General features: G+C 43.6%; 1 protein-coding gene across 5 annotated transcripts; it reads left to right on the top strand.

Annotated features, from left to right (window-relative positions):
- Positions 1-65,133: 65,133 nt before the first annotated feature.
- On the top strand, positions 65,134-125,827 carry SLC14A1 (solute carrier family 14 member 1 (Kidd blood group)). Of its 5 annotated transcripts, none has more exons than XM_029580912.1 (10): positions 65,153-65,262; positions 97,687-97,872; positions 101,263-101,434; positions 104,773-104,962; positions 110,002-110,130; positions 110,764-110,956; positions 112,258-112,405; positions 112,501-112,635; positions 119,676-119,725; positions 124,661-125,827. In XM_029580912.1, exons 2-10 carry the CDS (start codon positions 97,699-97,701, stop codon positions 124,844-124,846), a joined length of 1,377 nt encoding a protein of 458 aa, XP_029436772.1. In that variant the 5' UTR covers positions 65,153-65,262; positions 97,687-97,698; the 3' UTR covers positions 124,847-125,827. The 5 variants fall into 5 exon arrangements, with proteins under 5 accessions (XP_029436802.1, XP_029436789.1, XP_029436772.1 ...); XM_029580934.1 differs by having other exon boundaries at positions 65,154-65,262; positions 101,260-101,434; XM_029580920.1 differs by having other exon boundaries at positions 65,180-65,262; positions 97,695-97,872.
- The last annotated feature ends 18,352 nt before the right edge of the window (positions 125,828-144,179 follow it).

Genomic DNA, 144,179 nt, shown 5'->3' with positions numbered 1-144,179 from the left:
ACCCCCCCCCCCCCCCAAGACTTACCAAAACTCCCTGGTGGTCCAGTGGGGGATCTGGGAGCCATCCCCCGCACTCACACCCTCGGCTGCCGGTTTCAAAATGGCACCGATAGTCTTTGACCTACTATGTCACAGGGGCTATCGGTGCCATTGGTCATCCCCTGTCACATGGCCATTGGTGCCATCTTGTGCTCCTACCATGTGACAGGGGCTGACCAATAGCACCGGTAGCCCCTATGACATAGTAAGGGCAAAAGCTATTGGCGCCATTTTGATTACTGGCAGCCGACGGCCCGAGTGCAGGAGAACGCTCCCGGACCCCTGCTGGATCACCAAGGAGGGTCCCCCAAGACTTGCCAAAAGTCCTTGGTGGTCCAGCGAGGATCCGGGAGCAATCTCCTGCACTCACACCCTCGGCTGCCAGTTTCAAAATGGTGCCGATAGTCGATACATGGCCTTAGGGTATAATCTTTTTTCCCAACAAAGAAAAACCCTGCACCGGCGGGTGATCTGGATGGCCGGATGAATCCTCTGGCAATGTTCTCAGAAATGTACTTGGACATAGCTTGTGTTTCTGGAAGAGATAGCTGGTATACCCGTCCTCGGGGAGGCGTGGTTCCGGGCAGTAATTCAATTACACAATCGAAGGTACGGTGCTGTGGCAGGATCTCCACTTTCTCTTTGGAAAACACTTCCATATATTCTGCGTATGGTGCCGGTGGTGCTATAGAAGTGTTTAATATGGCTACACTGCAACGAGACGGAGAAGATAGGCAGTTAGAGAAACAGGAGGAACTCCATCTTGCCACTTGTAAAGTGTCCCAATGGATAACTGGTGAGTGTAGTTGCAGCCACGGTAACCCTAGTACAATAGGGTGTACCGCTTTTTCCAAAACCAAAAAAGATATTTTTTCAGAATGGAGCACTCCCGTCTGGAGTGTGATGGGAGCAGTGGAGACAGAGATACTCCCTGGCAGTAACGTACCCCAAATAGAGGTGATCCGCAGTGGAGGATCACGGGGAAGAACTGGTAACTGAAGCTGTTGCACCAAATCAGACAGGATAAAGTTCCCTCCTGACTCTTGAGTACCTCCAGGGTACTCAAGGGTCACTGGGACCATACATTGAGGAGTGGAATTAACACAGCCTAGGAGCAGCTCCCCGATGGTGCCTAGGCTTTGGCATTTTCCGAATGTTCCTTACATTGGACCAGGAAGTGGCCTTTGCTGCCACAGTACAGACAAAAACCCAATGCTTGACGACGTCGCCTCTCCTCTGCAGTCAAAGGGGTCCGCCCTAGCTGCATGGGCTCCTCTGCAGATAGCTCCGAGTGAGAAGCAGAATGGGGAGGAGGAGATGTCAGCAGTTTAGAAAAGGCTGGAGCCAACACTATTTGCCTGCGTGGTGGACTCCCCTCCTTAGCCCTTTGCTGAAGATGGTGGTCAATTCGTCCAGCTAGATCAATTAAATTATTAAGATCGTCTGGGAGGTCTCTGGCTGCCAGCTCATCCTTGATGCGTGCAGACAGTCCCTCCAGAAAAACTCCACGCAAGCTGTCCTCGCACCATCCTACCTCAGTGGCCAGCGTGCGGAACTCTATCGCATAATCAGCCAAGGTCCGAGGCCCTTGTTGTAGCTGCAGAAGTTCCAAAGTAGCAGTTGAAAGCCGTGCAGGCTCGTCAAACACTTGCTTGAAATTTAGTATGAATTGCTGCAGATTATTCAACATAGTATCATTGCGCTCCCACATGGGTGAGGTCCAACTTACCGCTTTACCATCCAGTAAGTACAGGATGTACACCATCTTCACCGAATCAGAAGGGAACTGGCTTGGCAGGAGTGAAAATCTTATATAACATTGGTTCAAGAACCCTCGGCAGCTTTTGGCCTCGCCCGAGTAGCGAGAGGGAGCCGGTAGCTGAGTGGGTGCGGTAGATCCCAGAACAGGTACCGGAAGGTGCACGGGTGGCATCTCCGGAGGTGTGGCATCCAAGCGGTTGGCCAACCGTTTGACAGTAACTGCCAGGACATCCAGACAATGCTGCTGCTGCTGCTGCAGAAGTTGTGCCATTCCAGGAATTGCCTGGAGTCCCAAAATGTCCGTCGGGTCCATGGCCTTTCAAACTGTTATCAATGGGGTTAATGGACCCTTGGGCCGGCCGAGCAGATGAAGAAAGGAAGAAGAGAGAGTTCCGCAGTGATGAGATGGCTGGGAGGCGGCACGGAGCCAGGAGACCAGACAGGAGCTTCACCACCGGAAGCCCGCGGTCCCCCTGGGAGGAGCCCGTGAGGACCTGGGTCGCTGGGACTTAGGAGCGGTCTCCCGGAGCAGACTCTAGCAGATGAGAATAGTCCGAGGTCAGGGCTGGCAGCAGACAAGGGAGAGCGGCGGGCGTACTGGAATCAGAAACCAGAAAGGCAGTCCAAAGGTCAGGAAGGCTGGAGCAGGAGTAGAGGTTGGAACAGGAGTGGAGGCTGGATCAGGAGCGGAGGCTGGAACAGGAACTCAGAAGCTGGATCAGGAACTCGGAAGCTGGATCAGGAATCTTAAGAACAAGGAACTTCGAGGCAACTAGTAACTCCATGGAGTGAACCCTGTTGCAAGGCAAAGTCTTCAGTTAGACGCCAGGTTTAAATATCCTGCCGGCATCTGCTGACGTCATTTTGGGGGCCGGCCACAGTTTCATGCCACTGCGCCTTTAAGAGGTTCCCCCTGGAGCTTGAGATCGGAGCTCGGAGCTCAGAGATCGGAGCTCGGAGCTCGGCGGCATCTCCCTCATGGAGATGCTGCCGCGAAGAGGCCTGACAAGGCCCAGAAAATGCCAGAATTCATCGCGGGGCTCAGGGTGAAAGAAAGGTAAGGACCCGGTCGTGAGTCCAGCGACTGGGACCACAACAATTTCTATTTCGTAGTGGAAAATACTTGGAGGCAAACTGTTAGTGACTGGCCAAGCCCTGTCACAATAGGATTTCCTGGCTGAGATTGTGTCAGGAGACTCTGGTGAGTGGATGGGAGTAGGAAAGAAATGTTCTCTCCAAGGTGGAATCATGATCCATGATCTTCCACAATCTTCATTCTACTATTCCAATTTACCATTACTCCTTCAAGATTCATGCAAAGAGCGAGATATGCCTTATCCTAACTTACCATTCATCAGCTACTGGCTTCTGCCAGGGCTGACTTTTAAGTTCTTCTGCTTACAAATTCAGTGGCCAATTTATTTTGTTGCTTCTTTTTTCAGCTGCTGGGCTGTAGGTTGTGGGATGATCCCTAACTTGTTTGGTTACTGGCTCATGAATATTTGTCCTGCTATGAATTTATCCACATCTTGCATGGGTAGAAACTCCTGGATAACAGGAAAGGTCCAAATAACCCTGATGCTAAATCCTCCCTCTAACTCTGGTCTTTGTTCATCAGTCGCGATTATTGGATTGTGATTGCTGATACAAACAAGAGGTCAGGGGAAAATTATTACAGAGCAGCCTGTCATTACAGAATTTTGTTGTTTTTGCACTAGTTGACTAGGTTCATACTACTGCAATCAGAAATCTAATAAGCTCCTCCCACAGGCAAATACTTAAAGTGGTATTTAGAAGAGCAGCGGATAGCAACTATTTGGTCAGTCTCTACTATATTAAGATAAAATATTCTATCCCCATTTTAAGAGTTTTGATTTCTATTCTTTATTCATGAATTTCTCAAAGGGAAAATGTGTGGACTGATTTGAAAATAAATTTAGTATTGGGCCCTATTGTTTGGCAGCTAAGCACACACATCCATGGTTTCATTTGTGCAAAATGATTTTCTTACCAGTAGATGATTTGGAAAAGTGAAAAGAAAACTCCATTTATTATGCATTAGGTAGCTCTTTGCATGTTCTCACCATAAGCAATAGCACCATCTATAGATAAATAAAAAATTAATACCTTTCTATAATTGTTTTAAACTAAGTAATTCACGAGGGCATTTATCTACACATTTGGGAGCACCCAGAATAACATAAATCATAACTGCATCATATTGATACCAATGTGTTTCATTCAAGAGCCTTCTTACTAAATGGTTTTAACATATGTTAAATGTCTGGGTTAGCACTGAATTGCATTAAGATGATATTAATGTATGTTAACATGATTTAATGTATTTGCATTAATGGCAACATACATTTTTTGGGTAATGGATTTTTTATTTTAAAATTTAAATGAGTTAATATGCAAAGTTAGGATAACCAGCTCATTTAAATGTCATGTAGTTTGTTTTAATGTGTTTGCTCCTGTAAACTGCCCTTTGATGCAAATATTTAACTATACCTCTAGTTTATGGTTCAGGTTTGACAAACCTGCTCGGAAGTAAGATACGGTAGCTAGGTACATTTTCCCAGTTCATTCTCTCTGGATTTTCAGCCACATCTAACCAGCTAGATTTGCAGCCAAAGATTCACCTAAATCTATACAAACAAAATGTATCCAGCAATATTTAGGGCAGTCATTCGTGTGACTGCGGTTGTGCAGTCAAACTTGGATGGTTAGGAATCAATTTCCAAAGGGATCCAGACGGCTAAGTAAAGACTTAGCTGGTTATATCAAAGCCTTTGGGAACTGATTGGACTGAGCAGCTAAAATGAGCTTGCTAAATTTCACTTGGTGCTGCTATAGTAAGGCTAATCTGGTCAGCCAGAGTTTTCCTTTCACCCACCAAAGGAAAAAAACATTGGGTGGGAGGAGGCACCAACTATTTGAATATAAAATTTTTGGCCCATATCTCCCCCTTCCACCGTGGACTTCCCTCCCTCTTATCCGAAGGTAAAAGTGAGTGGGGGGGGGGGGGGGGCGCTGATTTGCCTTCAATGATATCCTCCTTCCTGATCCTTCCCTCCAACCTCTCAGAAACCTCACCGCCCAACCCTCCCCAGTCTGAGCCAGGAGGAGGAGGATATAGCCTTAATCTTCTCCCAGCTTGGAGTCTAGTTAGAGTTATTCTGACAAAGGTGCTAGGAGCCTGGCTAACAAGAACGGGTACCTTAGGCGTCCTAGTTGGTAGGAGGTAACCCCGGAGGATAAGGAGGAGCGAGGCAAGGCCCCCGTGGAGCGGGTACCTAAGTCGTCCTGGAGCGAGAGTACACAGAGCGGGATCATCTGGTAACGTGGAGAGATCAGCATGGAGGATTCCTTGCTAACTCGTAGAAGGAATCGTGAGCGGAGATTAAATACCAGAGCTAGTGGCGTCATGCGGTGGGGACGCCCCCGAGGTTCCCGCCATGATGCACGTAAAGGATGGGGCTGCATGCGCGCGCATGCCCTAGGTGACTCCTGGAGAAAGATGGCGAACGCAATCGCCCATGCTGGACTGGGGACGCCGGAGGGTATGGTGAGGAGAAGTGGAGGCAGCCATCTTCCCAAAATGAACTGAGTCAGGTAGAAAAAAGATGAGCAAGAGAGGGCGCAGCCATCTGCGGCCAACAGGCGCAACAGCTTTGCTGTGCTGACAGATTACCTTTACCTCTAGAAGTGAAGTTAAACTTTTGCAGTTAGAAAAAAGGAGCAAAATAGTGCTTGTTTTGATGCACTTTAGTCCATGGAAAGTTATATGTGTATTGGCACATTAAACCATTGGAATATTATTAGTATATGGTGCTCAGGGATGGTGCAAGAATATTTGGCAACCTAGGCGAACCTTCAGTCATGCACCCCCGTTCCCCCCACTTATCTATTGGCAGCAGTGGCTCCAGACAGCACTCCTATCTATGGCACAGCTCCCTTCTGGACCTTGCGCTGGTGGGATGTTGCTATTCCCAGACTTTTGGTACTCAGTCTACCTAAGGAAAGCCCCAGCCCTGATGGAGCCGCATGAAGTCTACATGCCTCAGAAGTGTGGCACATAGAGCCCCTTTCTTTAATGCGCTTACCTGAATGAAATCCACCCTTCAAAGTGGATTACATTCAGGTAATGTAGTAAGTAGTGCATGCTTAGTGCATGTACTGAAGTTGCACTAAGGCATTAAGGCCTAGATTCATCATTTTGCTATAAATGTTACAAGAATAACTCCTGTGATAAAAAAGGGGGCATTGTTAGGGTAATTTTCCTGATACTGCATAGCTATTTTACTGTAATGTATGTTATTAAATTTATCACATCTGTGATATTTTCACTTTGCATGCTGAGAAGTGCCCAGGCAGGTCTTTATTGCATTTTGGGCTGTTGGGAGAGGGAGAGATTCTTTATAAGGCCCTCATATAAGTAAACTATTTATACCACTGTAAGAGGGGCCACTAGCAACTCAGGGTGAGGTTTTGGTGGTGGGCTAGGTTTTGGGGGCAGTTTTACATGCAGTCAGAGGTACGAACAGTGCAGTAGACATCAGTGAAGATTGTATGTGATTTGGAGTGAGGAAAGGTACACAAAGACGAGATTTGGATAATGTGTACTCTCAACCTAGCTTGATAGCAGCTAGATAGAGCGTGCATCAAGCTAGGTTGAGAGTACATTGTGTAATTCTCATCTTTGTGTACCTTTCATCACTCTAAATCACATAAAAATCTTCAATGATGTCTGTCTACTGCACCGTTCGTACCTCTGACTGTTCATGTAAAACTACCCCACAAAATCTAGTCCACCACCAAAACTTCACCCCACATTCAGAATGGCCCCTCTTACAGTGGTATAAAAAGTTGACTAATATGTGTGCTCTCTCTCTCTCTCTCTCTCTGTCTCCCTCTCTGCCCAAAATAGGATTTGCGATATGCAAATCCCGTCTCAGCCATAATACACAGCAGAATACAGAGAAAAAAGGTGTAGTTGTTTCTGGCATTAAATCATGCAATAGCATGATTTGTGCTATCACACGCAGCATTATGTACCCCTCATTTTCATTTACTCCACCCAAACTCCTCCCAGTTGATTACATTTTTTAAATTTGCTTACGCATCCCACAATGTATTTATCACATACGTTATAGTGCTACTGCAGACGTTAGGGCCCTAAAGTCTGTGATAAGGTCCTAACACAATTTGAGGAATGACCCCCCTAAGTTTCGTAACTCGGTCCCTAAGTGAGGGAATTTGTGAAACTGCTTTCAACCTATCTAATAGCAGAAAATAGAGGAATTGCTTGAAGTATATCTTTCCAAATTGTGTTGCAAATAAATGGATACAAATAGTGATCATACACAGAGAAAAAAATGAGCAAACCTCATATAATTAAAACATAACTCTTGAGGATCACCCAGGTGCTCCCACTCACAGTCCGAAGGGGAGAAGACAGGAAAAATGTTCTACGCCAAAGAACATAATATTTATATTACTGTAGAGCACATCATAAATAATTTAAAAAATATCACATCTTGCAAAAGCATGAAACATCATTTAATTAAACCTGTAAATCAAAATGCAGTGCTTATTTGAACAGGGAAAAGAGCTTAGCAAGGAAACTAATACGGGAAGAGGAGCAATTTTCAAAGGGACAGCCCCCAGGCAAATGGGTGTTTATCTTCAGAGAAAGCCCCTCAGAAAATTCTTCTCTCTCCCCGCCCCCTGCAGTGCAGGGAAAAGTCCACCTGTCATCCACAGCAGGTGTACAGTTTCCCCCACACAGAAAAGGGATGACGCCAGGACCGTCCCAGCAAAGTGCTCGTAGAAAGTTTCATTATAACTCCCTATGCCTGTAAAATGCAAGTAATTTTGTACCCCACCGGACAGAAATTTTCAAAGGGAAACTCTACAGGGAATTTCCCCTTAGAAATCAGCTTTAGCAAACAAAAACAAAAAAACCACTTAGCTACATCTCCCTGAGGTATAATGAAGTTTTTCACATAATATGTGGCTTGACGCATTTTTTTTTTAACATGAAATTATTGAAAAAATTTGCAATTAGCAAGCATAGCTTCTGAGCTGCTTTACATAATTATGCTGCTCATTACCCATTTTCCGTAGGTTTGTGCTTCATAAAAATTACATCGCTCGCACAGAAAATCTGCAAATAGCACATGCAAACCAAATTTTGTGCATTTTGTGATTGATATACCAGGTAGGCATTAGTTCCATTGACTTCTCTGAGTAAGCACGCGGTTGGTAGCTCTCTTCTGTGTCCTCCCAAGTGTAGCCCCTGTGCCAACTTCTTCTGGGCTCTCATGGGAGGTAATGAGCATGCTTCTGGGTTCTTCCCACAGAGAGTGGGAGTCAGGAGCAGTCTTTCAAGGTCCTTCGGCATACCCGGGAACTTCCCAGATTTGACCTAGCGACTCAGGGTTTAGAGACCAGCCTCCAGGTCTCCGGAAGAGCGCTCAGGATCTCCAGGGTCCTAGAATTTGCTACCTCTGTTCAGCTGCAGCCTCTGTCCTCCATCTATGCTGGTGGGCACTGGAATGGACTTCATGGCAGGAGGAAGTTCTGCTGCCAGTTCCATTCCTCTGGCTGCTGATTGGTTCCAGCTATCACAATGAACCAATCAGCAGTAAGAAGCGGGGAAGCACCACTAGTCCTGCATGGATCAGGGTAAACAAATGGAGAGATGGCAAGGGAAACTGTACATGCGACATGAAAGAGTGAGAGATGCAAAAGAGGGTAAGAGGAGAAAAACTGTGAGTGTGTGTGTGTGGGAGGCCAGAGAGAGGAGAAAACTTGAGAACCTGTGTGTGAGTATGGTGAGGGTAGGGCAGAGGGTCAATGAGAGGCAAGAGCGAGAGCGAGAGAGAGAGAGAGAGATTGTGTGTGTGTGTGTTTAGAGATGTGGAATCAAGAATTTCTAGGGAGACAGAATGGATGGGACAAGAGAGGGGAAAACAAAAGGAAGGACCAAAACATAGGGAGAGTGATAAGAGACAGCCAGAGGAGAGATCAAGATTTGAGGGAGGAAGGAAAAAAGGAGAACAAATCTATGTGTGATGGGTGAGGGAGAAAGAGGGAAGAGCAAGTGTGTGGGTGGAAGAGAAAGGATTTGGGGTAGAGAGGGGAGAGAAATATAGGGGAGGGAGAAGGCAATAGATAGGAGGAAAGAGGGTTGAAGATGAGAGCATGGGGACATGGGAGAAAGGGGGGATGGGGAGGAGGATAAGAAAGAGGTATAAGAGCCAGGGATAGCTGGAAATGGAGAAAGAAGACCCTGGTTTGGGGAAAGGAATCCAGGGAGATAATACAGAAGGAAGGGGAGGAGGAATGGAGGAGGAAGTGCGGGAGAAACGGGAGAAAGGATGCTGAAAGCAGAGCAGATAGGATAAATAGGAAAAAAGCAGGAGAGGGGAAAAAGAAAGAAGAGAAATGATTAAAGTTTCTGCTGCTGAAAGAAAGAGATAAAGAAGGAAAGAAGACAGAGAACTGAAACAGAAAAGAGAAATGAAGAACATCATAAGAACATAAGAAATTGCCATGCTGGGTCAGACCAAGGGTCCATCAAGCCCAGCATCCTGTTTCCAACAGAGGCCAAAACCAGGCCACAAGAACCTGGCAAGTACCCAAACACTAAGAAGATCCCATGCTACTGATGCAATTAGAGAGAGAGAGACAAAAAACAAAGAAATAGAGATAAAGACAAAGAATGAGAAGAGAAAAGGCTGAGTCAGAAAATCAAGTCAGAGACACCAAAGGTTGGAAATTGTTTTCTTATCAGATAGAGAACAAAAATTAAGAAGAAAATATTTCAGAGGGGGGAAGAGGGGATGGAGGGGGGAAAAAGTCTGTCCGGCCTGCCTAACCCCTACCTTCCCCCCCCCCCACCCCAATCCCAGGGTGAGCACAACTCAGAAGTTCCCAGGTTGGCCCTTAGGGGGTTTTCCTGGAGCTCCTCTGCAAACAGTTCAGCAAAAGAACAGGCCCCACACAGTTCACAAATAAAATCTTTTACTGGAGAACACAGAAATCACAGTTTGTACACTATGGTTTAGTGCACTTTCCATAACCCAAAAAAAAAAAATCCAATCAACAATTTCAGTAAAACCACAGGCAGTAGATAATGTCAGACGAGGTAAGCCCTCTGAGCATTTCCCTGATACCTGCACCTCAACCTCTGGAAGCAGCGCTCCTGAATCCAAAAGACTTCATCTCGATGCACTTCTCACACACAGACAGCAACTCTTGGGAGCTTTCTCTGTTAGGCAGTCTTCCGTTTAAACTCCCAACAAGGACAATCCTCTTTCTCCAACCTCTGAAGAAATCCCTAAAGAATAAGGAATATTGGGGTCCATTTCAAAAGCCACTTTTGGGTTCTCCGTCTAAGTAGCAAATGCAGCACATTCAGCCACTTATCCAGCTAAATTATAGCTGGATGAATAGTTATCCGACTGTAGAGATCCCTTGGGGTCTCCACTAGATGTCCCTAGTCCCAGCCCTTGGGACAAACCATTCATGACAGCATCTCCCACAGAGTTTGTCTGGAATTGGACGTCCCTTAGGCACAAGAGGAGGGCAGATGTGGTTTTGCTTTTGAAAAAGAAGGTTGTGTTTCATGTGTGCTCTCTGAGTTGGGCCCCCAATCTGACAAAGGAGAAGAGAGGCACAGGCCTTGCCAGTTCCTATAATAGGGCTGGGAAGGAAGAAGGGCATTGAAAGAGTTTTTGCAGTGTTGCTGGTCTCCACCTTTTTGGCCTGTTCCATTCCTGGCAGGCAGTATCCCCCGCGCAGGGTGATCGGGAGGGACTATTCAACTTTTCGACCAGCTTAAGAGGGGATGTTGCAGAACCCAGTGTGTAAAGAGATCCTAGATTCGAGTTTGCAAATTGTACTTTTCCATTCTTGGAGAAAAGGAGATTTTTTTTCTGTCCCCTTCCTTTTCCCTCTGAGCTGGAAAACACAGTAACTGTGTTTTCCATTATAGGCCTTTCCTCCTGGGAGGCCAGTTTTTGTCCCTTGAAGAGGAATAAACATGAGAGAAACAACAGGAGACGCCCATCCAGAGCTTTCACCCCAGGAAACAGGACCCTGCCAGGTGAAGTTTAGGATTCAATGTAGAGTTTAGGTACTGTGGGAAGGGATAGGGTCACTGCTAGGATTCCCCAGTCACCTTGGGATAGCCATCTCTCCTTACCATGGAGGATACTCATGCTCCAAGCCCCTGCCTGGAAGGACATTTCCAAGGAATTAGAGAGCATTCAAATCCTGGCTCATGTAAATCTGGAAACACTGGAAGTATCTGGACACTTTTGGGCGACTTTTAAAAGGCACGGATGCGTACACTTTGGGGGTTACATGCGTGGCCGGGCCCTGCGGTGCATTTTTGAAAGGGCCCGGCCACACGCGTAACCCCCCATATGCGCAGAAGTGCCGGGCCAGCTAAAAGGGGTGGGGCCAAGGGCGGGGACTGGCCGGGACAGCAACCATTAGGCCCTGTTCTGGGGAAGCACGCGCCGGCAGCTGGCTGGCATGTGTAACTTACTTCTGCTCCAAAGGCGCAGGTAAGTTAAAAAAACAAAAAACAAAATGCTAGTTAGGGTTAGTTTAGGGGTTGGGGAGGAGAGGGGAAAAGGAAGGAGGGATAGATAGGGGTAAAGGAAAGTTCCCTCCCAGTCCACTCCTTAATTGTAAGCAGGCTGGGAGGGAACTAGGCAAAGGCCCGATCGCATCGCCGTGCGTGGATTACAAAATCCCCCCTTGCGTGTGCGAGTCCCAACCCGCCCGCACATGCGCGCAAGAGCCATATTTTATAACATGCGCGTGCCGACGCGAGCATCTTATAAAATCAGCACGTCCATGTGCGCACGCCGGGAACCGGGCGCCTTTTAAAATCGGCACTCTATGTTTTGAACCTATTGCTTCTTTTAAGAGCAATTACAGTAAACCTTGATGTGAACACCCATCCAGTGAGTCCTGCCTGGTTTGTAGGGGTGCCTGCCCTGAAGAGCTATGGTAACACACACACACATGTGAGAACACTACTGCCTGGGTCAAGAAGGTTAACCTTCACCCCCACAGAAAGGACCCACATCTTGGGGAATCCGGAGAGGAGATTGAGAAGTGTGAGGACAGCCCCATTTGCAAATACTTTTATGTCCCTTCAGGATATGCACCATCCACCATAATTTAGCTGGATAAAAAAGGGGGCATTCTGCTGGCATTCTGGGGAGAGGCTGAGATATCCGACTAACTTAACTGAATACTGGATATCTCCAGCTAGGTTAGCCAGATAGGTCTAAAGTTATCCAGCCTCTGTGAAAGGATAACCTGCTGCTTACCTGGATATCTTCAAAAGATATCCAGGTGAGTGGTGATCCTTTAAAGAAAAAATAAAAGAAACAGCACTGCGGGCCTCCGGACCCAATTCCCAACACATCATCACTGATAATAAACTCCTAGGCAGGCCAGAACCTCCTCAAATGTCACTGGAGGGAAAAAAAATGTAATTGACTGACTCCGGCCCTCCAACCCTTTCCACTTTCCTCTCCAGAAAATATTTTACAAACTAATGCCTCTTTGGTATCCTCCCCACCCCACGCTGGCATTCCCCGCACTCCAAGGTATCTCACCCAGCGGTTCGATGAATAGCAATGCCGAAACCTTGCACTTCCAGTGCAGCTGCTAAGAGCTGCTAAGAGCTATGCTGGAAGTGCCCGGGATTGCCATGGACTGTGATACTGGGCTGTAGAAGGGCCTATTTAAAAGCTACGGGGTGGGTGGGGACAGGAATGCCAGCACTGGGCAAGTGGAAGATGCCAAGGCAGTAATAATTTGTACAATATTTACTGGAGAGGGAGAGGGCTGGAGCAGGTCAAAGCCACACAAAGCCAGATAACTTAGACATCTAACCAGCTATATTCAAACATAGCTGGTTACGGGGTTTTTTGTTTTCTATCTGGCTATAAGTAGCCAGAAAACTTTAGGCTGGTATATCCAGCTACTAGACTCCCTCCCACAAGGACCAAGAATGCTGAGAGCATGAGTCTTTCATCCAGTTATTTGGCAATTCCAAAGAGAAAAAAAGACAAAAAGGAGAATTGACTCACCAACCCCTAGAAGATATTTGTGAATATCAAAAATCTAACACTAATGTAACCCCTTTTTCGGAAGGCTGCAACACCTTAGGGTCCATAACTAATTTACTTCTTCAGGAGGCTGATCCAGCTAACCATTCCATCCCATGATGACTCTTAATCCCTGGTGGGGGGAGGGGCTTTTTAAGGGTGAAGCTCTCACTTATGGCCCAGACAATGAGAAAAGGTCACCAGTATGTGTAGTACTGTAGGTGCTTCTCATGGGGTGAGAGAACGTAAGAACATAAGAAAATGCCATACTGGGTCAGACCAAGGGTCCATCAAGCCCAGCATCCTGTCTCCAACAGTGGCCAATCCAGGCCATGAGAACCTGGCAAGTACCCAACAATTAAGTCTATTCCATGTTACCGTTGCTAATAATAGCAGTGGCTATTTTCTAAGTCAACTTAATTAATAGCAGATAACGGACTTCTCCTCCAAGATCTTATCCAATCCTTTTTTAAACACAGCTACACTAACTGCACTAACCACATCCTCTGGCAACAAATTCCAGAGTTTAATTGTGCTTTGAGTGAAAAAGAACTTTCTCCGATTAGTTTTAAATGTGCCACATGCTAATTTCATGGAGTGCCCCCTAGTCCTTCTGTTATCCGAAAGAGCATTAACCTGTTCTAGACCTCTCATGATTTTAAACACCTCTATCATATCCCCCCTCAGCCGTCTCTTCTCCAAGCTGAAAAGTCCTAACCTCTTTAGTCTTTCTTCATAGGGGAGCTGTTCCATTCTCCTTATCATTTTGGTCGCCCTTTTCTGTACCTTCTCTATAGCAACTATATCTTTTTTGAGATGCGGCAACCAGAATTGTACACAGTATTCAAGGTGCGGTCTCATCATGGAGTGATACAGAGGCATTATGACATTTTCTGTTTTATTCATCATTCCCTTTCTAATAATTCCAAACATATTGTTTGCTTTTTTGACTGCCGCAGCACACTGAACTGACGATTTCAATGTGTTATCCACTATGACGCCTAGATCTCTTTCTTGGGTGGTAGCACCTAATATGGAACCTAACATTGTGTAACTATAGCATGGGTTATTTTTCCCTATATGCATCACCTTGCACTTATCCACATTAAATTTCATCTACCATTTGGATGCCCAATTTTCCAGTCTCACAAGGTCTTCCTGCAATTTATCACAATCTGCTTGTGATTTAACTACTCTGAATAATTTTGTATCATATGCAAATTTGATTACCTCGCTCATCGTGTTTTCCCGATCATTTATAAATATATTGAAAAGTATGGGTCCCAATACAGATCCCTGAGGCACTCCACTGCCCACTCCCTTCCTTCAATCAGGACCAGACCTAGGCATTAAAATAATAGTTTTCTGATTGATAATAATAAAGTCCATTATCCAGAAGGGTGAGTTTACATCTGATTGATGGTTCATTAATGATTTTCCTTGGTAGTAGGTGTCCTTTGACCAGATCTCTGGGTAGAGCCAATGATGATTTTAAGTGCACAAACTCTCACTTCAAAAATCCTTCCTTTGGTCATCTTCTTCCTCGACGCCCAGCCTGACCAGGTTCCTTAGTACTGGTAGAGATCTGTTTGGGGTCTCCTGCTCTTGATCTTCTTTCATAATTTAGTTGTCACTTCAGGAGATTTCTCTTGGGGAAAATTATTTGGGATCAGGCTGGTTCTCAACTCTGCCATCCCAGTGGGGAAGGGGGATCCAAAACCTCCCCACTCTCCTTAAGTCCAAATAATACTTTCAAAAGTTAAACTGGATATCTTCTCTGCCCTCTCTGTCTCTCACAGCAGGATCCATCACTAGTGCTTGCCTACCTAGGGGTGGATTTTCAGAGCCCTGCTCGCCGGTGCGCCTATGTTCAATAGGCCTACCGGCGCACGCAGACCCCGGGACTCATGTAAGTCCCGGGGTTTGGCGAGGGGGGCGTGTCGGGGGCGTGTCGGGGGTGGGCCCGGTCGGCGCGGCGTTTTGGGGGCATGTCAGCAGCGTTTTGGGGGCGGGCCCGGGGGCATGGCTGCGCCCTCCGTACCCGCCCCCAGGTCGCGTCCCGGCGCGCTAGCGGCCCGCTGGCGCGCGGGGATTTACGTCTCCCTCCGGGAGGCGTAAATCCCCCGACAAAGGTAAGGGGGGGTTTAGACAGGGCCGGGTGGGTGGGTTAGGTAGGGGAAGGGAGGGGAAGGTGAGGGGAGGGCAAAAGAAAGTTCCCTCCGAGGCCGCTCCGATTTTGGAGCGGCCTCCGAGGGAACGGGGGTAGGCTGCGCGGCTCGGCGCACACCGGCTATACAGAATCGATAGCCTTGCGCGCGCCGATCCAGGATTTTAGCGGCTACGCGCGTATCTACTAAAATCCTGCGTACTTTTGCTTGCGCCTGATGCGCCAGCAAAAGTACGCCAATTCGCGCGGTTTGAAAATCTACCCCCTAGGGTTTAGCGTAGGCTCACAGGTCGCCCCAAAGGGGTAGCAAGCTTTAAATCTATCTCACTGTAAAATAACAGAAGAACCCTCAGGCAGGGGGTGCACTGGGAGATGTCACTTCTAAAATTATAGGATTACTCTTCATAAATAGAGGTTTGCGATTAATAATAGTAGAAAGGAGTTTTATACAAAAAAAAAATCTATGCCACAGGGTTCAATAGTTGACTTTATTCTAATATAGTCTAAAAGCTTATTATAAACTCAAATTCAGATCCAGCCCAAAATAGTTCTCTTACATGTGAAATGTTTGCTAACTTGTTTAATGAAAAAATTGATAGGTTACTTAGCACGTTTCCAATTGCTGATTTGAAACTGGAGAAACCCTGTAATGTTTCAACCTCACAATGGGATGAGTTTCACTCAATTTCCATTTTGGAGGTTGAACAGACTATTGCTAAAATGAATCCTGCTCCCAATAAGTTAAACCCCATATCAGTTGGTTTGTTAAAAGCCATTGCTATCTATAATTAATCTGTCATTTTCAGAGGGTTACTTGCGCAGTGCAATTAAAAGAGCTACTGTTAGACCTTTACTGAAGTATGGTACCTTTGACCTTCCTATATTAAGTAGCTATCGGCCAATTTCTTCTCTTTCATTTGTGGCCAAGTTAATTGAAAATCTTTCTCAGCTATCTGATTTTTTAGAGGAGAATTTGTTGTTGTTTCCAAACCAATTTGGGTTTAAGAAGTATAGCAGTACTAAAACTTTATTATCCATTTGCAATACTGTTTTACAGTTTTTGATGGTGATCAGGACTATTTATTAGTCCTGTTGGATGAATTGGCTGCTTTCGATACAATCAATCATAATATTTTATTCCACCATCTTAAATGGTTTATTTCCACCTCTAAAATGGCTTATTTCATGTTTGAGTAATAGATCACAACAGAAACCTCTCTAGTTGGTCTAAAAACACTACTAGGATGCCACAGGGTAGTGCGCTATCTGCAGTCTTGTTTAACACCTATCTAATCACTTTGTGCAAATTGTTAGCTGGTTTGAGGCTATCTTTTCTTATTTATGCGGATGACATACAATTTTTGGTACTTGTTCAAGGTTCTCTTGCCTCAACAATTCAATATTTGAAAATCTACTTGGAGGCAAACCAAAACTGGATGTTTTATAATCGTCTGGTTCTGAATCTCTCTAAATGTGAAATTTTATTTATTTCCAAAACCAAGAATGCTCCCAAGAATGTAGAGGTTCATTTGAAGAGCCATACCTTAAAAGTATCTCTAACAGATCTGGGAGTTTTACTAGATTCTTGTCTATCCATGTCCACTCATTTGAAACATGTTGTTCATTCTGGTTTTTATAAAATCAGACTGTTGAAACAGCTTAAGCCTTTTTTGTAACATTTAGATTTCTGATTTGTAGGGCACGCTTTGCTTTTGCCAAATTTTGTTTATTGCAACTCTCTTCTTCTGGGTCTTTCTGACTCAGCTCTTCATTAATTGCAATTGCTTCAAAACTCAGCAGCCTGCTTGCTTTCAGATTGTAGGAGGTTCGATCACATCACCCCGATCCTGGCAAAGTTTCATTGGGTTCCCATTAATTCAAGGATTGAATACAAGGCACTCATGCTTATTCATAAACTGATGAATCGTGTTAATATCCCAGTGTTAAGAGTAAACATTCCATCACTTTCACTAAGGTCACAGAATAAAGGGCTGCTTGATATTCCATCTTATCAAGATGACCCATTTGGGTGAAATTAGAGATCGTACCCTTTCTGTGGGCAGCTTAATACTGAGGAATAGTATGCCAGAGAAGTTGAGAATGGAGGTAACCACCTCTACGTTTAAAAAAGTATTAAAAACTTTCAGCAGCACTTTGGGAGAATGATATAGAAGGTCCAGTGGGAAAGCAAGCATATCAATAGGCTACCCAGCGAATAATCTGCTGATTGGGGCTTCAGTATGGCAACTCACAATGTTATTTTTTAGTTTTGTTTTAAATTTTACTTATCTGTTTTTAAATTTTGTAAACTGCATTGACCTTTGTGATACTATGGTATAAAAGTGATTGTTAAATAAATAAATAGATAGATAGATAGATAGATAGATAGATAGATAGATAGACAGACAAGTAAAAGAAATTCCATTGAGAGACACTGAGAGGCCTCATATGTTTCTTCTATAGAAACATATAGAAATGACGGCAGAAGAAGACCAGACGGCCCATCCAGTCTGCCCAGCAAGCTTCACACTTCTTTTTTCTCACATACTCATCTGTTTCTCTTGGCTCTTAGCAACCTTTGGTTCTATTTCCCTTTCACCCCCACCATTAATGCAGAGAGCAGTGATGGAGCTGCATCCAAGTGAAATATCAAGCTTGATTAGTTAGGGGTAGAATCTCCTGAGTCCTAATGTCTTCTGAGATCTTTATTACTTAGAGATGGGATGAATATGGAATGCTTGGAGGAGAAATAAGATTATGAATGAGACTGAAAAGTTATGAAAGGGGATCAAATGTGAGTTCAAAGTTCAACTTTAAATCAACTACAGTAATTCTTTTCCCCCCAAAAGGAACTCCTCCAAGAACAACACGTGGAAGACAATGGCTAACTCATCATTCAAGTCATTTGGCAGTACTCCTCACCACCAGCAAAGAAACTTTCAGCATTGCTCCCAAAGAAGAAATACCTAAGTCTCCATCCCAAATATAGGACGCTCCACAAATAAGTTTTTGAATCTTAAAAACAAATACTTGGTTTTTTGTCAGTTAATTTCAATGCAGATCAAGTCACCACAGAAAGATATAATTGACGAGGGAAATAAAGAAAATGCCATTAAAGAAAGCTTATTAACTATTGAAATGTATGATAATTGCCAGGGCATGATGGATGCACATGGACCTAATTACCTTAATTACCTCTTAAAACTACAAACACATGCAAAATGTTTGCTCTCATGAAAGATGCAGGTGCTTTCAATAAATGCGTATGACAACGTAAGTTGTTGGAAAATGTTTACTTGTTACCCACATGATTCCATGCACCTGGTGCTTCATGCCTGCCGTATGGTCCCTAAGAAATTAAATTGACTGGATGGCTTGTGCCCCTCCCCCCCTCCCAACCCCCTATGGATGATGTATGTAGCACCAAAATGAGCCACGTAAAATGTAAGCAGGTATTAATGAAGGCAAAATCCAAATATACTCTCTGGCTACCTGGTTCTTGAAAGGATGGTCAAGCACTGGACCGTCTTCTCCTGGGTGATCTCGCTACTGGACAGAGAGCCTTTCCCCTCCTATGACTGGACATCAAACACTTGGCAACCTTCACCTCAAGCAAATTCAAATGCTAAACATGAGCTTAGTCCAACCTAGATTGGTGGTTCCAACTTGGCAAAATGTTTGGATTTGGATTTTTTTCCACATATAAATAGGGTTTCTTCCACAATAAAAAAAAACAAAAAAACCAAGCTTCCACAGTAACAGTTCAATAGTGCAGCTGCATTATTGAATATACCTGGTTAGCTTAAAGTTAGCTGGATAACTGTTAACCTGCTAACTTTAGGACAGCTCTTTGGTCCAACCAGGCTTAGCTGATTTTGTTAACCAGTTAACTCAACTCCTCCCTGGAACGCCCCTAACTTAACCAGCTAAACTCTAGCTGGCTATCCTACATGCCAGCTAGAATTTAGCCGGATAAGTGTCCAAATAGTCATCTAGCTGGCTAACTTCTGAGTATATTATACCAGACTCACTTGAGTCTGTAGCAGCCTCTCAACTTCAGAGGTTTTTGAATAAAAACTATTTGGATTCATTTCAGACTGGTTTTAGAACTGGTTTAGCACAGAAATAATCTCCTCTGTTGCTAAAAATGTTTTTTTTTTAAATTGTAAAAGCAATAAAAGTAGAATGAAAATAAACAATATTTGAAAACAAACAAAAAAATATTTTTACATTTTTTGAAAAGGCATCGAACATGGAGCTTCACCATAATGTTCTTAGGGAATAACTCCACCTCTTGTCATCATTTCAGAAGTCTTTTTCTTTTCAAAATGTGTCTGTGAGGTAGCGCTCCTGGTATCCCCTTGTGAGCATGTGCAGGGCCAGGCTAGGAGCCTGTTCCCCCTTTAAATCCTCTAGAGAGAGAGAGTGTCTATGGGCGGGACCCTGCTGGGCGGGAGGTGCTTGGAGAACGTGCCCAGTACTGGGGAGGATAGGTTATTGAGCCAGCGGGGAAAGGATGGGCACTCTGGATCGCTCCAGGTCCTGTCTGAGAATGGGAGATCCAGACCTCTCTCTGAGAGAAGGTAGGCAGACTTCTGGGAAGTGCCTAAGAGTTTATTGTGAACTTGGGCAGACTTCTGGGAAGTGCTAGTGTTAACTTACTGAAAGTGGAGAACAGGCAGAGTTCTAGGAAGTACCTGGTTAGCTGAGACTAGAGAGTAGTCTTTCAGGCTGATACAGTACGGTGCGTTCGGCCGAGTGCACCGTTTAGCACTCTTTTGGCCGCGCGTCATTGACACACGAAAACGTGCGGCCAACCCCATGAAAACTAATAGCGCTCATCACATGCAAATGCATGTTGATGAGCCTATTAGTTAGTCGCCTGGGATACTGAAAGTAAAATGTGCAGCCAAGCCGCACATTTTGCTCTCAGAAATTAACGCCTGCCCAACCGACACTGGTAAAATTAAGCGTTGGTTGTCAGACCTGCTGATAGCCACGGGTTAGGAATACGGATGCTGATAAAATCGAGCATCCGTTTTTCTAACCTGCTGACCAGCAGGTAGATATTTTTTAATTTAAATTTTTTTTTGGTACCTCTGATTTAATATCACTAGGATATTAAGTCAGAGGGTGTACAGAAAAGCAGTTTTTTCTGCTTTTCTGTACACTTTTCTGGGTTGCTTAGATTTTAACGCCTGCCCTTGGGCAGACATTAATTTCTGAGAGTAAAATGTGCAGCTTGGCTGATAGAATTGAGCATAGGTTGTCGGACCTGCTGACAGCCACCTCTACCGCTAACAAGGAAGCGCTAGGGATGCACTATGGTCCCTAGTGCCTCCTTATTAGCACGACACCTCATTTAAATAGAGAATCGTGTGCCCAGGAGAGGTACCTGGGTGTGCGTCGGGAGAGCGGGCGCTCAACACAGAGCACCGGCTCTTCCACACTTTTTACAGTATCAGCATGTTTGTGTTTGCCAGTCCTGACTGTGTTGAGTATGGTACTGTAAAAAAATGCACTGAAGTTACAGCAGACTCTGAATGTGATGCCTCTGGCTGTATCCAAGTCCTTGACTGCTCGAGTGCCACAGTGTCCAAACAATATCCAACTGTGAAATGTTTTTTTAATTTTAAAACAAGGAAACATGATGGCAAAATTGTCAGTTGCATGGGTACTTAACTTAAATTGTACAATAACTGACATTGCTACAATTCTGTGTACTTCTGTAAATCCTTTTGAAGCTGCAAGCCCCGATATCGATGTTTCGAAGAAATTCTTCCGCAGGAAACCTACGCCAAAGACGGATGAAATGTAAATGAATCAACTCACTTTTTAAACAAGAGCGTCAAAATGGTGGAGGCACACTTGTGACAAAAGCTGACCAATCAAATAGTATAACCACAAATGAATGCAAATGCAATCAAAAAGACTTTGGCAAATGATGACAAAGGGGAAAGGTTATACACAGGGACGATAACTTTCAAACCAGCACGCGGGCACATGTTTGCATGCGTGCGTCAGCCCACGCCCAGGGACACAGCCATTTTATAACATGAGCGTGCATATGCGTGTTTGTTATAAAATAGTCTGGCTGCAGGCACATGTGCACCAAAGTTTAAGTGGGTGTGCGCAAATCTCAGTTCCACCGCGTAAGTCAGGGGTTTCTAAACGGGGCACGTGCCAACGCCCATTTTATAACTTACACCTTCAGCATAGCAGAAGTAAACTTACATAGCAGGAGATCTGGGACACGTGCCCAGATATGTAAGTATTTACACACACATCTCTAGCTCATGCCCTGAAATGCCCATGCCCCACCCAAACCATGCCCACTACCCAGCCTTTTTTGAAAACTTTGGAGATGTGCGAGCTGCAGGAGATACATACTTACTTAAGTGGCTTTTAAAATCCACTTGGCGTGCATGAGCTCAACCTATTCACAAATCCCCTAATTAGTGCATGCACCGGGCTTTTAAAATTCACCTTTAAGAACATTATGTTTGATGCCTTCTCAAAAAAATGTAAAGATATTTTTGGATTGTTTCCTTGTTTATTGCTTACATTAGTATAGTAGCTATGTGGTGCAGTGAACACTGGCATTTTTTTTCTATTGCAACAGATTCATCCAGTCTCAGCAGTCTGTACTTTCCTACAGGCCGATACAGTAAAGTCCGCGGGAGAGCCGGCGAATGCTCGCTCTCCCGGCGCGCGCACCGGCCACTCGCCGGTGCGTGCGATTCAGTATTTAAATTAGGCCCGGCGGTAAAAACGGGCAAAAGGAGGCGCTAGGGACACTGGCGCGTCCCTAGCGCCTCCTTTTTGACAGGCGCGATGGCTGTCAGCGGGTTTGACAGCCGACGCTCAATTTTGCCGGCGTCGGTTCTCGAGCCCGCTGACAGCCACGGGCTCGGAAACCGGACGCCGGCAAAATTGAGCGTCCGGTTTTTGGCCCGACAGCCGCAGGCCGAATTCAAATTTTTATTTATTTTTTTAACTTTGTTTTACTCTTCGGGACCTCCGACTTAATATCGCCATGATATTAAGTCAGAGGATGCACAGAAAAGCTGTTTTTACTAATAGCGCCCTCAACATGCATTTGCATGTTGAGGGTGCTATTAGGTGTGGCAGGTTGGACGCGCGTTTTCCTCCCCTTACTGAATAAGGGGTAAGGGAAAACGCGCGTCCAAGATCAGGCTAACAATGCGCTCCAACCTGCTAGTTAATAGTAAAATCGCTGTGGAGATCCATGTGCTGATCTCATCTTGGTTAGACCACTGGAACTCTCCACATATTGGTTTATCACAAAAAAGCATCCAGAGACAGCAGCTCAAAACGTAGCTGCCAGACTGCTGGTGATCATCAGGTGTCATGAAAGAATTTCTCCAATTTTAAAAGAATTGCAATGGCTGCCAATTGCATTTTGGGCATTATTTAAAATCTTGCAATTATTTTTTGAGGTGTAAAAATAGGTTGTACCCTTACGGGCAAATTTTTAATCCATCGTGTGTAAAATCCGGAGGTTACATGCGTGGCAGAGCCTTGCGCCCCGCACGCATTTTAGAAGGGGCCCGGCCACGCGCATAACTCCCGTTATGCGTAGAAGGGCCGGGCCAAAGAAAAGGGGCAGGGAGGGGGCGGGGCCTGAGGCACTGGTACAGTGGCTATTTGCTGCTGTGCCAGGGAAGCACGCGCCGGCACTCTGACGGCGAATGCAATTTGCTACTGCTCCTGTTGAGGAGCAAAAGGTAAAACAACAAAAATGGGGTTAGCTAGGATAGGGATAGGGGAGGGGAGGAGAGAAGAGAGGAGGGGAAGCGGAAGGGAGGTTAGGGTAGGGGGTAGGGAAGTTCCCTCTCAGTCGGCTCCTTAATTGGAGCCGACTGGGAGGGAACTGGGGAAGGCCGCGATGCGTCGCCATGCGAATTTTGCATAATTGTACCTCCCCCCTTGCACGCGCTGCATATTATAAAATTGGCATGTCCATGTGTGCACGCCGGGAAGTGTGCACACTTGGATGCAAGAGCGCACCTATGAAAATCTACCCCTTACTATTTAAAGAATTGTTACATGATATACAATCCTTACAATTCCAAATATTAAATCTGCCCACCTATGAGAAGTTAGGGAACGAACCATATCAATTGCCGGTCCAAAACTCTGGAACAAATTACCATCGGATCTGAGAGTGCAACGTGATGAAAAAGAATTTCGGAAGAACTTTAAAACTTGGCTATTTCAGCAAGCGTATGCAGATGAAGAGAGAATATAATAGAATCCCTGGGCAAACAACAGATTCTGAGTCTTTGGATACTTTTCTCTTATTGCTTACTGTATTAATTTTTAAAGGTAGCATTTTATTTTAATGATGAGAGTTTTATACTTTTTAGTCATAGTTTTAGATTTTATAATATGTTAATATGTATTCTTTGTTTCATCTTTCCAACTGGTTTTTCTCGCTTTATATTATGTTTTATTCTTTGTGAACCGTTGAGATGGATCCTTCCATTCAACGGTATATAAAACGGTTTAAATAAATAAATAAAATAATAAATAAAATCTGATTTGCCCTTTTCATGATCCCTCCACTCTCTGTTGCTAAATTAACTTCCAGATGGTGAAGGGCGTTCACCTATATTTCCCATCCCCCACTCCCATCTTTGGAATTCCATGCCAAAGGAAACATACCTGTCATAAAAGTATTTAGTTTTCAGGAAATTGATTAAAACCCAATGATTTTTTAGGAATCTCCTGCTTTTTTTTTACCTTATGTTTTTAACTGCTATGCTGATAGCTTTTTTGTTTTTTTATTGTTAATGTTTTTAATGTTTTAACTTTGTGTCATCCTTTCCCACTTTCCATGGGTTGAGAGCAGGTTGTAATATTCCCCAACACAGCCAATGCTTCTTCTGTTTAGTGTGGCAATCTCAAAACACAGTCCGTGCTTGAGCAGACGCTTTAACCATGCAGTGAGCTTAAAGCCAAATACTTCCATTACCATAACATTCCAGTTCGAGGTAGGCCTTCTGAAAATAGGTCCGGCCTTTCTGCACAGGTCAAACCGCAGTTCATAGAAAGAACCACCTAATGATCAGTCTCTTGCTTTTGCCACCAGGTTTAACCTTGTCTCTTTTAAGCTCAGTCTCTGGCTTCTGCCACTGGGTTTAACCCTGCCTGTTTTAAGTACAGTTTCTGGCTAAGACAAAAAGAGGCTTTTCAGGTATCACTTCTAGTGCTTGTGGGCTTGATTTGAGGGAAACTAAGCCCTTCCTGCCTCCATCCACCGTAGCTTGTAGATGGAGATATACACTTTGCCTTATCCAACTACTGCTACTACCCCCCACGGCAGTTCCCTCTAGCGGACTCTAACCTATGTGGCATTAGCAATCCAGTTCTCCATGAGGGGGTTGCCACCATTCATCTCCCACCTCCATCGGCATTGGCTCCAGCCCTACCTCTGGCTCTGGCTTTAGATTCTCCAACACATCCACCTCCATGTCTCCCTCTGTCTCTAGTAGTCCTCCTTCCTGTTCCTGTCTGGCCCCCTCTGCAGGCCACCCCTCCCCCTTCTCCTCCAAGTCCACCTGGGTGTCCCCTCCCCCATCCTGAGGTAAAGGCTGTGAAGTCCCTCCCTCTTTGTTCTCCGACCCTTCCCCAGGTCTTCTCAGTGAAAGAGATTTTCTCCTAACCTGGGGTTTCTTTGCTTTTGGAGGTTCCACCCAAGTTTTCTTTCTTGCCCAGATTCCCCCACTGGTTTCCTCACCCAACCTCTGCTGGAGTATATAGTAACCATCACACTTGCTATTGTTTTGTTTTTACTGCTATTGTTCTATGATAATCTATTTCTTGGGGTTTTTTGTTGTTTTTTGTTTGTTTTTTTTTGCAATTGTTATTATATTGTTTTATTTATTTATTTACTTTTGTATTTTTTTTTTTGTTTTATGTATTATGACTCTAAAAATTGTTAACCGCACCAAACACGGTAATGGAAGATGTCGGTTATATGTGCTGCTAAATATCACATCCTGAGCATTTTAGAAAAGGTATTTAGTAAACAAAAATGTATTTTAAAAATAAAAAATAAACAATATTTACTTCAAAACACATAGAAAAATGAAATTGATAATTGTTGTGTCAAAGATAATAGGTATTGCTGCTACTGTTACTCTTTAGAGCTGCTTAGTCTCATGGTAAAAGTTTTAAACAGATGCATTGACATCAAAAAGCCGCAGCGTTCCATCCCCTCCCTTCCCCCCACCACCACTAAAAGAAAACAGTATCAGCACCCCCCAATTAAAAACTGAAACCTCCCCAGGCCATCACCAGTACCCCCTCTTCAGACCTACATTACCACACCCATGGAGTTCTTGAACCTAAATGGGGAAAGAACATTTTGATGCAAACATAAGAAGTTTCCACACTGGGTCAGACCAAGGGTCCATCAAGCACACTATCCTGTTTCCAGCAGTGGCCAATCTAGGCTACAAGTACCTGGCAAGTACCTAAAAACTAAGTATATCCCATGCTACTGATGCTAGTAATAGCAATAACTATTTTCTAAGTCAACTTTATTAATAGCAGGTAATGGACTTCTCCTCTAGGAACTTATCCAAATCTTTTTTAAACCCAGTTACTCTAGACGTGACCACAGCCTCTGGCAATGAATTCCAGAGCTTAACTAGGTGTTGAGTGAAAAAGAAATTTCTCCAGTTTCTTTTAAATGAGCTACTTGCTAAATTCATGGAGTGACTTCTAGTCCTATTTTCAATCATATCCCCCCTCAGCCATCTCTTTTCCAAGCTGAACAGCCCTAACTTCCTTAGCATACAGCAGCCATTCCATGCCCCTTATCAGTTTGATCGCTCTTCTCTGCATTTTCTCCAATGCAACTATATCATTTTTGAGATGTGTTCTCAAAAGTATTTCTCAAAAGTATTTCAAGGTATTCTCACCATGGAGCGATACAGAGGCAATATGACATTTTCCATTTATTCCCTTCCTAATAATTCCTAACATTCTGTTTGCTTTTTTGACTGCTGCAGCACACTGAGCCGACAATTTCAATGTCTTATCCACTATGACGTCTAGATCTCTTTCTTGGGTGGTAACTCCTAATATGGAACCTAACATCGTGTTACTATGCGTGTCCTTTCCCTTTATTTTCTGCTGTGCTTGTGAGGATGTTTCTGTACGTTGGTTTCATTTTGTCTCAAATTGTATCAGTCTGTATATTAGGGTTTGCAACAGGAGGAGGTGGTTCAATAGCAGAGGAATCAGCTCATAGAGGTAGAGGAAGGCAGAATCCAGTCTTAAGGACCACTAAGCGCGAGGAGGGGAGCAAGAGAGGACAGGAGGGTGAGGATGATGTGGGAGAAGAGCATAAGAGGAACCAGCAGAGAGACAAGGAATCCTCAAAGCACTGGAGAATTTCTTAGAGCAAAAATCCATAAACTGTTGTTAACCGGGTAGACTTGGGGAAAGACTTGGGGAAAGCCACTGCTTATGCCTGGGCTTAAGCAGCATGGAACCTATCTACTATTTGGTAGGGGTGTGCATTCGGATTGACCGCATTAGTAAAACGCAACTCATATTTTTTTTTTACTTAAAAAATTGATTCGACATAAACGATCGGATTTCCCACATATCGAACATAGATATGTTCGATATGTGGGAAATCGCGATTGTTGAGCCAAAATAAAAATATAAACCCCCTCACCCTCCTTAATCCCCCCCCCCGACTTACCACAACTCCCTGGTGATGGAGCGAGGAGTGAGGACGCCATTTCTGCAATCCTTGGCGAGAAGCATGTGACATCGGCGGCATGTCGAGTGACGCCGGCGTCACGTGATTCCCGGCTCGTTCGCGCCGGACGGCTCGTTCGGCCCAAAAAGAACTTTTGGCCAGCTTGGGGGGGCCTCCTGACCCCCTCAAGCTGGCCAAAAGTTCTTTTTGGGCCGAACGAGCCGTCCGGCGCGAACGAGCCGGGAATCACGTGGCGCCGTGTCACTCAGACGCGACGTCACGTGATTCCCGGCAAGTTCGCGCCGGACGGCTCGTTCGGCCCAAAAAGAACTTTTGGCCAGCTTGAGGGGGTCAGGAGGCCCCCCCAAGCTGGCCAAAAGTTCTTTTTGGGCCGAACGAGCCGTCCGGCGCGAACTTGCCGGGAATCACGTGACGTCGGCGTCACGTGATTCCCGGCTCGTTCGCGCCGGACGGCTCGTTCGGCCCAAAAAGAACTTTTGGCCAGCTTGAGGGGGTCAGGAGGCCCCCCCAAGCTGGCCAAAAGTTCTTTTTGGGCCGAACGAGCCGTCCGGCGCGAACGAGCCGGGAATCACGTGACGCCGCGTCACTCGACGTGCCACCGACGTCACATGCTTCTCGCCAAGGATTGCAGAAATGACGTCCTCACTCCTCGCTCGATCACCAGGGAGTTGTGGTAAGTCTGGGGGGGGGATTAAGGAGGGTGAGGGGGTTTAAATTTTTTTTTTGCACATATGTACATATACCCAACTCATTGGATTTTTTTTATGTCCATATTGGCCGCAAGTGGGACCCCCTTTCGGACATAAAAAATATGAACATAAAATTTTGCTCTGCACATCCCTACTATTTGGGATCCTGCCAGGTAGTTGTGATCATTATTGGCCACTGTTGGAAACAGTAAACTGGGCTTGATGGACCTTTGGTCTAATCCAGTAATATTTATTTATTTATTTAAAAATATTTGCCGACCACACCCACCAAGGTTCAGGGTGGTTTACAATAAAACAAACATAATAAAATATTATTTAAGGTACATAATCCACTTATAAAATAAATTCAAGCAAAAAAAAATAGATGACAATTCTTTTGTTCTTATGACCACAAACGTAAGAGGGCAGGAGTGAATAGCACTGGTACGGAGCCAAGGGCACACTTGAGATGTTCAATTACAATCATAATGGAACATAAGAACATAAGAAATTGCCATACCATGCTACGGATGCTAGTAATAGCAGTGGCTATTTTCTAAGTCAACTTGATTAAAAGCAGGTAATGGACTTCTCCTCCAAGAGCTTAAGCAAACCTTTTTTGAATCCAGCTACACTAACTGCACTAACCACATCCCCTGGCAACAAATTCCAGAGCTTTATTGGATGTTGAGTGAAAATGAAGATCCTGGAGTATGTGCTCAACAATTACAACACATGGAAGTCCAGGCACCCAATACAACACATGTGCATTTCTCTGAGAGAGAGAGAGAGAGAGAGAGAGATTATGAGGCTATCATATAAGTAAACTAGTTATTCCACTCTAAGAAGAGCAGCTAGTAACTCGGGGTGAGGCTGTGGTGTTGGCCTAGGTTTTGGGGGGCAGTTTTACATGCACAGTCAGAGATATGAACAGCACAGTACACATCAGTGAAGATTTGATGTGATTTGGAGTGAGGAAAGGTACACAAAGATGAGATTTGTGCATTGTACTCTTAACCCTAGTTAGTATGATTTTCTGTAAGCCATCACAGATCTCTGGAGTATGTGGTTGATAAATATTTTTAAATAAATACATACAATTTGGATATTTTTTTTTGTTTTTATTCTTTTGAACAGATTGTGAATACTATTTGCCAAAATGAATAAAAATGAAAATAGCCCCCTCCAATTTAACAAACTTTGTGTGAAACTTCCCCTCACCCAGATAAAATGTTCTGGCATGCAGCTCTGGCTACAAATGGCAACATCAGAGCAAGACAGGAGGCAGCAGTGCTTGTCCTTATTGGCTGAAGAGACTGGAGGCGTAATGGGTCTGGAAGCCATTTTTGGGTCTCTGAGTTGCTGCATTCTACTGCTCAAGTAATGTTACGAGACAGCAGGTAAGCAGATTACTCTCCCAAAATAAGGTACAAGGTCCTGGGAACTACCCCTCTCAAAATGAGGTCATTAGGCTTGGATGCTCAGTGTACTTGTTGAAATTTGGGGGTGCACCCGTAACCATGGAGGGGGCAGGTGGAAGTGGACCCAATATGCTGGGGGAGCACGACCTTGATAGGGGAGTGGTTTAGTGCCAGTAAATTAAATGAGATGCATGTGTCTTAATACAATAATAATGTTTAGCATTTCTAGAATGCCTTTCCAATTACTTAGCTCAAGGAAGTTTACAACATTCTCATCAGGTACATAATGTCCTTGTCCAAAAGAGCTTATAACCTAAAAGACAATCTGAGGTGATGGGCGATAAAAGCGACTTGCTCAAAGTCACAAGAGTTGTCAATGGGAGAAGAGGGATTTGAAGCCTGGCTTTCGTGGTTCTCAGCCGATTGCTGTAACCACAAGGCCATGCTTCCACTCTGTCCCCACCCGTGGATCAGGCTTCCTGGGGAAGAAATGGGTTGGGGGGAGGGCACCATTCACTCCCCCTGACGCCAGAAAAGGAGTACAAGGTTATAAGAACCATGATTTAGAGTCAAGGTTGGAGGCCCTCTGGATCAGACCTGACTCCCGTAAGAGAATTGAAGTCAGACACAATTGCTCTACGGTTTCTCAGTAGAAGTGTTTTGTTTTAGAAGCAAATCTTGTTTTGTGATGTCAGCCCAGTAGTTCTTCCTTTTTCTTCTAACTCAGTCGGAACCAATACTAGAATTCTGGTACCATGAGTCTTCATTCACGACCACCTGGGGATTTTCCCCATATTTTAAGAGCCCCTCCCACTGTTCCTAATCTGGTCATTGCAGCAACGGCCTTGAGACCAGGAGCCATGAACCAGAGTCTCTTCTGAATCCAGGTATCACGGGCTCTAAATCCAGCCACAAAGTGTTGCTCTTAGCAATGACCATGATTCCCTTCCCCCAGGGGCTATGACTGCTGCCTGTAAAGTATCCCCAGCACCAAATGACCCAATGTTAAAAATGGAGACCTTCCACATGGAATTATACAGCACTGCCACTGAGCTATCAGGCCAGCCCATTTGCTTTTATTGGGCAGGTCTAGGGGGTCAGGGGACAGAAAATGTCTTAAACATTGCCCGTTCCCTCAGAGGTGACTGAGAATGAATAAGAGAGGAGAAGGAGAGATACAGGGGACGAGATGTTGTCTCACCTCTTTTGCACTTTGCCATCTCTTCCTATGCACCTGAAATGTTTAGGTACCTGACACCTACAGTGCATGCTGGGCTGCTGTTCTCCAGGGCCTATGCCACCTACTGCTCACTCCCTCCTTCCTCCCAACCCAGTACTGGCCTCTTCTCCAGTTCTGATCCTTGACTCTTCCATCCCATGAAGGCCTAATGAGTTAGAAAAGCCCACCGCAATGTCTGCAGCAAGGGCTGCTACTCAAGAAGGAATCAGATGGCATTATTACCAGCAGTAGGTAGTCCTGAGCCTAAAAATCCAGGGATGCAGCCATCTGGCTGCTCTCCTCGCCCTTCCTCCGTTCCTACTTCTCTGTCTCTTCAGCTCTTCTCCTCTGGGTCCGTCTTTTCTACCTACCTGAGGCACAATTTGCTGCTGTCACAGTTTTCCCCAAGAAACTGCATCCTCTCTGCCGGTGGCTTTCATAGCACGTGCATTCAGCACCTAACATGTGGTCTGCAATGGATGATAAATTTTGGGTCCATAATGTGTGATCATGAATTAGCTCATGGTTTAGTGAATAGGGTAATAATTTGTGCAAGTACAAGTTTATTTGCATTTCATTATACTCATTAACATATGCCTAAACATTGCAGTTTATCATCCACTTGCCAAAGCGTTAGCAATTTCCTTTAATATACCATGTCAAGCCTCCAGTGAATACTAGGATGCTATTTATTGTACCTGTTAAACCAATTTAGGGCACTAAATAGTGATCAGGCCCACTGCATGCATCAGCCAGAAAGTTAAACAAACACTAAACTACAATTACAATTTCCGCTTTCAACAAAGTTGCTGAGAAGAAAGCCTCATTATGAGTAACATTTTCACCTCTAAAGTCATTTGGATACCTTATTCCCTAGTGCACATTTTAAGAACCAATGTGCACTTATACAGGTATAAAGTCATGTGCCACGTGCCCCATGTTAAAAAGTCATCCATAGTGGGTGCCTTTCGTGAAGAAGAATTTAAAATTAAAACGTGTTTTATGTTTTATAACGTTTACTGTTAGGAAACCCCCACAAAAAAAAACCAAAACATTTTGAGAAGATCTGAAATGAGATTTTCATTTGGACGATGACGTGATCCAAACATTGTCATGAGGCAGAGGTGGCGTCTTGTGCTGAGATGCTACGATGTATGGGGGTTCCTTAGGATGTGCATTTATCTCTCTTCTTTCTTACTGCATAAAATATTTCATGGCAAGACGGTGACAACTGAAAGTTTGAGGTTTTCAAAAAGACCAAGGCAGTTGCATAGTGCAGCATGGAGGTGCTAGTAACACACACCCTGTACCTTATAATATTGAATTTTCAAACAAAACCTAATTCAGGTAATGCCTTGTTGAAATGGAGCTACAAAGGACACATGATAAATGCATCCGTGTACTTTCTAGCTATGTGGATCATTTGAACTTCTCCCTTTCATGGGTTCTGAGCAACGAAGAAGATCTGAAGAGCTATATTTCCTGGAGCAGGCATTCCGCAAATCCTGTCACCTTCCCATCGAGATTTCTTCAGGCAGAACTACAGGCGTATTCCGCAGAAATAAAAAAAAACGTTTGTGCACATCAATACTGCATGATTTTAGACTCCAGTTTGCCATAAAGGGAAGGGACACAAAATGCTCTTTGATCTTCGTAAGCTCATCCTGTGGAAGCATCCTTCACTGATGTATTGCTGTTATCACCGTAGGTCACCAGCATGGGCTAGAATATCAGTATATAAAAAAGCACATTTTATACCTTGTCCAGGAGATCTTGTTCACTTTTTTTCCTCCTAAAGCTACAATAAGACTAGCAGTTTCAGCATTACAGAAAAGAGGCTGATTGTATGGGGGGAAAATAAGCTAGGTGGGTATTGCATACCCTTAACATGAAAGTGAAATACTTTTACAAGTGCAAAACGCCCCGATTGTAATCCAGCTGCAGGAAGACTGGCTGCCAACCAGTTGCAAAAAGTTCCTTCTTCTGTGTTTTACTCAAATTTTCAAAGACAAAATTACTCGCAATATTTGTCTTTCAAAGCCAGGAGCCACACGCTGCTTTCACTGCCCTCCCCCTCTTCTCTTTGCAGATGAGAGGATGCGCATTCTTGACCAGCACAAATACTTTTACCAGCGGACAGGTTGGGCAATCATGAAAGCCCGGATTTCCATGGGTAAAATGCTGTTTTGCCGGCGGAAAGGGCTTTCGTTTTGCCCTCCCCGTGACTGGCGTGCCGTGCTGTGGTATCTGATGTTTTGTTGCACCGCTGCATCAGCTTAAATCTGCCGACAGAGGCAACAGAGGATCAGCAGCAGCTGAGCGCCAACAGCCCAAAGAAGGATCAGTCGGTCCTTTCCTTTCAACTTACAAAACATTTGCCGCTGCCAATGGTTGGAAAAAAAAAAAGGCAGAGATTTTCAAGCTCCCCCTTTTACAGGCCCACCCCACCCTTCCATTTTATTCTGTTTCTTCCTGCTCTTTTGGGTTTCTAGCTCACTCGGAACTGGCCTTTTTTTTGGGGGGGGGGGGGGGGAATATGCTGCCATAAGCCTTCCTTCACAACAGCCTGGGACATTGTCCCCATTATTAAGCCCTTCCTCTCCTTTCTCTTTTTTGCCTAGTTCAGCAATGGCAGCAACTATCTTGTTCCAAGAGCCATAGACCCTCTTTGGCAACTGACCTTTGTGCACCCTGATCTGACCATTAACTATCACTGTTGTGCAATGGATGAGACTCTCCTCCCCCCCCCCCCCAGGACTGCCTCTACAGAATATCCAGCCTGGCCTAGTTCAAGCAGCCAAAACCAGACTCAGGCATCAACTTTAGGTCTCCCACATGGCACTGCACACCCAGTGCCACTGCTGAGCCATCAGGCCAGTCCAACGGTGTCTTGTTATTTTTGCTTAAAGCAGGGCCTAGAGAGCATTTAGCAGACTAATAATGATGGAAAGTGAAGGTTTCAGAAGACCAACGTTCTTCATATTTTGACTAGGAAGAATGCATTACATTATGGAAGAATATTTTAATGCCAGATTATACCACCTGAGGGAGCCAAAACATTAGGAAATGAATAACTTTACTTATACCTCTTCTACTATTTGAACACTGCTGCTTTTCAGGAGTCGCATTTATTTGAAAAAAGGAAACAGAAGTACAAGGGCCAAAATTTGAATGAAATCTTCAACATTCTTGGCTGTGTTCATCCGTGAAGTGTAAGATAGCAAGTTGCAACCGGCTGAAATTTAAGTAAACCCCCACTGTATCTTCAGCATAGCCACTCCATGACGGTACTGGCATGACGGTGCATTTTGCTTCATTTGTATTCACATGTCTTTCGATGCATGCAAGGGATCTGCTGAAAAATGGTCGAATTAAATCCAACCAATGCCTCACACAGTAATGCTTCAAGGTACTATTCAATGTTCCTCTTCCACTAACAGCTTCTGTTCTCAGACATGACAGCTTGATGATACTGCAAGGTGAGATTGCACAATCATACTTGCTGAGTATCTGGATGGTCTCTGCTCCATGTAAATTCAAGTGAAAAGCAGGTCTCCCCTTGATCTTGAGCCCCTGCTCTCCAGCTGAGGGATAAACTCCAGGCCTGCTCAGTGCTCAATAAATTGGAAAGGTAAAACTGAAATAAATGACCCACAAAGTTCTTTCACAAAGTAAAAGACTGACAAAATCATTTCAGCAGCCGGAAGCAGTGCTGCCCGTATGGCAGTTCTGTATTAACGGGGAAACAGAGACAGAGAATATGACAGCAGGTAGGGATCATAAGGCCCATCCAGTCTAGCTCCATTCCTGCTGCAGTGCATAGTCCCATGCTGATCTCTGATTTTTCTCTCATTTCTTTATGACTAGGAATCCTCTGTGCTTATCCCTTCTTTTCTTGAATTTTGTCACTGTTTCTGTCTCCTCTAGCTCCATTGGGTGGTCACTGCAGGCATTCTATTTCTCAATAAAACATAAGCAATATATTTAAAATATTAAAATAAACTATCTAACATCCGTGGAAATTCCCCGAAGGCTCCGATGAATTTCCCTCCCCGGCCCAGTATCAGTGCAAACATAAAATCTCTCACCTACTGATAGATAATCATGCATGTATGGCACGTAGTGCAAGAGACTGGATTATCCCCTACTTGCTGCTGGACCACTGAATGCATTTTAATTGTATTCAGTTGTTAGTGATTTAAAATTTCTAAGGGAGTAGGGATGTTCAAACTAATCTAAACTATTTTTAATATATTGGTTTATTTTATGTTTGTCTGCCAGTGATCTTCCAGAGATCTACTTATAACCATCTCATTACACACCTTATTGATTTTTTTTTAAACTAATTTCTTGCTATTGCATCAAATAAATCTCTTGTTCAAAATGTATAGGAAGTGGCTACTAAAATATCCCTTACTTACGCGCTCGAGTCACCATGCACGCGTCAATATAAAATCATGCGCACATGTAGGCGCATGTAGCTGATTTTTTAACATGCCCGTGTATGTCATAAAATCGCCAGCAAATGCACACATATGTGCGCGTCTTAAATTTTGCCTCATACTTTCTGTTAAGTCCTTACAATTCCATAACAAATTTACAAGGAAACGTTAATAAAAAGAAATTTGCTCCTAAAGCCTACCACTCTTCTTTTTCAAAAGAAACAATTCCCTTCTATTCTGCATTTCTTTAACATCATCTCTAAATACAGCAATCTTCTGACCTAAAAAAAAAAAAGGTGAATCTTTAAGATAAAAAAAGAATCTCATTATCCGCTATTTATCTGACTCCTGCACAAATGATATTAAAAGAGTAAATCTTTCTGTAATCTGTGAGTGAGACAGCTGTAAAAATCCAGTAAAGTCAAAAGTGTCAGAAGAAATTCATATTTAAACTAGATGAAACAGTATTCTTACCATCAGGGAAATAATATCATTTAGAAACTGAAGGAATAACTTCTTTAGATAATATCGAAATATCTAAATAAAACTTCCTCAGCATCTCCATGTGGGGAATTAGAGGACATTTGGGAAAATTAATAAATCTCAAATTCAACCTTCTAGAATGATTCCCCGTATTCTGTAATTTCTAACGAAGCAATTGATTATCCATAATCAACACCACATTACAGTCCTACAATTTAGAACATTTATCTCTAATTTCAATTATTTTCTTAGCCAGTTCTCCAGTAAATTGGAAATGCTCATCTACCCAAGTAGACAAGTCTCCAAAAACTCATATTGTTTCCCTTTGAAAATGAGCGAGCGCAAAGTCCATGCATTAAAAGTGTCTGCATGCTTTGCTCCTGCTATTCACGTGGCTAACTATGCGGGGGCAACATAGCATGTGTACTATGCATACGATTTTCCCTCTCTGACCTAAATGCAGCTACAGGAACAGTTCTTTTTCTTGTGGCTAAAACTCCACTTCCAGGAAGAGTTGGGTTGAGTGAGATGGATCCGGATTGAATGTTGAGCAATGAGGAAATATGGGAAGCCAGGAGAAATGCAAGTGGTATCCAGTCACCACAATCTTGAGAACCAAATGATGTCTGGTGATCTTGCACCACGCCTACAGATAGTGCTGGATTCTCCCCTCTACCAGTGAGGATGGGTGCTGGGTTTGACAGATGTTTTTATTTATTTATATTCTGCCTTCTAACCCCAAAGACTTCCAATCTAACAGGGTCATTCATAAAAATGCATTAGGGCGCTAATGCCCTTGATAACACCCTAGTGCATGCGTTACTTATCTCATAGCAAGATATGTATGCAAATTTTTTTATTTTAGTCAAAGGGGAGGAGTTTGGGTGGGGTTTTTGAAAATGAGGGATATTTAATGTTGTGTACAATAGCATAATGCATGTTATCATGCTGGAAGTAACTATACCTTTTTTCCTGAGAGAGAGAGAGAGCCTCTAAGATAGCATGCATATTAGTCAATTATTTATACCACTGCAGGAGGGTCAACTAGTAAATTGAGGAGATGTTTTGGTGGTGGTCTAGGGTTTTTGGGCCAGTTTTACATTCACAGTGAGATGTACGAACAGCACAGCACATATCAGTGAACATTTGATGTGATATGGCATGAGGAAAGTTACACAAAGATGAGATTTTGACAATGTACTCTCTAGGGATGTGCAGACCAAAAGTTTATGTTCATAAGTCCATAAGTCGAAAGGGGGGGTCAATTTCGGTCAATATGGACATATGGAGAATTCCATAAGTTGAGTCTATGTCCATACGTGCACCAATTCCCTAAATAAAAATTTAAACCCCTCACCCTCCTTAATCCCCCCCCAAGACTTACCAAAACTCCCTGGTGGTCGAGCGGGAAGTCAGGACGCCATTTCTGAACTCCTTTGCGAGGAGCACGTGACGTCAGCGTCACGTCGGAGTGACGCGGACGTCACGTGATTCCCCGCGGGTTCGCTCCGGGACCCTCGTTGGACCCAAAAGGAACTTTTGGCCAGCTTGGGGGGGTCAGGAGGCCCCCCCTGAAAGTCAGCAGAAAAGCTTGTGAGCTATTGCAAGCTCACAGGCCCTGCAGCAGTCCCAAGCTCTCCTTATAGAGGGCTTCTTGTTAAGATGCAAGGGCAGTGCCACTGCAAGGCCTGCTTGGGGGGGTCAGGAGGCCCCCCAAGTTGGCCAAAAGTTCCTTTTGGGTCCAACGAGGGTCCCGGAGCGAACCCGCGGGGAATCACGTGACGTCCGCGTCACTCCGACGTGACGCCGACGTCATGTGCTACTCGCAAAGGAGTTCAGAAATGGCGTCCTGACTCCCCGCTCGACCACCAGGGAGTTTTGGTAAGTCTTGGGGGGAGATTAAGGAGGGTGAGGGGTTTAAATTTTTATTTAGGATCAACAATCGCGATTTCCAACGTATTCAACATAGCTATGTTGAATAAGTTGGAAATCCGATCGTTTTCGCCTCATCACTTTTTTAAGTTAAAAACCAAAAATAAGTTGCGTTTTACCTATAAGTTCAAAACGAATGCACACCCCTAGTACTCTCATCCTAGCTTGATAGCACTAGGTAGAGTGATATAAATAGTTGACTTATATGACTGCCTTTAGACTGGTTATGTCCAGTAGAAAGGGACTGAACTGCCACATTCTGTGCCTTTATTTAAGCAAGTTTCTTTATATTTTTCTCCAAAAAAAGTGATCACTGAAGCATGAAATATCCACATCTTTTTTTTGATATCATCTCACAAACTATTGGCTCTTCAAACAAGCCATATGACATGCTCTGATGGATGCTGTTAACGTGCAAGCTGTGGTATCAAATGCTTCGTAGATGAATCAAAAAAGGTGGCATATATATTCTGCATCTAAGAGCGGCTGAGGGTATGCAACTCTACCTTCACCAGGTGGAAAAAAAGGATTCAGTTTTGTAATACTCAAGTAAGTACTGAACCATGTAGAAGGGGACAGTAACATTTAAACAGTCACGCAGGCAAGCATGTAAATGCGTATGCTGGCTCACACGAATGGATATGAGCATTTTATAACACCACAGAGATATACATACCCTATACTTGAGGTCTAGTTGCCTTGCCTTTGGGGCACAGGAACTGGATCTTATCACATTCTGGGCCATAATTCTTGCAGGATACAATGGATTGGGATTGCTGCTGGCTCTGGGCTCTGCCAGTGTTTCAGGAATCTGAAGGAGGTCTTTGTCTCTATGCATATTCACTCTGAGTGCTTTTCCCAGCTTGTCAAGAAATCTGGATTAAGAAAAGTCTTCCAGTGGAGATGTTCCAGAAGGTTCAAAAGGGAGTGAGAAAGGATCCCTGTTGACCCCTCTTCAGAGCCAAGAGGAGTGGGAAAACTGATCCAGGACCTCAATGATGAAGACGGTAACTGAGCAGGGGTCCTCAGTTAGCTCAAAGGGGAGGGCATCCTTGACTGGCTGGGCTCTGCTGCCAACGAATTTCTTTGACTAGAACTACAGCGTGGAGGTTCTGATGGAGTATCCACCCTTCTCATGAGAGTAAATCTGATATCCTGGAAAGCAAAGGTTGCAAGTTACCTTCCTTATCCTTAGCCACTAGCTCTGCTATCTGGTCAGGGGGCTGACATACCCTTTGAACTGGCATGGGCAATGAAACATTCTCTTCTGATATTAGAATGGGACCTTGCACATCCTCTGGACTCTGTAAGATTTGAATTGGAGGTCAATTGGATGTGAGTGGTACCAGAGAACAAAAGGGATCTGGAGTCCCCAGGCAAAGCCCTTGTTCCATTAGTTTTGTTGGAGTAAGATCTATGGTAATTGATGGGGGCAGGAATATTATATCCCCTTCTGCCCCTGTCAAATTCTATGTAGTCCTGTATGCAGCTGTGTAGGAAGTACTACAGCATGGTTCATTGACAATTAAGCCACCTGCCTTCATGGTAAAGATGTTGAGGACCAATGCATTTAACCTTCTGGGGCTTGCTGCGTCAAGTGCATTGAGGATATATGAGTCAATGGCACGGGTGTCTTGGTCTTCAATGATGCCATGGACTTTTGCTTCAATGTTACTAGGGCCTTGTGTGTCAACAGCATTGGAGCCTTATGAGAGGCTTCTAGGAAAAGTAAAAAGTCATGGAATAGGTGGTGATGTCCTTTCGTGGATTGCAAACCGGCTAAAAGACAGGAAACAGAGAGTAGGATTAAATGGACAATTTTCTCAGTGGAAGGGAGTGGACAGTGGAGTGCCTCAGGGATCTGTATTGGGACACTTACTTTTCAATATATTTATAAATGATCTGGAAAGAAATACGACGAGTGAGATAATCAAATTTGCAGATGACACAAAATTGTTCAGAGTAGTTAAATCACAAGCAGATTGTGATAAATTGCAGTAAGACCTTGTGAGACTGGAAAAATTGGGCATCCAAATGTCAGATGAAATTTAATGTGGATAAGTGCAAGGTGATGCATATAGGGAAAAATAACCCATGCTATAATTACACAATGTTGGGTTCCATATTAGGTGCTACAACCCAAGAAAGAGATCTAGGTGTCATAGTGGATAACACATTGAAATCGTCGGTTCAGTGTGCTAAGGCAGTCAAAAAAGCAAACAGAATGTTGGGAATTATTAGAAAGGGCATGGTGAATAAAACAGAAAATATCATAATGCCTCTGTATCACTCCATGGTGAGACCACACCTTGAATACTGTGTACAATTCTGGTCGCTGCATCTCAATTAGATATAATTGCAATGGAGAAGGTACAGAGAAGGGCTACCAAAATGATAAGGGGAATGGAACAGCTCCCCTATGAGGAAAGACTAAAGAGGTTAGGACTTTTCAGCTTGGAGAAGAGATGGCTGAGGGGGGATATGATAGAGATATTTAAATCATGAGAGGTCTAGAACGGGTAGATGTGAATCGGTTATTTACTCTTTCGGATAATAGAAAGACTAGGGGCACTCCATGAAGTTAGCATGTGGCACATTTAAAACTAATCGGAGAAAGTTCTTTTTTACTCAACGCACAATTAAACTCTGGAATTTGTTGCCAGAGGATGTGGTTAGTGCAGTTAGTATAGCTGTGTTTAAAAAAGGATTGGATAAGTTCTTGGAGGAGAAGTCCATTACCTGCTATTAAGTTCACTTAGAGAATAGCCACTGCCATTAGCAATGGTGACATAGAATAGATGTAGTTTTTGGGTACTTGCCAGGTTCTTATGGCCTGGATTGGCCACTGTTGGAAACAGGATGCTGGGCTTGATGGACCCTTGGTCTGACCCAGTATGGCATGTTCTTATGTGTGTCGATGGTTCCGATAGTTCCAATGAGTACTGTGTTGATGGTTCTAATGTGCATTGCATCAATGAAGCTGATGTACTATGTGTCAGTGGTGTCAATGCACTGTGTGCCGATGCACCTGAGATGGTGCTTTTAATGTGCCAGCTGCTCTGGTGGCTCCACAGAGTGGCACCTTTAACTTCTTTGACACATGTCACTTACTTGGCCCCAAGGATCAGGCCTGTTCCACCAATGGGGGAGATATTTTGGAGGAGCTCCTGCTCAACTTAATTCTTGATGAGGCAGACGAGACTGCACTTCTGGAGGAGAGCCGACTGTGGCTTCGCTGAGACTTGTGGAGTTCCTCAATCTCTGGATCTGCGGGGACATCCATCTACAGTCATAATAGTTGGTCTGCTCATTAGAGATGTGAATCGGAACCGGAATCGGTTCGGATTCCGGTTCCGATTCACATGTGGGGTTTTTTGCATCGGGCCCGATTGCGGTTTTGTTTATCGGCTGCGCCCGAGCCGATAAACCTAAAACCCACCCCAACCATTTAAAACTAACCCCTTAGCTTCCCCCACCCTCCCGACCCCACAAAAAAACATTTTACAGGTACCTTGTGGTCCAGTGAGGGTCCCGGGAGCAATCTCCCGCTCCGGGCCGTCCTCCCGCTCCCGGGCCGTCGGCTGCCACTAATCAAAATGGCGCCGATGGCCCTTTGCCCTTACCATGTGACAGGGTATCCGTGCCATTGGCCGGACCCTGTCACATGGTAGGAGCACTGGATGGCCAGCACCATCTTGTGCTCCTACCATGTGACAGGGGCTGACCAATGGCACCGAAGCCCAATTCACATCCCTACTGCTCATAGTCCATTCCCAAAAAAGGGTAGCAGAAGTCATGTCCATCAGTGATGTACATTTTCCTTCCACAAACACAGTCCTTGAACCCACTGACTGTGGCCTTCTTCTTTCCGGACATCCTGAAGAAAAACTTTCTTCATCTTTTTTTGTTTGTTTTTTGAAAAAGCAGCACTTAAAAGTGCTCTTTGGGGGCTCCTGAGGCAATGAGACACTTTAAAGACAAAAGTATGAAAATGTTAATAGATAAACAGAGAGACAGAGATACACATCAATGCTGGTGCTCAGATGAAAAAAGACTGACGAGGCTCAAGAGGCAATATCTGAGTGGGAATTCCTGCTGTTGCATGCCCCGGCCGCGGCAGGCCCGTGACCGGGCCTACTCACCTCTAGCGCCCGGCTCCCAGACCTGGCCCGTCCTCACTGGTGGCGGTGTGCAGCCGCCTGCACTTCTGCACCCCCACTGCCTCCTCAAGCACTCCCAGTTGCTCCGTGGACCCCTCCAGCTACCAGTGGGTCTCCCCATGTGTGCCACGGAGAGACGCCGCCATCCAGCATCCTGCCTCCTCCTAGGCACGCGCGCGTCCCATAGGCCTTTAAAGGGGCCGTGGCAATAAACTAACTTGCATCCCCCAATGATGACATCATCGGGCCCCGCTATTTATGGCAGGGCCCGCTACTCACTCCTTGCTTGGCAACATGTCTCCATGCTAGTCTTGTGCTTCGTTGCTCGTTCCTGACTTTGTTCCTGGTTCCTGTTCCTGTTCCTGGTTCCTACCTAGCCTCTGCCTTGGACTGATTACTAGCTTTGACCCTTGCTTCATTGAACCACACTCAGGACTGATTACTGGCTTTGACCCTTGCTTCATTGGACTACGCTCAGGACTGATTTCTGGCTTTGACCCTTGCTCTGCTGTACCTTGCCTAGCACTGCCACCTGCTCCGACTTCAGCCTGTCCCTGACCTTGCCTCTGCTTTCTCTTTGGACTTGGTCTTGTTAGGCTTCGACCTTCTACTGCCCGGGCGTCACCTATCCCTGCACTTTGGTCCATCTTTGCTGCCCGGTCCTCTGGACTCCTGCCTCATCCAGCCTTGTCTAGGTCCCTCCAATACCTCGCTGGTCCCTGGCTGCCTACTTTGAAAATCCACTGGGATTCATCTGACGGAGGCCCGCCTAAGACCAGCTGGGCTCAATCTGCGGGGAACGAGAGCTGGTAATGGCGAAGCTCCAGTCGGCCTCTGTCTCCCGGTCTACTCCATCTCCCGACGGTGGGGACCCATGGGGCTTGCCCTACGGGTAGCATCAACTCCACCTCAGGCCATCAGCACAACACCTGTACATGCTCAGTAGAGCAAAAGCTCTATGAGCTAAGAGAAGTCTGTTCGGTGCCACCGAATGATGTCACATACCTGAAATGGATAATTCAGCCTTGCTTATGGATGGAAATATAGGAGTAACTGTACCCATGCACCCTGTAAACGATTTTCAAAAGCAAACAATGCTATCCTAGTTTTTATTTATTTATTTAGAAAAATGTATTACCCACATATATTCAGTAATGTTCATGGCAGCGTACAAAGCAAACATGCATAATATAAAAAGCATGAACATAAAGCAAATTATCAATACTAACCCATACCTTTTATAAACGATTTGGTGGAAACCAAATCTGTATTTGTTCAGGCAATGTATTCCACAATGCTAAGCCATCATTATCATTATCATTTATTCATTCCATGCCTTTCTGGCCATGGCGTTCAAGGTGTTTTACATATAGAAGCATAGTTATAAATAGTAATTCTAGAGTGAACTACTCGTTACATAAACTAAGGTGTGTCACAAATAGCACAGTATGTATACTTCGTGGGATATAGTCTCCAACAGAGTTTATGACCTTTGTTGGGATACTGTATTTAGCTAGGGCAGTACAGAATGTCTGCACAGTAATATTCAGTCTATGGTAATGTTTGTGCCTTTAGTTGGGGTACATACAGAGTCCCTAGTGGGGTCTGTGTCCTCATTTGGGGCCAAAATCTGTTTGAAAGAACCATGTTTTCACCCATTTCTGGAAGGTTTTGAGATCTGGGGCAAATCTGGTAGTGAGTTCCATCGTGTTGGAAGTGAGCCTGCAAACTTTCTCTTCCTGATGCTGGCAAGGCCCATCATTTTGGGGGCCCTTGATTTAGAAGCATAAAGGTAGATTTTAAAAGCCTTACTTGTGCAAAAATGGCCACCTACACACGTAAGTGGACCACGCGGGAGTTACGTGAATTTTAAATAGCCAGGAAGGTCGTGCATACATTGAGGTATGTGCGCTCACAAAAAAGGGGGTTCCAGCACACACAACTCTGCAGGAGTGCACTGAACATGAGTGAGAGCTCAGTCTGATACTCTATATATGGACCATTGAAAGGGGGCACTTTGATTCAGGGTGAGTTTTCGGGAGATGAGTTGGGGTTAGGGGGCTGTTGTTACAAACCCATTCAGAGGCATTCCTTGTAAAACTGACATCACTAATGAATTTTAGTCCTTATAAGTGGTGAAAAGGAGTTGATTTGTACAATGCAGCTGGCAAAGACTGCAGTGTACATGAAATCAACTCCTCTTTTTAGAATTTTCATCACTTATAAGGTCAAAACTTTTTAATGATGTCAATTTTACAATGGATACCTCTGAATGTGTCTGTAACAACAGCCCCCTAACCCCAACGCACCTCCTGAAAACTCATCCCGAATCAAAGTGCCCCCTTACAATGGTCCATATACAGAGTATCACACTGAGCTCTCTCTCTCTCTCTCTCTCTCTCTCTCTCTCTCTCTCTCGCAACACCTGCACCTAACAGAGAGCTGTAGCAAGTACATGAAGAGTATTTTATAACCAAAAATAGTCCATATTTTTGTGTGCAGGAAGATACGTGTGTTTATGGGAGCATGTGCAGCCCTTTTAAAGTCTTCCCTATAGTGTGTAGACAGATATGCAAGGGGTGAGAAATTTCATGAGGTAGGCTGGTGCCAAGACTTTGAAAGTTTTATAAGCCAGGGCTAATAGTTTCATTTTAGTGCAGTATAGCGTTGGGAGCCAGCATAGGGTTTTTAGAATAGGGGGTTATATGGCTGGATTTCTTAGCCTTTGCTCTCATGCATGCCAGTGTGTTTTGAATGAGATACAGGCATTGGTTCAGTGTATTGGGGATACTGGACTAAAGAGAGTCCAAACAGGAGATTATCAAAGCTTGGATGGCAGATGAAAAAGAATTGTCATCCTGGAGCTGTTGGAGGTGGCAGCTCTGGCGGAGATGGTAATAAGCTGTTTTAGATTCTGCTTGGATCTGGATTTTGCTGATGAGTTATGAGTCCAGGATAAAGCTTAGACTCCATGCTTGAGAACTGAAGAATACTGGGCTTCCATCAATGACCCTTTTAGGAAGGTAGTGGATAGGCTCATTTTTTTTCCCCAGCCCAAAAACGTCTCTGTCTTTTTTGGGTTAAGGCATTGTTTTGGTGTAGCCAATTGGCTCTTTTGCTAAGCAATTGTTGAGGTTGTTAATGGTTGTAGCGTGATGAGTTTTGGGTGGGACCAGTACCTGTATGTCATCAAGGTAGGAGTGGTATGAAACTTCAGTCTCCAGTTTCCCTTTGAAACTTTTCTACCAGGTTTGCAGGTACAAAATTACTGGTGCTCTTTGCACCTTCTATTTCTGCAAGCAGCAAGACAGGACAAAATATTGCACGTGCATTTTTAAATCCAGTTTGTACACGTGGTTTACTCCCCTGACCTAAATATACCCCCCCAGGAATGGCTCTTTCTAACCCAGTTGGAATGACTTACATTGTGAAAGCCTGTACTTAGTTTTAGCTGCTTTGAGAGGGCCAGTTTTCAACCAGGCCAATGCAACCAGGTAACTACTTAGTTACCCTAGAGGGGAGGAGAGGAGAGATTGGAGGGGGGGGGGGGGGGTTGCACGATATGACAGACACACGGCATGCACATTTCAAACTCTGGAAATGGAGATTTGGAATCCAGGTTCTTGCACTCCTTCCTGATAAGAATTTGAGTGTCTTGCTCAGTAACAGTGACCTCAGCCCTGCCTCTGGTTTGGCTCTGCGGATGCTGCGACTGCAAGGCTGATTATATAACAGTGTATTGTGCTAATCAGAAGTGGGGCTAACCTAAAATGGCATGCAAGCAGTCTCCATGACTTTTCCAAGATATGCAGTGCCTTGACCAAAAATTGCATTCAGTCACTGATATCGGTGACTGTTTTCCTCTCCTTTCCTCCCACCTCACACTCCTCCTGCCTTAACTCTCTTCTTGCAAATACAATGGCTGCTGTCATCCCCTTTCCCTACAGCAGCCACAGACGCCTGCTCCACTCTACCCAAGAGGCAGAAAAAAAACCAAGAAGCAAAAGAAAGATGAACCGACAGAGACTTTCACACACCCAGGCTCTCCAGCAGACAAAGACAAGCCGAAAGGGAGGAGAGCAGTATAGAAATGGGCAAACAAGAAAAAGCACATGCAGAGCCTGACATTCCTCTCCCTTCTAACAAAGCCCTGTCCTCCACACCTCCTAGCTCTCCACACTCTTTGCAACACTGAGAGCAAGTGGATGTGAAGGCCTGGCTTTTTTATGTTTTGGAAGAGTGGGGTTTTATGCATTATTTGGGGTTTCGCAACATCAAATTACCACGCTGTGTTGAATTTTTCTGTTTGCATGCCTTTATTCAGTTTATTTTCGAAAAATTATGGCACAGATAGAATAAATCAGGATATATATTTTGTTCAACAGTTGGCAAATGCTTCTTTTAAAAAAAAAAGTGTTCTTTTTTTCTGTGCTCTGTGATTTATATTTTCTTGACTTTGCTGGAAATAGCCTAATGTAGTGTGAAGGGGGGGACTTCCCCCACTCTTTTTTTTTGTTTTTTTGTTTATTTGAAATGATTTTTACCATGCCGTGGAGTTTATGCAATAAAAATACCACCCAATATTTTTGCATTCTGTTCACTTAGTAGATTGCATTCTAGTGGAGGGGAAGAATAGCTTAATAGTTAGAGCAGTGGGCCATGAACCAGGGTCGCCATCTCTCTGCTGCTTCTTCTGACCTTGGTTAAGTCACTTTACCCTCTATTGGTTCAGGTACAAGCTTAGAATATGAGCCCTCTGGCACGTCCTCTCGGAAATGCTTGAAAAAGCAGAATATTAATAAAATAGCAACCTTTCTGAGTACAATAATTTAGGTAAATATCCTGCAAAAAATCCTACCAAAATGATTGCACTTTAATATGTTGCTTCCTTTGTATCTAAGGGAGAATTACAGCTATCCACCACAATTTGGACATACCATGCATCATTGCCCGCTTCTATGAGGTTAAATGTTGATCTCTCTGTAATTAAAGTTGACATTTTTTGGTGATCCACTTAGAACGAGTTGCCATGGCATAAGTGGGAAATGAAAGGTTTTGAGAATATTTGAAGGCAAACCCTCAAATACCAAAATTAAGCATGAAAGAACATTTTTGTTGGTTTACCTATAAAATGCAAGTTTATTCAGCAAATGTCTGTCATGTTTAGTAGACACTTTGTAGATTCAATCCTTTGCATAAAACTGGTGCTTGCAGGAAAGAACGTACAATACCTTTAGAGGGCAATTTTCAAAAGGATTTAACTAGGAAACATGACATCACAATGTAAGGTAGCTTAGGCCTTTCTAGAAGGCTGATGTGCTATGTTTACCAAGGAGAATTTTCCAGCTAGTGGAAGATTTTGGAAGGCGTCTGTAGGGTGATAAGTGAAAGGGAGTTCATTCCCCCAAAGGGAATGGGTTTGAAAGTAAGGTACTTACGGTGCCTCACGAGCACTGGGCCGAGGATTAGAAGCAGCTTGTGAGAAATGATGGCCTGAGACTCTCATGAACCAGAAGTCTTGCACGGTGGGGGGTTTGCATCCTTGTGCAGTGCCTAGAGTGGTTTCCTGGCTGGAGAAGATCTGAAATGTTGATCTTGTTGGAGAAGCTTAAGGAAGGTCGACAAGGAGCTGGAAGATCCCACAGTCCAACTGAAATATTTGCCCGTGCCTGGGGAAGTTCACAGCTTGGGGGACAGAACATTTTGCAGGAGGAGAAGTAGTTTCCAGTGCTCATGTGGAGTCCTACAGCAGTAAAGGGGCCTTGGATGGGGAGGGGCTGGGAAAGCCCCCTGAAAAGTGGTCAGCTTTCAAGTAAACACAGATGTGAGTAATCTGTGTCGTTTTGGTGATTGGAAGTTTTGGAAGCTGAATTCTGGAATTTGTTCAGTTATATGTAAACCGATGTGATATCTTGATCAAATGTTGGTATATAAAAGCAAATACATAAATACATAAAATAAATAAATGTATGCTGCTGAAGATTTTTGTCCAGCTTTATTCTGCTGTAACTGGACTTTGATTTTTGGACTGTTAAATAAATTCTGTCTTCTCTATAGAAGTTTGCTATGGACTTCTTTTTTCTCCTTTTCAGTACCCTTAGGCCTTACAGAACTGCTGTCCTCCACTGGACTTACTCCTGTTCCGGGGCTATAAAAAAGGCTTTTTCCCCCCTTGCAGCCACCGAGGATGACCCCTAAAGAAGGGAGGGGTGGTTACAATAACATACAGGCCGATACAGTACAGTGCGTTCTGAAGGAGCGCACTGTTAGCCTGCTATTGGAAGCGCGTTTTCCCTTACCCCTTATTCAATAAGGGGAGGAAAACGTGCGTCCATGTTGATGGCCCTATTAGGTATGCGCACGGGATACAGAAAGTAAAATGTGCAGCCAAGCCGCTGGGTTTTTTTTATTTTTAAGTAATTAATTACCAGTCGCCTGCTACAAGTATTCAAAAGGTTGAATGTTGCCATCTGCCTGTATAATGTCCTAAACATACTGAGAATGATTTTATTTTCTTTCACTGTATTCACAAATTAGTTCAAATTGTGATCACTGAATTCTTCCTAGCTTATATGACTGAAAATATTTTCCATTTTCCTCGCTTTCTTTCTCTGCCACCTATCTCCATGTGCCGCTTTTTCCCTCACCCTACTGCTCGCTCTCTCTCTCTCTTGCCATCAAAACCATTGCAATAACAGATTCTATCTTTATAAGAGCATTCCTTTTTGTTGCAAAACACAGCTTTGACCTAATGTTAATGGGTTTAGGGAGGTCTCTGACTTACACTGGAGCTAATAAAAATGATTAGTGGAGAAGGAGCTATATACAATTCATCTGTAAAGATTGAAATAACTCCCATGGCATGTTGCCTGAGCTACAGAAAATGTTTATGGCTGGGATGAGACAAAACAAAGTCTAGATAAACCCATACAATGTTGTAGAAAGCTCCAAACTCTGGTAAAGTCTAGATTTCTGTAAACATCATGTGGCTGACGCGTGGCAATATTTATCAAGCCCTGTTCCAGAGCTGCAGCAGGCCTATGGTCGATATGGCCATAGCAATAGGCATCACTGCTGAAGGATGCTGTGCCAGTAGCCTCACTGTATGCAATTGTTGTTCATGGCAGGGTCAGTGGTGCAAGATGAGTGCATGCTCATGGTCCTGCACTTCTCCCGATGCTCTCTCTCTCTCCTCCTACTCCTCATCCACCGACTTACAAGAGGGTGCAAATGACACCCTAGTCCAGCCCCCTTACCCCCGTAGATATGCCGCGACTGAGGGGTGGAGAAGAGGGGTGGGCAAACCATGCACTTCTGTAAAGGCTATGCTGTGGCCAGAGCGGGAGAGAAAGGAAATTAAATGTGGGAGCCTGTCTCTGAGCCAGTGCATGCTCAAGCCTTGCAGTGACGCCGACCCCCAAATGAGTATTCTAGATAACAGGAAACTCATATGGAAGGAGAGTGGGGCCACAGCAGGACCTGAGCATTGGCTGTCTGAGAGACAAACTATAATTTCACTTATTTTTCTCTTCTTTTTCTTTGGCCACAATGAGGCTTTTATGGAAATGCACCGCTACTACCCTCTCCCCCCAGTCCCAGGTTCTCTTGGATCAACCAAGTCAGATATGGAGAAGAAGCCAGAATAGAAGGCCATGGGGAGATGGTGGGCAGGGGAGCTGCTGGATAGGGGATTGAGGAGGGGAAGGGAAGGGAAGAGAGAGATGCTTGTCAGAAGGGGAGGGAGGAAGAGAATGATGATGAGATGCTTAACAGGGGGTGTTGGGCAGGAGGAGGATGGAGGAAGAGTCTTGTAAGATGAGGGGGGGGTGATGCTGGGAAAGGTAGAAGAGGGAGTGGGGTGCAAAGCCAGAGGGAGAGAGAAAGGGGTGATGCTGGGTAGGGATAGGGATGGGGATGGGGATGGGGCAGAGAGAAAATGAAGATGCTGGGTAAGGGGCGGGGTGAGAAAGGGCTGGAAGATAGACAAGAGGAAAGCATAGAACACGAGATTAGGACCAATAAACTAAAAAAATAAAATGTCCAGACAACAAAGAAAAAAAATATTTTATTTTCACTTTATTGAATGCACTGTGTCAGCTTTGGCAATGTGTAACTCTTATATCATTCTACTTTGCTTAGAAGAGGCGACTCCAACATTGCACTGCATTTACAGTTTGGCTTCTTGGCACAGTCCATTTCATTTTTGTCTATATCACTCCATGGTAAAACTGCACCTTGAGTACAGTGTACAATTCTGGTCACCATATCTAAAAAAAAAGATATAGTTGCAATGGAGAAGGTACAGAAAAGGGTGACCAAAATGATAAAGGGGATGGAACAGCTCCCCTGTGAGGAAAGACTGAAGAGGTTAGGACTGTTCAGCTTGGAGAAGAGTCGGCTGAGGGGGGATATGATAGAGGCCTATAAGATCATGAGAGGTCTTGAACGAGTAGATGTGAACCTGTTATTTACACTTTCAAATAATAGAAGGACCAGGGGGCATTCCATGAAATTAGCAATTAGCAGGTAGCGCATTTAAGACTAATCAGAGAAAGTTCTTTTTCACTCAACGTACAATTAAACTCTGGAATTTGTTGCCAGAAGATGTGGTTTGTGCAGGTAGAGTAGCTGGGTTTACAAAAGGATTGGATAAGTTCTTGGAGAAGTCAATTAAATGCTATTAATCAAGTTGTCTTAGAGAATAGCCACTGCTATCACTGGCATCAGTAACTTGGAATAGACTTAGTTTTTGGGTACTTGCCGGGTGCTTGCAGCCTGGATTGGCCACTGTTGGAAACAGGATGCTGGGCTTGATGGACCCTTGGTCTGACCCAGTATGGCAATTTCTTATGTTCTTAAATTTCTGGTCACTTATTCTGTATTTGGTGAGTATCTGCCTGTGTTCTGTGTGCATGACAGAGGTGAAGGACTTTGCTAGGGTTAGTTTCAGTGTGGGGATCTATACCAGCCCAGCTTGTTTTCCCAGTAGCAGATGAATTGGTAATCTAAGGCCTGTTACTATATTCACAGTGCTGCCTTTTCATAGGAAGGCTTGTCAATGTGTGAGTCCTGGATGTTAGTGTTATTATGGTTTTTCAGATTTTCTATAATGGTTCTGAGTGTGTTTTTGGCAGGATTTTGTGGTGCATCACAATCTGCTTGAGAATGGAGGAAGTTTGATTTGCTGCGAACAGAGCTGGGGAGCCACAGGATCATTGCCTTCAAGATATGGACAAATATGGGGCTTGAAAACTCTGAGATGAGCTGTTACTGGGAAGAAACACCTGTTCCATGGGAGTCCTGAAAGAGAGAGTCGGGGCTGCTTTTTTGCCATCGTTGCCCTGTCCAGCCTGTGCCTGGGCTGCAGGAGCCCACAAACTTTCAAGCCATACAAACCCCGCTCCCCCACATTGGATGCTGTCATCTGACCCTACCTATCTATGCATCATCTCTGGGGCTTGAAAATGCTGAGATGAGCTGCTCCTGTGGCTCGCTGAAGAGGCAAGCCCAAGAGTTGGGAACCTCTTTGGAAGATCAAGGGAATGGCTATTGTGGATAACTTATGGGAGATTCCTGTATTGATGGGTAGGGGCAATTATTCTACTGGTGTTAGGGAATTTGGGAGAGGAGGTATTAGAGCTGATCCTGGTTCATTGCCAAGGAGACTGGTTACACCTTATAGGGTACTATGTAGGGCTCTTAATGAAAAAATAGGATTTCTGAAATGTATTTTAATTAACGTTAGATCTTTGCCCAAAAAATTGGTTATATGATCATGATCTAATTACTGATAGAGATCTTGATTTGATTTGTGTTACTGATACTTAGCTGAAGGGTAAACAGTCTATAGCTATCTCTCAAGCTTGTCCAAAAGAGTTAGTAAAAAAGGAGCAGGGTAGCTATTATTTTTCGTGATTCTTTTCCTTTAAATAGAATCTTTCTAGATCAAGTTGTAGACTGTGAAAGTATATTACTAAAGCTGGATTTTCTTGAACCAATTTATATTTCATTGTGGTATTGTCTTCCAGGGTTGTCTCAACTGCAATTTGATTCTATTTTGGAGGCATTACTAGGTCATTCTTATTTATTGGTAATGGGAGATTTTAATTTCCATGCAGATTTATGATTCAACTACAGCTCAATGAGGTCAATATTCAGTTGTCCGTTTAGTGGATAAATTATCCAGCTAAAGTTAGCCAGATAACATGTCCAGTATATTCAGTGGGATAAAGATCCCGCTGAATATACTTGTTTAAAGTTATCTGGTTACACACAGGTAAGTAACACTGGAAGCATCCAGGTTTGCTGAGCACAGTGATCCCAGCGGGTTGATGGGGCCCTGTTTAAAGGTAGGTGGGAGGGTATCATCCCAGGGTGGGTGGCTTTAGGGGGAGAAAAAGTGTAAACATTTTTTGGAAGGTGTACTACTTATCCGGATATCTCTGAAGATATCCGAGTAAGTAGCAAGTTATCTGGCCTCACAAGGCCAGATAACTTGCCAGGTTTATCTGGCTAATCTAGCCAGATAAACCTGATGTTGGGCTAAATTAGCTGAATATATAAGTCCCTTCCCGGAACACCCTCAAAACGCCTCTTTCTCGGCTAGAATTTAGCCGGCTAAGGGTTGAATATAGCTGAGTATGCCATATAGACGGATAACTGTTAGATTATCCATCTAAATGGATTTTGAATATGAACCCCTTACATGTTTTGGCTAGTTTGTTTATTTATTTATTTAACAGCTTTTTTTTATACCGACATCCGTGGTTACATCACATCGGTTCACATCAAACTAAGAGAAAAATACAATAAACAGGGAAGTGGGAAACGGACAACAAATTAAGTGAAAAATACAATAAACTGGGAGGTGGAAGTGAGAAAGCAATAACCAACAGTGGCTTCTATCAGGTTGTTCAAGATGGAATCCATGAAAAAGAGTTCACTTTAGATCTGTTATTTGAATTGGAAAAGGCTAGACTGAAAGGTGGTTTGGTATTTGAAGGGATAGAAAAACTGACTTAGACTGACTTTTATTTGTTGGTGAGTAGTAGTTTTTAGGGATGTGAATCGTGCTTCTGACGATTGAAAATATCGTACGATATTTTCAAAATCGTTAGAAATCGGGGGCTCCCCGAAACCGATAGGAAAACCCCACTAAATTGCTCATGGGGGTTCTCTTATCATTTTGGGGGAGGGCACCCTGACCCTTTAAAACTAATCCCTTAGCTTCCCCCACCCTCCCGACCCCCCAAAAAACTTTTTACAGGTACCTGGTAGTCCAGTGGGGATCCCGGGAGCGATCTCCCGCTCCCGGGCCATCGGCTGCCACTAATCAAAATGGCGCCGATGGCCCTTAGCCCTTACCATGTGACAGGGTATCCATGCCATTGGCCGGCCCCTGTCACATGGAGGGAGCACTGGATGGCCGGCGCCAGTACTACCTTGCTGGGATATCCACACCAGAATCCTCCATTACCAATGGGGTGAGAAGGGTTCCCTCTGCCGAGGGTCCTGAGACAACTACATCCAGATTACCTCACTACTGCCACCTCTGGTGGTACACTACAAGCTGTTTAATAAAAGAACTAAACTCTGTGTTTGTGTGTCTGCGTTTAGCCCAGTACTCCGGCACCTCATGGGGTTCCTCCCCGTAGGTGTGGTCATCTGCCTCAGTACACAGGAATCCACCCAAACACTGCTTAACCATAACAAATGTGAAAAGTAATTTAAGATCTAAGAAAGATTTTGTCAAATTCATAGAGGAAATTTCCAGTTTGGTGGAAGGTAATTGAGATGACAAATCAGTTACTGGGTTTCAATTTGGAAGTTTTTATTAGAAAGAAGTATGGATTTGGCATAGTTTAGTGAACAGGGCTTGGTAAAAGAGTAGGATAAACACTGTGGATCCATAAAGTCTAGAGGATGTGAATGAAGAGAAGAGGCATGGAGGTGGCTTGTGGGAATGACAGCTACTACCTGGAGATTAATACCCTTATTCAATAAACATACACACGTTTAATGCAACTTCAACATTGCTCTATGCTTCAACGGCAAGAGGAAATGTGGAAAAAAGGATTTGCATTCACAAAAAAGCGGGGGAGTAACTTGCTTGTTGCGGTGGTTACTACCCCAAACCAAATAAGCCTGATACTTCACTTTCAATGCATATCCAGCATAGCTCTCTGCTTCAATGGTGGGGGGATGAATAAAAGAGGATTTATATTCAGACAACAACCAACAGGGACTGAATTACATAGTCTGGGTAAACAAATAAGCATGGGTGTAGCTTGCTTGTTACGGCGGTTACTACCCCAAATCAATTAAGCCTGATACTTCACTTGGAATACATATCCAGCACAGCTCACTGCTTCAATGGCAGGGGGAATGAAGAAAAGATGATTTATATTCAGACAACAACCAAAAAGGACTGAATTGCACAGGCTGGGTAAACAAATAAGCGTGGGAGTAGCTTGCTTATTGCGGCAGTTACTACCCCTAACCAATTAAGGGGGTCATTTTCTAAAGCTATCGCATGCGTGCATTAGCTAGCTAGGGCACATGTGCGATAGCTAGCTCAGGGCGGAGTCGGCCCGGGAAGAGGGGGCGGCACCGGGGTCGACTCCGCAAAGATTTCACGGACAGCAAAAAGCATGCATGTTTTTCGCTGTCATTTTCACGCCGAATAACTACACCTTTTCACCCCCCATTACTGCAGGATTCACTATGCCTTGTGGCATTAGTAAATCCAGCCCTAAGCTAGATACTTCACTTAGATGCAGCTCCAGCTCTGCTCTCTACATCATTGGCGGGGGTGGAAGGTAGATAGAACCAAAATGTTACTAATAAAGACCAAGAGTAACAGATAAGTATGAGAAAAAATAAGTGTGAAAGCTTGCTGGGCAGACTGGATGGGCCATTTGGTCTTCTTCTGCCGTCATTTCTATGCTTCTATGTTAAATTACAAGGATGTAAGAGAGGAAGTGTTCCCTGGTATACTGTGCAGTTACAAGAACTGAAAAGTATTCTACGTAGATTACAAAGATGATGTTAAAAGACAGGGACAGTCTCTGATTAAAAAAAATTTGGAGAAGAATAGCTACTGAATATTTTTAAAAAGTGGTTTCAGCTAAGAAAAAGTATTACTCAGAAATTATTGAGAAAGCTAATTTTTTATTTATTTTTAACTTTTCTATACCGACGTTCCTGTAAAAGATACAAATCACATCGGTTTACAATGCAACTGCAAAATTCGCTCAGGGGCGATACAAAGACTCTATAACAATTTTTAGAGTGGTGGGTACAATACTAGGGGAGAATAATATATGAAATATTGTTTATGAAGATGTGCCTGATTGTAATTCACTTTGTTACTATTTTTGAGGAAAAGATACAAAATCTGAGAAATTCCATACCACGAGATGTGGTAAGGGAAACAACAATCTTGGATTTGGTTGATTTTCAAACATCAGTTGTTGTAGAGAGTTTGGAGAGAATATCATGACAGGCAGAGTCTTTTGATGTTATTCCTGACCCTGAATTCGCTGAAGTGGATAATGTGGAAGATTTCAGGCAATCTGAAACAGTTTCCTTTGTGGAAATTACATTCGTGGCAAAACGGGTAAAGAAATCAAAATGTTGTTTGGACCCTTGTCCACCATATTTAATTGATTTCCTTCCTGAATCTATATTGAATGTTCTTGGGATGGTGATCAATTCCTCTTTAACTGAAGGGTTTAGTCCCTTATCAACTGAAAATGTTTGTGGTGACTCCTATTTAAAAGAAATGCAGAAATGGATCCTAGGATTTGTTCCAGTTCTAGACCAGTTGCTAATTTACCATTTGTAGCCAAAGTTTTGGAAAGGGTGGTGACTTCTCAGATTTCTGAATTTATGGAAAGAACTAACAGACTTGATTCAGCACAGGTGGATTTTTGGAAAGGCTGTAGTAAGGAAACCATTATGGTGGATCTAACAGATTCTGTTCTGCCACAATTAATATGGGTATTTCAGTTTTGATAGTATTTTTGGATTTATCAAGCGCTTTTGATTTGGTTGATCATGATATTCTTGTGTCTTGCTGTCAGCTATTGGGATTGGAAGGAACTGTGCTGAGCTGGGTTTCTAGTTTTTTACAGAATAGGAACCAAACAGTATTTTTTCAGGGGCAATATTCTCACCTGTGTCCTGTAAATTGGAGAGTTCCCCAGGGATCTTCGTTATCCCCATTGCTGTTTAATATATATTTAGCCCCACTGGGGACATATTATCCTTTCCTTTGGTTTCACTCCTTTCATATATGCAGATGACAACCAAATTTTAGTTCCCCTGAAGGTTAATCCGAGATGGGCCCTCTCTTATTTTAATAATTGTATGAAGGCAGATGGTAATTGGTTAAGGGATCATTTTTTAGTTTTGAATGCAAAAAAAATCTAAAATTTTACAAGTGGGTATTTACCTGGAAAAATATCAAGTTCAAACTGAAGGGCAATGTTAAATTCAAGCTGGTCAATGGAAAATCAAATTAATGCTGTGCTTCGCATTGCTTATAGTCGATTGAGACAAGTGTGGCAATTGAAACTTTCTTAAATTTACAGGCACTAAAATCTGTAGTCTATGATCTTATTATTGCGGTCATTGACTCCTGTAATATCATTTATTGAGGTCTCCTGGGTAATTTAATTCAGATGCTCCAAATGGTTCTGAGAGTAATTTTGGGATGTTCTAGACAGGATGTGAGAGCAGTTTTGGGATGTTCCAGACAGGAATCTGCTGCACCTCTTCTTGTGAAATTGCATTGGTTGCCACTGAGGCTATGATGCAAATTCAAAGTTTTGGTGCTTATTTTTGTGGGCTTTGGGTCCACCTGATATGATTGGTAAGAGTTCATGGAAATCTCCAACAAGAAGTATACATTCACAATATGGCTTTCTACTTCATCTTCCTTTGGTCAAATGTTTTCGACATGTTAAATTGCAAAATCAATCTTTTTCAATGATAGCACCTAAATTATAGAATGATCTCTCTCTGTTTTATCAGAGAGGAAACAGATTTCATGTGATTTCAGCATAAGGTAAAAACATGGCTCATGGTAAATGAGCTTACGAATTAAGGCCTGGATTCACTATTCTATAGCAGAATGGTGAATCCAGTGAAAACGAGGGCGGGGGCAAAGTGAGGGCAGGCGTTGCGTCTGTTGGTCTCAGACGGCTTCGACCTCTGTGCCTCACCTTTCTTCCTTCTCTCTCCTCAAGCCTTGGGAGGATGGCTGCTGCCGCGTCTTCATGCCACTCTCTCCGGCGTCCCCGGAACGGCAACGGCGATGGTGTTTGCCATGTTTCTCCTGAGGGCCTTCTAGGGTGCATGCGCGCACGCCACCCACGTCTTTATCAACGTCATGGTGGGAACCTCGGGGGCATCCCCCTCGAGTGACGTCACACCATCCGGGTATTTAGCCTGCCCTTCGTTTGCTAAAAAACTGAGTTAGCAAGGATTGGAATGCTTCCGGTCTAAGCTGCTCTGCTGCTTCCTTGCTGCCACTGGAAGCTCTCTCTGCCCTCCGGGGCCATTCATCTCTAACCTGGGTACCCGCTCCTCGGGGGACCTTATGCTTTCTTTCAGGTACCTATCTTGGATACCAGGTACTCGCTCCTCGAGGGCATGCTCTCCCTGCCTTGGTGCCTACAATTCAACTACTTCTGCCTGCCAGGATTTCCATCAATACAGCTATCTACTTCTGTGAGTAATCTAACCTTGTCAGTCTGTCTCACCTTCAGCTCAGCGCTGGGAGCCTGCATCCGGGACTTCCTCTACTACCCTGCGCTGCCTACTATATACTCAAGTGTGGGACTTGTCTCCTCTGCTGAGGACCCCTGGACTACTTCTACTGGGTTACCTCACTGCTGCCACTTCCTGGGCAGTATCACCAAGCTGTATAATAAATACCAGTTCTCTGTGTCTGCATGTATAGAGTCTAGCCTAATACTGCAGTTCCTCACAGGGGTCCTCCCCATGGGAGTGGCCATCACCGCAGTACCCAAGAATCTACTCCAATACCTCAAAACCACAACAGATTACTAACTCCATGGATTCGGCTCAGATCACCGCCTTGCAGGCCATTCCAGGCTTGGCCCAGCGAATGTACGAACAACAGAATTCATTGGATAACCTGACTGTTGCCTTTAACCAGTTACATGCACAGATGAATACACTGACTACCGCAGGTAAAGAAGTTACACCACCAGAAGTGATGGTCAAGACTACAATGCCTCTATCTGCTCCAACATGCTTCTCGGGGGAAGTTTGGAAATGTAGAGGATTTATCAATCAATGTTGCATGCACTTTTCTCTGCAACCTAACCATTTTCCTACAGCTTATGCCAAGACCACCTATATCCTGTTGTATCTGGACGGAAGAGCGTTGGCTTAGGCCTCATCGCTGTGGGAGTGAAATGACCCTATCCTGAATGATCTTGCCGGGTTTCTTGAACTGTTCAAATCAGTATTCGATGACCCTGCCCGGTACTCGACAGCAGGTTCAACTTTGGTTCATCTAAAACAAGGTAATAAAACTTTACCAGACTTCGCCATTGAATTCAAGATGCTGGCTTCTGAATTATATTGGGACCCTAGATGCCTGAAAACCCTCTTCTTTAAAGGCCTGAACTCCCGGTTGAAAGATGAGCTGTCGGCTCGAGAGATGCCTGAAACCTTAGTGGAACTGATGAAGTTGGCAACAAGGACTGATCGCCGACTTCACGACAAGGTTCAAGAGGTTAAGAGTCCCAGAAGACTATTTCAGGGAGAGACTCGAGTCAAGTCTGTACCCAGGCCTATACCCCCAGGTCCTGTTGCTGGCAAAGAGGAACGAATGCAATTGGGCCACAGTCATTTGACTTCAAAAGAGAGATGAACACGAAAGAGGTTGGGACTATGCATGTATTGTGGACAAGCTGGTCATGCTGTACAAACGTGCCCTATATGTCCGGGAAACTGGCAGACCTAAGTCCTGTGGGAGGACTCTTATTATGTCTAACTGCACCCTCTCCTCCACTCTCTCTTCCAGTATCTTTAATCTGCGGACCTCTAGAATACCAGACCCTTGCCTTAGTGGATTCTGGGGTAGGGGGAAATTTCATTTTGAAACGTCTAGTGGAACATTTGCAAATCCCCATCACTACCATGACATCTCTGCTACTTTTGTCCTCTATTCATGGAAAGCCCTTACCAGGTGAAGTAACCCTGCTTACAGAACCAGTAAGCTTACGTAATGGTGCTCTTCATACAGAGGCTATTTCCTTCTTTCTACTAGAGAAGGCCATGCACCCTTTGGTACTTGGGCTACCATGGCTGCAGAAACATATGCCACAATTCAACTGGACCACTTTGGAGCTTTCACGTTGGGATCCAGATTGCCATGGCAAATGCTTGATGGAAGTCTCTCCAATACCCTGCATGCCAACTATCCCATTGTTGCCTGGGTTGCCGCCTCAATATGCATCTTTCCAAGATGTATTCTCTAAAGAAGCCACTGATGTATTGCCTCCACACAGATCATACGACTGTGCCATCAATTTGAAGCCTAATACAGAACCACCCAAAGGAAGGGTTTACCCTCTCTCCATAGTAGAGAATAAATCGATGTCAGAGTACAGCCAGGAGAATCTCCAGAAAGGCTTCATAAGACCTTCCAAGTCTCCTGCTGGCGCAGGTTTCTTCTTCATGGGGAAGAAGGATGGAACATTATGCCCATGCATTGATTACAGAGGTCTGAATGAGATTACCGTAAAGGATCGTTACCCCTTACCATTCATCTCAGAGCTATTAGACAGGTTACAGGGAGCCAAGATATTCTCCAAGCTTGACCTCAAAGGAGCATATAATTTAGTCTGCATCTGCTCTGGCGATGAATGGAAGACGGCTTTTAATACCTGGGATGGGCACTTTGAATACCTGGTGATGCCCTTCGGCTTGTGCAATGCCCCGGCTGTCTTCCAAAACATGATGAACAATATTCTGCATGATCTACTCTACCAATGTGTCATTGTCTACTTAGACAACATCTTGATATTTTCCCATGACCTGCAGTCCCATCAGGAAGATGTCAAAAGAGTTCTGCAAAGACTTCACGATAACCGCTTGTATGCCAAGTTGACTAAATGTGAATTCCACAAGGAATATGTGCCCTTCTTAGGGTACATTGTTTCAAACAGAGGTTTCCAGATGGATTCTCAGAAGTTTGAGAGTATTAAAAAATGGACACAACCCACTGGCCTAAAAGCTCTAAGACAATTTTAGGGATTTACCAACTACTACAGGACCTTCATCAAAGATTACTCTTGATTGACTGTTCCATTAACAGCAATGACTAAAAAGGGAGCCAACATTGCCACTTGGTCTACGGAAGCTGTAACAGCATTTCAGAAGCTAAAAGATGCCTTCTCAAGCAAACCATGTCTCTGCCATCCGGACCCTACATGACCCTTCATTGTGGAAGTCGATGCCTTGGATGTAGGCATAGGGGCCGTGCTAAGCCAGACCAGTGATTCTAAGATCTTGCACCCCTGTTCTTTCTTTTCCCGATGCTTTTCACCAGCGGAGAAGAAATATGGCTTTGGGGATAAAGAACTACTGGCAATAAAGATGGCAATTGAAGAATGGCACCCCTGGCTTGAAGGTGCACATCAGATCACTGTTTACACTGATCACAAAAATCTGGAGTACCTACGTCATACTCAACTCCTTAACCATAGATAGGTGAGGTGGTCCCCGTTCTTCAACAGATTTGACTTTGTGCTGAAATTTCACCCTGGTGATAAGAATGACAGAGCAGGTGCATTATCTTGCTCTGAAGATGTACTGGTGAAACCCCAGCATATCATCGACCCAAAGAGAGTTCTTCTGACAGCTACACATCCGATACCCCCGGGCAAGACCATTGTACCCTGCAATCTATGAAAGAAACTGCTAGCATGGGCGCACGATTCGAAAGGACACTGGATAAGCTACAAAAGTACTATGGGTGGCCCACCATGAAGGAAGACACTCTTGTGTACCTAGCTTCCTGTTCCAATTGTGCCAGATAGAAACCTCTGCCCGGACATCCTTGGGGCCTGCTTCAACCCTTGCCAGTACCAGATGAGCCCTGGACTCACATTGCTACAGATTTTGTGGTGGACTTGTCACTTTCTGGAGGTAACAATACCATTTGGGATACAGTGGATCAATTTTCAAAGATGGCTCACTTCGTGGCTCTCCCTGGCTTGCCTTCAGCCATGGAACTTGCTAAGCTATTCATTAGTCACATCTTTCGCCTGCATGGCATGCCTAAACACATTGTTTCTGACAGAGGAGCTCAATTTACTGCCAAGTTCTGGAAAGCCTTGTGTAAGAAATTCAACATCACACTTGACTTCATCTCTGCATACCATCCTCAGTCAAATGGCCAAACTGAGAGAATGAATAGAACTCTCAAACAGTTCATTCGTGCCTATGTTGGTTCACAATAGAAAGACTGGGCTGAACTGTTGCCCTGAGCTGAATTTGCCATCAATTCACATCCAGCATCATCTACTGGATCTACACCTTTTGAACATAGGAACAAAAGAAAATGCCATACTGGGTCAGACCAAGGGTCCATCAAGCCCAGCATCCTGTTCCAACAGTGGCCAATCCAGGCCATAAGAACCTGGCAAGTACCCAAAAACTAAGTCTATTCCATGTTACCATTGCTAATGGCAGTGGCTATTCTCTAGTGAACTTAATAGCAGGTAATGGGCTTCTCCTCCAAGAACTTATCCAATCCTTTTTTAAACACAGCTATACTAACTGCACTAACCACATCCTCTGGCAACAAATTCCAGAGTTTAATTGTGCATTGAGTAATAAAGAACTTTCTCCGATTAGTTTTAAATGTACCCCATGCTAACTTCATGGAGTGCCCCCTAGTCTTTCTATTATCCGAAAGAGTAAATAACCGATTCACATCTACCCGTTCTAGACCTCTCATGATTTTAAACATCTCTATCATTTCCCCCCTTAGCTGTCTCTTCTCCAAGCTGAAAAGTCCTAACCTCTTTAGTCTTTCCTCATAGGGGAGCTGTTCCATTCCCCTGGTCTACGGATGACAACCCTTACTACCTTTACCACTTCTACTTTCTGGTCAATCTTCTGCCAAAGATATACAGCAGCTCTGGAGAAAGACTAAAGAGATGTTCCAAAAAGCAGGACAAAGAGCAAAGAAAGGCTATGACGCTCACCGAAGCAAGGCTCCTGAATTCCAGCCTGGTGATAAAGTCTGGCTGTCTACCAAGCATCTGAGACTTAAGCTTCCATCTGCTCGATTTGCTCCATGCTTTGTCGGACCCTTTCCTATTCTCCGACGACTGGGTTCACTCTCCTATACTCTGAAATTTCCTCCAGCTATGAAGATTCATAATGCATTCCATGTTTCGCTGCTGAAACCGCTTGTTCTTAGTGAGTTTTCCACCAAGACACCTGAACCTACTCCTTTTGATGGAGAAGAAGACATTGAGTACAAGGTTGATGCCATCCTTGATGTAAGAAAGAGAGGCAGAGTTTGGGAATACCTCCTGTCATGGGAGGGATATGGCCCAAAAGAAAACTCTTGGGAATTTTTGGCTAATATCATGAACAAAGAGAACAATTTCATCAATCACATCCTTAAAAACCACGACCAGGTAGGGGGTCTGGAGAGGGCCCTTTGAAGGCGGGTACTGTTGCATCCGTCTGTGTCAGATGGCTTCGACCTCTGTGCCTCACCTTTCTTCCTTCTCTCTCCTCAAGCCTTGGGAGGATGGCTGCTGCCGCGTCTTCATGCCGCTCTCTCCAGCGTCCCCAGAATGGCAATGGCGCGTGCATGCCACCCACGTCTTTATCCATGTCATGGCGGGAAGCTCAGGGGCGCCACCCTCCTGTGATGTCACTCCATCCGGGTATTTAGCCTGCTGAATTAGCAAGGATTGGAATGCCTCTGGTCTAAGCTGCTCTGCCGCTTCCTTGTTGCCACTGGAAGCTCTCTCTGCCCTCCGGGGCCATTCATCTCTAACCTGGGTACCCGCTCCTCAGGGGCCCTTATGCTTTCTTTCAGGTACCTATCTGGGATACCAGGTACTCACTCCTCGAGGGCCTGCTCTCCCTGCCTTGGTGCCTACAATTCAACTACTTCTGCCTGCCAGGATTTCCATCAATAAAGCTATCTACTTCTGTGAGTAATCTAACCTTGTCAGTCTGTCTCACCTTCAGCTAAGCGCTGGGAGCCTGCATCCGGGACTTCCTCTACTACCCTGCGCTGCCTACCATCTACTCGTGTGGGTCTGGTCTCCTCTGCTGAGGACCCCTGGCCTACTTCTACTGGGTTGCCTCACTGCTGCCACATCCTGGGCAGTACCACCAAGCTGTATAATAAATACCAGTTCTCTGTGTCTGCATGTATAGAGTCTAGCCTAGTACTGCGGTTCCTCATGGGGCTCTTCCCCGTGGGAGTGGCCATCACTGCAGTACCCAAGAATCCACTCCAACACCTCAAAACCATAACAGTGGGCCTGCAAAAGCTGGCAGCCTTCACACTACCGTGGTGTTTTCACTGCCGGCTTTCGCACCTAATAGCGCCACCATGAAAGGTGGCGCTATTGGGCGCACTACTGGCAAGGATAATGGTGCTTACCTTATCACCGCCAGCGAAGACACTGTCCAGTCCGTCTCCTCACTGCACCGACTCCTCCCCTCACTGCCTCAACTCCACCCTGACTCCGCCCCCCAGCATGCTATCGCACGTGATAAGCATTAGAAAATGACCCCTTAAATTAGGGAGCAGCTTGCTTTTAATCCTTGGTGGGATTCTGGCCTGATGGGTTGGTAAACTAACTATCTGGATGAAGAAATAAGGATGGCCATACTGTATGTTTGATTTTTATTTGTCATTTTTTGTTATGTTTTTATTTTATTGATGTTTTTAATTTTATTTTGTGATTACGTACATCAATTTGAAAGATTTATTGTAAAATCTGGGAAATGGTTAATATGTTTTATAAATAAATACATATATATAAATTTAGAACCTAAGTAGTTTAATATAGTTTTTAAAACCCTCTAATTCAATAGAAGAAAATAATGCATGCTCCATGAAGCCAAGACTCCACTGATAAAGGATATGAGAAACCCTTGGCTTATAATTTAAATGTCACTGGCAAAAAAATAAACCACTTTCTTAATTGACTTTTGAAACAGCTAACTTTGTAAAATGTTCAGATATTTCTCTACTAATATCCTCTAAACTGAAATATTTTGTCACATTCAAAAATTAATACTCAGAAAAGTTAATGGTAATTTTGATACCCGTAATCTTTACGAAACTTATCTTAGGAAACACCCCCACCCCCCCAAATAAATTCTCTATGCCAACTTTGTTTTCTTAGCGCTGGATCAGAGCAGGCTGAGCAGAGACTTCAGGCATGGCTTCCGGCAGAGAATCTCTCCTTCTCCCCGCCCCCAAAAATCTTCATGCCCTCCCTGTCACGAAAAAAAAAAAAAGCCAGGGGTAGCCCCTGAGTCTCAGAACAAGTAACCCCACTGCAGAGGAAAGCAACTCCATGAACCAGATGTACGCCCAGCCTCCCTCCGCCGCCTCACACCTTTGCAGCTACTTCTCTGTTTCCCCTACGGGCTGATCGTAAGGAATGCGAAAGGAAAATCGTATCCGATCTTCCACAAAACTATCCTGCCGGACACGAAGGGTCGGAGGATAATCTGGGCAGCCTCTTTCCTGAGTTAAAATCCGTTGAAGGCACATTTTACATGTTCCCTCGTTTTTTTTTTACTCCCGATGCATTTGCATAACGTTAGCTTAACTGCATTGGGAGTTATAAAAATGTAACCGGCGCGCTATAAATGTGCGCTAAAAGTTTACCAGCGAACAGTTTTGTTTTTTTTAACGCTCAGCTTATTGCATCGGCCTGGAAAGAGAGGATTAAAAAAAAAAGACGGTTGTGTCTAATTCTGGAGCACATCCATTTTCTTTTTTGATTCCTAAAATCTGAAACAAAAGAGCTTTATTTAATTTTAAATTTTTTTTTAAGTGTGTAAGCGATCGGGGATACTTTCCTCTTTCTTTCATCCTTTGCACTGTTCCAGTTCCCGCCTCGGGGGGGGGGGGGTTGGCTGTGCCAGAAATCTTTCAGAAGTGTGCCAGTGCCGAGCGACTTCAGCTCCTTAATGCCAGTGGTTAATATACTTACAGCGAAAAACGAGGAAGCAAAACCATGTTCCATTTGTATAAAATCACTATCCCGTCTTTCATATCAGTATTTCGGTGGCGTATGTACATGTGCAAATAGTCTTAGAAGTTCCGTTAATCCTAAGAAACAATATTTTGACAGGAAAATTGAATTAGGAATAAAGGGGTTATATCTACCAGTTAAATGCCAACTCCAACAATGTTAACTCTCTGACGGTATAATTTGCCTTCAAAGCTCACCTATTCCGTAGACAACGTGACAAACAAGGGAAAAATCAAAGACTTCACTAGACTAATGCAGCTTCATATATTGTGCTAGCAGACTTATGTTAGGCTCCTATGTCCTCCAGCAGCAAACGTCTATCTATCCAGCCCCTATTCTACAGTTTATTGCTCATGGTGTGCGGTACTTTTGGAATGACCAAAAAAATAAATAAATAAATAAAATAAATGCATTTCCTCGTCTGTCTCCACTGGGCCTGCAGGACAGAGTTCCAACAGCCTGGGGAGGCTGCAGGTCGTGCAGCTGCTGGTTTGGGAAGCTTCGCCGATGCTTGGAAGCGAGGCAAGCTGGGCAGTAGTTCAGGGCAGGAGGGCTCCCGGCGAGAGACGAGGCTGGGCTGGAAAGGGGGCGGAGCAAGGCCAGCTGGTACCATGCGGAGTATAAAAAAAACAAAAACTGTTAGGCAGGCAATCTGCAACGTGAACCCTAGCGCTGGCAGCCTGGCAGATATAGCATCCTCCGAAGTTTAACTGCAGCTTTTAACTTAAGCTTGCCTTTAGCCAGCAGGTAAGATTGCTTTGTTTGCTCTCCTTGAAACAAGACTGAGATACGAAATTTCACGGGTTCCAAATGCACACTGCCTACAATTAACTCTCTGCAGTAACAATTGCGAAAAAAAAAAAAAAAGTTATTTGATAGGCAGCATAGAAACTGAGGCAAAAGAAGTATGCATTGCTAAAATGTCCTGCTGAGTTTCTCGTCCCACTGAAAAATGTGCTTTTATGTGACCGTTGTCTTATCTTCACATTTTCTTTTACTCTTGAGCAGTTAGCGTCAAACAAAATGTAAGGAAGAATTTGATAACAATTGCCAATTGATCAGGGGGAGAAAACCCAGGAGACTAATTATCAGTTCAATACCGCTTTGCAATCAGAGTAAAGAAATATTACTGTGAATTTCTGTTTCACACCTGTTTAACCATCTGGGATGGCTGAATGGAATTTAAACCTGTGAACCTCCATGTACCTAAATATTAAATGGAGAATCCTTAGCCTGTGGAGTTTTCCTTGGGATGATATTGGCAAACTAGGGTTTTCGATTTCGGGGAAAACACTTTGATAAATCTGCTTCCTCATAATAGACAGGTGAAAATGATAAATTCATTATGTTGCTGCATTCACAACCTCTCTTTTTCTGTCCGTTATTTTGGTTAATGGCTAATTGCTATAGAACTGACAAATTGTGTATTTATTATGGAGATCCCCCCTTAATCCCTGTGCAAACTCTAGAATATTCACAAAACTATTTGCTTAATGAAAAATATTATTGGGCACATCCTTACAACTATCTATGAACTTAAAGATTTCAGTATTAAATATGCAACAAGGTGTACTATGTTTTGGTATAATCGTAATTCAATAGATCAAAATAGTTTCTTTCATTTATCAAATCAAATGCATCACTTTTTAGGTTCAATGCAACCCTTAAATAGCCAATATTCTGCAAAAGATACAATTAAAAAAATGTCATAACTATTTGAAGGAGAAGCACCAGAGCTTTAATGCATTGATTATGCTGAATGTACCTGAACCCATTAAGCCTGTACTCCACCGAGAACATAAAACATGAATCAATGGAATATAAGAGATTTGAAATGACCTCATTCAGTACCCAGAAGGTATATTTGCAATTGCACCGTGCTGAGATAATATATGAGCACTTTTTCGCTCCCCTCCAAGAGTTCTGCCTTCTTTCACAGCCCCTGCAGATGTAGCAGTTGGCCCTATCACCAGGAAAGTGTTGGGGGGTGCTGGACGTGTGCAGACGGCCATGCAGCTGACATTCCTGGGGGGCTGGTATTTCACACATGCAGATCCCGGGGGCACTCCTTGCTTATACAGCGATGGAGCTGCAGCCAAACATTTATTCTTGACAGGAGAAGGTTCTTGGCAAACGTGCCTTGTCTGCTGGCAGCCAGCTCTCTCGTCCTCCTGGTGAGTTGCCGGACTTAGCCGCCTCACAGCCTTCTTAAGCTTGTGGGTCAAAGGCAGATCAATCAACTACTGAGCTGGCGACTTCCACGTCTGTTCCGCGACTCCTGCCGCCGATACTGCTGCTATTCCCAGACAGCGCGGTAACCTGACACCTGCCTGCACCCTGCGGAAAAGGGGGAGATGCCCAGAGCGCTAAACCTCCTCATTTCACTGGGAGCCAACTCAAACTGGCACAGTCGCTGGCATTCATTTTCACTGAAGAAAACCTCAAAACCATTCCAGCTGAGGCAACTTCCGAAAAGCAACACTCCCTTAAAACTGCCCGAACTTTCACCGCAGGTACAGCCTTTCCCTTAGCGCATGAAGCCGTGGTTACACGCGCGCTGAACTAAATTAGGTGCCCCCAAGTAGTAAAATACGAGATAGCTATATCATGACGTCAGAGTAAAACGACCAAAAGCCACGAAAGAAAATATGACGGAGAGTGAAAAAAATGAATTGCTAATATGGGTGAATGCGCTGCCCCGCGCAGAGAGGAGTTCAGGCTGTCTGTGAGGAGAGTGGGAAGGGATGTCAGGATTGCAAACACCCGCTTCTCTCCTTGTCTCGGTGCCAGGAGAGACCTTGCTGCCGTCTTACCATGTCTTGTGCAAGAGGCTCTGACCTGGAGTCAATTTAACAGTTTTGTACAAACCGCTCTCTCATTTCCAGTATCTAATTAACAGTGCGATTCCACACGGTGGGGAAACTCATTCTTCACATGTTTGCAAAATGAACGGCTTCGTGTGTGAAAACTGCAGATCAGAAATTCAACCCGGTTCTCAAACAGCACCAAATGTCTAATGCTATTCGGGTCCCCCCTCACTTGGGTCAATGTCCTTCATTAGTCTGGCATTTGTGCCTTTGCTTCCCATTGTTTCTAGTCTGCATTCTTGAAATGCCTGCCCTTCCTTCTTATCTAAACTATTAGTAAATCCAGTGCTTAACAGTGACAAAATTGAGGTGCTAACTTTGCTCCAGTTGTACATCAGCCATAAACTTTATCACTGAGACACTACACCAGTGCAGCTCAACCCAGTTCAGGGGGGGGGGCACGCCTAGCCAATCAGGTTTTCAGGATATCCACAAAATGCATATGCATGACACAGAGTTGTATTCACTGCCTCCCTTGTCTGCATATCTATCTCATGCATATTCATTGTGGATATCCTGAATACCTGACTAGGTTGAGAAGCACTGCACTCAAGCCGCTTTGTACAAGTGATAAAGATTGGTGCATTGGCCCCAGAGTTTGTCTTAGAAGAAGATTATTAGCAATGATAGCAAATTGGAGCCAGTACAGAGGACACTGCAGTATATTGCAGGCAATTTCCATTAAGCCACTTAACAGCAAGGTACTTGAGTTCCTGTGTACCTGTTATGAATTCCGGCCGCGGCAAGCCGCGACCGGGACCTACTGCTGTCCCCAGGGGCCGGACGGAGCATCGGCACTGACGGGATCCTCAGCAGCACAGCCTCTTCAATATGGCCAATGCGTTTTCTCCGCGCGGCTTAGCTCTGCCCCCTGACTAGCTGCTAGGGCCGCGCGCGGGTGGCTCTGGCTCAGATTTAAAGAGATACTCACAGGATGTGAGTTAGCTTCTTCCTGCTGCATCCTGATTGGCTAGGACTATTTAAGCAAGGTCTGTGCCCTCAGACCTTGCCTTGACTTCTTGGCTCCTGAGTTTGTTCTGTTCCTGGTTCCTGGTTGTCTTCCTGTCTTGATTCCTGGTCTGGCTGATGTTTCTTCTGGTTCCTCGATCCCTGGCTTGGCGACGTACTATCTCTGGCTCTCGACCCCTGGACTGGCTGAGGACACCTCTGGCTCTCGACCCCTGGACTGGCTGCGGATACCTCTGGCTCTCGACCCCTGGACTGGCTGCGGACATCTCTGGCTCTTGATTCCTGGACTGGCTGCGGACATCTCTGGCTCGCGACTACTGGACTGTACTTCTTTAAGAGATCCTTGGGGTTTGCTCCTCGACCCGCTGAAGGCGTCAGCTACTGTTGTCTCGACCCGCTGGAGGTGCCAGCATCTGGATTACACGACCAGCAGGAGGCACCTGCATCCAGATCTTCTTCATTCCTATCTGCAACTCCGAGGATCGGCCTCGCCTACCGACGGTGGCCTAATCAGTCATCGTCGGACCAAGGGTCCACTTCTCTGAGCACAACAGTAAGTCAAGGCCATGGACCCGGCGGAGGCCTCAGCTTTACGAGCCATTCCCGGCCTGGCTCAGAAAATCATGGAGCAACAGAGTATGCTCGAATCCATGGCCGCCTCCATGGAGCGGCTCAATGCCCGGCTTGATGTGGTGGTGGCCAACCAGCCTGGTGTATCTGCCCCAGCTCCACTGGTCACACCTGTTCCACTCCCAGCACCGAGCAGCCTCCGTCCAGTTCTTCCACTTCCAGCACCACCACGATACGCCGGAGATCCTCGTCTTTGGCTAGGGTTTTTGGACCAAGGCACGATGCATTTCCGACTATAATCACCCTTCTTTCCAGATGACGTCACCAAGGCCACCTATATTCTGTCCCTGTTGGAAGGCAAAGCTCTCACCTGGGCTTCTCCTTTATGGCAACGATCGGATCCAGTGTTGCAGAACTACTCTCAATTTATTGAGTTGTTTCGGACTACCTTCGAGGAACCTGGGAAACAAGCTGCTGCCACCACTGACCTACTTCATCTCCTTCAAGGAGGATGGTCTCTTACGGATTACAATATTGACTTCCGCACGTTAGCCAACGAACTCCATTGGGAGGAGAGTGTTCTTCGGACCATCTATTTAGAAGGACTTACTGCAAAAATCAAAGATGAGTTGGCCACCCGAGAACTTCCGGCTTCTTTAAATGGCACCATTGAATTGGCCACAAGGATCGACCGTAGGCTACAAGAAAGAGCACGAGAGGGTGGTAACTGGAGAAGACGGCCTACGTTTTCCCAGGCCCCGCCGCCCGCCACTAAGACTCCTCGAGAAACCCCTACCAGTGAGGGTCCCAGGGACGAACCTATGCAGCTCGGAAGGGACCAGTTGACTCCGGAAGAACGTTTGAGACGACGCAGATCTGGGCTTTGCTTGTACTGTGGTGGTTCCGGACATCGTTTAGCTAACTGCCCATTTCGTCCGGGAAACTTCAAAGCCTAGGGACTTTGGGGGGCGTTTCCCTGGGCCTTTCTTCTCCAAAACCCCCACTCACTCTACCAGTAACTCTTCATAAGAACGGACGGGAATTTACCACCTTGGCACTGGTGGATTCTGGAGCCGGAGGAGATTTCATTCTGCAAAACCTGGTGGATGAACTCCACATCCCAGTCCGACCTTGTCAAACGCCTCTAGTCATTTCCTCCATTCACGGGGAACCTTTACCCGGCAGGATTACGCATCAGACGGAACCTCTGGACTGTTTTATTGCACCGGACCATTCTGAACAAATCACGTTCTATGTCCTGGAGAGAGCCAGCCATCCTGTGGTATTGGGCATACCTTGGTTACAATGCCACAATCCCCAATTTGATTGGGCTTCCTTACGACTAACACAGTGGGGTCCTGAATGTTCTGGGACTTGTTTGAAGGACTCCGGTTCTGCTTCCAATTATATCTGTGCCTCGACTCTGGGGGAATTGCCCCCTCCATATAAACAATTTGCAGATGTATTCTCTAAGAAAGCAGCCGATACCTTGCCTCCCCATCAGACATTCGACTGCACAATCAAGTTGGTGCCTGGTTCCACACCACCGCGGGGGCGAGTCTATCCTCTGTCTGCTGCCGAAACTCGAGCTATGACTGAATATATTCAGGACAACCTGCAAAAAGGATTTATCCGACGATCCACCTCGCCTGCGGGGGCTGGATTTTTCTTTGTGGAAAAAAAAGACGGGACTTTACGCCCTTGCATCGATTATAGAGGCCTCAATGCTATTACTATCAAGGATCGGTATCCCTTGCCTCTCATTGCGGAATTATTTGACCGTCTGCAAGGAGCTCAGTTTTTTCTAAACTGGATCTCCATGGTGCGTACAATTTGGTACGAATACAAGAAGGGGATGAATGGAAGACTGCGTTCAACACCAGAGACGGACATTATGAGTACTTGGTAATGCCGTTTGGTCTAACTAATGCTCCTGCGGTTTTTCAAAATTTTATTAATGAAATCTTTAGAGACCTGTTATATACTTGCGTGGTGGTATATCTTGATGACATTTTGATTTTTTCCAAGGACTTACTAACTCATCGTCAACACGTGCTACAAGTATTACAAAGACTCAGGGACCATCGGTTGTATGCTAAACTGGAGAAATGTATTTTTTAAACTGAGTCTTTGCCGTTCCTGGGTTACATTATTTCTAAACGAGGTTTCCAAATGGACCCTACAAAAATAAAAAGCATACAAGAATGGGCTCAACCGAAGGGGCTAAAAGCCTTTCAGAGATTTCTTGGTTTTGCCAATTACTACCCACCTTTCATTAAGGACTTTTCCAAATTATCTGCACCACTCACTGCACTCACAGGTAAAGGAGCTAATATCACTAATTGGCCCACTGCCGCATGGGAAGCATTTCAGGCTCTTAAGGACTCCTTTTTACGACAACCTTGTCTTCGCCATCCTGACCCAAGTCGCTCATTTACAGTTGAAGTCGATGTATCCACCGAGGGAGTAGGAGCAGTTTTAAGTCAGACTGATGCCAAGGGTATGTCTCATCCCTGCTCGTAGTTTTCAAGAAAATTCTCTTCTGCTGAGCGCAATTATGCTATTGGCGACAAAGAATTACTAGCCATTAAACTCGCATTGGAAGAATGGCGACAATGGCTGGAGGGGGCCCAGCACAGAATCACTATCTTTACAGACCATAAGAATCTGACCTACCTACAACAAGCCCAACGTCTTAACCCGCGACAAGCTCGCTGGGCATTATTTTTTTCTCGCTTTGATTTTGAACTCCGGTATCGACCTGCAAGCAAGAATATCAAGGCGGACGCACTATCCCGTTCTTTCATCTGCGAGGATGGAGAGGAGGTCCTGCAGAATATCATTGACCCAGCCCGTATTATCCTTGCAGCTACCTTCTCTGTCCCGATGGGGAAAACCGTGGTTCCCAGCAGACTCCGCAACAGGGTACTGAAATGGGGACATGATTCCCAATTCGCTGGACATCCTGGCCGTAAGAGAACACAGGATCTCCTTCAACGATTCTACTGGTGGCCAGGGATGTGCAAAGACATTCGAGCGTACGTAGATTCCTGTCCCGTTTGTGCCCAACATAAAAGTCCTGTGGGGAGGCCGTGGGGACACCTACAACCACTGCCGGTGCCAACCAAGCCTTGGACTCATATCTCCACCGACTTTGTGGTTGATTTACCTGCTTCTGAAGGACACACGGTTATCTGGGTGGTGATTGATTGTTTCTCAAAAATGGCTCATTTTACATCCCTGCCCGCCCTCCCCTCTGCTCCTCGTTTGGCTCAACTATTTATGTCTCATATATTCCGGCTTCATGGCCTACCTTTGCATTTTACCTCCAACCGAGGTTCCCAATTCACCGCTCGATATTGGTGGAGTCTTTGTGCCAAATTTCATATTACATTGGATTTCACTACCGCCTTCCATCCGCAAGCCAATGGACAGGTAGAACGTACCAATCGTTCTCTCAAGCAGTTCCTATGGTTGTATGTTAATGCACGCCAGGATGACTGGGCCACATTGTTGCCGTGGGCAGAGTTTTCACATAACTATCACACCTGTTCCTCCACTGGATCCTCCCCTTTTCAAGTTGTTTTCGGCTATCAACCCACACCACCAGTGCCTCTGCCCCTGGCGGTGCCCTCTCCGGCGGCTCAGCTCACCGCCACACAGTTCAAACACTTATGGGTACACACTCGTCACATGCTCCGCAAAGCAGCTCAGACGGCTAAGAAGTTTGCGGATAGGCATCGGAGACTGGCACCTCAATTTCATCCTGGCGATAAGGTGTGGCTTAGCACCAGAAATATTCGTTTGAGGGTTCCTTCTATGAGGTTGGCCCCTCGGTATATCGGTCCTTTTCCTGTGACTAAACAAATTGGGCCCGTAACTTACCAACTACGCTTACCTACTTCTCTTCGCATCCACAACAATTTTCACGTATCCCTGTTGAAACCGTTGCTCCTCAACTGGCCATCTCGGAAGGTTCCTGCGTCTTCACACGTCCAGCTGGAGGACGACGCGACGTATCAAGTCCGGGAGGTCCTCGATGTTCGGAGACGTGGCCGCAGATGGGAGTACCTTCTGGCATGGGAAGAATTTGGGCCGGAGGAGAACTCCTGGGAACCTGCTACTAATATCCTGGACAAGGATCTTCTCAAGGATTTTCATACCGACCACCCGGAGAAACCCAGACCTTCTAGGGGGAGGCCTAAAGGAGGGGGTACTGTTATGAATACCGGCTGCGGCAAGCCGCGACCGGGACCTACCACTTTCCCCAGGGGCCGGACGGAGCATCGGCACTGACGGGATCCTCAGCAGCACAGCCTCTTCAATATGGCTGTGGCGTTTTCTCCACGCGGCTTAGCTCCGTCCCCTGACTAGCTGCTAGGGCCGCGCGGGTGGCTCTGGCTCAGATTTAAAGAGATACTCACAGGATGTGAGTTAGCTTCTTCCTGCTGCATCCTGATTGGCTGGGACTATTTAAGCAAGGTCTGTGCCCTCAGACCTTGCCTTGACTTCTTGGCTCCTGAGTTTGTTCTGTTCCTGGTTCCTGGTTGTCTTCCTGTGTTGATTCCTGGTCCGGCTGACGTTTCTTCTGGTTCCTCGATCCCTGGCTTGGCGACGTACTATCTCTGGCTCTTGATTCCTGGACTGGCTGCGGACACCTCTGGCTCTCGACCCCTGGACTGGCTGCGGACACCTCTGGCTCTCGACCCCTGGACTGGCTGCGGACATCTCTGGCTCTTGATTCCTGGACTGGCTGCGGACACCTCTGGCTCTCGACCCCTGGACTGGCTGCGGACATCTCTGGCTCTTGATTCCTGGACTGGCTGCGGACATCTCTGGCTCTTGATTCCTGGACTGGCTGCGGACATCTCTGGCTCTTGATTTCTGGACTGGCTGCGGACATCTCTGGCTCGCGACTACTGGACTGTACTTCTTTAAGAGATCCTCGGGGTTTGCTCCTCGACCCGCTGAAGGCGTCAGCTACTGTTGTCTCGACCCGCTGGAGGCACCAGCATCTGGATTACACGACCAGCAGGAGGTGCCTGCATCCAGATCTTCTTCATTCCTATCTGCAATTCCGAGGATCAGCCTCGCCTACCGACGATGGCCTAATCAGTCATCGTCGGACCATGGGTCCACTTCTCTGAGCATAACAGTACCTGCACACCTTGTACTGAATTTTCAAAAGAAACTTACCCAGCTAATTTCTCGTTGAAAATTCACTAGTGGACTATACAGAAAACGTACCAGCTTAGTTTGCCTCTGTTATTTCTGCATGTGGAAGAAAGGTGGGTAGAGCAAAATGTGTAGATTGCGAATTCTGCATGTGTAGTTTACTCTCCTGCCCTAAACACGTCCCCCAGGAATGCCTTTTTAATCAATTTATATGCATGCATATAATAGAAATACACAAATACTTTAAGCCACTCACAGAAGTGACATTTTTACCCCAGGAAATCTTGATCTATTTTTGGAAATTATCTTCCTCCTGAAATAGATGATGAATATAGTTTTGCTGTCACATTCCAAATGTGCGTTCCTAAGCCAAGAAATGCAATTGGTAGAGTACAAACATAGGCCAAGATACTGTACATTGTTGCATAAATGAATTATAAGGCATGCACATTGTTTTGAACTGGCATTTCTACATTTCTAGAGCAAACTGGTGGCCAATTTACGAAAATTGCATTCTTCCGAGGGCTCTGACCAAGAACTATTTACTTTCTTGGAAGCAAGAGCAAATGACTGATAAGTCTATGCTAGGGTGGAGGTAGATCACTGTATGCCAGTCTAGAAGATAATTGGGTTTTTTTGGCAACAAATTTCTGAGAAATGCTGTGACAGTATGCAGTGAACCGAATACCTCCTTTCATATTAGTTGTGATGGATGCACCCATCAGCGCAACCATCTACGCAGTAACAATATATACAACTACATACTCAGAAGTATAGCTGGGATTAGAAAATGCTTGGAGGAATTCCTGGAGGACAGATCCACTAATGACTATTAGCCAAAGGATTTTGACGAACACTACCTCTTATTGCCAGGAACTGGGAATGAACAACAGAGAAGGGCTCTCCCGCTATTGAAATCTGTTGGGTACTTTTCCCAAGCGACCAGGATTGGCGACTGGCAGAGACCAGAATGCCAGGTTTGATGGGCCATTGGTGTGACCTAGTATGATGTTTCTTATGTTTTTTTGCTCTCTATAACATGTCAGATAAGATGTGGGATAATACAGTGGTCTGCATCTGCTAGGAATGACTAGATTTCATAAGTGGATCCATGTTTTGGGTGCAGGCTATTTTCCATTAATTTATATGTTGAAAATCTCACAGGGCAAATCAACTGCAGTTTTTCCAGCTCAACTGCGTTGGAGTTAGTGAGTGGTCAATGTGAAGGTAAAGGAATTGTCTTACTGAGGGTGTTCTCAACCCAATCCTTGGGACAAACCTATCCAGTCCAGTTTTCAGTATGTCCATAATGAAAATGCATGAGAGAGATTTGCATGCATTGCTTCCATTGTATGCAAATTTCTGTCATACATATTCATTCTGGGAATCCTGAAAAACAAACTGGCTGGGTGTATCCCAAGGACTGAATTGAAAACCACCGGTTAAGTGGCTATATAAGGAAATACCTCGGTAGGGATTAGTATCAGCAACAACCTGGTTCAGAAGGAGCAGTTTCACTGACAAGCCTAAAAGAGGTCCTTAAGCTATTATCTTTCATCACCAGAGAGGGTTCTTCTGGGTTTCTTTTCTCCCTCCAGAGCTTCCATTACTTCTCATATAGGAGCCTAAACGGACTCCATTCTGACACAAAACGGAGAAAACTACCAACATTCACAGGGCTAGGGTTTCTACCACCCCTTTCTCCATCATAGGTCTGGCTGAATTTCATCATGGATGTGGTGCCACAAACTGAGTTCAAAAGGGACCTTACTTTTCAGCAACCACTTCCTCCTTTTAGCACCAACCTAGAGGACATTTATTAGGAACTCTCAACTCATATTAAGAGGAGTTAGGCAGCAGGTGACATTAGAAAGACCACGTCTCTCACTCCTTCCTCCAGGACTGCAAGCATTGGACATGCAAGCCGAAGAACAGAAGCAGGCTTCAGCACTAAACCCTGACCTCTCACTTAGTAGTGTGTGCAGCGCTGCTAATTGGCTCTTTGGGCCAGCCTAAGAATTGCTGGATTGCAATCTGGATTCTAATCTTAACCTTGGTGAAATTAGTTTACTTTCTGCTGCTTGTAACATCCATAGGGCGACACTGAAGGCATGGCATGTTTGAATTCTGATTCTCTCTGTGCCGCCATTGCCTAGGGAATAAACCTTACCAGACTGCCTCCGTAAACTTGCATTAGCCTCATCAAGGTATCATCTCTATCCAAATACTCTAATGGTGTTTCACTTAACTATTGTCAGTTTGGCAGACTAACAGGGTGATCCTGTCTATTTGCTGTACAGAGTAAATAAAGTAGTAAAATAAAGCACGCCCAGGGTCAAATGTGCTAAGCCTTTTCCCATAGGCATAAAGGGTAACTTTCAAAGCCATTTCCCTGCATGAACGCTGGTTTTGTGTGTGCAAATGGCTGTTCTGAAAGTGACCTGGGCTCAGTGTGTGTAAAAGAACACACATTACCCAATTTTGCGAGTACTTTTACAAGTACCTGGGGGTGGGGGGGGAGGGAGCTGGGGGTGGAGTCAGCACTTCCACGTATGGTTTTTTTTATTTTAGAAAAGTGTGCGTGTAAGTGTACACACAGAAGATACACCCTTCCGATGAGGCAGTGTGACTTTCCACGAGTAAATACCTGCATGTTTCTTGGCTTACTACCCGGGGATTTTCAGAATGAGCTTGTCTGCATAAAATACTTGGTGAAGTCAGTATGCATACATGGAATTTTACCGCTATGCGGTACCTCAAAATGAGAAAAAGCTTTAGTAGATCTGGGTCTCAGAATTTTTAAAATATAAACATTGTAAGCGTATAATAATTCATTTTTTTTTTTTAGCCCAAAATAGTGGGCTCAGATTTTTAAAAGATATATATTTCGCAACTATAGCCTCCTCACTTCACACACACATATTATATGTTGCGTTCCCGGTCACTGGACTCACGACCGGGTCCTTACCTTTCCTTCACCCCGAGCCCTGCAACGAAGTCTGGTGTTTGCTGGGCCTTGTCAGGCCTCTCCATGGTGGTGTCCCCATGAGGGAGACGCCGCTGAGCTCCAATCTCAGGCTCCGCCCCCCCCCCCCCCACCTTAGGCACGTGTGCGTGCGCGCAAGGGGGAACTTTTTAAAGGCACAGTGGCACGAAACCGCGGCCGGCCCCCAAGATGACGTCAGATGCCCGCAGGGTATTTAAACCCGGCGTCTGACTGAAGACTTTGCCTTGCAACAGGGTTCACTCCTCGGAGTTACTAGTTGCCTTGTCGTTCCTTGTTCCGAGTTCCTGCTCCAGCTCCCGAGTTCCTGCTCCAGCCTCCGCTCCTGACCCAGCCTCCGCTCCTGCTCCAGCCTTCCTGACCTTTGGACTGTCCTCCTGGTTTCTGACTCTGGCACGTCTTCGGTTCTCCCTCGTCTGCTGCCAGCCCTGACCTCGGACTATCGTCATCTGCTCAAGCCTGCTCCGGGAGACCGCTCCTAAGTCCCAGCGGCCCGGGTCCTCACGGGCTCCTCCCGGGGGGACCGCGGGCTTCCGGTGGTGAAGCTCCTGTCCTGTCTCCCGGCTCCGTGCCGCCTCCCGGCCATCTCTCACTGCGGAACTCTCTCTTCTTCCATTCTTCATCTGCACAGCCGGCCCAAGGGTCCACTAAACCCCAACGATAACCTTATATATACATAGATATAGATATACACGTATATATGGAAAGAGAGAGATCTGTCAAACAAGTACTGGTGGAGTACAAAATTATGATACATTGCTCAAAAAATAAAAAGATTTTGTTAAATAAGGGCATCGTCTACTAAAAATGTGCATAATTCTGTGGTGATCCATAAATATGCAGCAGCTGGTACAGCAGGCACGTCATGGGCAGCTCTCTGAAAACAGTGGTGGCACAACAGATTGGCCACCAAAACTTGCAACAGACACAAGCTCTAGGCATGAGGCAGGGGTGGATTGCAGAAAATATCAGCTTGGAGATTTTTTCAAAACTGCCCAGTGGGGTATCTGACACCTTCATCACTTTCCCTGCAGCATGTGTCAAGTCAACCCCAGAACCTGGCAAAACTGAGCCAAAATATCTCCAAAATAAACTCCATCTTTCCTAAATAACTAAGGAGTTGAGCACATTCCAGACCAGGGGTGAACAGAGATGCAGCTCCCATTCAATCCATGCAAATCAGTTGGGGCCCCCCACAAGCCTGCTTATATTTCTTAAAGAGATATATCCTGGATTCCTGGTCTTGCCAACCAATCAGCTCTTGAACCAGTTGCAAATAATGAGACAACCGAACCGCTAGCCAGTGTCAGAGACACATACACACGCGCTCAGTCAGACAAACAGACTTTTAGATTGCAAAAACTTTATTGGCACATACACATTGACACACGCACACTTTCTCAGACGCTTCCCATAGACAAACTCTCTCTCTCTCTAACAGAAAGACACACCCACACATTAAGAGAGTGTGTGTCTGTGTCAGAAAGACACCCACACACTCCCTCTCGCTCAGACATGGACAAAGTGTGTGTATAAGTGTGTGTGGCTCTCTCTGACACACACACACACACACACACATTATCTCTGACATGTTGCTCACAGTTGTGCTGCTGCTCATGTGCCTGCCCAGTGAGTGTCCCCAGCCCAGCACTGCTGCATCCTGATGTAAAAAGCTCTCATTCTGCAGCAGCCCCCTTCCTTTCCCAATCCCATTCTCTAGGAGGCTCGCTGGCTCCACAACCAGAGCTCAGTACAGTCACCTCAGACAGAAGCCTCCTCGACATTGCTCAGGCATTTCCTCCTGTCTGACTCTCTTCCTTCCCGTGTTTGATGCTTGCCGCCACTTCTCTGCCACCCTTCCAACCACTCCAGTGCATTCCTGTTGACCGCAGGCTACACGGTCTACTGCTTTTATGGTTCCCCAAGCTCTGCTGGGCCTACATATTCCAGGGGAGGTGAGGGGGGAGGAGGCCCAGAAGTGACCCATACTGTTTCCTGAGATTATAAAAAGAGAATATTAAGCCCTGACTGAGACTGGGGAGAGCCACTAACCCAAAATTACACAGTGCCAGCTGGAATCCTTCTTTCTCTTGTGCAGCCATGATTGCTGCAAGAGTATTAGATGTCATAGGCATTACAGCCTTGCACACAATCCTGGTCCTCTCCTCCCCCATACTCCCCACTTTGGATATGCACAAACTTTCTCCTCTCTCATACATATACACACTCTAACACACTTGTTCATTTTCACACAAGCTCCCTTATATTCTCTCTCACATACACGCTCACTGGCTCACACATACTGGCTCACATGCAGATTCACTGGCACGCTTTTCCTCATACACATGCTCACTGGTTCACTCGCTCACACACATGCCCACAGGCTTAAACAGTCCTCTTGCTCACACATGCTCATTGGCTAGCTCATTCTCTGTCTAGCTCAGTCACTCACACATGCTCACTGGCTCACTCGCTCTCACTGACACCCATGCTCCGGGAACCACAGCAAGTCTGACTGTATTATGCAGAGCAACAATGGAAAAATAGAAACATCATCGTTCATCACAAAACATCAAGCAACAAAATCAAGAGATATAAAACATGATTCATGATATTACAGGAGCCAAAACAGTGACAGAATTCACAGATGCACTGGAGAGGCACAAAGGGAAAGAGAAGAGAAGAAGTAAGCCACAGATCAAGCAAGACTTCTGGAAGCTCAATAGGAAGGTACAGATGGGTAGGGATGTGCATTTGTTTGAAATAAATGGGACAAAAGAGCCCATTTTTGGTTTGGATTGTGGTTTCCACAATGAGTAGATAGTGCCTTAAAAAATTTGGACAATTTGAGTTTCATTCATTCTCAAATGCAATATATTCTACAGGGCAGGAAATACTACAAGTTAGACAGGGTGGAGCCAGTGTGGGAAGAGACAAGAAAGGAGGTAGACCAATGAAAGTGAAGCACTTTTTCAACCTGCCCATCCCCACGTGACTTCCTCCTTTTTTAAAAATCTGAACTGCAAGTAAAATGGCAGCTCTCTCCTTCCTTCACTCTAGCTCCCCGGTAGTAGGCCACGCTACAGCAGTTCTTATAGTCTGTAGCCCCGCCCCTCACGTCATCAATCGCGTCTCAGCTGTTCTCACCGGCAAGATGTTCACAGGGGCTCCTGTTGCACAGTTATCCTCGGGGTTAGGCTGCCAGCTCTCTCCTTCCTTCACTCTAGCTCCCCGGTAGTAGGCCACGCTACAGCAGTTCTTATAGTCTGTAGCCACGCCCCTCACGTCGTCAATTGCGTCTCAGCTGTCCTCACGGCAAGATGTTCACAGGGGTCCTGTTGCATGGTTATCCTCTGGGTTAGGCTGGCTGGTTAGGCTGGCAGCTCTCTCCTTCCTTCACTCTAGCTCCCCGGTAGTAGGCCACGCTACAGCAGTTCTTATAGTCTGTAGCCACGCCCCTCACGTCGTCAATCGCATCTCAGCTGTCCTCACGGCAAGATGTTCACAGGGGCTCCTGTTGCACGGTTATCCTCTGGGTTAGGCTGGCTGGTTAGGCTGGCAGCTCTCTCCTTCCTTCACTCTAGCTCCCCCTTGAAACATTTTTAGAGTGAAATAAAAAGTTAAAAAAAAAAAAAAGAGAAGCATATAATTAAGGAGAAAGCAAGGTGGGCTGTTGTCTGTTGTCCTGTTAACACTGCGACACCTACAACAGGTTGTGTCCCAGTGTTACTGGGACAACAGACAACAGGTTGTGAAGACGTGGGCTGTGTGGGTGCTAATAACCCTTATTGCCTACACAACCCCCGTCCAACGGCGGGTTAAACAATGCGCTCGGTTGAGCGCACTGTATTGCATCGGCCCTCTTTGTGTGCAGAAAAAGGAGTCGATGTACTATGTAGGTGACTCTCCCACACACTTTGTCACTTTGTTACTAAGCCTCGTCAGCAAGCAGACAGCGGAGCAATGCATAGTTTGTAACAAAAGTGATTTTGGTCTATTCTGCTGTGCTTGTCCACGCAAGAACTGGATGTACAGAGTAGATTGCATTATAAAACTAAAAACCCCCTGGTGATCTGAGTGTTTCCAATTCTATCATGCCCCCTGGCATCAATGAGAAGCTGTGGCAAGGACATGGGCAGAGGAAGAGGGAAGGCTTTTTTTCCCACAAGGACCTAGCGCCAGCATAAGCAGCACTGCTAATGGTAGTAGTGATAAGACCAAGATTCCCCCGCCCAAAATAAAGAGAGATTTTGTTAGAAGGGAGAAAGCAGTAAAGAAGCACTTGCAGGCTCAGTAAGAAGTGGGAAGAGCAGATGGGAGTTCCTTCCTATTGCCACTGTTGCTATGGTGTAGGGGGCAGAAGAAGGCAGAATCAGTGGAGGGTATCATCAGCATCGGCAATGGTGGATCACTAGGAGTGGAGCGCCCAAAACCCAGCACTGCGGCCCCCCTCTGTTTCCCTTGAGCAGAGTCTGCAGCAAATGTTTAGAAAGGCTATCGATTCAGATTAATCATGTGAGAGATTTTCAGACTCGCAGATTATTGACCTTCTAGCAGTTAAACGGGTTTGGGAAGTCTAGTTCCTAGCGTGCTATCCAGTGAGCAACTGCAAGAAGGCCACCAGTGGACTCCATCCCTCTGGTGACAAAAGAAGCAGGAAGCCTGTGGGACCACCGGCAGTAGTGGAGATTGTGAGAGATGACCCTGGCTTTTTCTCTCCTTGTCCATCCTCAACCTCAACACTAGCAGTAGCACCCAAGGTTTCAGAGGGAGAGGCAGGTGATCTTGCAAGAGATTAAAGGTGTGAAGGCATTTTACAGTTGTGGAGGATCAGAGTTTTGCAGAATGCAATCTGGAAGGCCACCAGTAGTGGAAAGTTACTGGGATATCTTTCAGATAGTGGTATGCTCCATCATTTGCACATTCCAACAACAACAGGTAAATGAAAGTACAAGACCATATAGTCAAAACCACAAATTGCCTTCACAAAAAACGTTTTTAAAAATTAATTTAGCAATTGTCAAAAGAATACTGTAAAAAAAAAAAAAAGGAGAAAAATACCTCAGAACATTGTTCTCTAAGGAACATATCAAGCATATCAATGGGTAATTCAGTCAGTGATACAAACTTTAAAACCACCACCCCCTCTTCCCTGGTTAACCTTAAAGCCTTGAACAATACCCCTCACCCCCCATTCCTCCCCCCTTGACCCGCTCCACACACACAGTTAATAGTTTTGCCTTAATAATAACATTTTGCATGAAAAATATCAAAGTACCATATTCTAAGGTAAAAATTTCACTTACATTATATTTACTTGCACTACTGTGATGCCAACGTGAAATCCTTTCAAAACACACTTGGAACCCATATGGTATTAGGCCTATTGTAACATGTGTTGCGTGTGGGCTTGACCCTCTGAAAGCCTTAAAGCACTAATACACTTCCTATTAGAGAATGCCTCACCCCAGTTGCACATGCAGTACATAAAGAGACCCTCACCAAATACAGAATAGTGCAATTATAAAGGAGAAATATAAACATGACAAAGCCTGAACTGGAAACCACAAGAATCCACACTCTTTGTGCAGTGTAACAATAAAAAAACAAAACCATTATCATTCCTCAAACATCAAACAATAAAATCAAGAGATAAAATTAGTACATAATCATTATAGTAAAAAAACATTAATAATAACATTCGAAAAACAGATGACAAATAAAAGATCGAAAAATTAAAACTCATATACAATTATTTTTTTTAATGTCCCAAACACCAATAAAATATTTCAAAACAGCAGACACATTAAATAACACCTGAAAATAAAACTGGAAAGGATTTTAAAAATTCACGCTCTCCATGCCTGAGAGCATGAATTTCCAGTCACTCTGGGATTGTCGTGGATTAATGAGAGTGAGGTGCACAAACTTTCTCCTCTTTCTTACATACACAAGTTCAAACACACAGCCATTCCCTCTCAGACAAGCTCCCAGACATCTCCAGATCTTCTTTGGTTGGGATCTGCCAGTAGCCGTGGGACCTCCTCTTCATTTCAGCTGCTGGTAGGTTGGGATCCACCTGCAGCCCATTTTCTCTCTCTCTCTCTTACACACATTCACAACCCAGACAAGCTCCCATTCACTCTCACATACCCCAGGCTCCCATTCACATCCACCCAAATGCCAGGTAGGCTCCCATTCTCTCATACACACACACACACACACACACACACACACACATAAACACACATTGCCCATTCTAGGAAGGCTCCACACGCACACAATCACCCATCCCAGGCAGGCTCCCATTCACACATACACACACACCCATCCCAGGCAGGCTCCCATTCACACACACACTCTCACACCCATCCCAGGCTGCCTCCCATTCACACACATACACCCATCCCAGGCAGTCTCCCATTCACACACACACACACACACACACTCTACAGGCAGGCTCCCATTTACTAACACACACATGCAGACCAGGCAGTCAGGGTCCACAGGTCATTCCTCCACTGCTGCTGCCTCTGCCGCCAGCCTGTACCATCTTCATTGGGGAGAGCAGCCATTCTGCAACACTTCCTGCAGTTCATCCTGCATGCTGGCCCCATGGTAATTCAACACTCGTAGTGATAGCACTTCCTGTATTCTCAGCTCTTATGAAAAATTGCTAGCTTCATGAATTACGGTGGGGCCAGCACCTGAGGAGCAGCTGCAGGATGAGCTTCTTCCACTGCCAGTGGGATGGAGTCCAACACTGGCTGCATGGGTCTTCTGTTTCTTCCGCTGCCGGTGGGATAGGGTCTACTGGTGGTCCCACAGGCTTCCTGCTTCATTTGTCACCAGAGGGATGGAGTCCACTGGTGGCCACATGGGCCTTCAGTTTCTTTCACCAGCGGTGGAATCGTGTCCACAGTGGTACCTACTCCCGACACCGCCTCCCAGGTCTGCCACAGTTTGCACACCAGGTGGCACCAGGCCTGGCTGCCTGGGAGGGGAGGGGAGGGGCTGGAGCACAAAACAGAGGACTGTTTTCTTAAGATTGAGATTCCTTGCACGATTCCTGTGTGCCTGTATCTAGGAGGGAGGAGAGAGCTGGGTTTGGCCTTGGGGCTGGGAACAGGGAGAGTGCTTGGGTAGAGCTTAGGAATGGAGGGCAAGAGTATTGGTGTCATTCCTGGAGGAGAGGGAAGATAGAAGGAGAATGTGTGTATGAGAGAGTATGGGGGGAATGGAACAGAGAAAGTGATGCATGCACCTGCCCCTTCGCTATCCCCATCCTCCAAATCCACACTGACTCTCCGGGTGAAGATAAGTCAGAAATTCCCCAGGTATGGCATGTGCAGAAAGGGGCTAGAGGGAGGGTTTTTCTGTTTCAGACTACATACAAACACCATGCACTGGAAATGTAACCAGGCCTGGCAGTATCCTCCAAAGTGGGCTTAAGTGCTCATCCCATAAAAAGAAAGGAGATTGGGTTAGAAAACTGACCGGCTGTGAAGGAGAGCATGCAGCTGACAAGACCGATTGGACTTGTGGTAAAAGGAGAAATCTAGTGAGAGACCAAGCAGTGAAATGTGTGTAGAAAGTGGGCGGGGATGATCCAGCCAGGCGAGAAAGGGGAAGGAGCCTTGTGTGCAAAGGCCTTTAGTTAACAGAAGCCACAGGCCCAAGTGAGGAGAAGGAAATGGGGGGTAGAAACTGGTGGTGGAGAGGGATGGAGACTCCTCCATCCTCCTGGCCTCTGCCCTCGTCCCATTGCCAAGCCTCAGTGCCAAATCAATTAGCACAATGCTCTGTACTAAAGAGAAGCAGGTGTACTCACCTCCTTCATGTCTGCAGGCTCTGAGCTCTTGACGTTAGTCATGCTGCTCGTTTCATCAGTCTGACAGCTCTGGCTCCAGGGTTAGGCATCACTCTTGAGAAATGCTTTCATCAGGCCATGCAAAAAAGGACAAAGATGTCTGGTAGTCACTTTGCAGATTTCACATAAAGTGATGCACGCATCTGCAAATGTTCCCCGGACTGCAATCGGTGTGAATGTGAGTGAAGTTTGCAGTTATGCACGGTGCACTTCACTGAATCCTTGTGAAAAATGGAGAGTTGCTTTTCCATTTCTCTATTTCTGTTTGTATTTATAGATCATCGTCCTCTTCAGAGAAGGATACCCAAGGCAGTTTTATATCCCATTGCTGTTTGATATAAAGGGGGGGCCTCCAAACTACAGCCTGAGGACCAGACATGGTTCACTGAGCTAAGTTTGCGGGTCTGCCATAGTTTTTCTTAGTGCAGACAGACCCTCCCCGAGAAAGGGGCCGATGCAATAAAGTCACATAGAAAGCGGACTCTGAACAGTCAGCACCCGCTCTCTTAACGCTCCCCAGGTGCCATGCAATATTTAAATTTGGGGGTCGCATTAGCAAGGCGGCGTCGGTTTCCGACTGTCAATTTTTTTTTTTTTACTTTTGTTTCTTTTATTTTTCATCCTACTTAATATCATAACGATTAGATTCACTCTGCATTGGACGCGCGTTGAATATGCACTAATCCCCTTATTGCATTAGGGGATTGATTAGCGCCCATTCTACCCGCATCCAGCTGCCAGTTAACAGTGTGCTCGGCTGAGCGCACCGTATTGCATCGGCCTCAAAGGGTTAGGGATTTTTTTTAATGCAATGCTGTGGTGGAAAGTCTGAAAAAGGCCATTGGCGAGGAGGCCAGGCCCACCTAGCAAGAGAAGAGGTGGCCAATCCATGCTGCTCAAAGAAACAATTGGGGGTGAGTAAGGGAGGGAATGAGAGAGGAGAGGGAAGGGAAGGGAAAGGAAGTGAATGTAAAGAGTAAGAGGGGAGGGGTGAATAGGAGGGATGGAGTGAAAAGAGGGGAGTGAATGGGAGGGGTGAGAGTGAAGTGAAAGGAAGGGAGGGGAAAAAGAGAAGGGGAAAGGGAGGGGAAGAGGTGCATGAGAAGGGAGAGGAAGGGAGTGAATGAGAGAAATGAATGAAGGGAGTGAGAAGGAGGGGAAGGGAGGGAATGCAAAGTGAAGAAAAGGGAAAAGAGGGAGTGGGAAGGGAGGGGGGAAGCAGTGAAAGTGACAGGAGGAGAGTGAATAAGTGCACCACATATACACACACACATGTACGGGTAACCCCATCATCCTGGGAAATGGTAGATAGAACAGGTTAGTGAGTGGGGGGAGGAGCCATTCAAATTCAGCCCCTCCCTCTGAGGGGCCTGGGAATGGCCGTCCCCCTGAGAGGCTTTATAACCGCTCTCTCCTGAGAGTCTGAAGGTAGTGCCTTATTGGTTTTGGAGCATGAGGGGGTGGTAGGTTCTTACCTTTTGTTGTACTTTTCACACCCAGTTGGAGAAAACAGGCTAACCCAGCCTGGGAATCCTGGCCAGGGTCGGGAGGGTGGTCCTGACGGTCTGCTCCCTAGCTGCTTCGGATACCCCTCTGGGTTGTTTTTTGAGATTCTGAGATTTTTTGTGGTAGGAGCCTCTCTGGACACCTGGGCCCGGGGAACCCTGTGTCTGGGATGCCCAGGGATAGGGAAGGCAGCACAAAACAAGACGGTAATCGGTCTAGGATAGCCACGGAAGTGAAACAACAAAAACAAGACCGATGCCTTGGAAAAGAATTTATTCTAATAGAACGGAACACGCCCGACTCTGGCCAAAGGTTCGCTCTACGGCTGCATCAGGGGCTCTTATCTTATTCTCCTGTTACTAAAAATCCATAAATGTTCCTTTGTAGATTACCGAATTTAGCATTTCTCTTATGTCCCCTCCACCTTTCACCAGTCTCTACTACCACTCTGCTTTCAACCAGATGGTCCTTGGAAGAGCATGCAGCCGGAGGCTGTGACGTTTTGGATCAGAGAATCTCCTCTGCAACTTCAGAAGGATAACTTTGAGTGGAATAAACTCAAGTTGTGTGGGAGCTTGAAAGCAGGGTGGTGAAAGGTGGAGGGGACATAAGAGAAATGCTAAATTCGGTAATTTTCAAAGGAACATTTATGGATTTTTAGTAACAGGAGAATAAGAAAAGAGCCCCTGATGCAGCCGTAGAGCGAACCTTTGGCCAGAGTCGGGCATGTTCCGTTCTATTAGAATAAATTCTTTTCCAAGTTATCGGTCTTGTTTTTTGTTTTGGTTTTTTTTTCACTTCCAGGGATAGGGAAGACCTGCCCTCAGAGGTGGCGACCTGTTGTGAGGAGAACCCCGGTATTATATTTGGTTAAGGGAGAAGGACATTAAGTTCAGACATCCAGACAAGGAGGAAGATTTTTTTTTTTCGCTGCCCCTTCCTTCCTGCATTGGAGCAGGGTAAGAAACCTCCATCCAGGGTCCCTCCCATAAGAGGAGGGGCTGAGTCTGTATAATTCTAAGGAAATGGAGGAACTGCTAATGCTAACCGTGAGTACAAGGACCGTAAAGATCCTGGAGGACACCTATCCAGAGTCCTCAGCCCCTGGGTAAGGACAGGATTTTTGGCCACCGTGGAAGGGCCTTTCCTGACCAGCTTAAAGGTTACCCTGTGCCCACCGGGACCTCCACTTTACCTAATCCAGGTGAGGGGCCAGGGTCCCTTGCCTGTTGAAAGATTCCTGCACAGATAGAGCTGAACAACCAAGGAGAGAAAAGACTGCAGTACTGGAAACATATTTATTCTGGCATTTGTAACTAAGTTATCAGTAAAGATTTTAATTTTGGACACTAACTCAGTGCATGCAGCACTCACAGAAAAGAGAGAGAGATTAGTCCTCTCCCGGGGATAACCAGAAGGATGCCGGCCACCCCTGCACTGGGCCCTGAAAGGATTCGCACCCTGGAGAAGCAGCAGAGAAGACCTAGTCAGGGTTCCAGCCCCCAAGAACTTACACATACGTTTATGGCCCCACCCGTGCAGGATAAGTACGCTGGGGTGGGGTTACACTTGCATCTCAGAGGGGGTAGATGGGGTGAAGATGAAAACAGGGAGCAGGGTTCTCAGGGGTGTGGCAGGCTTGCCAACTTCCAAGAATTGTAATTCAATTTTTACTGTCATGCCACCTTCTGCCACGCCTGTGGGAAGCCTGTCTTCTCCGGTTCCCAGAATCTGACATCGTCCAATGGGCCAGGCATGCTCTCCCTCCTCCCCCCCTCCCCCCACTTAGAAAACCTTCCTGGTGATTTGCAATTTCCTATGTGACCCTTCCATTGAAAAGTTTGGGGAATCACTTGGACGTAACAGTACAGCGAAAATAATCATTTTAGAATCCCAAATTCAGACTGGGGAAAGCAACAGGGCCAGGTCACACAATAAACCGCCCCCCCCCCCCCCCTCCCAGATTTAATTCCCCCACAGCTCCCCTTTTCCAGGCCCTGAACGAAAATGCATAATACAGCACCACAGGGAGCCGCCCAAATCCTGTGCCCCGATTTAAACCCAATCTCTCCCAGCCCCTGCAGGGCAACAGCGACTGCTCGGTGATTAATGGCTCAATATTTCTTTATCACTCTGACTGTAATACTGTTCCGTCATTTCTGTTGCTATGTTTTTGTTTTTGTTTTTTTTCATACTCTGCATAATTAAAACCCAGAGCCGTGCTGTAGACGCACTGCTCAGAGCCTCGCGTGGCAGGTTTTGTGCCCTTTCAGGCTGCCGATGTGTTGTACAGGCGTACAGTGGTGATGTAAGCCATGTTTAATGCTTGCGTTGTAATCCGGTTCTCATTATGGTGGGCTTATAGTTTTTCGATCTTTACCTCTGCAAAGTCACACTTGTGTAGAATTAAAAAGAGATGACGCCCGAATAAGCTTCGGGAATCCACCTACGCTGCCGTCAAAGCACCGTTTCCCACCTCCCTTTCCTTGCCCTTCATTATGTCATCATGAGGTCCATATTCAAAAGCATTTGGCCGGCTAACTCAGAGGTTAGCCAGCTAAATGAATATTTGGGCACATAGCTGACTGAATCCTAGCCGGTTAAGATTAACCGGCTAGAATTTAGCCAGCTAAATTAGGGACGTTCCTGGGGCGTAACAGGGAGAAGCTGAGCTAGCTGGTTAAGTTAGGCAGCTAACTCCAATATTCATAGTTAACCGGATGGCTTAGCCAGCTAAGCCTGTTCGGGCCAAAGAGCTGCCCTAATGTTAGGTGGCTATAGGTAGTCAGCTAATTTTAAGATAGCCGGCAATATACCTCCAAAGTTAGCCGGAGAAGTTTATAAAGCTGTGTCAGCAGCATGAGTACAACAGATTAGGAAACCATTACTTAAATACATTTTTTTTAAAACAACCCTTCTTGAAATGTTTGCACATTTAATAATCTCACAGGGCTGCATTTTCAAAAGCATTTATGGACATCCAGTGGGGATCTACGTGCAGAAGGGAGCTTTTGAAAGTTGCACTGAGGTTGCAGGTGTCACAGTGCGCACAGAAGTGATCCCACTCGTACTTTTACACGCACAGCAAAAAGGGGTCTTCTGGGGAGCAGTGGGAGCAGAGTGGCAGTAGGGGACATCAATTTTCAAAAATGCTTGTGTGCATTGGCACCCTGGATTGTGCACACGCCGTTGATTTTCAAACGCAGACCCTAGGCACCTAAGTCTGCTTTGAAAATTCAGGCTAAAGTTTGCTGAAAATGACCTTCCTGGAAGGAGTTGATGTCATGGTGTTTTCTACCTGAGGCAATATTTTCTTGGGGCTCTGGAAATATGAAATCCGTCCATGGCATGCCACGCCCCCTCCCTCACCCATCTCTCAAAGGCTGCAAGGTCCACATATGTTGGGCATTGTGATGTGAACAGGTCTGAGGCACTCGCTCGTGCAGGAGCGCAGGAAAAAAACAGAGCTGCACCCTGAAGTCTGCTCCTCACGGAAGATGCTCAGTGACAGCGATGGCAGTTGGCTCCTGGCAAAGCAAGATTAGAAATGGACAGCTGTCTGCCGCTGATATCCTGCACGAGCAACGCAGCTGCGTTTGGTTGTTCCAGTTCTGATAACTGTAATATATGCTAAATGCTTACAGGGCTCTGCTCTCCTCATTTAAACGCAGAGAGCACTAAAAGCTCAGAAGGAAAAACAAATTGTTCAAAAAAAAAAAAAGCCTTTGCATAGGAGTTGTCAGTTTCCACTTCTTGAGCCCTGGTTACATTTTCAACTGCTCACCCAAGGAGAATTTACTTTTTAACATCGTGGGAGGATGATAACTTGTTTAATTCTTTCAGTGCATGCCCTCAGGGCTGGCAGAGTACATGAAGTCAGTGCCTCTCTCCAGGGGCTTGGCAGCTGATAGCTGAAGGAAAGAAGCAGGCAAGCAGCTTACGGCAACCCTGGAAGGTCACTTTGGAAAACAGAAAGCAGAGCCTGCATGAAACTCCCTGCAGATTTGCAAAAGGTCAGCCCTGGTAGGGAGCTCACAAGCATGTCCGGCTGGTAAAGTCGCAGTGTGCTTATGGGCAGCCTCTGGACCTGTCCTCTGCTGCGAACTACCATTGCAGGGGGCGGCCAACTCAGGTCCTCAAGAGGCACAAGCAGGCCAGGTTTTCAGGCCTGCTTGTGCCTCTTGACACAGAAGATAAAATTGTATTACCACGGAGACTCCGTATGCACAAATCTATCTCATGCATATTCATTGTGGGTGTCCTGAAAACTCGCTTGGCTGCGGGGACCCCCCGCGACAGATTTGGGAAGCTCTGGTCTATAATGCAGCAACATGGGCGGTGGGACGGGCCAGTTTAGGAAAGAAATGCAGTGGGATTTACCCAGGTAAGCCTGCTGCTGAACCTACTTGCCTAAAGTTACCTGCATAAACCTGTCCACGTAACTTGAAGGCAGCTTCCTATCAGACGATACTCACCGAGGTAAGTTTGGCCGGGTAGCACTCAATAGATCTCCTTGCTGAACTAAAGCCACTCCCGAGAGCATCAACGTCCTCCACCTTTCTACCCGGTTAAATTTTCCTCTGGTAAAGAGTAACCCATGTGAAATCTAGATGGGGAGGGGTGATTTTTAATTAAAGGTTTTTGTTGAGGTAACTGAAAAGTTACCCGGAAAAAACATCTTTGAATGTGGTCCTCCAGATTTCAAAGTGAACTTATGCCCTTTGGTCCACTTTGAACATTAATTTCCCCAAATCCACTCATATGCGCTTGCATCTTCTGTTCAGGCCTGCTTGAATTTTCCAACAGATGCAAGTAAGTGCGAACCCTTCCCCCCCTGACTCAGGCCCCAGGAAAGCCTGCGGTCAGTCCGAGGGCACAAAGCACACACGAGGAAGTTTCTCTGCCTAATAGGTGGGCAGTTTTTTTAAAAGTCCATTTCTGCAGGCAAAAAAATTGGTTTTACCCCCCAGAAAGGCTTTTGAAAATTATCCTCTCAGAGGGCAATTTTATAAACTGTGTGTGTGCTGAGGTAAAGTTTGCACCTACCTTTAAAATGCAGATTTTAGTGCAAATTTTCAAATTGACCTTCCACACTAGCCAGGGCTCAACTTTACACACATATTTTTTTTGTAAATAGAAAGATATATGTGTGTAAGTCCCAACGCTGCCCCCTCCCCCCGGGAACACCTGCCTCCAGTTCACATAAAAGTGCTCGTGAAACCAAGGTAGGCGCACACTTTTATACTCCCTGGGCCCCGATCAGTTTTAGAACAGCTGTTTCCTTGCATAGAAAAACATGTTTCGTGCATGCAAATGGGATGGAAAATGAGTCCCTTTATGTACAGAAAGGGCTTTCAGAACCAACAGGCAGCTGAAGCTTAGACAATAGCCACAAGAGGCCACTGCAGCTGCACCTACGAACAAGGAAAGACAGGGCCTGTCCTTCAGAACTGCTGGCAGTCTGTGGCCACCTCACGGGTATTCCCTGCAGCTTTCTAATCGGCAGCTGAAAGTGCAGCCTGCCGTGGCTGAGTGCGAATGTTTGTGGGTTGCTGCCCACTGACAGCAGTTTTAGAGAGTCAACAATAATGCTAGGAGTTTGACATCGAATCTGAGTCGGTTCTGCTGACCCCTAGCACGTTTTCACAAAGAACTGCCACCAACTCAGCCATCGCTGATAAGCCAACTGGCTTCCACTCTTTTTCAACTGGAAGGCGCTTCAAAGTATTTCAGAACCTTTTCTAAAATGAAAATATTACTGACACTGGATATTTACATAGTTATATTCCTTTTGCCTTCCACTACTGACTTGATTACAGGACAAGTCCTGCTGTCAGTTAAGGACAGATAAGTGGAGAAAAAAAATATTCATTGGCTGTAATGAAATAGTTATAAGTGATGCTTTGTAAATAAAGGTTGCCTACCTTCTGGCTTACTAAAATGTATTATTGCAATCATTTTTCAGGTGCATGTATCTTCCTGAAAGGTTCTGAATGTGTGTTTCCCTGGAGCACAGCCTAGTTTGCTGCCAGCGAAGGGCCATGCACTTACATTTTTCGTTTTGTTTTGCTTTTTTAGGTTTCTTGTGTGTTTTCGTTTTGTTTCGTTTCATTTATTTGAAATGAAATAAGCAAGATGAATGAAAAAAAAGAAAAAGCAAATTGGGACTTCCTTCTGCCAAAAACAAAAACCAAACAGTGACTCAAAAATAAAAAAAAATCCAAGGAGCCCCTGCTCCTGTCCCCACTCCTACCCCAGTTGCCTCTTACTACATTGTTGATCTTTAAATTTTGTATTTTATTTATTTATTCTTTTAAACCAATCAACAGATACCAGATCTGGCCAGAGCAGTTTACAAATCTAAAATAAAATAAAATAAAATAAAATAAATTACAGACATTTAAAAAAAATACAGTACAAGACAGTAAAATAATAAATAGCTCCCATCACAAAAACTTAAAAAATTCAAGGCACACTAGGCCTGCCCCATCCCAATATTGATCTTTGAAGTCCAAATGGGGCAGGAGAAATCCCTGGTACCTCCTTCCCCACCAGATTGGTGTTTCAAAATAGTGTTGAGTCCAGCACCCTTTGGTTGCTCGGTCATATTGTTGTATTTCCATACAACAAAAGAGGACCCACCTCAGGGCCAGTGGCACCATTTTAAAATACCAACTCATTGGGCCAGGAGCAATCATAGGCCCTGAGATGGCCACAAGGTGTCATTCTTAAGCCCCAGTCTACCCAGTTCAGGGATTGAACCTAGGACTGTCTTCATGGCAGTATATAGCACTTGCCAGCATGTTGGCTTAGGAGGCTTGTATGGAGATCTCATGTTCAGCTGTGTCCCTTTGAAAATCAGTTTCCAGTCCCTACTTATGGTACTATAAGCTCTGCAGGGGAAAATTGCAATCCCATGGTACTATAAGCTCTGCAGGGGAAAATTGCAATCCCATTTTCTTTAAGTTACCTAAACTGGTGGTGCTCAAACCAGTTCTCACAACCACCCCCTAAATTCTGCGAGCCAGTAGGATTTTCAGGATATTGCTAGTGAATGACATATATTTGCATATGTCACCCCTCTTCTACTGTGTGCTATGAAGGTAGGGGGGTCACAAGTAGTCAGTGGTTCTCCAGCTCCAGAAAAATAACCTGATCTCCACAAACTCAGTCCTCCCAGTTCTTGTTCTACCAGGATGAAGACATCTGGGCAGGGTCTACAGTCTCTACTATTCTCTCTTACAATGCCATTGAAAAGTCCCAATTATCCTCTCCACTGGTAAATGGATCTTTCAGGTTGACTGCCCCCAAATTTGTATACATTGTAGGGCATGCATGCCAACATATCTCATGCATAGTCATTAGGGAAATTCTAAAACCAAACTGGCTGGGTGGGGCCAGAGGACTTGTTTGAGCAACACTGATCTGAACACAGCTATCTCAATACCCTTAGGATAAAATTTAACTTGTATTTCATTTTACTGTTAGAGGTTGTCAGTCAAAAGAGATGAGTAAGCCAAATATTTGAATAGATAAACCAAGCAAGAGCCAAGCCAAAAAAATCTAGCCTGGCTCTAAGAGCCAAGTCAAATTAATGAGCACAGAAAAATAGCAAGTAATCCAAGCTAAAATTAAAATAAATCCTTTTCCATCTTTTTATGTCTCTTTTGTGATTTATGTCTTCTTGTTTCTTCTTTCTTTGGTCCTTCTTCTGCTTTCAAACATTGCATGATTTTGTGGCTTTCCTATAATTTCTTCAGCTTCTTTTTTTGTTGGACTTTCCACTATTTATATACCTCTCTATCAGGCCGATACAGTAAAAGTCGCGGGAGAGCGGGCGAACTTTCTGTGCGCACGATTCTGTATTCAAATGAGGGCCTGTGGCAAAAAGAGGCACTAGGGACACTAGCACGTCCCTAGCGCTTCATTTTGGACAGGAGCGGCGGCTGTCAGCGGGTTTGACAGCCGACGTTCAATTTTGCCAGCATCAGTTCTCAAACCCGCTGACAGCCACGGGTTCGGAAACCAGACACCAGCAAAATTGAGCGTCCGGTTTTCAAGCCGCGGGCCGATTTCAATTTTTTTTTTTTAACTTTTTTTAACTTTCGGGACCTCCGACTTAATATCGCTAGGGAATACCTAATAGGGCCATCAACATGCATTTGCATGTTGCGTGCGCTATTAGGTTCGGGGGGGGGGGGGGGGTTGGACGTGCGTTTTTTGACGCACTATTACCCCTTACTGAATAAGGGGTAAAGCTAGCGCGTTTTTGACACGCTATAAGAACATAAGAAAATGACATACTGGGTCAGACCAAGGGTCCATCAAGCCCAGCATCCTGTTTCCAACAGTGGCCAATCCAGGCCATAAGAACCTGGCAAGTACCCAAAAACTAAGAAGATCCCATGCTATCATTGCTAATGACAGTGGCTATTCTCTAGGTGAACTTAATAGCAGGTAATGGACTTCTCCTCCAAGAACTTATCCAATCCTTTTTTAAACACAGCTATACTAACTGCACTAACCACATCCTCTGGCAACAAATTCCAGAGTTTAATTGTGCGTTGAGTAAAAAAGAACTTTCTCCGATTAGTTTTAAATGTGCTACTTGCTAACTTCATGGAGTGCCCCCTAGTCTTTCTACTATCCGAAAGAGTAAATAACTGATTCACATCTACCCGTTCTAGACCTCTCATGATTTTAAATACCTCTATCATATCCTCCCTCAGCCGTCTCTTCTCCAAGCTGAACAGCCTTAACCTCTTTAGTCTTTCCTCATAAAGCTAGCGCATCGAAAACGCGTGTACTGTATTGGCCTGTATGCCGGCAGCCTGTTTCTTCAGCTTTCTCCCTCCCTCAAGCCTTTCATGTCTCTCTCCCTCTGCTCTTTTTTCAACCTGTTCTCTCACCACCTTCTCTCTTTCCCCCAGTTCCCTTTCCCTCCCCTTTCACCTCCTTCCTTTTCTCTTCTCATCCCACTCTCTGTCTTATCTTCTCCCCCTCATGTTCCTTCATTCCCTGTATCTCTTCCTCCCTCATGCTTCCTTCTTTCTCCCCTTGTATTTCATTCCTTTTCCTTTCTCCCTCATGCTTTCTTCTTTCCCTGTATCTCTTCCTCCCTCATGCTTCCTTCATTCCCTGTATCTCTTCCTCCCTCATGCTTCCTTCTTTCTTCCCTTGTATTTCATTCCTTTTCCTTTCTCCCTCATGCTTTCTTCTTTCCCTGTATCTCTTCCTCCCTCATGCTTCCTTCTTTCTCCCCTTGTATTTCATTCCTTTTCCTTTCTCCCTCATGCTTTCTTCTTTCCCTGTATCTCTTTCTCCCTCACGCATCCTTTTTTCCCTGTATCTCTTCCTCCCTCATGCTTCCTTTTTTCCCTGTATCTCTTTCTCCCTCACGCTTCCTTCTTTCTCCCCTTGTATTTCATTCCTTTTCCTCTTTCTCCCTCATGCCACTTTCTTCTCTTTTCCTTCTTTGTCACTTGCCTCACCTTTCTCCCTTCATGCTTCATCTGTCCTCATGCCACTACTTTCTCTCTTCTCTTTCCCCTGCTTCCTTCCATCTGCTTTCTTACCCGGTTCTATCTCCTCCCTCTCCTTACGACCTTCTCTCTCCTATTTCCTTCCCTGTTTGCTCTCCCCTTTTATTCCTTCTTCCCCTCTCCTCCCAGTCATGTCTATCTTCCTTAACGCCCCCCTCCCAACTTCTTCCCCTCGCTTTTCCCTCCCCTGTGTTCCCTCTCCTTCTCTGAATGCTATTTAATTTCCTCCCAGACCGGACCAGCCTCACTGCCTAAACTGAAACAGTGTTGGACTGCTCTCTCCATGTAGCGCAACCTACTCAGCTGAGCAGTGTAGCATTAGCTGTCACTGGGGAGCAGCAGGGAAGGAGGTGAGTAGTGGGGCAGCAGCAGGAAGAGTGAGATGGGTAGGAGGTGGCAGGAGGGGAATGCAGAGTAACCCTGGCTCAGCTTGTTCTTGGCTTGTCAACCATATGGATAACAAGATGAGCCAGAGGCAAGAGCTGGACTCAAGTCAAACCCAGGCCTTTTAAGACTTGCCAAACACTATCAGTCAATAGAACAGGATTCTAACATATGGAGGGTGCAAGCAAAATCACATCATAGACATTCCGAAGAATTCAGTGGCATAGGCAGGTATAGACAATGTCAACCTGAAATTAGAGACCATCTAGGTTTGCAGTGGTATTCCAAACTACTATGAAATGTAGAATAAAAGTGGCTCACATGGTATCATCTTTTCAAGGAACGTAATTAGTATTGTCTGTACCCCCTTTTCCCTGCTCCCTTAAACTAACTGAAGAGCACTGCAGGTTTTCAAGGCTGCTAGCAGGCTTTCGTATTTCAGTGAGCTATGATGCACCCTGCTAAAAACATCACCAGGTTCTGTATAAATCTGTGGGTGAGTCTTTTTACAATAAGGAAGTTTCCTGTTACCAAAGCAGAAATCTGCAACATTTCAACAGTCTGCACTGTATCTTAAGGATGGGCAATCTGCAAAACATGGCATGATTTATGACTGTTCAGAAGATAATTCCAATGATATTATATTACAGCTCATAGCTCTTCTTTTGCTTGTACACAAACATTATTTTTTTTAAAACTATTACAGAAGTCATTTCAAAACTTTTAGGGATTGACTGAAAGCAATATTTTTCCCCTAAAAGCAATAATTGCATTTCCTTTAATAAAAAGAAAAAGCTTGGGGATTTTTCAGTTTAAATACAGGTATTTTTTTATTTTTATTTTAGGAGAAAGTGCTAGATCATTGAGAAAAAGACAAATCTAATACTTGGAGTATAGAATTTTGCTAAGGGCTAGAAACGGCGAGCATAAATGGAATTCAAAAGACTGCATTAGCAGTGTATATAAACTTTTGCTCCGACATATCTGAGTTAATTATTTATAGCCAGATAAAAGATAAACTGTCATGTGTTAAGTGATCCAGAGTTTTTATTATTTTGTTAAAATATTCCATTTCATTAATTTTCCAAAGGAAAATGCAACTGTCAAGGTATTTTTGCATGACTTATGACCAGCACTTACTATGAACCTACCAGCCTCCTAACTCTAGCTGAGATGGAGCCCTTAGTATCATTTACTTACATGTGCATGCCATGCTGCTCTTGCAAAAAAAAAAGTGGACATTTCCTACTGATTTGCATATTTTTACACTTTACCATAATTGAGGTCAAAAGAAGGATGAATGGACGTACTTTGAACAACATTTGTGACACTTCCAATAGTCCACTTATGGCAGACATTTTCTTTGATGGCTACAAACACTCTGAATCTGAGTTTCAACACCCTGGCTGGCCAGTGCAGTCCCAAGACATGCATCCAAGCGTGCCTCTGTTGGATAAGCTGGAGAAACAGGTATGCATCTCTCTAATGCAGCCTTCCTGTTCCATGCATGCCCCTAAAGCAGTCCTCATGACCACTACATTCGAGGCTAAAATTAAGATTTTTCCTTGCTCAAAAATGATCAAGCATCTGTGCACTTGCTCTTTTTTCATTATTGCTTCCTATAGACTTCAAGTCTGAACACGACCACACTAACTTGATCAAGGAATAAAACACATAAGGGATCAATTTAACCTAAAAAAAAGCAAAAATAAACATGGAAATAAAGTGACCCACCCACAGTTAAAGTCCCAAGAAGGAGAGGGGGTAAAAATGAAACTGTCTGCCAAGCTAATGAAGAAATGCGCTTTAATTAATCAAACCAGAAGGTTCCAATGAATCAAGTTCCAAAAGAAAACCAGACAGTATTTGAAAGTAAAATTTTAAAAAATAAATAGAGCCCTCAATCAGGAGGCTCTGGTTTTACTCTCTGAAACGCTACTATTAGCTACGTGTGTCCAAACCAGCACGCAGCTAATAGCCAGCCACGGAGCTGGTGTTAAGTTTTGAGGAGCCCCAAAAGTAGTACTAAAAAGCAGAAAATACTGCTGAAAAAAAAATGTTTTTTTAATGCCTTGATGGCGGTCAGGTCACGATAGGAAAACAGACACTCAGTTTACGAGCATCCATTTTCCTAACCCATGGTACATTTGGCAGAAATGGACCAAAACATTTTGCAAAGTGCTTGCAAGTCAGTTTATTTACGTAGTTTTGAAAGCAGGACATCTCTTACCCAAGGGATGGAGGAAAAAATCCACACGATGTATGGGAAAACAGTGTTAGTAAATCGGACCAAATTTCAGAGCTGGATGAAAATTCTACAGTACATTTTTCTGCAAGATTTTGTTTTCATGATTTTGTTCAGAGGAAATTTTTTTTTTTTTTTCCTTTTTTGAAGTTGCAGGAAGCTCCATCCATGTGGGCACCCCAAGCAAACTGGCTGGCAGGCTGTTTGGCCCTGCTTTGGCCTGAAATTAAAATCGGTGACCGGTTTTGTTTCGGCTCAGTCACTATATTGCATCTATTTATTTATTTTCAGTCCTGCCCCTGGGATCCTCCCAGTCAATGGAAACACAAAGGGCCTTATTCAGTAACGATTGTTTTTTTTCGTAGGCACAGATCGGGTCCTTTCTGAATGAGGCCGAAAATGTTTTAAACAGTACAGAAATGAGCCAAAGCATGTCACAATAAACTGGACCATTCAGCATTAGGCTTAGACAAGCTAGAAAACATGTCAAATTTTGTAACCGTGTTTGTGACAATGAAGAGCATGCTTAATATAATAAGCACTTATCGTTAGACAAAGCAATCCAGTCATAATCTGCAGCATTAAAAGGTCAGAAATTTAGTATTTGTGCTTTATAAATGGCATAAGCATTGCGTAAATAAACGAGATCACTTTTCTGGCAGCCCAGACAGGCAGGGAAAAAACCCCCCAAACTCATAAATGTTTAGAGCCCTCGGTCCCAGAAATGTATTTTCTCTCCTTCCTCTTACTCCCTCACCCCAAATAGGCCATCCTGGGGAAAATCAATTGTATTTCTACTGTAGAGAATTGAGAAATATGGCCATGCTTCAGAACATCTACTCCCAATGGGTAGAGTTGGGTTTATTTTTTTATCTGTCCATGGTGCCTTCAATAAACCACCTAAACTTGCTGTTCTCAAACGTAGATTGTAAGGTGTCGAAAGCAGGGACAGAACATTCTGCAAGAAACCTAGCATCTTATCAGCAGGACCCTGACAAGGGGAATGTAAATTATGCCTAAACAAGGCCCGGTGAACAATTGCTCCGCATTCCAATCCTATAATAGGGAGGGACTGCTAAAACTGAGTGAAAGCAAAGCACTGACCCCAGGTATCGCCATTAGATGCTCATCTAAGTAAGCTGAAGTTAGCAAGAAACCCCTCTTGTCAACTAGATGACCTGACTTAAATGATTCATTTCAAATTGAAAAAAAAATATGCTATTAAATGCAGCTAATGAAGTATTTGTCCGAGAGCTCAAAAATAGCTGTGGCACCTATCCACTGTATTACAAATAATCCTATACTTAAAACTTTTGTTATGAAGCATATGTGCACTTTGTACTATTTATAGTGCTTTTATTTCAATTGCATGGACATACTTTCTGTTTTATAATTATTCATTGTAACTATTATTATGCAGGTTTTCAGTATTATTTGAATTTCTTAATGAGTTTTGACTGGTCATCTCTCTAGCATACCTTTCAGACAGAACAAGTGCCTTAAATGTTAATCCCCAAATTAAATTCCTTTTTAAACATCCTATTAATAGTAGCACTGAAGCTTGCAGTGTGAGGGAGTCTGAAGTCATGTGACGATATCCTCACCTGGATCCGCCAAATGAATGATCCGAACATGCCAATTATATACAAATATGAAATATTAATGTATCCACAGTATCTTTATCATTTTAGTCACACTACTGTTTGGAGTATTGTGTGTAGGGTCAGCAGGCCCATGGTAACATTACCATCTCCTCCTAATTTGTATATTGGGAAGCATAATTCCTGAGTCATGTGAAAGGCCAAATATCTGGAGATATTCTGCCCGCAACATTTTTTTTTCTAATGCTAAAAAGCAATATTTGGTCCAGCCCAGGGGATACTTCCTTGGAGATTTCCTCCTATATAGAATTGTTTACAAACCTCTGGATTTTGCATGGTAGAGGGCAAGTTATTAAAATGAATGCAAACATTTTCCTATGGTAATAATGCTGAATAATCTCATTTATTAATCATTTTGTTGTTTGCTTGGGATTCAATAATTTTACCAAGTAGAATTTTAGTTTGGTTATCTCTTGTTTATCTTACAATGTCACCTGATTATAGTGTCAAACTATTAGTAATGGGTTTACCTTTTGCTGTTTCTTGATTAACGTCACATGATCCCAACCTTGACCACTCATATATCTTGGAAATTTTGCAGGTCACTCATCTTCCATTTCTTGTGCCACTGCATATTGGCTTAAATCTTATTTTATGATCCCATAATCTGTAATTAACGACTTAACAATATACTCAGTGCATGTTCCTATTAATATGTTGGCTTCCATTATACAAAATTTTGACACATATTTTGCAGTTACTATTTGAAAATATGAATGAATAGTAATGTAATTCCTTATTTCCTCATTAAGGCAGGAGTTTTGGATGGCATTTGGTAATATTGCACCCAATTGTTAAATACCTAACAACATAAACATTCCTTTAGATTGTATATATAATATAGTTTCCAGTGATTAGGTAAAGCATTGTAAGAATGCAGTAATTTTGAACTGCTATTTTAAAATCATTGTGAACTTTGTTACCTGTCTTTTTTTTACCTAAATTATTAAGTAGAATCTGGAAGTATCAGAAAATATGGAGAATCACCTCGCTGTCGCCATTCCAAGGAAGGCAGAAGAGAAACAACCTGAACCCGCAAATGAATCTAATAAGGCAGCAGGAGTCATCTGCAATGCAATTAAATATATCTCAGGGGAAATGAAACAGTTTGGAGACTGGATGAAAGGTACATGAACTCAGAGAATAATAAGTTTCCATTACAAGACAAAACGTAGCATAGCTAATCAATGGATACTAGTTCATGGCACTCTAAAACCTTGTAGACTGCCAATTAGTTGGTGGGGTGCAAAGCTGAAGGTTTTACTATCATACGCCTGCCCACAAGCTAAGTCCTATGTCCTGAGTCAGAAGCATATAATGAATGTCAAGGATAAATCTCAGGAAAACCCGCTGGGCTTAAGTTTCAAAACGTTTTGTCTCAAGCAAAGAATGGGAAAAATATTTTTTAAAGATATGACCCAGAGAGTAAGCATGACAATAAAAATAACCCATACTAAAAGGAAAAAGATGAATAGCATGTGCATCATTCATCTTTTACATGACAAAGAAGGAACCAAGTTATTTTTTATATTTTAATACCTTTAAACTTTAATTAGCTCTTAATCATGCATCCTTTAGTGACATAAGAAGGGCAATTTCAAAGGTTTATGCACAAGCCCCACTGAAAATTGCCCATCCCCCTCTGCAGGTGAAAGCACCCATGCTGGTAATAAGTATGAATGCTTTTATTCCCTACAGGCACAAAGGGGGAAGAGTTGGGGTGGAGTGAAGTCTAGGGAGGAGGGAAAAGGCACACAGGGCTTTCATTTTGTGAGGGAGTCGACTGGGTCACTAGATGACCGAGGGATAAAAGGGGTGCTCATGAAAAACTAGGCCAATGCAGAAAAACTAAATGAATTCATTGCTTTGGTCTTTACCTAGAAACATTCTTTGAGGGTGACGATTCAGAGGAACGTATTCTAGTCAAAGTGAACTGGGAAGATATAAAAGAGCAAAGCGGCAAACTATAAAGAGTAACAAAGTACCAAGACCAGATGGTATACATCCCAGAGTTCTGAAAAATTAAAAAATAAAATTTACTAGTAATCTCATTCAAATCAGCTATAGTGCCTGAGGATTGGAGGGTGGCCAACATAATAACCATTCAAGTCCTACTGTCTGGTACCTATTCTTTAGCCAGTTACCAATCGAAAATAGGATATTGCTGCCGATTTCCATGACTTTTAGTTTCTTGCTAAGTCTTTCATGAGGGACTTTGTCAAATGCCTTCTGAAAATCCAGATACATTATGTTGTCCACATGTTTATTAGCCCCTTCAAAAACAAATTAACAGATTTGTAAGGCAAGACTTCCCTTTGCTAAATCCATGTTGGCTCTGCCCCATTAGTCTGTGTCTATCCAGGTGGTCAGCAATTTTGTTTTTCAGAATAGCTTTTAACATTTTGCCTAGAACTGATGTCAGGTTCACCAGTTTGTAGTTTCCCAGATCACCCCTGGATTCTGTTTTAAAAAAGGGCATTTATCTCAATGGAGAAAGGTAAATAGTGGAGTACCCCAGGGATCTGTATTGGGACCAGTGTTTTTTAATATATTTATAAATGATCTAGAAAAGGGAATGATGTGTCAGGTGATCAACTTCACCGATGATACAAAATTATTCATGGTGAGATCATAAGCCAATCCTGAGGAATTGCAAGAGAACCTTGTGAGACAGGCATCTAAATGGCAGATAAAATTGAATATAGATGATTGCAAAGTGATGCACATAGGTAAAAATAATCCAAACTATGGGGTAGATTTTAAAAGCTTGCGTGCGCTCGTCCATGTGCACACGCTACTCGGCACGCACACATGGATGCCCGATTTTATTACATGCGCGTGCAGGCATGTTATAAAATCGGGGGTCGGCGCGCACAAGGGGGTGCACACGTGCATCCTGCGCGTGCCGACATCCACAGCTTTCCTCAGTTCCCTCCCAGTCCGCTCCAATTTCGGAGCATACTGGGAGGGAACCCCCTACACTAACCTCCCTTCCTCTTCCCCTAACCTATCTGCCCCCTAGCCCTAACCTAGCCCCCCCCCCCCCCCCCAAATCTTTATTTTACCTTTTGCGCTGCTCAGGTTGCACACGCCGGCACCCTGCCGGCACGCGATCCCCCGCACAGCAGCAAATGGCCGCTATGCCGTGCACCTCTAGCCATGCCCTGCCCTCTGGACCACCCTGCCCCGCCCCTCCCCACCCCTTTTACCGAAGCCCCGGGACATACACACATGGCCGGGTCTTTCAAAATAGGCCTGGCGCGTGTAAGGGCACCCTCGCACATAAATCCCCGGGATTTATGCGCATAGGTCTTTTAAAATCTACCCCTCTATGTATACAATACTGGGTTCCATATTCAGTGTCATCACTCAGGAAAAGGATCTTGGAATCACTGTGGAAAATACTTTGAAATTCTTGGCCCAGTGTGCAGCTGTAGCTAAGAAAACGAATAGAATGTTAGGTAGAATGAGGAAAGAAATGGAAATTAAACTGAGGATATCATAATGCCTATGTATCGATCTATGATGCAACTGAACCTTGAGAATTGTGGCAGTTGTGGTTGCTGCATCTCAAAAAGATATAGCAGAACTAGAAAAGGTACAGAGAAGGGCAGTCAAAATGATAAAGGGGATAGAACAGTTCCCTTATTAGGAAAGACTATACAAACAGATTAAGGCTCTTCAGCCTGGAGAAGAGACAACTGAGAGGAGATATGGTAGAAGCCTATATAATATTGAGTGGGGTAGAATGTTCATTTACTCATTCAAATAGTACTAAACTAGAAGAAACTCCATGAAGCTAATAGCTAGCACATTTAAAACAAATTGGAAAAAGTATTTTTCCACTAACCCCACTATTAAACTGTGCAATTTGTTGCCAGAGGATGTAGAGAAAGCAATAAGCATAGCTGGCTTTAAAAAGAGTTTGGACAAGTTCCTGGTGGTAAAGTCCATAAACCATTATTAGCCTTGAAAACTTGGGAAAGCTACTGTTTATCCCTGGTTATAAGCAAGAAGGATTACATCTATTCTTTTGGATCCTTGTGAGCTGGGTTGGCCACTTTGGGAGCTAGGATGCTGAGCTTGATGGAACTTTGGTCTGACCCAGTATGGCAGGGGTGGCCATCTCTGGTCCAAAAGTGCCACAAACAGGCCTGCTTTTTAGGATATCTACCGTGACTATGTGTGAGATATATTGGCATACAGTGGAGGCAGTGGGTGGAAATATATCTCACGCCTACTCATGGTGGATTTCAGGAAAACCAGAACCGTTTGAGGGCTGGAGCTGGCCACCTCTCAGTATGGGTTCTTTTACCTGCAGGCAAAAAAAGGGGGAAGATTTGGTAGCATGGCCTTTCTTATATCTTGCAGGTGACCCTAGACTGAAAATGATTTGCATTTTACTATGTTCATGGAAGCAATCGGATAAACAAGGGAGAACTCATTTTCTGACTCTTCCTTCAGATAAACCTTTAGCCTTCCAGTTTATCGACTGGGTACTGCGAGGAACATCGCAGGTGATGTTTGTCAACAACCCTCTCAGTGGACTTATCATTATAGCAGGACTGCTTCTTCAGAACCGCTGGTGGGCCATTGCCGGCTGTTTGGGAACAGCGATGTCAACTTTGACAGCACTTCTTCTGAGTCAAGACAGGTAGATGTCTGCTTACTTAACCTAAATTTTTACTGGGACCTGATGCAAGGGAAAACATTGTCCTAAAGCGCACAGACTCTAAATAAGGTTTTTGTCTCATTGAAAACCAAATGCAGCATTCAGATCAAAATTAGAAGTGCAGTGCTGGTAGGAAATCGTATTTTGTACTGCACATTGAAGTATGGCCTCAGTGGGTGGTCTAATATATTAAAAATGACACACTGGACACAATCATCAATAAGCATATGTTTAATCTATATTAATTCCCTGTGAGCTTTGTTTAGAAGGATAAATTTAAGAGATTCTTTTGGCAATGGTCAACTATGAGATGCTAAAATTGGTTTAATTTACTATTAATATTAATCATTCGTATGGCATTACCAGGCATCTCCAGTGCTATCCAGACACATATGACATATGGTCCTATTTCCCTTGTGCCCTATCAAATTGCATGCCATTGACTATTACATTAGTATTATGTAATGACTGGGCAACCAGCAAGCGAAAATATGAAAACAACTATATATGACTACATATTTACAGTACATCAATTAGGGTTCAAAAATGAGTGTGCATGCAATAAAACAGTGACATAGATTTTAAACTGAATATCTTCAGCTTTCTTCCAGGTGCTTTAGATATACCTATTATGGACTTTGATTTTTATACAACATTCCCTCATCGAGCTAAAAATAGGTCTAGTAAATGTAAGCCCTGGATGGAAAAACCGAGATAGTTGACACAGAGTTTTACATCTCAGTTTGGACCCAATTGCTCATCTCTCACCATGGTGTCAATTAACTTTGAGTGTCCGAGGCTCCCTGTACAGGGGAAGCTTGACTTCAAGGCCCTTTCACATTGTTTGCTCCCAAGTCACACTGCCAACTCCTTGTAAGCACTGACGCTCTCTTAAACTAAGAGCAGCGATGATCACACTGGAAGCCGTATGGGTTCCAATTCAATTTTATTGATAGGCTGCAAAGATGAATTACTGATTCCTTACAGCACTTGGTGAGGATGGCTCAATTTATTCTTACAAGGTGGAATTTAATAAATTTGTGACTTTACTCTCCAGTAAAAGTCTCCAGAATAGCTCAGCTAATTCTCTGAATAACTTAGCTCCTTACTTCTCCTCAGTTTGTAATTTAATCCTCAGCTTCTTCAAATACAATATGGTTAGAAATTTGATCCCAGTTATCAGAATGAAAAAAAAAGTCCCAATGTTCACAGCTCTCCTGAAAGCTCTATTTTCCATTCTGCTAATGGTAGTGCCTACCTGGTTGGTAGCTAAGTTTCCCCTTTGTTGCCCAGATGTTCCTCACCTGAGTCAATAGATACAACTGTCACACACTACTGCCCAGACCCTTCTCCCTGGTAGTGGATGTGAGTCCATTCCTCCTTGATGATGCATCTTCTCCTCAGGCCCTTTGTCAGGTGAAAGACATCTCTTCCCCTGCATAAACAAAATCTGCACCCCTCACTTAAAAGGGAAAACGAATGAGAGACAGGAAGGGTGGAAAAACTTCCCTCTCCAATAACAAAAAGGTCTCCAAAAGGCATTCTGTCTCCGATTCTTTAACCAAGCAGAAGTGGGGAGTGCCCTGACAGGGCTGTCCCAAAGCAGGGTAACCGAGGAAAAACGGAACTAAGAATCCATGCACTGAGAGGGCGGCAAGGGTTTATAAAAACTGTGACCACACCATCTGATTCTCCCACATGGGGGAGTCCAAATCTCAACCCCTATTCACTAATCTCTCTGTACCTCCCCAGAGCTTTTGGTCTAAACCTTCTGGTAAGGAATCCAATGATTCCTAATATATATATATATATATATATATATATATATATATATATATATATATTAGGGATGTGAATTGTTTTTCTAATGAATTGAAATATCATATGATATTTCTAAATTCATTATATATCAGGTAAAAAAAAGAAACAATCACGTTTCCACACGAATTTTTCGTAAAAATCATTTTTGGGGTTAGTGCGCGCTAACAAAAAAACGTTTATTTTTGTTATTTTTTGTTACTTTTTGATATTTTTGGTTAGTGCGCGCTAACTCCCGTTAGCGCGCTAACTCCCGCGCACTAGCCCGTTAGTGCACGCTAACTCCCGTTAGCGCGCACTAGCCCGAAAACCGATTTTTCAAAAAAAAAAAAAAAAAACAGGGATCAGCGGGAAAACGAGATTTTCCCGCAGCCAAATGAACCCAAAAGTGGGAACGATCAGGCACCCGATTCACATCCCTAATATATATTGTTTAAACTCCATGTAAAATGTCTCAGTTGAATCCAGTAGTGGATTCTCCCAGAGCTTCAAAACTATTTACTATAAAACTATTTACTCTGTTTTATTCTTTAGATCAGTTTTATTCCTGTTCATTTTAAACTCCGCCTTTTGGTTCTAGCAGCTCCATCATTCTTGGACAGGCCTCATAAATGAATGAGACGGCCTCTTAAACACTTACGTAATGCTATTATATAAATTCCTAAAGGGCGAGTATCATACAAATGAGTTTCCTCTACTTCACGTACTTTTGTCACAAAGGAGTGCATTCATTGGGGTTACCAGTCAGCTGGCAAAATGGCATCAGTAAGGTAGGAACAGGTGGGCATCACGCCTGCCCTCAGAGGACCCCTAGCTTTGGGGCAAGCATGGGGAAATTAAGAGGGGACAGGGGCCCCCAAGTATGACTGTCACTCTTTTAGAGGGGGGGGCAGTGCCTATGGGGCAGGACCTAACAAGCCCTGCAGCTCAGGGTGGGGAGAGAGCCGCTAGCACCACCAGGAAGTTGTTACTATGGGTGGGTTGGAAGAGAGGCGATGGATTGCACGCATTTTGGAAAATGATGCCAATGGGGCATTGTGTCTGCCCCCAGAAGATCCCTCCAACTATGGAGCAATGTTTGCAGTGCTAAACAGGGTTGAAAGGACTGGAGCACCCAAGAGGACTATCACCCATTTGGAGGGGGTCAAGGAGATAGGGCTTAAGAGGCTGAGATTAACAGCTCTGCACCTTTGTAAGTTTGCTTTCCCATGAGATAATTGGGGTGTGGGGGAGGGGACATTAGCACCCCCAGAGACTTGTTGCTATAGGAGGCAGGGAGGGGGCATGATAGGTTGTGCATCCCCTTTAAACATGTGCACCAATTCACATGAGGCAGGGCTCCCCTGGGCTGGGTGCAAAAAGTTATTTTATTTCTTTGAAGTGCAGTTTGTTTTGTATGTTTGGGGTTTTTTTTCGGGGGGAGGGGGGTTTGCTTGTGAAAGGCCCACGAAACTTTTTTTGCAGGACAGGTTTTGCAAAATTACCCAGTTAATGAGCTGCTTTACATGGTTTGCATGGCAACAGCTTATTACTGGGCAATTTCAATAAACTTTCCCTCGTAGCAGACTATGCACTGTGTTGCGAAATGATTTTGTAAAAGGAGTTTTGGTGAAGAATTTCATGTTCAACACCCACACGTGCGTTTTTTGCATGCGTGTAGACATTTCACAAAACTTCGTTCAAAAACCCATCTGAATTAAAAAAAAAAGTTTGCAATTTTGTACATTGGCTTTTGTTGTTGCTCTGTATCTGGGCACCTAAGTCTTTTTTTGACTCACATTTTTCTAACCCTTACTTCCTAAATTTCTATATTTAAAACAAAAGCTAATTATTTTCCCCTATGTTATTTTTACTGTTGTTATACTGGGCTTTATAATGCATGCAAATATGAATACAATTTGAAAATTAAAATCGCATACACTGTCCACTGTGAAAGGGTTCTAGCAATCTACAGTCAAATCTAAATTTAACACAAGATTCTGCAATTCACTTCCTTATTCCTGACATACTTATGACCATGGTACTGTATTATCACATTTCTATGAGCTTCTGTACCTGGAATATATCATTAGAGCCTCCAACTTGGTTCAGCTCCTTAAGATTAACTATGAATAGGGCTTCTGATTTTAGGTGTCTATAAATTGTAAAGTTAGGTGTTTATTTTCCAGCTAATTAGGGGATTTGGGGGGGAAGTTACCAAAAACCAGTGTTTATCTGTGTTTTCACGACACCGATACTGTTGCTGGGTACCTTTACCAGTTGAATCAAATACAATATGATAGTGTTATATTTTACTGTTGATTAAAGTTGTATGCATCTTATTTATGTTTTATTATGTATGTTTTTACTGTAATCCACATTGAACAATATGGAAATTGCAGAAAATAAAATGGTTTATATGAATTAAATTAATAAATACATTTTTGCAGCTGAGGCCTCGTTAGCATGGAACAGACACAAAAGTAAAATAGAGGATCCACGGTAGGCAAAGGAGGGGCAAGACTGTACTAGGGGAAGTGGTGTTGAATAAACACTTTTTTTTTTTTTTTTTTTGCATCAGGGGTGTTTTATTGGGGTTTATCAGTTAACACCTAAAATCAGAACCCCTAATTATGATGTAGTCATATTTTCTTATTTTTGTTCCTAATACATGCTGGCACTTTTAATCTAACTTTTATATATGTACAAGAAACCACTTGTGTGTGTTGAACTGGAAGTAAGATGTTGATGCCCTTCACTATTCCAATGCCCTTCTGTGAGAGAGGGCAGATTTCTCTGCATCAAGACACAAAATTAGTGTTGCCAACTGGAACCAGATTTTCAGGACAGGTTTTACCTCTGAAAATCCGGAACCTGTTGGCAACCATAGACAAAAATGTTTATATGCCCATCAACCTGTAGTATGATGAGAGAACATTTCCACGATTCTCTTTGCAAAATGATTGTCATTTCCAGATTATCGTCCCTGAAAGTACGACACTTCTAAATGCAGCATTTTAGCACCAACAGTATTGATTTGCTAGAACTGAACGAATGGGGGGGAGGGGGGGCGTGTTACATGAACACGAAATAGAGACCCTGATTTGTCAAGGGATGTCTCTGAGTGGGAAAACCCTCAATAAATTAATTCCATCCCATTGAATTAATGAAGAAATAATGTATCTTCGAAGCAGTAAATGCCACCTTATTTTTTTCTCACACAGGTCAGCCATAGCAGCAGGACTTCATGGCTACAATGGGATCCTAGTAGGTCTGCTTATGGCTGTCTTCTCAGATAAGGGGGACTGGTACTGGTGGCTTCTGCTTCCTGTTGCCATCATGTCCATGACATGGTACGTCACAGCTTCTTTGTAAACATAACCTTTCCTATGTGCTTTACAGTTGTGAAACTGTTTGGGGGAGGGGAGGGGGCGGGGCAATTGATTAGCCAACTACTTTTGGGCCCACGAACATTCCCTTTGAAAATTGTCTGCAAGGTATGTGGGTACAAGGTGCCCTGCATACCTTGCACCTGCTATTTCTGCAGATGGTGGAATGGGGGAAAAACACCAGGCAGGCATTTGAAAATTCAAGTGTACACACATTGCTCTTACACTCCCCTGACTACCCGGGAATGCCTCTTTTAATCCAAGTGAAAGGGTGTGCATGGCATGCATACAGCTTTTACGTACTGTTGGGGACAGTTTTCCTCCAGGATAATTTAGCTAGGTAACTACTTAGTTACCCAGATAAATCTCTTTGAAAGTTACCATGTGGGGTTTTATTTTTAAAACATACACGATTTAGCTGTTCCCCAAATGAACGATGGTGTTGCAGGTGGCCCGCTTACTGAAGACTCACACAGAGAAAGGCCTTGCCGCTTTACAGTCAGATCTTAGAATTGCATTCAAATATCACAGGAGTGGATGCTTCCCAGTGGTAAATTCTATAAGGTATTCAGAATTTTTCACTTTTTCTTTTTCCAGTCCAGTTCTATCAAGTGCATTGGCTTCCATATTCAGCAAATGGGATCTCCCAGTTTTCACGCTACCTTTCAACATTGCCGTATGCCTACATATGGCTGCAACTGGGCACTACAATCTTTTCTTCCCCACAGTCTTCATTGAACCCATCTCAGCAACTCCAAATATTACTTGGTCTAAACTGGAAGTGCCACTGGTACGTCATTTACCTTCTCGATAAAGAGACAAAGCTCTCTTTTATCGATTTCATGCTGGCTCAGGTACAACACACACCTTCTTGGTGGAGAGAGGGAGAAGACCTCAGATTAAGTAAGATTTGTGACACAGTAGATTTCTGTCAAGATCTTCTATGTTTCAATAAAAAGAGACAATGTTGTTCATGAATATACAATTTTAGTTACAGTCAGTGTTTTACTGACTGTAGGACACTTGCATTCTACTGCAGGACACTTGCATTCTAAATTGTACTTTAACACAGTGGTTCCCAACCCTGTCCTGGGGACCCCCCAGCCAGTCAGATTTTCAGGATATCCGCAATGAATATGCATGAGTGAAAATTTGCATATAATGGAGACAGTGCATGCAAATTCTCTCTCATGCATATTCATTGCGGATATCCTGAACACCTGACCGGCTGTGGGGGTCCCCTGGACAGGGTTGGGAACCACTGCTTTAATAGATTTCTGTTATTAATGTGCACTTGTGTTTCCCAAATCTGGTTCTCAGGACCCTCAGATACATCTGGTTTTAAGAATATATGCAATGATTATTCATTTTATTAAATGGGCGTAAATAAATAAACCAGTGTAGATGAATTAGATATGAACACACTGAGCATTTCCTCCATATGCAAGTCAGAAAAATGTTGTGCAAACATAATTTTATTTATTTATTTATTATTTTTATATACTGACATTTGATCTGAGATATCACATTGGTTTACATTCAGGTACTGTAGGTATTTCCCTATCCCCAGAGGGCTTATAATCCAAGTTTTTTTACCTGAGGCAATGGGCCAGATAGTCGTACCTACTCGCGGGCGCGCACAAATCTACGTCCGATTTTATAACATGTGCCTTCCGCCCCCCCCCCCCCCCACCTTCCCCTCCCTTGCCCTATCTAACCCGCCCCCAGCCCTACCTAAATTCCACCCCCCACCTTTATTTTTTTATTTACGCCTTCACCCCGGCCCAGTGGCAGTGGAGTGCCCACGCCCTGCCCATTTTTTCAAGCCCCGGGACTTACACGTGTCCCGGGGCTTGCTCGCATTGCCGGGCCTATGCAAAATAGGCTCGACGCACGCAGGAGTGGGTTTTCGGGGTTACGCGTGTAATATACGCGCGTAACCCTTTTAAAATCCACCCCATAGTTTGCATTTACTGTATTTACTATCTTTTGCTATTCGGATTGGTGGCCTCTCTCTACTTGGAGCACAGTATATTTAGCTACAATTCATAAATAACTTTTGTTCCTCTGTTTTTTTGTTTGCACTTGCAGTTGTTAAAATCAATTCCAGTTGGAGTTGGCCAGGTATACGGCTGCGATAACGCCTGGACTGGTGGCCTTTTCCTGTTTGCATTGTTCATATCTTCACCAGTCATTTGTTTGCATGGTGCCATTGGATCAACAGTGGGCATGTTGGCAGGTATGCAGTGATTGCCAGGCTTGCCTACAACAGAAGCAAATGCAATGCATTCCCATAAGAGTAACATATTTTCCTTCATTTTGCTTGCCTTCCAGGACTGAGCATAGCAGTGCCTTTTAAGAATATCTACTTTGGTCTCTGGGGATACAATTCTGTGCTTGCGTGCATTGCTGTAGGAGGAATGTTCTATGCACTCACTTGGCAGAGTCATTTGCTGGCTGTTGCTTGTGGTATGTATCTACATCCTATTAAACTAAAAATGCAGGATTAAAAAACCTAAAATATTCTTCCATGTCCATATTACTTTTAAACAGAGAGGCTGTGCTATGAACAGTCCGAATGGCTTAGTGGCTTTGTTCTCATTGGGCTAGCTGATGGATGGGGATGGTAGGATAACAAAAGAAGCAGAGGCATGCTCATGACAATAGACAACAAGAGAATAATTTTGTGCACCAGACTGTGACCTATGACTCACAATGCACAGACGGAGTGTTGTTATGGCCTGGTAAAACATTCTCCGTTATGTAACTCTTAGGGGTTAAATTTCAAAGGCTTAGTAGTGGGTTATGCAGATAGAATAGCTGATTCCGCTTAACATTGCACGTGCTTTCACTACCTGCATACTCTTAGCTGCAGCAAAAAGGGGCATTCCAGAGGCATAACTTAGTTGGGGGAAAAATTATATAAATATGCAATCCATTTTCAAAAATATAATGGCCTATTCTGTCATGGTCTGGCAGGCTGGAGTCGGGGAGTACCTCCACAGACTAGGGCTGGTCAGCTGTCTAACCAACCTTTTCTCCTGCAGATTGAGCCCTTGGGTTCTGTGGGCTGGTAGGACTTCTCTCCAGCAGAGCATCATACTGGAAGCTGAGGTCAGGCACAGGCTGGAAGCTGAGGGCAGGCACAGGCTAGAAGCAGGGTTCAGGCTCAGGCTGGAAGCTGAGGTCAAGCACAGGCTAAAAGCTGGGGACAGATACAAGCTGGGAACTGGGTGCAGGCACAGTTTACGAGCTGGATCTAGGTACTAACTGATAGCTGAGACCAGGCCCTAACTGGGAGCTGGGTTCAAGTATAGACTGGAGGTTGGATACAGAGCACAGGCTGGGGCTGGATACAGACTAAAGCAAGGCTAGGAGACATACAAAGAGTAAACTGGGCAAGGCAGGACAAGGACTAGATAAGAACAGGGACAGACAAAGACTACATAAGGACAAGACAGGAAAGAGAACACAGAAGGTCTGGAGGCCACGAGGCAGAGGGCCCAAAGGCCAGAAGGCTGGAGGCTGCTAAACAAGGCAGAAGGCCTAGAGCAAGGCAAGAGACCAAGAAAGACTACAGAGCAAGGTGAGAGACCTGGATAGGCCACAAGGCAACGCTGAAGGCTTAGAGGTCAAAAGGCTAGGCAAGGCAGGAGGCCTGGAGGCCACAAAGCTAGGCAAGTTATAACAGCAAGATAAGAGTTGCCAGGTAATTGAGCCGAGATGACTCAATTAAATAGGCATTGAGGCACTGAGCAGGCTGGATTAAGTAGGGCGTAGTAGGATCAGTGAGGAGGTAGCTGGCAAAGTAGTAAGCAATAGGGATGTGAATCGTTTTTGAACGATTAAAATTATCGTCAGATCATTTTAAAATCGTCCTAAATTGTTAGAGTGCACGATACAATACAAATGCCCCCGATTTATCGTCAGGGGCATTTGTATTCTATCGTTAAATAGGGCACGGGAATTATTTTGGGGAGGGCGGGAAAACCGGCACACCAAAACAACCCCTAAACCCACCCCGACCCTTTAAAACCAATTCCTTACCCTCCCCCACCCTCCCGAACCCCCCCCAAAATGTTGTTACCTGGTGGTCCAGTGGGAGGGGGGGTCCCAGCACGATCTCCTGCTTTTGGGCCATCGGCGCCGATGGCCCGATTAAAAAAAAAAACCACCCGACCCTTTAAATCGACCCCCCCCCTTAGCCTCCCCCACCCTCCCGACCCTTTTTTTTTAGGGAGGCCCGCGCTGCTAAAAAAAAAAAAAAAACCACCCGACCCTTTAAATCGACCCTCCCCTCCTGACCCCCCCAAAACCTTTTAAAATTACCTGGTTGTCCAGGGGGGCCTCGGGGGGCCTCGGGGAGAGATCCATGGGGGCCTCGGGGAGAGGAGAGATCCAGGGGGGCCTCGGGCAGAGATTTCCCGTTCCCAGGCATCAGCTGTTCTAAAAAAAAATGGCGCCAATGCCCCTTTGCCCTTACCATATGACAGGGTATCCGTGCCATTGGCCGGCCCCTGTCACATGGTAGGAGCACTGGATGGCCGGCGCCATCTTTAAAGATGGCGCCGGCCATCTTTACTCATCAGCCAAACCAGGCCACAAGAACCTGGTAAGTACCCAAAAACTAAGTCTATCCTATGCTACCGTTGCTAGTAATAGCAGTGGCTATTTTCTAAGTCAACTTAATTAGTAGCAGGTAATGGACTCTCCTCCAAGAACTTATCCAATCCATTTTTAAACCCAGCTACACTAACTGCACTAACCACATCCCCTGGCAACAAATTCCAGAGCTTAATTGTGCATTGAGTGAAAAAGAATTTTCTCCGATTAGTCTTAAATGTGCCACATGCTAACTTCATGGAGTGCCCCCTAGTCCTTCTATTATCCAAATAAACTTATAAGGTTTACTTGGGCAGGACATTCAGCAGTGCAATTGCACCATTGAATATGCTCAAGTATCTTAAAGTTAGCCAGACATGAATTAGCCAGATAAGTTATAGGGCTAATTTATCTCTGCCCAGAAACAAATCTGGAATGGCCCTATATTATCTTCCTAAATTTTAGCTGGATAAATGGTGGAAATATTCAAAAGTTGGCATCTAGCCAGATAACTCATAAATTATCTGGCTAGTTATCTGGCTAAATGCCACTGAATATGCACCCTATAGTTTTTTCTTGTAACTGATGGTGATACTGCCCTCCCTCAAAATCCTGAAGGATATCACAGTGTAGGAAACATATTTATGAGAAAGAGGCATTTTTCCAGATCTCAGGAAAAGCAACAACTTCATTTAGGTCATATTTCAAGTACATTATGGGGAAATTTTGTTAACAGCCCGCATAAATCAGATGGTAAACATGCAAATAGGTTACATCGATTTTCAAAAGAGAAAGTTATGTGCGTACTTTCCTTTTTGAATATTATCCTATCAAACCTACCACCATGCAGTTACCCCTGTTAAATTACAAGAACATTTTTCAGGAAATTTTACATGCATGCTTTTGCAAATACAAAAGTATGGGTGCAAGTGCAATCCCCTCGCAACCTCATCCCTGGGAACGCACCTGCTCATTCTGGGGGAACTTATGTTCGAACAGGACATACGCACGTACGTTGACCCCGCAGAGTGGGCAGACAATTTTCTGGAAGGCCATTTCCTAGCACAAAACACCCTTCTGTCTTCAGAAGTCCCTCCCGAAACAGTGCAATTAATTTAAAAACAAGGTTTCATCTCATTAACATGAAAATACAAGTGAGGCTTTTCAGATGTATTCACCCCAGGGTTCTGAAAGAACTAAAAAATGAAATTTCAGACCTATTTGAAATAATTTGTAACCTAGCATTAAAATCGTCCGACATACCTGAAGATTGGAAGACGGCCAATGTAACCCCGATATTTAGAAAGGGATCCAGGGGTGATCCGGGAAACTATAGACCAGTGAGCCTGACTTCAGTGCTGGGAAAAATCATGGAAACTTTTATAAAGAATAAAATCACAAAACATTTAGATAGACACGTTTTAATGGGACACAGCCAGCATGGATTTACCCAAGGGAAGTCTTACCTGACAAATCTCCTACATATTTTTGAAGGGGTGAATAAACATGTGGACAAAGGTGAACCAGTAGATATGGTGTATTTGGATTTTCTGAATGTGTTCGACAAAGTCCCGTATGAGAGGCTTCCAAGAAAACTAAAAAGTAATGGGACAGGAGGTGATGTCCTTTTGTGGATTGCAAGCTGGTTAAAAGACAGGAAACAGAGAGTAGGATTAAATGGTCTGTTTTCACAATGGAAAAAGGTAAACAATACCTCAAGGTTCTTCACTCTCCCCTACCCTTTTTAACATTTACCTGCTTCCGCTCTGCCACCTACTCTCCAGCCTCAAGCTAAAGCACTACATTTTCGCTGATGACATTCAGATACTTCTCCCCATCACAGAATCACTGCAAAAAACCTGGGCTCATTGGAACAACTGCTTACTATCCATCAATTCTCTGCTATCCAGCCTCAACCTTATACTAAACACAAATAAAACAGAAATACTCATCATCTCGCCTGACGAAAACCACACAACCTCCAACGTCCAAAACCCAACACAATCCATAATACCACCCATCAACCACTCACCGTCAGTCAGAGACTTAGGGGTGCGCATCGACAATCTATTCAACCTTAAATCTTTCATTCACAACACAACCAAAGAATGTTACTTCAAACTACAAATGCTAAAAAATCTGAAACCACTCCTTCACTTCAGTGACTTCCGTTTAGTAGTTCAGTCTATAATTCTATCCAAGTTAGACTACTGCAATTCTCTTCTGTTAGGTCTTCCATTATCAGCCATAAAACTCTTACAGATGGTACAAAACGCTGCGGCGAGGTTACTCACCAACACCAACAAAAGAGTCCACATCACTCTAATTCTGCTCTACCTCCACTGGCTTCCCATAAAAGCTAGAATCACCTTCAAGACACTATCAATGATCCACAAGGATATTATGGGCAGCGCCCACTTAAATCTTACCTCGCAACTCCGCATTCACACTTTTAAAAGACCTATCAGATATAATTATAAAGGTTCTTTATACGCTCCTCCGATTAAAACTTTGCTAGCCAAATGGGCACTCTCCACAGCCGGGCCCACCCTTTGGAACTCATTACCGCCTGATCTTCGACTTGAAATCTGCCATCTAACCTTCAAGAAAAACCTAAAAACGTGGCTCTTCCGGCAAGCCTTTCCAGAATCACAGGAACACTTCGACACTGGTCAAAGAGCAAAATAGCTCAATTCAAAGCCCACTACCGACCTTTTACCCTCAGGACCTTAATCTGATCAGTACACCCACCAGCTATGAAAGATCCTCTCTTGAATCATTATACGACCTTATACCCCCAGGACCTTAATCTGGACAATCCATTCACCTGCTAGGAAAGATCCTCTCTTGTAGCATTAGCTCACTAGCTTATGCTTTTCCCTTAGTTATGTCTTTCAACATAGAACACTGTCATCTGTATACCCCACCGATACATCTCAACCTTACTTACCTATTACCTGCAGTTATCTTATCATCTCATTCATGTTATTTGACAAATTTTTACTGTCTATTTATATATCTTTCACATTTATTTTAATATTTATTGATTTATATATTTAATATTTATTGATTTACGTTCTTTTGTTCAATAATATGTTGATTGTTTAATGTAACACCGCACGTTATCTGTTTAATACTCTGTCTATTGTTTAATGTAATGCCTTACTGGCGACAGTTTTGTTCTATGGAAACCGACTTGATTTGATATATATATCGAGAATGTCGGTATATAAAAACTCTAAATAAATAAATAAATAAATAAATAAATAAACAGTGGAGTGCCTCAGGGATCTGTACTTGGACCGGTGCCTTTTAATATATTTATAATTGATCTGGAAAGGAGTACGACGAGTTAGGTGATCAAATTTGCTGATGACACAAAATTATGCAGAGTAATTCAATCTCAAGCAAATTGTGATGAATTGCAGGAGGTCTTTGCGAGACTGGAAGATTGGGCTTCCAAATGGCAGATGAAATTTAATGTGGACAAATGCAAAGTGATGCATTTAAGGAAAAATAATCCTTGTTGTAATTACACAATGTTAGGTTCTATCTTAGGAGTTACCACCCAGGAAAGAGATCTAGGCGGCATAGTGGATAATACATTGAAATTGTTGGCTCAGTGTGCTGTGGTGATCAAAAAAAGGGAACAGAATGTTAGAAATTATTAGGCAGAGAATGGCAAATAAAATAGAGGGTGTATTGCTCCATGGTGAGACCGCTCCTTGAATACTGTGTGCAATACTGGTCACCACATCTCAAAAAGGATATAGCTACACTGGAGAAAGGGCAGAGAAGGGTGACCAAAATGATAAGGGACATGGAACAGCTGCTCTATGAGGTTAAGGAAGTTAGGGCTGTTCAGTTTGGAGATGAGACAACTGAGGGGGGATATGATAGAAGTCTACAAAATCAAGAAAGAACTTGAACAAATTAATGTAAATTGGTTATTTACTCTCTCAGATAATACAAGGACCAGGGGACACTCCATGAAGTTAGTAGGTAGCTCATTTAAAACAAATTGAAGAAAATTATTTTTCACTCAGTGCATAGTTAAGCTCTGGAATTCATTGCCAGAGGATGTAGTTACAGCAGTTAATGTAACTGGGTTTAAAAAAGGTTTGGATAAGTTCCTAGAGGAAAAATCCATAAATTTCTATTATGGTAATTAATAAGCAATAGTAGCATGTAATTTATCTGTTTGGGTACTTGCCAGGTACTTATGACTTGGATTGGCCACTGTTGGAAGCAGGATGCTGGGCTTGATGGACCCTTGGTCTGACCCAGTATGGCATTTCTTATGTTCTTAATGTTCTTATGAAGCAGTAACACTTGTTTGGAAGCTATCATCATTTCAAGAAGTGTATTGGTGTATTGGGTGGCTGTCATTGGGAGGGTTGGGGGCTGGCTGATTGGATAATGTAGAGTTGTTATTGATTTTTTTTTTATTTAATTTTTATAATTTGTTTGAGCTCCCTAATTCAGGAAATAGTAAATGTATTGCATTTGTTTGCTTATAGCTACTATGAATTTGCTGCAAGCCACCTTGATATTCAGAAAGATGGCCTATAAATGCTATCAGATAAATAAAAGAGGGTATAGCAGAACATATTCTGCAAATACTTTCAAAAATATATTTTATGAGAATGTTCTGCTTCAATAACATTTTATTAGTCTTTGCTTTGTTTTCTTTTTAAAATAGCAGGGAAATAATACAGCTTTCCTTGTAATGTAGATTGGAAAGGAAGCACTCAGTCTTTTACCGATTAAAGCAAAAAGTGTGCTCAGTGCAGGAGTAATAAGAAGATCTGGAATAAATAGAATAAAAATGCCCTACTACGGCATTCCTAATCCAAATCCAGTGTTTTGTTTTTTTTTTTCATTAAGTTCCTTTGCTCTTTTCACAGCACTGTTTTGCGCATATCTGGGGGCTGCCCTTGCCAATATGATGTCTGTAGTAAGTATTCATCTTTCTGATTATCCCAACCCTGAGAACGGTAATTCTGCCATTACAGCGCTTTTCCTATGGTCCAGAATGATAGGGTTCTATGCCAAGTGACTCTCTTCCAAAGGATCTCAATGACAGATGTCACCAGTCACTGCCCTGATGTCCTTGCCAATGCCGACTCGCACCCCCAGGACCTCCATACCTCTCCTTCCCTCCGGTCACCACCACCCCCCGGCCCTCAGGAGTTAGCTCTGCTCCAGGGATGTAAACTCGGTGCACTCAGAGATACCTCGTCAAAGCAGAGCTCCAGAGATCTGGCGGGGGGGGGGGGGGCAGGAGGGTTTGGAGAACCACAGCAGGATCAGAAGCCCGTAGACTGGCAGGAGTAGAAACCTTGCTACCTTCCCCTTTCGATTTTTACAACCCTAGGCACAGGGCTATGAGGCATGGGTGTTAATTCAGGCCTGAGGATCTCGCTCATTTCAGGAGGATTCCATTGCTCTTTTACAAATGCACTGCACTCTTCTGGTGCCTGATTAAAAAACAAAAAAAAAAACAATCAAAAGATGATCTAAGTTGCAATACAGCATGGATGAGCAACATTGAGCCATGAAATCTGCAAACCCCTTGATAAATGAAGGGACTAATGTGTCAAGCCATCGTTAATAGTGCCAGTGCTAGCAATAAATTGCTTTTTGCATGAGTAATTTAGCTCCAGATGAATTTATCACCCATTGTTAAATAAATGACGTGCAGCACAATCCAAGGGCTGTTTAAAAGGAATCAGTCCAAGGCTGTTCTTGTAAATAAATTGTGCCACCACCAAATTCAATTCTCAAGGATGGAGAGAAATGAGAAAATGGATTTTTTTTTTTGCTGGCAAGGACAGCTATTTAGAAAGTCAACAGCACCGTCCTGATGTGAGAACCCTAAAACTTGCAAAGCGATGTTTTCAAACTTGAGCAAGCCTTTTAAATTAGTTGTGAATCATTCCACCCCCTGCTTTGCAGCAGGGGTGTATCTGGAAAGGACTCTGCCACAGTGCTATGCGTCTCATAAATCGCATTATAACCAGCTGTTCTTGCTCCTACCCCAGTCTACCATAGAGCTCCTAAGTGCTTGCCAAACACATCTGGCGCATTTTATTTGGATCCTACCAACACAGAAACTGAGCAATTAATTGATAAAAAAAAAAAAAAGCTTGACTTGGATTGCTTTGCAAGAGTCAGTGCTTTCTGGCTTGCACATCTGTGTTCTGTGACAGGTGGGCTCAGACTGATTTTGCTGGATGACCTTAAAAGCAAATGAAACATCATAAAATCCAATCCTTCAAAATGCTGAGAGCCTGTTATTTACCAACAGCGGCTCTGTTCTGAGATTGCTCCCCGTTCCATTAATTTGCTGCTCCACAATACTAAATTCTTATTCCAACTCCATCATTACCTTCCAAGGGAAACACGGCCTTTGTCACCAGTGGTTTTAATGCTTGGTGGCTGAAGATACAAAGAGATTGTTTTATGATTTCCGAGGGGGAGATTTTTGAAAGGAATTCTCTGCAGGTAAAAAAAGCCTCTTTGAAAATTGCTCCCTGACACCCATGTACTAACTTTTTTTTTCCCCTGTAGGCAAAAAGGGATGGAGCTGTAGGCAGGGCTGGGACTAGATAGGGGCCCGGATAGGGTACTAGGGAATGAGTCTATTTTTAACTCTCCACATCTACTTCCCAGTGGGAAGTTTGCACCAGTAAACTTTCAGGCACATATGTAACTGGGAACCTCTCAGGGGAAGGGGTTTTCAAAGGGAGCCTGCAAGCTCTGCAGGGAGGTTGATAATTGGCCTCATACAGCTGCTAGATGAAGGGGCACGTAGTGCTGTCTTGTTGTCTAGTAAGTGACCCTTAAGCCCATTGCAGCTGGTTTTCAGAAACATTACTTGAAACAGGGCAGATTGTGGCTTTCTTGTGATTATTTGTTGCAGACCCAAGGATTCCATGCGAATCAGTTGGTTGCATTGTTATTTACACAGAGACACAGAATGTGACGTCAGATAAACACCAATACGGCCCTTAGAGTCTGCCTATCCATATCTGCTCTTCAGCCTTATATTCCTTTCCTTTTCCTCACAGATCCTCGTCTTCATCTCCACCACCTTTTCTGTAAAGAAATAGTTCCTTAAATCAATCAGGAGTCTATTCCTTTTTACCCTCATCCCATGATCCCTCGTTCCACAACCTCCTTTCATTGAAAGCAGCCTGTCTCCTGTACATTGATACCTTGGGAGGTATATAAATGTATCTATCATTTCTCCCTTTCCTCCAGGGTACATGATTTATGATGAAGACTGCTGGTCATTTTAGTAGCTGCAGTCTGGACCAAATCTATTTGGTTAATATCTTTTTGAAGGTGCAGTTTCCAGAATTGTATACACTGAGGACTCCAAATGAGGTCTCACCAGAGACTTATACAGAGCTGATATCACCTTCTTTTTCCTGCTGGCTGTTCCTCTCTCTTTACACCTAAGCATCCTTCAGGCTTTTGCAATTACCTTATCTACCACTTTAACATCCTCTGGTATGATCATCTCCAAATCATGCAGAGAAGAAATTCACCCCCTATATTTTACTAGTCCCATGGGTTTTCGCAATTTAAATGAATGATCTTCCATTTTTTAGCATTAAATCTTAGCTGCCAGACTCTACTCTTTAAGCTTCACTAGATCCCTCCTCGTATTTCCCATATCTTCCAGAGTTGCAGGTTATTATCCATCGAAAGACAAACCTTTCCTGATAGCCCTTCCACAATATCTCTAAAAAAATGTTGAACAGAACCAGATTGAGGACCTATCCCTGTGGCATTCCACCTATCCTTGGTGTAAACTCCAGTTACTATTACCCTTTGCCATCTCCAGGTCAACCGGTTTCTAACCCAGTCAGTCAGTTTGTCTGTAAGCTGCCTATGTGGAACTGTGTCATAGGTCTTACTGAAATCCAGGTACAGTACATCTAGCACTCTCCCTTGATCTAACTCTCATGTTACCCAGTCAAAGAAATTGATTATATTTGGTTGACAAGACTTACCTCTAGTAAAACCATGCATTACAGAAACTGCATTATCCGTTAATTTACTCACCCCTGAGGTCAGACTAATCAGCCTGGAGTTCTCAGATTCCTCCTTACTTCCACTTTTCTGAAGATGAGCCACATCTTCCTGACTTCAGTCCTTTGGAGTCTAAGGAAATATTAAAAAGAATAGACTGCATCGCTAAATTGCCTTAATATCTTTGGCTGTAGTCCATCTGGCCCCACTGCTCCATCTACTGTTGCTCACGAACACTCTTCTAACCATTGATTGAGGTCTACCTCACTTCCATTCATGTTTGCAGCAGCTTTCTGCAGTCCTATTCTAAGTCCTCCCTTCATGAACACTAGACAGAAATATTTGTTAAGCAACTCCACTTTCTCCTCATCAGCTTCTACATATCCCTCCTTCACCTTTGAATCTTTCAATTCCATTTATTTTTTTACTTGTTACTAACACATCTTTAAAAAGTCTTGCCCCCATCTTTATTATATTAACTATTTTGTCTTCTATTTGCCTCTTAATCCTCTCTGCTACTTTCCCAGCTTCTCTTAGCTTTACAAGATATTGTCCCCTGTCTTCCTCTTTCTTTGAAAATCTTGTGGCTTGTGAATGCTAAACACTTTTCTCCTACCTTTTTACCAACTTCCTTAGAGAACCAAAGAGGCCTCTTTTTCCTCTTACCTTTATTTTCATGAAGGTTTCATAAAGGTTTGTTGCCCTTACAATACCTCCTTTTAGTTTTGCTCACTGCTTTTCTGCTTCCTCTAGTTTACGCTGCCCAGTTAATGACTCTTTCAGGTATTCCCCCCATCTTAATGAAGTTAATTTTCCTGGAATCCAGAACCCCTGCCTTTGAATGATCCACCAGTGTCTGTGCTCATCCGGTGATCACTGGATCCTGAGAGATCCCTCACTGTGACATCAGAAACACTCCCTCCCCCCCATTTATAAGCATCAAGCCCACTATCAGCTCCTCGGTTCTGCTACCAGTTGCTAGAAATGTTCATCCTGACAATCCAAACTCTCCCTCTTTCTCTCTGTCTATATAAATAGAGTGAGAGAGAAAGTGAAAGATACATATAATTCAACATAAACATGTTGGATCCGTGTCAAATATCTAAAACCTGGCACAGCACTATTACAGAGTCAAATGTTTTATATGCCAAGCTTAGAACGTATTTCATATTTATGAAACTAAAAGAAAGGACGCTCAAAAGGACTGTGTGAAAATACACTTGGGATAGACTTCCAGCAGAGATTTTGGGAGCCAAAACAATGGCAGAATTCAAGTATGCATGGGATAGACACAAAGGGGCCTTAGTGGCGTGAGAAAGGAAGTATAAGAATTCAGAAGGAGTAAGAGCTGTGACAGCATTGTTGAATAGGAGCAAATGGGCAAAACCGTGTGGACCAAGTGGTCCTTTTCTGCTCACATCTTCTCTGTTTCTGTGTTTGAAGTAGTGTTCCTGTGATGAACACCGTTTCATTAAACTGTCCCCTTCAATTGCTTGTCTGCGGCAGCTCATCATCAAACTCTAGATCCTGCTGGCTGAGTTTACTGGTTCCAGAAAACAAAACAGATGATGCAAGGATGTGTTCTTTCAGTACATTGCCAGTCAGATGCTATATCATTAGACTACAACTCCACTATTGCTGGAATTGAGTTTAGATTTCAGTTTTAAATGTCCTGTAACTGAAGGAATATAAAAGATACTTTAATTAATAAACTGAGCAGATATGAGCTAGAAGTCACAGAAAAGGTCATAGATATACAAAGAGACTCTCATTTTGACAAAGTGACCTTAAGAACATGATACTACTTACCATGAAAGTGTTTAAATTATTATTGTGTTCTTGTTTTCAGGTTGGATTGCCATCATGTACATGGCCTTTCTGCTTGTCTGCACTTACCTTTTTGCTAATAACTACAAATAATCCAGCCATCTACAAGCTGCCACTCTGTAAGGTCACCTACCCAGAAGCCAATCGACATTATTATCTGACACTGCAAAAAGCTAACAAGAAAGAAAGAGACATGCATGAGATATGAAAGCAATTGGTCGAGATTCCAAAACAGAGTGTCTTAGCATCAGTCTAGACCAGATCGTTAGTTTGAAGGTGCAAACAAAATGTACGGCAAAAGTCTCAAAAGCCTTCAAGTCAGTTTGCTTGCAGTTTTGAAATAACACACTTTCTGCACCAAGAACTGAATTTCATGTAATTTCAGACAGGAAAAACAATTCAACCAACCTTCTGCAAAGAAAAACTTGCTCAAAAAGCACTGCAGAACGTTTGTCCCATTATTGAATTGATCACTTTTGGGCAAAAGTCCTATAATGATATTTTTTGCACACGTTTTTTGTTTTTGCTTGCACACAGTTTCTTTCCTTTACTGAAAGTGCAAGAAACTAAATCCTTGGGCAAAAGATGCACTCTTTTCAAACTGTCCAAGCAAACTGAAGACTTTTTGTACTTTGATTTATAAACCTGGCAGTCTGATGCCACAATATGTACATTGCTATTTTTTTTAATATAATGGCAAAACAACCTCGTATTATACACAAAACTAACGCCAAACTAGAGGGTGGACATTTACTAAATAATGGGAGTTTAAATGTTATATACTCAAACTAAGCAGTAATTTACTTTCCATCCAAGATATCTGCTTGTAATTATAGTTTATGCATGCCTTACTTCAGAAGTCTAGTTCTTGTGTTATAGGGATGTGCTGTCATTTTAACGATAAAGGCAATATTGTTGCTCACGTTGCCTATTTCATTTCATTTTGTTTCTAAACTGAAATGATAAACAGTTCATGAAATTTTGTATTTTTAAAATTTTTCATTTAGTGTATATTATTTCAATTTAGTTCACATTATTTGGGTTACTGCACACTATTAGAACTCAATTAGTGCGCACTAACAACTAGGACTCACTAAATCAAAATAGTGTGCACTAAACAAAATTAAAAAAAAATGAAAAAAACCTAACAAACACAAAAAAAAAAAGGAAGGAAAAAAACGAAAGAAAATGAAAGAAAAGATTTAATAGTGTTACATTAGATGGACTCAGTAGTATGAGTACTACATTGGATTACAAAGCACAGATTAAATAGAGAACTAAAGAAATTCCACCCCAGTACAAGAAAAGAATCTGTTATATCTTTAAATTCCTGAAATAAAATGCTGAAATAATTTGAGGCTTAGAGTATAGATTCTCATGTCTAGGACTCATTCTGAGCTCAGCTACCCGCACAAAAGGATAGGGATGACAATCGTCAAAAGAGTTTCTGTGGTTAAATGGTCTGTTATAGCATTGCCCACCAGATATGTTAGTAAATTGTACGAATATGTCCCCATATGTGCATAAGTTTCCTCGGAGTGAGAGGCGAGGTTTATGGGGATGGAGTTGGTGAGATGTTTGCACTTACCATGAATATATTTGGCATTTCCAAAGTATGCATATAAGTTTGACTGAAAATTGTATGTGCACAAGTTAGCAGGTGACAGTGCTTGTGTGGGTGGAGTCTTGATAGATTCATTTTCAAAGCAAACTTTCATGGGTAGGTTCATGTTGGAAATTGGTGTAACTCATGTGCATATTTGCAATCTAATTTTATGCGGGCTGCTACAAAATTAGCCACCAAATGATTGCTAATTCAAGGCACAGGGAGGATAACTTTAAAACTTGCACGCTTGCACCCAGTATATGCAGGTATCTGGACGTGTGTGCACATGCACATGTATTTTATATGTACACATATTTGTGCTCCTACATGAGGAAATGTAACTCGCGTATTTTCCTTAGCACGTGTCGGCTATTACGTGTGTAAATTATCACATTTTATAACATGCACGCGTGAAGGAAATTACCAACTAAACAAATTAGTCCACCAGTTCGCCCAGTCTGTCTCTAGGTCATCAAGGCCCCACCCTGGTTCTTCAACCTGCACTCCCCCCAGTTTACCCAGACCCCCTCACCCAGTCAGTATTTGCCTATAAAGAATTATATTCTGAATTACACCTGATAATTAATAGCAGGTGTAAATATGCGCAGGTAGCAGCCGCTGGTTTTAAAATAGCACCTTATATGCGTTAATGTTGGTCCCATCCCAGAAGGCCCTGGACTGCCTTAACCCGCCCCCTTTTTTATACGAACAAATGTATCCATACACATCAGTTGCGCGTGTTTATGCGAGGTTTATAACACATCACTTACGCGATTCTGCGCTGCTTGGGCCCGCATGTGCTCGTTTTCACATGCACAGCTCTTATAAAATTCACCTTTAAGTACATCGCAGGAGCGCACATATTGGTAGGAGGGGAGCTTGCGTGTCGGAGAAAAGGTGCCCACAGAAAAGGACTTTGCATGTCTCGGTGGGTATTTTTTTTCCCCTAGGCAATTTTCAATGAGAAAGTGCACGCTTATTTTCTCACTGAGAATTGGCAGCATCTGCATAGCTTTGAAAACTCCTGCCACCCCCACCCCCGACAATGTGACAGTGGACAAAGATAAACCATGGTGTAGATATTCTTTGGGTTTAAAAAAAAAAAAAAACGTCTCCTGTTCAGGTTGTTGAACAAGAGTGAAAAGATGAGGGGGATTCAAAAGCTGATCTTCCTTCTGTAGACAAATGACGTAAGATTGTTCTGTTGTTTTGTGTCCGCACTGTTCTGAAAGAATCTTGTGTGATCACCGAAGATATGAATTAAAAAAATAACAATAATCTGCCAAAACTGTACGCAGAAGCAGAGTACTACAGCACCTCTGCTGTGATAGAAACGTTGCACTGTGACTTTGATAACAAAGAAGACATCTCGGAGATGAAAGGCAAGATTAACCCAGGGGTATTCCACCACAGATTAACGTGAACCCCAGGCAAATACATTAATTACTGCACTTTGGCATTGTTTTTCTGACAATGTGACTATGTTAAAATATGCTGTTTTCAGGCATAATTGTTTAGTAGCTTTAAAATCGGTGTTATAACTTTATAGAAATGATATTGTTGTATTGAATTCTTGTATTGTACCTGTCTCGATGAACTGTCAGCATCCTGAAAAGAATGTTAATGCTCACAGATGTAAATGTTGCCTTTGTCACAAAATGAATGAAATGTAATAAAATTTCTTCCTATGATTTATACAAAAAAAGAGTATGGTCAGTAAATTTTATTCATGAATTTTCTACTTTAGAAAAAAGTATACACCAAATAACCAGTATCATCATACGATTGAAGCGGTGTACAAATAATACATAAACAATACATTAAAAAACCAATACATAAAAGCAACAGCAAATCAAATACAATCAATTAAAAACCTGAAACCTGCCACCCTCCCATAATAATGTACCCTCACAATCCTGCCTCATATCCATTGCTGTTCACCACATAGGAAAGAGATGCCACAAGCACCCTAACCCTATCCCTCACCACTACTCAGGGGAGGGAAATAAAAAAGCCTTAACTGACTTTCTAATTTTTAAATAATTGGATTCATTTTGTTCAAGACTGAAAGGGGCAATATAGAAGTAAAAGCTCGCTTTGAACCCCTGACTAGATCTGAACTTAATGACTGAAGGAAAATTCAAGGCGAAAGCTTTGAGAAACTCTATCAGGCCTATGCCATGCCAACCTTAGAGTCATATATCTTGGGCTGTTAGCACAATAGCACCAAAATGTCAGTGACAACAGCTTAAATCCAGCCCTCTGCACATCTGGAAGCCAGTGGAGGGAGGCATGTAAAGGAGAAGCTCTATCTCTTCCAGTCTTTCCACAAACTAATCTTGCCACACCGTTTGGTATCATCTGCAGTCTTTTAGCTAAAATATTTGGAAGATCCACCAGCAGACCACTGCAATTAGTCAAGAACCCCAATAACTAAAGCCAAAATCTAGATATTAATTGCAGAATCATCCAAAATTGGTTTCAATTAACAAAACTTCTTTAATTGCTTGAAGCCTTCTTACAGGATAGCCCTATAAAAGCCTCCATAGTAAACTGGGAATCAAGCATTATACCATGACTTTTAGTCTTGGTAGATATAGGAATCACAAAATCTCCTAATAAAGGGTTATATGGGAGTACCAAGGATTCTGTAAAAGCATTTCTCAATGCCCAAAATTTGTTGTTGTCTTATTTAACATTGAACAACTTTCACCTAACCAGCCACCAATGCTCTCTAAGCATGCATTTAACCACCATTAACCATACCCTGTTCAGCGGGAATCAGCAGGGCCGGTGGAAGCACTAGGCGATCACCTAGGGTGCCACAGATTAAGGGGCGACCCAGCAGCCACCTATTGCTTCCATCAGACCTGCTCAGAATTGTGAAAAAATGATGACCCGATTCCCGACACTGGTGGCAGCTGCAAGACCTAGGCCAGAGATTCTCAACCGGTGTGTCGCATGCTACTTACTCGCAGCTGGCGGAGCTGAAGAAAAGACCATCGCTGCCAGCCACCACCAGAAACCAGGCCAATGGGGGCCGAAGAAATAAAGACCGGCGCTGCTAGCTGCCGCCAGAGACCAGGCCGGCGAGGGCCAAAGAAATGAAGACCTGTGCTGCCAGCCACCACCAGAGACCAGGCTGGTGGGCCAAAGACGAGCTGTTCAGCTGGGGGCCTTTGGGTGTGTGTGTGTATTTGAGATCGGAAGGGTGCTTCTGTGTCTGTGTGGTGTGTATGTAGGCAGGGAGGGTGCTTCTGTGTCTGTGTGGTGTGTATGTGAGACAGGGAGGGTACCTCTGTGTGTGTGTGTGGCATGTATGTGAGACAGGGAGGGTGCTTCTGTGTCTATGTGGTGTGTATGTGAGGCAGGGAGGGTGCTTCTGTGTGTGTGTGGTGTGAGATAGGGAGGGTGCTTATGTGTGTGTGTGTGGCATGTATGTGAGACAGGGAGGGTGCTTCTGTGTCTATGTGATGTGAGACAGGGAAGGTGCTTCAGTGTCTGTGTGGTGTGAGACAGGGAAGGTGCTTATGTGAAAGTGTAATGTGTGTGTGTGTGAGACAGGGAGGGTGCTTCTGTGTGTGTGGTGTGTATGTGAGGCAGGGAGGGTGCCTCTGTGTGTGTGTGTGTGGCATGTATGTGAGGCAGGGAGGGTGCTTCTGTGTCTGTGTGGCATATATGTGAGACAGGGAGGGTGCTTCTGTGTCTGTGTATACAAAAATATTTGACCCAGTATCTTATAACATGAAAGCATATACAATTAATCAAGACATGTTATGTATAGATGAGGATTGAGTGTACCTTCATACGATGCAAACCATCTAGGTTCTGCTATCATGTCTGTGAGCCTGCAACTGGCTTCTAATCATTAGGTACCTCAATGCGGTGGTTGAATTGTGTTAATGTCCACGGGTTTGCATACTCTTCAAACCTTGTAACTTGAAATATAATGCCAAAACACTGGCCTTAGACGCCACTTATCTCGTGTATGCTCAGGTAGTCAGTCTTATGCCGCCGACACCGAGGTGTTTCGGAGCGAGGCTCCTTCTTCAAGGGCAGTGCTTTGTAAAGAGAGACTGCTAGAACACTGTGGTAATTTGCGAGAGCGGCTGTTTCAATGCTGTGGACTTGGCGTTAGCTGTGCTGTCAGTAGTGCTCCGTGTATTTTTGACGGCTGTTCTGAGCGGCTCCTTTTACTAACGCATTATACTAACGCATTATATTTCAAGTTACAAGGTTTGAAGAGTATGCAAACCCGTGGACCCGTGGACATTAACACAATTCAACCACCGCATTGAGGTACCTAATGATTAGAAGCCAGTTGCAGGCTCACAGACACGATAGCAGAACCTAGATGGTTTGCATCGTATGAAGGTACACTCTGTGTGTGTGTGGCATGTAAGTGAGAGGGAGGGTGCTTCTGTGTCTGTGTGGTATGTATGTGAGACAGGGAGGGTGCTTCTGTGTTTGTGTGGTGTGAGACAGGGAGAGTGCTTCTGTATGTGTGTGGTGTATATGTGAGTCAGGGAGGGTGCTTGTGTGTGTCAATGTGTATGTGCGAGAGAGAGATAGAGCATGTTTTTGGCTGGCTGTGGCTGTGAGAGAGAGGGGCATGTGTGTGATTGAGCCTGTTTGTAAGTGAAATAGAGAGAGCATGTGTGTGAAATGAAAGCCTGTGTGTAAGAGAGAGCGAGAGCATTGTGTGATTGAGAGAGACTGGCCAGAGAGGTGACATGTGTATGTGTGAGAAAGACTGATCAGGGAGATGACTGGTATATGTGTGCTTGTGTGTGTGAGAGAGAGAAGAGACTGGTTCTGGTCCCTAAGGAAGAGGACCGTGAGGACAACTTCAGCAGCTATGTCTGCTTCTGGTGTGGCCTGCAAGGGAAAGGAGTAGGAGAACTGCTGGAGAGGGTAAGTAAAGGTGGCTTTTTAATTTCATTTTTCTTGATTGACTACCATTTTAATTATTGGGTAGTATGTGATGTGTCTGCTGTTTTGAAATATTTTATTTGTGTTTGGTAAAGCTTTCAAAATCTGCATGAGTCTTTAATTATTGGATATTCTATTCATCAGCTGTTTTGAAATTATTTTATTAGTATGATTTTATAATTATGATTAATGATTTATATGTTTTGATTTTATTGATTGTTTCATGAGGAATGGTGAAATGTTTGTACTTTATGTGGCTTTATTCTGTATTTGGTGAGGGTTTGTGTTCTGCATGCAAAGACTGAGATGAAGCATTTTTTAGCATGTGGTTTCTCTGTAGGGATCTGTAGTAGCTTGGCCTGTTCTGTTTTCCTGATAGGAGGTATATTGATATTTTAGATTCTGGTGTAATATTTGTGATATTCCTTTTCATAGGTAGGGTTGTTATTTCTTTGAGTTTTGGCAGACAGTACTGGGTTGATATGGAAGGACCATGCCAAAACATATCACAATAGGTATGATGCCATATGAATTCCAAGATGCAAAGTTTTCTTGTTGGCATCACAACAGTGCATGAAATTATCACAACAACAACTGGGTAAATGTAACATCAGGACTTGCTAGAGACATAAAGTTCCTGGATGTAATAAATGACTGCTTCATGGAGCAATTGATTCAGGAACCAACAAGAGAGGGAGCTATTTTAGATTTAATTCTTAGTGGAATGCAGGATTTGGTGAGAGAGGTAATGGTGGTGGGACCACTTGGCAACAGTGATCATAACATGATCAAATTTAAACTAATAACTGGAAAGGGGACAATAAGTAAATCTACAGCTCTAACATTAAACTTTCAAAAGGGAAACTGATAAAATGAGGAAAATAGAAAAAAACTGAAAGGTGCAGCTGCAAAGGTTAAAAGTGTTCAACAGGCATGGACATTCTTTAAAAATACAATCCTAGAGGTGCAGTCCATATGTATTCCATTCATTAAGAAAGGTGGAAGGAAGGCAAAACGATTACCGCCATGGTTAAAAGGTGAGGTGAAAGAGGCTATTTTAGTAAAAAAAAAAATAAATCCTTCAAAAATTGGAAGAAGGATCTATCTGAAGAAAATCGGATAAAACATAAGCATTGTCAAGTTAAGTGTAAAACATTGATAAGTCAGGCAAAGAGAGAATTTGAAATGAAGTTGGCCATAGAGGCAAAAACTCATAATAAAAACTTTTTAAAATATATCCGAAGCAAGAAACCTGTGAGGGAGTTGGTTGGACCATTAGATGACCGAGGGGTTAAAGGGCTCTTAGAGAAGATAAGGCCATTGCCAAAAGACTAAATTAATTTTTTGCTTCTGTATTTACTAATAAGGATGATGGGGAGATACCAGTTCTGGAGATGGTTTTCAAGGGTGATGAGTCAGACGAACTGAACCAAATCACTGTGGGCCTGGAAGATGTAGTAGGCCAGATTGACAAACTAAAGAGTAGCAAATCACCTGGACCGGATGGTATGTATCCTAGGGTACTGAAGGAACTCAAAAATGAAATTTCTGATCTATTAGTTAAAATTTGTAACCTATCATTAAAATCATCCATTGTACCTGAAGACTGGAGGGTGGCCAATGTAACCCCAATATTTATAAAGGGCTCCAGGGGAAATCCAGTTAACTATAGACCAGTGAGCCTGACTTCAGTGCTGGGAAAAATATTGGAAACTATTCTCAAGATCAAAATCTTTGAGCATATAGAAAGACATGGTTTAATGGAACACAGTCAACATGTATTTACCCAAGGGAAGTCTTGCCTAACAAATCTGCTTCATTTTTGTGAAGGGGTTAATAAACATGTGGATAAAGGTGACCCGGTAGATGTAGTGTATTTGGATTTTCAGAAGGCATTTGACAAAGTCCCTTATGAGAGGCTTCTAAGAAAACTAAAAAGTCATGAGATAGGAGGCGATGTCCTTTCATAGATTACAAACTGTAAATGGAGTACCGGAACTGCAAGGCCATCACAGGATCCCATCCCCACGACAGTGAAGAGGAGGACCCAGGCCCTGTGTGACCGGATATGCCATTCCTTTGCATTTGCACGGCCATGGAGTGGCACACATGGGGAAGTGGAGAACTTGGTCTCTCCTGCGGCCAAATGTCCCACCGATCTTCCTGTTTGGGAGGGAGGGAGCAGAAGTGCTATGCACAGCTTCCGCTTCCTCCCCCCCCCCAAGCAGGAAGATTGGTGGGCCGTATGGGCCAAAGATAGCAGGAGGCCGGTGACAGCAGGAGAAGCCAACTGATCTTCCTGCTTTGGGGGAGGAGCGGAAGCTGTGCGCGGGCTTGAATGTGTATTTGTGGGTGAGAATGGGAGCCTGGGTGTGTATGGGAGTGAGAATGGGAGTTTGAATGAGTGTATGTGTGGGTGAGAATGGGAGCTTGAATGTGTGTATGTGTGGGTAAGAATGGCAACTTGAATGTGTGTACATGTGGGTGAGAATAGAAGCCTGGGTTTGTGTGTGGGTGAGAATGTGAGCTTGAATGTGTGTATATATGGGTGATAATGGGAGCCTGGGTTTGTGTCTGGGTGATAATGGGAGCCCGGGTTTGTGTCTGGGTGAGACTGGGAGCCTGGGTTTGTCTTTGTTTGAGAATGGGAGCTTGAATATTTGGGTAAGAATGGGTGCTTGAATATGTGCATGTGTGGATGAGAATGGGAGCTTGAATGTGTGTATGCATGAGTGAGAATGGCAGCTTGAATGTGTGTATGTGTGGGTGAGAATAGAAGCCTGGATTTGTGTGTGGGTGAGAATGGAAGCTTGAATATGTGGGTGAGAATGGGAGCTTCAATGTGTGCATATATGGGTGAGAATGGGAGCCTGGGTTTGTGTCTGGGTGAGAATGGGAGCTTGAATATGTGTATGTGTGGGTGAGAATGGGAGCTTAAATGTGTGTATGTGTGACTGAGAATGGGAGCTTGAATATGTATGTGTGGATGAGAATGCTCGTCTGGGTTTGTTTGTGGGTGAGAATGGAAGCTTGAATATGTGTATGTGTGGGTGAGAATGGGAGCTTGAATATGTGTATGTGTGGGTGAGAATGGGACCATGGGTTTATGGGTGAGAATGGGAGCATGGGTGTGTGAGTGAGAATAGGAGTCTGGGTTTGTGTGTGTGGGTGAGAATGGGTGCCTGGAAGTGCATCTGTGTGTGCATAAGAATGTAAGCCTGGGGAGGGGTGAGAAAGTGAGAGCTTGTATGTGTGTCTCCAGAGAATGTGAGCTTGAGTGTTGGGGGAGAGAGCATATGAGAGTGAGAGCTTGAGTGTGTGAGGGAGTCTGTGAGAGAAAGCATGTATGTGTATCTGTATGTGTCTGTGTGGAAGGGAAGAAGACAGTAGTAGAAGAAAGACACTGAAAAGGAATTAGGAAATGAGCGACAAGGGAAAAAATAGGAAAAAGAGACCAGGACCAACTGATTAGAAAAATACAAAGATCAGACAACAAAGGTAAAAAAAAAATTTTATTTTTTTTTTGAGATGTTAGCAATTTAAATATGTAAACCAAGGAACCATGATCTATGTCAACCAAGGAACCTTTGATCTATGCAAGATGCTTATGTTAACTTCAATTGACCTTCATAATAGGCATCATCATATAATACTCTGACTTTATTATTCTTGGTTACTTTTGGATAATAATGATTCTAACATACCAGGCCCTTTAATTTGTGTTTTACCATATTCTCCATTAGCCCCTCGTATATCATCATTAATATTACACCACTGGCCAACATTGAAAATGCATCAAATTTTTGTGGACCGCCCTCTGATTGCATATAGCCGTGGGCAAAATATTAAAGACATGTTGGTTCATTCAATCCAATATAATTCTTTTATTCCATCAGAATCACATCTTTAGGATACGGGATGTGTAATAAATGTTCTTTTTGTCATCAAGCCATTACAGGTGTTAATTGGCAGGACCCTCACGGTAATATTCATCATGCATTCAATCAGACAGACTGTCTCTCTTAAAGCGCCACACCACCTCCCGGATGCTCCTCTCTGTCATTGCGATATAATTTGTACCCCAGTATAGCACTGTCCCATTGGTTGACCTCCTTCCACCATGTCTCAGAGATGCCAATTAAGTCTATGTCATCATTCACTACTATACATTTTAATTCTCCCATCTTACTTCTTAGAGTTTTGGCATTAGCATACAAACATTTCAAAGTTTGCTTTTTGTTTGTATTTTCATTTTGCTTTTTAATTGATAGGGATAAGTTAGGATTTTTTAGCTCAGGTGAGTTTTTAGTTACAGGCACTTGGACTACTTTTCTAATTATTGGAACCTCACTGTCAGGATGCCCTAATTCTAATGTATCATTAGTATCCTTTGAAGATACCTCTCTCCGAATCATGCACTGCTGAGCGACTGTCGGCTTTCCCCTTTGTTCTAGTTTAAAAGCTGCTCTATCTCCTTTTTAAAGGTTAGCGCCAGCAGTCTGGTTCCATCCTGGTTAAGGTGGAGCCCATCCATTTGGAAGAGACTCCCCCTTCCCCAAAAGGTTCCCCAGTTCCTAACAAAACTGAATCCCTCTTCCTTTCACCATTGTCTCATCCATGAATTGAGACTCTGGAGCTCTGCCTGCCTCTGGTGACCTGCACATGGAATAGGGAGCATTTCAGAGAATGCTATCCTGGAGGTTCTGGATTTAAGCTTTCTACCTAAGAGCCTAAATTTGGCTTCCAGAACCTCTCTCCCACATTTTTCTATGTCGTTGGTGCCCACATGTGCCACGACAGCTGGCTCCTCCCCAGGTTTTTTATCATCTAGAGAACGCAGGTTCCATACAATGGAATTTCCCATTATTCCAACTATATATATGGTACCTAAGGTACACAAGAATTCTCAAGACCCCCCTGGTGGCCCAATTGTTACCACTATAGGGTCAATTCTTGAACCTCTATTCATTTTTGTAGATTTTCTACAACCTTACGTGGCACAGATAGCTGCTAATTTGCAGGACCCTCATGGTAATATTCATCGTGCATTCAGTCATACAGACTGTCTCTCTTCAAATGTGATTTATTTGATTCAATGCCCCTGTCCATTGTTGTATGTTGGGAGAGCCAAAAGACTGATTAGAACCACACTTACCGAACATCGTAGTGTTTGATGACAAAGAAATGACCGGAACCGATGGACTCCCTTTGTATCAATAAACATCATGCTTTTCAAGACCTTAAATGGAGAGTGATTGAACTGGTGCAGAAGAACCCACACGGTGGAGATCCTCAAATCAGGTTAAATTACAAAGAACAGCATTGGATACACAAATTAGACACTGTATATCCAGCGGGACTGAATGTTGCCGTTGAGTGGTATATATCGCTTTAAACATTTTTGACAACTAGGAATTTTCTCATGATGTCATTATGATTGACATATTTTTCCCTTTATAATTACCTGGTTTGCACTTCCGGCATCTTCACCGGAAAGATGTTTGCTGCACTGCCATGTTAAATGCTATGGGAATATGCCAATAGTGAGTAATCCTTTTGAGAGCTATAAGTAAATGGACAACTAATATAGACATGTAGGTCTGCATTCAAAGATTTTTTATAATATACTAACGTATTTTGACATCATGTTCCATAGATGCTGTTTATGCCCTTGAAAAAGAACAAACACCATTCGAAACATGGACCCATGTCGGGCTTCTTTGGCATCGTAAATATTCATTGAAAACTAAAGATGTCAATTTTCTAAGCTAACTTGGAACTTGTATTCACATTGGGATTTTGTAAGAGCATTTTAAAAAAAAATAAGAAAAAATAAGACTGTAGTCATGATTGGCCAATGATTAAACATAAGGCAGAGTAATAAAGTCAGAGTACTATATGATGATGCCTGTTATGAAGGTCAATTGTAAAATAAGACTGTAGTCATGATTGGCCAATGATTAAACATAAAGCAGAGTAATAAAGTCAGAATTCTATACGATGATGCCTATTATGAAGGTTAATTGAAGTTAACATAAGCGTCTTGCATAGATCAAAGGAGGTTGTTATGGTTCCTTGATTTACATCTTTTTTAAGCACCATAATCCTACAAATTATTTACAAAGGATAGGTACACATGGTAGTTGATTGATTTACATTGAAAGCACCATAGTGCACCTGAATTTTCTCATCATGTGGGCCAATACATTGAGGGGCAGATTTTTTAAAAGTACGCCACGTGACCGGCACAAACAAGAGTATGCTGGATTTTAATAGATACGCGCAGCTACGCACGTATCTTTTAAAATCCGGGGTCAGCGCGCACAAGGCTGCGCAAAATCAGCAGCCTGCGCACGCCAAGCCGCTCAGTCTGCCTCCGTTCCCTCCGAGGCAGCTCAAAAATCGAAGCGGCCTCGGAGCGAACTTTCCTTCCACCACCACCCCCCCCCCCCCCCGGCACCCTCCCCTCCCTTCCCCTACCTAACCCACCCCCCAGCCCTATCTAACCCCCTCTATTATAACTTTATTATAAAAGATACGCCTGCCCGGGAGCAATTTCGGAGGCCTCGACCACGCCCCTGAAATGCCCCCGGGCCGGAACCATGCCCTTGGCTCCGCCCCTGGAATGCCCCCCGATGATGAGCCGCCACGATAACCTCCCCCCGACATGCCCCCAACACGCCCCCCCAGGAAAGCCCCGGGACCTATGTGCGTCCCAGGGCTTGCGCGCACTGCCGAGCCTATGCAACATAGGCTCGGCGTACGCAGGGGGAGCTTGGGGCAGGTTTTCGGGGGGTATGCACGTAGCTTGAAAATCTGCTCCTTAGTTACTCTGAACAATATATTACAGAGGCTCTCAAAGGCACCTTGTTGTTTGATGAACCCTCAGAAATAGGGGAATGTAAATCATGGAATCAATTGCTTAATGCACAACAACAGCTGATTAGATCCGAATTGCACTCTGCCACATTACTACAATACATTAAACACGAGATGATCCCTAGAGATCTCCGTATTAATTTAGAGCCATCTATTTACACAGAGAATGAAGATTTCGTAAATAGTTGGATCTCTATTTTGAACAAATGTTCATTAGACATAATGTTATTGTTAGTTGATACTACTAATAAACTTGCAGATACGGACCTGTTAACATGTGAAGAAGTTCGTGAAACCCTTAGACATCAAGAGTCTCTTGAAGTTTTTGATAAAAAATTATTAGAACATCAACAGTCTATGGATATATTCAGGAATTAATCAAAAAACACCTAAATCACAAAATACAAGAGTCGAAAAAGATTATGCAACAGGGAATATTTATCCTTGGCAAAGAAAACCTTATAATAAACCAAGGAAGGTAGCTTTTGCCGGTTCTTCTGAAGATTCTTCATCTGGTTCAGAAGATGACCAAATTAACACCGGCAATGCTCAACTGTATGAATCTAGGTCTGAATACAGATGGAGTAGTCATAGAGCTTCTTCTAGATCTTAAGGATGCCGGGTTTTTTTTGCAATTCCAGACAAACCATATGGCCCGATATAGACCATCGACCAATGACACATTCACAGAACCGCAACCTAATGTGATTAACTTATCACAATGTATACGTACCACAGCACAACACGAAGTCTTGCAGAAAGGTTTATCTTTTGTACCCTACCATCATTACGATTCGTTTAAATCCAGAATATACTTATACAAATTTTTCAGAAAATTGCAAATCATTTTATTTTTCACGCAACAAGGATCATCTCAAGATATTTCTATTGTATCACACAAATCCATTTGGATGCCACCGGGGACTATCAATCCTGCAATTAGAACGCTTATGGATTTAGTACTTGGTGATTTGAAATCCATTGAAGGTACCAAAGTTACTCCCTATTATAATCTTTTGAGACAACAGAATGAGGCATTAAAATCTCTGAAATCTAATCCTTCCATTGTTGTAAAGCAGGCCGATAAAGGGGGTGCTATCGTGCTATTGGACAAAGAAAAATACATGAACACTGTATTAGATCATCTGAGTGACCAGATTAGTTATGTACAGTTAGATCACAATCCTACACAGGATTTATAAGATGTAATTGCAGTCTTAACAGAAGAAGCCACCATACAAGGTTTTTTAACATCTAGAGAATGCAGGTTCCTTACAATGGAATTTCCCATTATTCCAACTATATATATGGTACCTAAGGTACACAAGAATTCTCAAGACCCCCCTGGTCGCCCAATTGTTACCACTATAGGGTCAATTCTTGAACCTCTATCCATTTTTGTAGATTATTTTCTACAACCTTACGAGACACAGATAGCTTCTTTTGTAAGAGATACTAAACAACTGTTAAGATTATTACAACAAATGATAAATGTACAAGACTATTCTCATCACCATGGATATCCAAGCACTCTATACCAATATTCCCCAAGTTGAAGCATTGGCAATTATATCTGAGATATTGGATAATATTGGAGATTGCGATCCCTAGCCACACCCCCCAACCCGACATCGCCAGCACCCAGCGCTAAGATAGCGACACCTCCAGGAAAAGGACACCAGGACAGGCCCACCCACACACCACCAACTGCTAACAGTGCCGGCGAGAGAAAGAAAGAACAACAACAGAGCCACACCCCCCAACCTGATGTCGCCAGTGCCGCAGCGCTAAGACAGCGACAACTCCAAACAAAGGACACCGGGGCAGGCCCACCTACACACCACCAACTGCTAACAGCGCCGGCGAGAGAAAGAAAGAACAACAACAGAGAAATAAAGGCAAGTGCCTTTTAAATTACTGGGACCTCAAAGAGGGAGATCGTGATCCCTAGCCATGCCCCCCCAACCCGACGTCACCAGCGCCGCAAAGCTAAGACAGTGACATCTCCAGGCATCGCGTGCCGTGCATCGCTCGCCGAAGGGGCGCGACAAAGGGGCTCTCCCCTTTGTGCACCCCTTCGTGCAATCAGCAATGCCAGCAGTACATAATCTCCAGATTTTCTTCAAACGTTAAGAAGAATGGCAAATCATCAATCCTTCGCAATCTGCAAGGACAACAGAAACGGACCAAACACTGACAACAACTGGAATGAAAGAGGTACGAAATCTAAAACAAAACTTAAATATCAACACACAACCATTACTCAAACAACAACACATCTCTCTGTAACTATCTAACACTTTCTTTCCTACTCTTTAATGCCCAATCAATATTAAAAAAATATCAATCATCAACGACCTTCTCCAAGATGAAAAACCAGATTTTATAGCCATCACAGAAACATGGGCAAAAAAACAGACACAGTAATAATCAACCAAATCAACAACTCCACCTACAGAACTTTTTCTTTACCTAGACCTAAAAAGAAAGGTGGAGGCCTAATGCTCATCACCAAAAAAAACCTACAGATGAAACTAATTCCAACAAGCAATTGCTCTCCACTGGAAATTGCACTATTTGATTCTCCACACTTACAAATTTGCCTAGTATACTGCCCCACAATACTCTCGAAAACAAACTGCTCACCACTTATTAAATTTTTCCTGACCAAATTATCTATTAACAAACCCATAATTATTCTTGGTGACTTCAACTTACACATTGACTCTACCCCCTACTCGCATGCCTGCTCCTCAATCATTGATGCACTATCGTCACTGGGTTTCAATCAAATTATCAATGGCCCTACGTACAAAGCAGGTTATACACTAGACCTAATCTTCATCAATACCAATTTTTGGTCTAACCACCAAACGAAGATATCAAAAATACCATGGTCAGACCACTCTATCATCCACACAAATCTATTTTCAAATTATAAATGCACCACAAGAAAAAACATAATCAAATCCTTCTCCTATCATCCACCTATCTGCATTGAAACTCTTCAAGCAAATCTTCAAACTGAACTAACAAATATAGATCTATCAAACACAGAAAACGCAACATCTTCCTGGATCACCATAATGAAAACAATAGCAGATAAGATAAATCCCATAATAACAAAAATTATAAAAGAACCAAAAAATCAGAATCTCTGGTACAACAAAAACATCAGAGCAGCCAAAAGGAAACTCAGAAAAATAGAGAAATTATGGAGAAAAATCAAAACAACCACACTACTAAATACATACAGAACACAACTAGCCGAATACAAAAAACTCATCCATAAAACAAAAAAAGACTTCTACACCAAAAAAATAACCAAATACCAACAAAACCCTAAGATGCTCTTCAACATCTTCAACATCTTTTGACGATCAATCACTTTCAACACCAAAGATTAATAGCAATGACTTTGCAGACTTCTTTAACGAAAAAATCAAAATCCCCATAAAGAACAACCTAAAAAATGACTCACAAGACCAGGAAATACTGAACATTCAAACAAAAACCTGGTCCAACTTTGAAACAGCATCTTCCTTAGAAATCCAAATGATCATTAAAAAAATGAACCCAGCTAAACACCCTATTGACACCATACCCATTACAACAATAAAAAATCTAAAACCACCAATAACCAAGACATTAACTAAAATTGTAAACCTTTCCCTCATGGAAGGAAACTACCCAGAATGCCTAAAATCGGCAATCATCAAACCCATTCTAAAAAAGAATAATCTAGATCCAGAAAACCCACTGAACTACAGACCCCTATCAAACCTCCCATTCATTGCCAAAATCATTGAGAAAGTTGTCCACACTCGACTCACTGACCATCTAGATGAAAACAACATCCTCCTACCCACTCAATTTGGCTTCGGAAAGCAAATGAACACAAACACTACTACTTGCAATGAATGACTTTGTACTCAAAGGTTTTGAAAAAGGCCAAAGTTACCTTCTAATCCTGCTCGATCTATCAGCAGCCTTTGATACATTAAAACACTCTATATTGATTAATCGTCTATCTGAAATAGGAGCTAACAAAACAACCCTTCAATGGTTCTCCTCATACCTGTCACAAAGATCCTACCAAGTGCTACTTAATGATTCACTCTCAAAGAAAATCAACCTAAACACTGGAGTTCCCCAAGGATCTGCTCTTTCAGCGACGCTTTTTAACATCTATCTGCTCCCATTATGCCACTTCCTTTCAAATCTGAATCTAACCACTTCATCTATGCTGATGATATTCAAATATTAATCCCAATAAAAAAATCACTAGAAGAAACATACAAATTAACAGCCAATTACCTAAACAGCATAAAGGAAATACTAGCCAACCTAAAACTCATCATCAACTTCGACAAGACTGAATTAATATTATTAGACAGAAAGAACAACTCTCCTCAAATACCACCGCTCAAACTCATGAACCAAAATTCGATCATATTTCCAATCAACCATGCCCGCAACCTCGGAGTATTAATTGACAGAGAACTTTCATTCAAAAACCATATATCAACAAAAATCAAAGAGGTTATCATAAACTACTTACACTCTGTCATCTAAAACCATTTCTCTCCAGCAATGACTTCAGATCAGTCCTACAATTACTAATTTTCTCCAACATAGATTACTGCAACTCTCTTCTTCTCAACTTACCTCTAAACACATTCGCTGACTCCAGATCCTGCAGAATGCAGCTGCAAGAATCCTCACAGGAGCAAAAAAGCATGACTACATCACCCCAACACTTATTTCACTTCATTGGCTACCAATAAGATACAGGATTGAATACAAAGTCCTATCCATCCCTCATAAAATTATATATGAAGAACTAGAAAATTGGCTAAGTCCCTACATACAACTACATACCCCAAGCAGAAACCTTAGATCAGCAAATAAGGGACTCCTAAAAATACCACCAATGCACTCAAATCAACTCACCTCAACCCAAAAAAGAGCAATCTCCTTGGTAGCCCAAAACTTTGGAACTCCCTACCGACTAAGCTCAGAACTCAAGAAAACCTAAAAACCTTCAAAAAGGAGTTAAAAACGTGGTTGTTCAACAAAGTATACCAACTCACCCAAGGAACAACACAACATCATTGCCCTCCAATCCAAGCTCAAGAATAAATAAATGAAATTCATCACATCTAGGTTTTCATAAATAAGAAAAGAAACAAAAAACTGAACTAAATCTTTACACATGTTATTCCCTATGCTTAATAACAGTTTGTACTTTGCATCCCTTGTTTAACCCCCCTTATCCCTGTAACCTTATTTTGTAAACCATTATGATGGCGTTATTTTGACGTTTCCGAATGACGGTATATAAAACTCATTAAATAAAAAATAAATAAATAAATAAATAAAAGACCGCGACCCCATAGAGTACCATCGGAATTCATTTTGGAATTTGCAAGGTTAGCACTAAGAATTTTTTCATCTTTCAAGGAAAGTTCTATCAACAAACTCAGGGCATGGTGATGGGGGCCACAATGGCCCCCAGTATTACAAATCTCTATGTCGCACACTTTGAGGAGACATTACTATATGGTACCCCAGAATTCCAATATGTCAGTCAATGGTATAGATATATTGATGATATATTTTTCTAGTGGAATTCTGATGACCAAGCTCTTCAGCATTTCTATGAATGGATCAACTCATTAGATCCCCATCTACAGTTTATGATGAAATACCATAATCACACCATCGATTTTTTGACATCTTCATTACAAAAGCACATACAGAATTAATTACCAACATTTTTGTTAAACCATGTACAAAAAATACTTATTTACATTTTTCAAGTTATCATTCATTTCATCTTCGTAAAAATTTACCTGTTGGTCAATTTCTCCACTTATGCCGGTTGTGCACCATCAAAACAGATTTCATTCACCAATCACATATTCTTTTCAACAAATTTTTGGACAGGGATTATCCACGTTAATACATCAAGAGAGCATTTCAAAGAGTATACAATGCAGATCATGAATGGTTTCTTTTGGATAATAAAGATTCCCTTTAATTTGTGTTTTACCATACTCTCCACTAGCCGTTCGTATATCACCATTAATATTACACCACTGGCCAACATTAAAAATGCATC

This window comes from Rhinatrema bivittatum, chromosome 1, assembly GCF_901001135.1.
Source record: "Rhinatrema bivittatum chromosome 1, aRhiBiv1.1, whole genome shotgun sequence".
Lineage (NCBI taxonomy): Eukaryota > Metazoa > Chordata > Amphibia > Gymnophiona > Rhinatrematidae > Rhinatrema > Rhinatrema bivittatum.
This window is presented reverse-complemented; position numbering and strand designations above follow the sequence as displayed.

Coding starts and splice junctions, on each gene's coding strand:
- SLC14A1 (XM_029580912.1), top strand. CDS start 97,699: ATGAATGGACGTACTTTGAACAACATTTGTGACACTTCCAATAGTCCA. Junction 97,873..101,262: donor TGGATAAGCTGGAGAAACAG/GTATGCATCTCT, acceptor ATTATTAAGTAG/AATCTGGAAGTATCAGAAAA. Junction 110,131..110,763: donor GCCATCATGTCCATGACATG/GTACGTCACAGC, acceptor TTCTTTTTCCAG/TCCAGTTCTATCAAGTGCAT.